General features: G+C 48.4%; 5 protein-coding genes across 5 annotated transcripts; 1 reads left to right on the top strand and 4 right to left on the bottom strand.

Moving 5' to 3' along the window:
- Positions 1 to 3,588: 3,588 nt before the first annotated feature.
- Positions 3,589 to 4,771, top strand: LOC127682673 (major allergen I polypeptide chain 1). The gene is made up of 3 exons (XM_052179214.1): positions 3,589 to 3,649; positions 3,769 to 3,956; positions 4,742 to 4,771. Exons 1-3 carry the CDS (start codon positions 3,589 to 3,591, stop codon positions 4,769 to 4,771), a joined length of 279 nt encoding a protein of 92 aa, XP_052035174.1.
- A 23,074-nt stretch (positions 4,772 to 27,845) lies between these two features.
- Positions 27,846 to 54,452, bottom strand: Wtip (WT1 interacting protein). Its single transcript, XM_052165733.1, has 8 exons — positions 53,823 to 54,452; positions 45,783 to 45,884; positions 39,062 to 39,129; positions 38,860 to 38,922; positions 38,541 to 38,671; positions 37,489 to 37,540; positions 36,759 to 36,827; positions 27,846 to 28,551 (listed from the first exon to the last, which is right to left on the bottom strand). The coding sequence occupies exons 1-8, from the start codon at positions 54,391 to 54,393 to the stop codon at positions 28,411 to 28,413; spliced, it is 1,197 nt and encodes a 398-aa protein (XP_052021693.1). The 5' UTR covers positions 54,394 to 54,452; the 3' UTR covers positions 27,846 to 28,410.
- Positions 54,453 to 60,878: 6,426 nt separating this feature from the next.
- Positions 60,879 to 86,504, bottom strand: Uba2 (ubiquitin like modifier activating enzyme 2). Its single transcript, XM_052165722.1, has 17 exons — positions 86,303 to 86,504; positions 83,009 to 83,092; positions 81,864 to 81,934; positions 80,715 to 80,779; positions 79,441 to 79,541; positions 76,197 to 76,318; positions 75,445 to 75,512; positions 74,640 to 74,761; positions 73,389 to 73,488; positions 72,229 to 72,389; positions 68,927 to 69,020; positions 68,721 to 68,833; positions 67,911 to 68,066; positions 66,575 to 66,671; positions 64,556 to 64,661; positions 62,930 to 63,066; positions 60,879 to 61,673 (listed from the first exon to the last, which is right to left on the bottom strand). Exons 1-17 carry the CDS (start codon positions 86,438 to 86,440, stop codon positions 61,492 to 61,494), a joined length of 1,917 nt encoding a protein of 638 aa, XP_052021682.1. The 5' UTR covers positions 86,441 to 86,504; the 3' UTR covers positions 60,879 to 61,491.
- Positions 86,505 to 97,640: 11,136 nt separating this feature from the next.
- On the bottom strand, positions 97,641 to 107,408 carry Pdcd2l (programmed cell death 2 like). Its single transcript, XM_052165713.1, has 7 exons — positions 107,261 to 107,408; positions 107,000 to 107,166; positions 106,810 to 106,870; positions 105,356 to 105,726; positions 103,741 to 103,848; positions 100,260 to 100,408; positions 97,641 to 97,953 (listed from the first exon to the last, which is right to left on the bottom strand). Exons 1-7 carry the CDS (start codon positions 107,366 to 107,368, stop codon positions 97,823 to 97,825), a joined length of 1,095 nt encoding a protein of 364 aa, XP_052021673.1. The 5' UTR covers positions 107,369 to 107,408; the 3' UTR covers positions 97,641 to 97,822.
- Positions 107,409 to 111,921: 4,513 nt separating this feature from the next.
- Positions 111,922 to 139,145, bottom strand: Gpi (glucose-6-phosphate isomerase). The gene is made up of 18 exons (XM_052165702.1): positions 138,937 to 139,145; positions 138,087 to 138,177; positions 137,778 to 137,846; positions 135,879 to 135,998; positions 129,447 to 129,530; positions 129,221 to 129,367; positions 127,560 to 127,631; positions 126,794 to 126,838; positions 124,692 to 124,745; positions 117,428 to 117,488; positions 117,166 to 117,209; positions 116,918 to 117,070; positions 115,130 to 115,259; positions 114,891 to 114,967; positions 113,591 to 113,719; positions 112,635 to 112,710; positions 112,412 to 112,478; positions 111,922 to 112,331 (listed from the first exon to the last, which is right to left on the bottom strand). Exons 1-18 carry the CDS (start codon positions 139,056 to 139,058, stop codon positions 112,196 to 112,198), a joined length of 1,677 nt encoding a protein of 558 aa, XP_052021662.1. The 5' UTR covers positions 139,059 to 139,145; the 3' UTR covers positions 111,922 to 112,195.
- Positions 139,146 to 141,990: the final 2,845 nt, after the last annotated feature.

The raw sequence follows: 141,990 nt of genomic DNA, 5'->3' as shown, positions 1-141,990 counted from the left end.
AATGAAGTAAAGATGTGGCCCTTCTCTCCCATGATCCCCAGTTGCCTGTCTGGGATCCCTTTAAATTTAATTTTTTTCACACTATACTGTTAATGAAGGTTCTTAAACACTTTAACATCCCTTTTAACCAAGCACCAACCTGAGGTAGTGGGGAACAAAAGGCTATGAGGTGTGTGGACCTGTTTGGAAATGGTTCTTGGGAGCAGCTTCTGTGTGTGTTGTCTGGAAATTGGCAGTTCAGTTCAGTTCACATGTCGAGAGCAGTAGCTTGATCCACTCACAAACACTTCACAGATAGATCAGCAGTCCATTTCAGTAGAGTTGGGATAGCAAGCCTGAATGAGTAGTGGTGGCACTATCTAGCAAAGACAGCCAAGTCCCAGCTGCGACTTCAGTCAGCAGGAGGGGCTGGGGAAGAATCCCAGGAGAGGTTCTCTGGTGTGCCTCTCCTAGGGAAGAGAAGATCAGCAGAGATCCAAGACCAAATAGAGTTGCACAGTTAGCTGTACCAGCAAGTCAAGCCCAACCTCTGTCACTGCCTGTCAAGTTCTATTTATACTCCCTCCAAGCACCATGTGTCCTCCATGAGTACTGTGTCAGATATGTGTCTGTCTCACCCGAAATTACTCTGCAACACACCACTGGAAGTATTTTGGTACCTTTCTCTCTATGGAGTCCTGACAAATGGAGCTCAACTACACAGTTAAGGCGAACCAATACATGTGTGTCATTGTCAAAGAATCCTTCATCCCGTGTCCTTTCACATGCTTGCTGTAGCAGAAAATCCTTTCGCCTGTGTCTGCTTCAGCCAAATGTTCCATCACAGGTCTGCCTTTCCTTTCACATCTGTTTACTTCAAGAAAACACTCTTTCACATTTTTGCTTGAGCAAGACACCATCCAACACAATTGACTCTCCAATGACCTCTTAAGTTTCCACATCAAATCCCCTTATTCACAAAGATAGAAATTGTGCCTGGGCAAGGAAATGCTCTTGGGGGCTAACTTCGGTCTCTTTCTTTGCACACTCTATGTGGCAGCAGTGAGCCAAAGCCAGCTATAAATGAAGTATATATTCTAGCTAGCCTCTAGTAAACACACAAAGGCTTGGAATTTTATTTGAAGAGCTGTAAGTCAAGATTGGGCAGGTTCTGTACTATTTTAACTTATGACCAATCCATAGGCCCTGTGTTACTTACTGTTTCAGTGTTGCTCCCCATTATTCCTCCTCTATCAGCCTGTCAGTGAGCCCCACTGCTCCTGGACACGTGCTTTTGAGCCATCAGGCCTCATGGCAGCCTTCCTCTCTCTCCATCCTTTCTTCTCCTCTCTCCTCTTCTCTTGTCTTCTGATCCCTACCTATGGCCCCCACCCCAGTGAAAGAAACAAAGCCCAAAATACCACTCTATTCTCCAGCATTGGCAGAAAGACACATTTTTTTAACCAGTCACAGACTAAGATGAGCAGATTTTACAAAGCAGCATTTGGCATATGTGAGAATTGGTTTACCAGATTACCCAAGAATCAGAGGGTGGGAGCATCCAGATCATGGCATTTGAATGCACAGCAGCAGGAGACCAACCCCAACAGCTGGAGGTGGTAGAGGCAGCAGTGGAGCCCTATGGTGAGCAGTCCTCACACTAGCATGAAACCCTGAGGTCTACCTATGCTGCAGATCCTCCACAGCATGGACAGGAAGCCTAGCCTCCCTGGCACTCTGCAGTGAAATGGCTCTAGACCCTGGTAGAGTCTTCAAAGTTTATACAGATCCCTAGACCTCTTCTGGCAAACAGGAACTAAAGAGTCTGTCTTCTAGGTCCCTTTTGTCCTTTCTTAGAGTTTGCCTCTGCCCCCTCTTCATTCCAGACCTTTCTATCTTCTGCCCTGCACCCCTGTCAAATGCTTCCGCTACCACAGGGCAGTAGGCTCAAGGTACTTGGTCTATTTTACAGCTAAGCCTGGTGACTACTCACCCCTGCCTCAGCCTTTGCTGTCTGCTGCCTACTTCACTGCCGTCTGTTCAACCCATACTCCTGATAGGAAGACAAGAATCAAACTGCTCAACAGAAGCCTTTCTGAGGCCAAACTGGCAGTGCCGGGGGAGCCATCTTGAGTGTATCTCCTGGCTGAGCAAGTGGGCACAAGCAGTCTGCTTCCATTGGTGGGAAGAGCAGATGCTCCACTTCCGGCCCAGGTAGAGATGGTTCAAGGGCCATCTGGAATTCTGTGGTAGTATAGCATGGCTGGACACACTGGCACAGATGGACAGACACTGAGCCCTCAGGAGTGAGGTAACTGGCTAAGATTGGACTCTACTTTTTCCAAAGTAGCTGTGGAATATTCAAAATGGCCATCACACTGGCTTTTGGACCAGCAGTCAGAGTAGCTAGAGCAGCAACACATAGTCTGGCAGTGGCCAGTTAGGGCATCAAGTCGCTCCAAACTAAATATCTTTGCTTAGTTCTGAGAGAATGAATACCAGGCACTTGCAGCATGAACTGAGTGAACACACTAATGATGTTTATAAACAGGGTCTCCCTGTGTAATTCTGGCTGGCCTGGAACTCTCCAAGTAGACCAGGCTGACCTCTAACTCACAGAGGTTGGCCTGCCTCTACCTCCTAAGAGCTGGAATCAAAGGTATGAGCCACCATAGCTGGCCATTGTTAACAAATTTAGACAGTGCTTACCACCAGACCCAAGGAAACCTGAATCCACCACACACACAAACATATGGCATGCGTGTATACACACACACACACACACACACACACACACCTTTCTCAGGAGGGTTATAAGCTCAAGACTAATCCTGTCTCAAAAAGAAGAAAGAATGAATGAAAGGAAGGAAGAAACACAAAAACACAAAACATAAACCTCAACCAGGAGTTTAAGAGGTCAAGTTTAACCAACTGTGGCAGTGCTTGCCTTAACTTCAGCAGTCATGTGGTAGAGAGTCAAAACAACCTCTGTGAGTTCAATGCCAATCTGGTCTACATAGTTCCAGGACAGCCTGGGCTGTGTACAGAGACCCTATCTCAAGGAAACAACCAACAAAGATAGATCAAGTTGAGATGCCTGCAACAGCAGGAGAAGCTTGGGTTGAAGAGACTTGTTCAAGGGAAGCCACGAAGCAAATGGAAGACAGGGGCAGGATAGAGACAGGGCAGGGGTCACATGGACAGTGGTCTGAAGACTGCCTTGTCTAGACACGGACTGTGAGCACGGATCTTAACTAAACATTAAGGTACCCAGTGTTATGGGGGGACACAGGCCTTACTTCTCATGGTGTCATTGAGAGACAATTTGACCCTCTCCCTAGCCATACTTTCCTTTGACCATCACATGAATTGTGACCTTAAGATCACTAAGAACAGGACTAGGCTGAGCCAGGTTTTTGACCAGGATCTTATTGTCTTGCCAAAATACACACCTTCCCATGACACAAACACACAGTGCCAGGAAGTTCGAAGATGTGTCCTGGGAGGAGCCTGGAGGGGCTCAGACACGGGCCCCTCCCTGCCCACTGACCAGACCAGGGAAGGGATAAAAGAGCACCAAGTTGAGAGGGAGCACCTTCCACCATTACCATGAAGCTCGCTGGTGCTCTGGTGCTCCTCGGGGCTGCCCTGCTCCTGACTTCAGGAGGAGGTGGGTATTACTGTGTGGGGGCCAGGGATGCAGGCTCTCCTGGCTCTCACTCCCTCTATCCCCTGGGCTGTGCTGATGCCTGACTTTCAAGGGAGGGTGACCTTGTTTCTGTGTTCCAGATTGTGGCCTTTGCCCAGTAATAGACAGAAAAGTTGAACTATTTTTTCACGGGAACTTGGAAGACTATCTTCAGCATGTGAAAGAATACACTAATAACCCTGTCTTAGTGGAAGAGGCTGAAAGAACGAAGACATGTGTCGATAGCAATTTGACAGAGGAAGACAAGACACACATAACCAACGTCATTGTGAGTCTCTGTGTCTGACTAGGGGTGGGGCTTGTGCTTCTCCCCACCTCTGAAGCTTCTCTATGAATACACAAATGTGACACACCTGATTGAGGATGGCAGGAGGATGGGGCAGGAAGGGACTCTCAGGCTGCCTGAATGGGGCCGGGCTACTGAGATCAGACAAGCCACACTAGATCCCTGCTCAAGTGTGGCCTCCATCAGTCTTCCTGACACAACCTCCCAAGTCTAGCTGCACAAGCTTGGGGCCTGGCACCCTTCCCCAGCCTGGGTCTTTTATCCTGACCTTTCAAGCCTACCACACCAGCCCCAAAACAGTCCTCTGTTTTCCTTTTCTCTGTACCTCCAAGGCCACTGTGTGGATGCCAGGCCTGGGGCATTCGAGGATAGAATTAAAGTGAACCCATGTTGTCCCTAGAATTGGTAGGATAAGTCACTGCCTCAGCTGCAGAACTCTGAAGGTCATCATCACCATGTGACAGGAATCAGTTCCCTGTGGGGCCCCAGCTTCCCACAGACTCACATGGAGCCCTGTCAGCTACTCCTCCTTTCTATCCCACAGGTACCTATGGTATCACACAATGTGCCCTCTCCCATCTGGCTGGATTGGAGGCTCTTTACAGAGCTAGTCTCAACAGGTTGGGGACCAGGCTCCCTGGTCCTGGTGAGACACAAGAGAAATTGCAAACAGGCTGCAGGTCCTTCCAGGAGGTTTCTCAGTGCATGGTCAGTGGGGCATGAGTTCTCCTTTCCCTCTGAGGCCTCATTTGGCTTTCTCTTTGCAGGAAAGAATTAAAGCCAGCCCCTATTGTTGATGGGAACCTCTTTGCTCTCAAGGAAGACTCAAGGAAGCCACTTGCCTGCTCACCTGCATTGATGCAGAAAACCTGACCCCTTGCCCCACGGTGTCTAAAAACAGGAATCCAACAATAAAAGCCTTGCAATTCACAAGGGAGCCTGGAGTTTTAGATCCCAGGTTGGGTCTGATTGGGTTGAAGGATACAGCAGGGACAACGAGGAGGACTTTAAAGTGCCACTTCTCAATTGTGGTGCTGCCAAAATGCCCTGCAGAATGCATTAGAAAATGCTGAAACCATATTCACTGCACCACAGTGTCTGTCACTCTCATGGGACAGGGTCCACAGGGTACATACATGACCTCCTAGATTGAACTCCCCAGGAACATGGAACTGAGTAGGATGAGGGACACCAAGAGTCTGCTGAGGACCACACAGGCTCTAAACAGCAGACTCTGTCCCTGCTCCCCAGTGTTGGGACATGAGCCAGTTGTGCAGTGTGTGTATGTGTCTGTGCATCGGTGGTTGTCTTGGCTTCTGTGCCCCATCTAGAAGACAAAAATAAAACTCCCTATCGCCAAGGCTGTCATGAGGCGTCTCACCCATCACAGTGAACAGAAGTTCAGCTTTGAAATCAGTGTGGAACCTGGCCAGAACCAGAACTCAGTTTGTCCTAATATCAAATACCCAGTTCTGAACCCAGTTACTTCCCCCCTGGGTCTTACATGGAGTGGGACCCAGGGTGCTAGAGCTTTAGGACCTGTCCTGTGGCTCTGCTCTGAGGACATGACAGGAAGTACTGTCCCACACCAGTCAGCAAACAGTTGCCTTGTGGCCAGTCCTAAGACCACGTGCCTTACTGCTCCATCAATGAGCCACGTCCTCACAAGGGTCCCAGGCTTCACACCACCAGGCATACCCAGAAGAATACAGATAGGTTCCTCAGGATGCAGAGGCTTATGGAAGGCCCAGCGGGGGCAGGCTCTCTCATTACAGGGCATGCGCTGCAAAGAGTAAAGTGTATTATTCTTTTTCCTAAGGATGTGATAAAATAACAAGCTGAGTATTTATAAAGAAAAACTCATCATATTGAAGGCTCCAGGTCCACAGTCCTGCAGCCTCACTTTTTAACCTCTGTTAAGAACCCACTCACCAGCATGGAGTCAGAAAATAGCATGAGTCATGTTGCCACGTCAGTGTGTGAGTGCTCTCCAGCCTAAAGTACCCGGGGCCTTATTCACCCAGTCTATAGGATTTGTCCCTTCCTAGAGCAACACCCCAGAGATCTAATCATCCTGCTTCCTCATGACACCATCTCTAATGTTACCACACTGGGGACTAAATTTCCAGCACATGAACTCTTAGGGCACACAAGGAAACCAGATTCAAACCAAACAGCACAGGAGGAGGCCATCTTGCATAGACTGAGGCCTGATGTCTGTGAACCAGGCCTCCACCTCACCAGTGTCTAGCCACAGCTTGCTTCTGAAGGGGGGGGGGGGCCTGTTGCCTCTCTGGGAGCTAAGGGTGGTCTAGGGATGGTGAAGATGATGTGACTTAACTCTCCTCACCTCACATGTGGGACCAGGAGCATGCTTCTTTCTACAGATTTAAAAAAAAAAAACAAGAGCATCTCCATCTGTTGCATAGCTTAGCTCCTGCTGGCCTGGGACTTAATCAACGCACTACAAAAACTAAGAATCCTGAGCTTCCCAGGAGATTGGCGACAGATGGGTTAAGTAGGCCTGGTCTTAAGCAGATAGAGTCCCAGTCCCCCATGAGCCTACCGGTGTCATATGTGAGACCTCAAAGTCTGAGCAGGACATGGGTGACAGTTTATGCTCCCTAGAATACAGCTGCCCCGCCCCACACACACACACACACAGTTCTTTGGGGACTTGCTCCAGAGTGACATAAGCCACTGTCCCTTCAAGGTCTTAGTTGCTTTCTCCTTCTCCGGCCTGTAAAGTCAGAGCCACCGGGGGCCAGAAGGAATCAGTATTATATGACCTCCCAGATCTTTCTCTGTCTGACATCCAAGCCAACACACTGAGTTCCCCGCAGGCTGTGCAGGGTGCTCCAGGCTCCCAGCTTCGTGAGCTGTCACCCATGCTAGGGTAAGTGGTAGTGTTGCAGCTGTCTTTGAGTCAGTTCTGCTCCTGTCAGTAACCCTGGGAGAACTCACTGGGTCCCCCATTGGTCTTCTGTGGGATCCACCCTTTTGCTACTGACTCCCTATCTATAGTGAATAAAGACTTGTTTACATCTTCCCTGGAGTAGTGTCACACAACAGCCAATGAGATGGCTTGGTGGGTAAAAAGTTCCTTGCCACCCAGCTCGACCTACAGCCTGAATCTGACCCCCAAGATCCCTGTGGTGGAAGGAGAGACCTGTCTCCCACACACTGTCTTGAGTTTCCACGCAGCTCCCTACCATGCACAGACTCCTCTGCATATGCACACGTTCAATTCCAGTGCTTGGGAGACAGAGCCAGGCGGACCTCTAAAAGTTCAAGGCCAGCCTGGTCTACACTGTGAATTCCAGAACAGTCAGACATACTGTTGTATAAGAATTTCCTCCAAGATTGAACTATTCCAGCCTGCAGGACGTTCCTTAAGCAGGAAGGAAAACAACTCAAAATAGCTCTAGGAAGTCCCTAAAACAGAGTCAGTAAGCCAAAGAAAGCAAGAAAGGCTGAGAGCACAAGGGCCAGGCTACCTGCATGCTGTAAGGTGTGTTCCAGGGTTCCCAGCTTTGTGACAATGGTGGGGCTGAGGTGGGCCTTGGTGATGCAGCTGTCTTTGAGTCACTTCTGCTCCTGTAAGTAACCCCCATAAAACTCATGTGATCACCAAGTTGGATTTCCAAGTTGGTCTGTTATAGATTCCCTATCTGAGGTGGATAAAAGTTGTGTGCTGTGTCTCCCCAGGAAGGGTTTTGTCACACAACAACTACGTAGTGAGATTCTGACTCAACAAATGAATGAATGAATGAATGAATGAATGAATGAATGAACAAGTGAGATCTCAAAGAGACAGCTTGTAGATCCATCCATGTTCATAGCCGAACTGTTTATAAGCACAAAAATATAGCAATAACTCAACCTTGCAGAGGACAGGAGTTCAGTTACCGTCACCTGCAAGAGAGCTCACAGGCATGCTGGTCACACACATACATACACACAAGGAAACAAACACAAAATAATCTGAATACGAATGGATCTTTTTTAAAAAAAAAACTGAAGAAAGAAGCATTGCCTGCCACCCACAGGGCGTCAGGCCAAGTGCAATGAAACAGCCCGAGACCTGGCTTGTTCAGTTCCTGTGTGTGTGTCTTAGTCAGGGTTTCTATTCCTGCACAAACATCATGACCAAGAAGCAAGTTGGGGAGGAAAGGGTTTATTCAGCTTTCAGATCTGTATTGCTGTTCATCACAAAAGGAAGTCAGGACTGGAACTCAAGCAGGTCAGGAAGCAGGAGCTGATGCAGAAGCCATGGAGGGATGTTCCTTGCTGGCTTGCTTCAGCCTGCTCTCATAGAACAAAAGAATGCCAGCCCAGGGATGGATCCACCCACAGGGGCCCTCCCCCTTGATCACTAACTGGGAAAATGCCTCACAGTTGGATCTCATGGAGACACTTACCCAACTGAAACTCCTTTCTCTGTGATAACTCCAGCCTGTGTCAAGTTGACACACAAAACCAGCCAGGACAGAGTGAGATCGCTGGATTAGTGTTTCTCTCCACTGTGTGTCAAATACCTGAGAGAGGGAGCCTAGAGGGGGGATGGTTCATCTGGCCTCAGCCTCCAAAAGTGTCAGTCCAACATAGCGAGGGATGAAGGATGGCCTGGTGGGATGGCAGTTGGGGTGATGGTAGATCACAGAGCAGAAAGAAGGTCATACTGGTACTTTCTGGTTCTCTCCCTTTCCCCTTCAGCCTCCTCCTCTGCAAGCTGGTGTCTCATACTATACAATGGGCCTTCTATGCCTCAGCTAATCCTCTTTGAAAATGTCCTTGCAGACACATTCAGAGCTGTGCCTCCTTCGAAGTGACTCTAAATCTAGTCAAGTTGACCAATGAAATCAAGCCATTAGGCTTGGAGGAGGTGAGGGGGAACTGCCAAGGGTCTAAAACTTCCAGCAAATTAAAACATCTCTAGAGGTCTGGAGCATTGGCCAGTTAGAGCACTGTCTGCTCTCTTGGAAGACCCAGGATTGATCCCTAGCACCACTCAGTTCCAGGGGATCTGACTCCCTATTCTGATCTCCATGGGGATCATGCATACATGTGACTTACAGACTCACATGCAGGCAAAGTATATCTATATACATAAAATAAAAATAAACAAATCTTCTTTAAAAGATTTATTTATTATATCTGAGTACACTGTAGCTGTCTTCAGACACACCAGATGAGGGCATCCGATCCCATTATAGATGGCTGTGAGCCATCATGTGGTTGCTGGGATTTGAACTCAGGACCTCTGTCCAGAAAAGCCATCAGTGCTCTTAACCTCTGAACCATCTCTCCAGCCCCTAAGGTTTTTTTAAAGGTGTCTAGGGGTCACATGCTTTAATCCCAGCAGAAGCAGGAGGATATCCTTGAAGACAGGTGACAGGTCACAGAAGATGGGGACCTGGAGCATACCGCACAACCCTTTGTCATTTGTACAAACATCCTGCCTGTCATACTTCAGTTAGTTACCAGGAAGCATAGCTGCAGAAGCCGGAAAGCAATGTCAGGGATTTGCCTGAAATTATGGATCAGGCCTTTGGTGGATTTGCTCTTTGTCCACATTGTGGTGGGTGCTGGGCCCATGGGCTGGGGTTTAAGATCAGAATGGTGTCTCTAACCTGGCTTATGTTCTCTGAGGTCTGAGACTTGTTACAATGGAGTCTAGAAACCAAACTCAGATCCTCTACAAGGGCACTGTTGGTTTCTGCGCAAAAGATCCTGTCTGCTTGCCACGTGCTCGCACTCTCGCTCCGTGCTAAGCAGGCCATAGGAATGCGGTGGAGACGTGGGCTGCAATGAGATACACCAGGCCAAACAGTTCCACGTGGGACTTTATTTAAGATGGGGAAGGGGTAGCAGGCGGGGAAGGAAGGAGAGAAAGAGAGAAAAGAAAAGAGGACGGGGGAGAAACGCTGCCTGCTTATATACGGGTGATGACATAGTTACAGGTAAAGGTGGGCTATGGAATTCTGGGTAAATGTCGGCTGCTGCCTTGGCAACAGACCTATACATTGTCTTAGTTGTCGGTTGTATGACGTCATAAGCCTTGCAGGTCTCGGTACCTACAATCCTGCATTTCTTCCATTAAAAAGAAAAGGAAAAGGAAAAAGGGGGGGGGGGACCCGATGATGAAAAGGAGTGAGGGTGCGGTGTCTCTTAAACTACTTCCTGCTGTCTAGGGGCGTTGTCAATTTCGGGGTGTAGCTGACTTTCATCATCGGGGTCCACCTGGTACGTGTTGGCATCAGGTACATCTGGGGACGGGGGCTCTTCCGTGGGCAGCGGCTAGTAATTCTGTAACAGAAGCTGATTAATAGTTTGATTACAAATTTTTTGTATTTGCCGTTGGAGGAATGTAGAAACAAGATTAATTAGGCAGGGAGCAAACAATAACACCAGGAAGATGACTAGAAAAGGCCTTACAAAAGGGAGTATCCATTTCCATATAGGGTTTTTGAAAATGTCAGAGCTGGAGGTCTCACGATCTCTGAAGTTCTTTATGTCTGTCTGAAGTTCCTGGATTTTGTTTCTCACTATCCTGGATTGGTTGACACAGAAACAGCATTCTTCTTGGAGGAACAGGCAAAGACCACCTTCCTTAGCTGTCAAAACATCTAGGCCCCATCGGTTCTGAAGCACCACAGCTGCCAAAGAATCGATCTGCTTCTGGATAGTAAGCACAGTTTCAGTCATTCCCTGGAGATCATTTTTAAACTGGGAAGTGAGTGTATTGTATTGGTCCAGAGAAGTCGTTATTCCTGCCACACCAGTACCAACACCTATGGCTATTCCTGTAGCGGCCAAGAGTGGCACGATCTGAACTGCCCTCTCGTGTCGAGCAGCTATCATATCTACAACTGGGATTGGCAGGGGCTCATTTCCCTGGATTACTCCCAGCTCAGGGAAAAGGAGTACCAACATGCAAACTCCTGACCAGCTGGCAGGTAGGCCATGATATACCTGAGTGCCACAAAGAATTGACGTGTTCTGGATTGCAGGGCATTGTGGCAGAGATGATATATCAAGGCTTATGGTTTTATTACAGTCTAGAGAGCTTAGTGTTCCTACAGAACATGTCCCAGAGGTCTTAAAACAGTTTGCCATGCCAAAGAGAGGGACAGAGGTAAGGTACGGAGTCATGGAGACATCAGAGTCAGGACAGCTAACAAAAGGTGAGGTAAGGTTATTTGGCAGTATCACTGGAGAAGTTGTAAGTGACAGTTTTGAGTCAATTCCTCGGGGTAAACATAACCAACAATCTTTAAAGCGACCAGGCCTGGTGACATTAAGGAGCTGGTATGCTGAAGTCAAGGTTTGAAGCAACAGGCGAAATGACAAGTTAGTGCCATTTATGAGGGGTGCTGCTAAAGAATCAAGGACCTCAGAGGGGTGTTTAATTATCTCCCCTACTTTTCCAATATCTAGGGGTTGGGCGATTGAGATATACTTTCTCTGAGTATGGGTGGTACTTACTGGGGAACTGGGCTGGTTTTTACGATAGAGCTTACCAACAACTCCTGTTTCCCACCTGGAATCCCACGGGTCTTGTATGTAGAAGAAAAGTGTCTTGCTGTGTTGATAGAAGAAATGATTGACCCGTTAGAAGAAATGATTGACCCGTGATCCTAGCATATGTATCTGACAAGACCAATATGGGCAGCCCCCGTATTCGTCTGGCCATTTTTTACAGTAATCTTCTGTCTGGTCAAAGAGAAAGCTAGTATAGAGATCATAATACTTAGATGGGATAACAGATACAGGGATGATCGCGATTTGGATCGGTTCCTGACATCCGGCTATGGAGCAGTTTCCTGACCCTATTTGGAAAGACTGTTTGTTATCCGTGGGGGTTTCTTGAACCTCGAATCTCCAGATGTAAGGACTGCCCTGGATGGAAATGAAGAACAGCAGGGGTAGGACAAGAAACACATGTCTAATCCAACGAGGTCGAGCTTGGCTGCCGGAGTGGAGTCTCATGTTCTGGAATTGGGGACAAGGTGGGTGGTCCCGATGTCCTCCGGAGCTTAATAGAGCACGGTCCTGTCAAGGTTGACGTGTATGAAGAAGAGTTATCTTTAGGTGGAGGGATGAAAGGTTTAAGGTGAGATAGATGGACCCAATGAGGAAATCCTTCGAGTTTAGCGGCTGTAGGGGTCACCAGAATCACCTTAAAAGGGCCCTGCCATTTCAGAGAGAGGGGTGAGGGCCGATGATCTGGAGGGGATAAGAGGACTTGGTCTCCAATGTTGACAGGTAGTGGACAGGAGACAGTCTGTGGCCGCGGTAGGTGGTGGTCAGCAAAGTCCCATAGGAGAGAGCGAAGGTGGCAAAGCAATGGGGTGAGTAGGTGGTCTGGGAGGGGAGAGCATTTAGGTGAGAGACCAGGAGTTAAAACTGGACATCTATATATAAGTTCAAAGGGTGAGATAAGAAGAGGTAACTTGGGGAGAGCTCGTAGCCTGAAAAGAGCCAGAGGTAGGAGTTTTACCCAGTCAAGGTGAAGTTCCTGTGATAGCTTAGCAAGAGTGGTTTTTAAAGAGCAATTGGTTCTTTCTACCTTACCTGAAGATTGAGGATGGTAAGGAATGTGAAAATGCCAAGGGATGTTTAAGGCCTTAGATAGATTCTGAGAGATCTGGGAAGTAAATTCAGGACCACTGTCTGACTGAAGGGAGGTTGGAACACCAAATCGGGTATGATCTCTTGGAGGAGGAGATCAGAGACTGTCTGAGCCCTTTTGTTAGTGGTGGGAAAGGCTTCTACCCACCCCGAGAAGGTGTCCACCAAGACCAGGAGGTACTTGGAACGCTTGACTGTAGGTATATGGGTAAAGTCAAGTTGCCAGTCAGTTCCAGGAAGGGAACCTCTAGACTGATGGATAGGGAAAGGGGTACTACAATACCTCGAGTTGGAATCTGACATCTGACAGATTTTACAAGAAGCAGTGATAGATTTTAAGAAATTTAAGTCTTCAGGAATAGGCTGTAAGTGGGTCTTAACAAAAGAAGATAATGTTCTGCTATTAGGATGAAAGAGTTGGTGAAGATAGGATAGAGTTTGACGAGTGTCAGGGGGTGGAGGTAGAGATGTGGGTTGTAGTGTAAGGATGTCTTGGGGAAGGTAAGATGAGTTTAGACCCCTAAGGGCCGCAGCTCTAGCTGCCTCATCAGCTTGGTTGTTTTCCTTAGATACAATAGAGTCATCCGTCTGGTGGGATCTGCAGTGGACAATCCCAAAAGCTGTGCAGAGATGAGAGGCCATTAGCAAGGCTAAAATATGGTTTGCATTAGTTACTGATCCTCCAGTTGTGGTAAGTAACCCGCGCTCTTTCCAGTTAGCAGCGTGGCACAGGAGGATATGGAAAGCATATTTAGAATCTGCATAGACATTGAGGGATTGCCCCTGTGCAAGTTGAAAGGCACGGGTGAGAGCTATCAGCTCAGCCTGTTGAATAGTGGGGTGTACAGGAAGGGCCTGTGCCTCTACCACCTCGGTGTCTGACACTATGACATAGCCAGCTTTTCTAGTCCCTTCATATAGAAAGGAGCTTCCCTCTGTGTACCAAGTATAAATAGCTTGAGGCAATGTGCCCTCCTGTATGTGTGAGGGATGAGGTAATAGTTGCTCTAAAGTCTCAGTGCAGGAATGAGACAGGGAGTGGTTAGTATTAGGTCAGACGAGAAGAGTAGAAATATTAAGAGGAGGACATGATTGGAAGGTGAGCGTGGAATCCTCTATTAGTGCTACCTGGAGAGAAGGAACTCTGGAGGGAGGTAGAGTCTGCAAGCCTTTGTAAGTTAGGAGCTGTGACAGGTTATGAGAAGAGAGCACAGTTATAGGAGACCCCAAAGTTAATTTCTTTGATTCTCGAATAAGGAGTTCAGCAGTTGCTAAGGCACGAATACAAGGTGCCCATCCCTGGATTTTTGACAAGTATGCTACAGGTGCAAAGGAAGGTCCCAGTTGATGACCTAAGACTCCAAGGGCAAATCCCTCCTTTTCAGTTACATAGAGGGAAAAAGGGCGAGTCAGGTCAGGGAGATGTAAGGCTGGGGCCTTAAGGAGAGCCTGTTGGAGCCCCTGAAAGGACTTGGCAACAGATTTGAGAAGAGGTACATGGGTGGGGCCTAACCCTGCCTCGTATAAGGGTCAAGAGAGGAGGGAAAAAGAAGGAACCCAGGAACGTAAAAAGCTAGCTGTGCTGGCTAGTTTTGTGTGTCAACTTGACATAGGCTGGAGAAAGGAGCTTCAGTTGGGGAAGTGCCTCCATGAGATCCAGCTGTGGGGCATTTTCTCAATTAGTGATCAAGTGGTGAGGGCCCCTTGTGGGTAGGTCCACCTTTGGGCTGGTGCTCTTTGGTTCTAAAAGAGAGTAGGCTGAGCAAGCCAGGGGAAGCAAGCCAGTAAGAAACATCCCTCCATGGCTTCTGCATCAGCTCCTGCTTCCTGACCTGCTTGAGTTCCAGTCCTGACTTCTTTAGTGATGAACTGCAACGTGGAAGGAATAAACGCTTTCCTCCCCAACTTGCTTCTTGGTCATAATGTTTGTACAGGAATAGAAACCCTGACTAAGACAAATTGGTACCAGCATAGTGGGGTATTCCTGTGACAACCTGATCATGTTTTGGGGAGGACTGTGGAAGGACTTTGGAACTTTGAGCTAGAAAAGCCATTAGAATATTAAGAGCTCGGTTGAAAATTCTGTAGGAGCTTGGAAGACAATGTTAAGAACAGTTCAAAAGTGGGAACATGAGATCTTTAGCTGGGTGCTGAGGATATGAATTCTTTGCCGGGCGGTGGTGGCACACGCCTGTAATCCCAGCACTTGGGAGGCAGAGGCAGGTGGATTTCTGAGTTCAAGGCCAGCCTGGTCTACAGAGTGAGTTCCAGGACAGCCAGGGCTACACAGAGAAACCCTGTCTCGAAAAACAAAAACAAAAACAAAAAAAAAAGAACAGTTCATAACAGTTCATAAGATGGAGGCCTGGCTTGTGAAATTTCAGAGGGAAGATTAAAGATTCTTACAGTGGCCATGTTTTGATTGTGAAGATTCTGTGGTTTTGGTTAGCTGGGGCTGAAGAATCAGCTGTGAGTAACAAGATACCAGAACCACTAAAGCAAACCTTTGTGTTACTGGGACTATTGATGCTGGTTAGCTGGAGCTAAGAAATTAGCAGTGATTAAGAGACCAGCATCACTGAGATGAAATCTTCTTGGAAGTGTTTTCTGAGAACACAGAGAGAGTGTGTTCCATAGATAGCCACAGTTGTATTTTCTACTGTGGCTGGACTCGGTACTGTGTAAGAGTCACCCAGGTGGTACTGGTTTTGAAGGCATGAAGGGGTCATGAAGAGCAGCTGAGGCTCTTGGCACAGTGAGAGGCCATGGAAGGCCATTGGTGAAGGTGCAGTCTCAGTTGCAATTGATGGCCCAGGACTTGAAGGGGTCATGCATAGGAGCAGAGGCTTGTCACCCTGATGAGAGCCTATGAGAGGCTATTGGTGAAGCCTAATTACAGTGGAAGATAGCAGCATTTTGAAGATGCCAGTACCATGCGATGACCACCAAGAACAGCAGCAGCAGTGGAGTACAGGCAGTTGGAGCCTAGAAGACAAGCTGTGTGCTACAAAGGGCAGAGCTGAAGAAGTGACCCAAGCCCTTGGAGGAGCCCAGAAGATTGTGAGTTGGATCCCAGACATTGAATCATTGGAGTTTGAGTTTCGCTTTTGGTTGTGACCGTGCCCTGATATGTTTCCCTCTTGAAAGAAGAAGTAGTATTTTAGTGGAGCCCATAGTTAAAAGACTTTGAGTTTTTAAGAGACTTTGAATTTTAAAGATATTGGACATTTTAAGGTGAATGAACTTTTAATATGTAAAGACTGTGGGACTTTTAAAGTAATTTATATCTTGGGGATGAATAAGAAAGTAAGGGTTGAAGCTTAATAGTGATGTGTTTGTGTGTCAACTTGACAAGGGTTCAATTGTACTGGCTAGTTTTGTGTGTCAACTTGACATAGGCTGGAGTTATCACAGAGAAAGGAGCTTCAGTTGGGGAAGGGCCTCCATGAGATCCAGCTGTGGGGCATTTTCTCAATTAGTGGGGAGGGCCCCTTATGGGTGGTACCACCTTTGGGCTGGTGCTCTTGGGTTCTAAAAGAGAGCAGGCTGAGCAAGCCAGGGGAAGCAAGCCAGTAAGAAACATCCCTCCGTGGCTTCTGCATCAGCTTCCTGCCCTGCTTGAGTTCCAGTCCTGACTTCCTTTGGTGATGAACTGCAACGTGGAAGTATAAGCTCAATAAACCCTTTCCTCCCCAACTTGCTTCTTGGTCATGATGTTTGTATAGGAATAGAAACCCTGACTAAGACACTAGCCATTCCTACAAATGATAAAATCTCTTCCTTTGTAGAAGGAACAGTTAAAGACTGAATCAGATTCTTTCTATCTAAGGTAATAGCCTTGTGGGTTGGGGTAATTGTTAATCCCAAATAAGTAACCCGAAGAGTGGACAGTCGAACTTTAGAAGGTGAGACCCTGTAACCTCGACTGGATAGGAAATTTAGAAGAGCAGAGGTGTCTGCTTGACTAATCTCTAGAGATGGGCTACAGACAAGGACATCATCTACATAAAGAAGAATTTTAGATCTAGGGAGAGATAAAGAAAGTAAGTCAGAAGCTAGAGCCTGTCCAAATGGATGTGGGCTATCTCGGAATCACTGAGGTAGAACAGTCCAGGTAAGTTGGGTAGAAAAGTGGGTGTCAGGATCCGTCCAGGTAAAGGCAAATATGTTCTGTGACTGGGTATCAAGAGGAATAGAGAAAATTCATCCTTTAGATCTAGGACTGAGAAATGAGAAGTTTCTGAGGGGATAGTAGAAAGAAGTGTGTACGACAGGATGGAGAGGAACCATTGCAGCATTAATGCACCTGAGGTCTTGAACCAGGCGATAGGTACCATTAGGTTTTTTAACTGCTAGTATAGGAGTATTGAAAGGAGAAGAAGTGGAATGAAGGAGGTTTTTCCTTAAGAGGTCAGAAATGATAGACTTAAGTCCCCTGAGACTCTGGAGAAAGAGGGGGGGGGTATTGAGCTTGGGTGATGTACCTGGTAGAGTCCAGTAACTGGATGACAACAGGAGAATGATGTCTAGGAACAGAGGGGTTCTGGACGTCCCAAACTCGGGTCCACCTGAGAAGCTGGTAGAGGAAATAACATGTTAGTAGGTTGATTGGCTAGAAGGAGAAGTAGGGGAACTGCTGGCAAGCTTGGGTTCACTGAGTGGGAGGAGCAAAAGATATTGAAGCCCCCAACTTAACTAAAAGATCCCTTCCTAATAAGGGAACGGGAGAAGTTGGCACTACCAAAAAGGAATGGGTGAAGGGTATATATCTAAAAGTGCAGCTAAATGGTGGGGTCTGATGAGGAAGGTAAGTCTGTCCTCCTATCCTGACTATGGGAAGACACGAGGGTGAAGTGGGACCCCAGAATTCCACCAGGACTGAGTAAGTGGCCCTGGTATCCAAAAGGAAAGAGATGGGCCTCCCACATACCATGATAGTTACCCGGGGCTCCCTGCTGGTGATGGGCGAGGTCGGGTTGAGGGAGCTCCGGCCCCTTCATTCATCCATAGCCAAGCCTAGGAGGTCAGTTAGTGGGTTTCTGGGCAGGATGGCCCTCTGTTCTATGTGACACGAAGGCAATCGACAGCCCAGTGTACCTCATGATGACACCTAGGACATGGTCCCCTTGGCTTGTGGGGGTTGGGGCAAGTGACCTGGTTGACCACATCTATAGCAGGGAGCTGGTGGTACCTGAGCCCTGGAAGGTCAGGGGCCCAGGGTGGTAGCTGGTGCTGGTCGGACAGCTTTTGCCAGCATGTGGTACTTTTGTTTTCAGGCTTTTTCATCTCTCTTGAAGGCCAGCGCCAAGACTTCCACCTGTGGAGTTAGGGGCCCTCTCTCCAAGCGCCTAAGTTTAGCTCTTATGTCGGGGTAGCTTTGGGAAAAGAAATAAGTCATTAAAAGTTTACCTTCCAGATTCTCAGGATCTAGATTAGTGTATTGTAACAAAGCCTTCGTGAGGCGTTCTAAAAACTGAGATGGATTTTCCTATTTGTCCTGGACAACCTCTTGGAGTTTTTCAAAATTTATTGGCTTTCTGCCTTTCTGAGACCAGCCAGAAGGCATGTAACAAACGTGTCTCTGGCTAAAATACCAGCTGTGGGATTGTAATTCCATTGAGGGTCCTGGTCAGGCACTGTCTCAGATCCAATTGGATAGCTTCTGTCTGTCTGGTGAATTTCATCTGCATGCGTTTTTGCCTCTTTCCAAACTCACCTGCATTCATCAGGAAGTAAATTGTTAGTAAGAATCATATGAATATCATGGAAAGTCAAGTTGTAAGATTGAGTAATGTACTGAAACTCTTTAATAAAGTTAGAGAAGTTAAAAGTATAAGAACCCAGTCTACTTTCTATTTGAGAAAGTTTGCTCAATGAGAAAGGAACATGTACTCTAACCAGACCATCAGTTCCAACCACTTCCCTTAGAGGAAGGACTGGCGCTTGGTTAGGTGTCCTCAGAGGAGAACTTGGGGGTTTGGCTGTAGCCTTAGAACGCGTAATCAGAGGGGTAAAGGTTGGCGCCAGTTCAGGGCGTCTGTGGTGACCTTTAGCTGTCACAGAGGGGAAGGAGGCATCTGGGGAGGTCGGGTTGGTAGACTCTGAGACCTGGTGAGAAGGAGAGACTGAAGTTGCAGTTTGGGATTTTGCAGTCTCAATATGTCTGTGGTGGGTGGACAGTGGTGGTTCGTCAGCGGGGTCAAAAGTAACACCATCTAGCGGAGGGTGAGTAGGTTTCACGGCTAGGAGAAGCTGAGATGGGGAGCAAGCAGCACAAAGAGAAGGCTTAGACTGGAGATATATAAATGCCTGAACGTATAGGGTTTGGTCCCATTTACCAGATTGCTGACAGTATGTATTAAGATCCCTTAAAACAATTGGATCTAGGCTGCCATTAGGTGGCCATTTGGAATTATTGTCTAGTTTATATTGAGTCCAGACCTTATTACAGAGGTTTATTAGTTTTGACCACCTCAAATCATGCGTTAGTTTCAGAGACTTGAGATTTTCCAGGAGACATCCCAGTGGGGTGCCTGGAGGTACTGGCGAAGACACTCTATTACCCATCAGGTGGGTGGGGATGTTGTTGGCTACAAATTCAACGTCCTGAAGGGTGTAGCAACAATGAAAATGGAGCTAAGCCAAAGAGCCCAGGCCGTCGCGAGGGCCTTTAGGAGCAGGGGCATTAAAGCCAGAGGAAGCGTCCCACCTGGTCCAGAATTTTGTCTGCAACTGTAAATGTCAATGGGGGGGTGGATTCAGGATCACTTTTGGATTAGGATACACGGAGGTTGAGTGTCCTAACACAAGTATTAGCTGGAGAGGCAAATCCTAGCTCCAGAAAAGGTTGGCCAGATCCCTTCTGCAGTTAAGATTCCCTCAAGCCAACCGAAGAACCTTACCGATTAAGCAGGTGGTGTTTGTTAAAGGAGTGCAATCCAATATCTGGGAGCATGGAACTGTTTGGTCTAGTGGCCCGGAGGCAACCCACGTGGCAAGCCGTACTGCTGTCTCAGGTGATGAAGCCCATGAGTCTGCAGTGCAGCAGCGCATGCGGGCGGTGGGAGTGCAGCAGTGTAGCAGCTGTAGGTAGGGTCTCCTGGCTGGCTCACCAAAATGCTCGCCGCACAGGCCACAGGAATGCGGTGGAGACGTGGGCCGCAATGAGATACACCAGGCCAAACAGTTCCACACGGGACTTTATTTAAGATGGGGAAGGGGTAGCAGGCGGGAAGGAAGGAGAGAAAGAGAGAAAAGAAAAGAGGATGAGGTAGGGGTGGGGGGGAGAAACACTGCCTGGTTATATACGGGTGATGACGTAGTTACAGGTAAAGGTGGGCTATGGAATTCTGGGTAAATAGCGGCTGTTGCCTTGGCAACAGACCTATACATTGCCTTAGTTGTCACTTGTATGACGTCACAAGCCTCGCAGGTCTCTGTACCTACAGGCACCATATGTTCTTTTGCTGTTGTTGGTTTTTTTGTTTGGTTTTGGTTTTGTTTTGTTTTTCAAGTTATGGTTTCTCTGTGTAGCCCTGGCTCTCCTGGAACTCACTCTGTAGACCAGGCTACCCTCGAACTCAGAGATCTGCCTGCCTCTGCCTTCCCGATGCTAGGATTAAAGGTGTGCGCCACCACTGCCCAGTAGATAGTGGGTCTCTGAGAAAAAGGACCCCTTAGGCTGTGTGGGTGACAGCACAGAGTCCTACCTATGTACCTGCCACCACATGGAACCTCATGTACTCTCTCCACTGTGCAGGGCCTTGTAGACAGAGACTGTCCTCTGCCTTCTGTTTGCCCCTAGGTTATATGACACCCATGGCCTGGGTGATCCTAGTCTAGAAATCACCTGCTTCAAAACCACTTTCAGAGTCAGGTTATGCCTGAATTCTCCAGGACCTGCATGCAAGAACTTGCTCAGATTTCAGTGAAGAAATGCAAACAATGGGCAAATGTTAACTCTGATCTGTGTGCAGACACCAATCCTTGCTCCAGACCACTGCCTCTGAGCCACTCCTGGCACAGTCACGGTTCTGTAACTCCCACACAAACATGGAGTCCTTAAAGGCTCAAGAACTCTCAGCCCTCCTTCCTCAGTTTGCCCTGCCATTCCAGAGTCAGTCAAGGACTCCAGCTTTTCTCCTTCCCCTCTCCCACCCACCACAGGACTACTATGCCTGTGGTGGTTAGAATATGCTTGTCCCAGGGAGTGGCACTCTTAGGAAGTATGTCACTGTGGGGCTGGGCTTTGAGATTCTCCTTCTAGTTGCCTGCAAGTCAGTCCAGTCCCAGCAGCCCTCAGATCAGGATGTAGACCACTCAGCTCCTTCTCCAGCACCATGTCTGCCTGTCCGCTGCCATGCTATCCACCATGATGATAAGAAGCTGAACCTCTGCACCTGTCAGCCAGCCCCAGTTAAGTGCTTTCCTTTATAGAAGATGGCTCAGTCATGGTGTCTGTTCACAGCAGTAAAACCCAAACTAAGATAGAAGTAGGTACTCCAAGTACTATTGCTGTAATAGACCTGACCATTTTTTGTTTGGAATGTGGATTTGGGGACTTTGGATTTGGACAGCCATGGAATGCTTTGAGTGGGACTTAATGGGCCATCCTAGTAGGAATATGGAATACACTAGAGTTAAGGGTGATGTGAACTCTGGAGATGTTTTTTATGATGTTTTGGTGAAGAATGTGGCTGCTTTTCACCCGTGTCTAAAGAGACTGCCTGAGGCTAAGGTAAATAGATTTATAGTGATTGCACTGACAAAGGAAGTCTCAAAAAAGCCCAGCATAGACTTTGTCCTCTGGTTTACTCTCATGAAGAGTGATTTGATCAAACACAGCAAGCTTAGAAAGGAAAAATACAAAACAATGGTTCAAAGAGTAAAGAGCACCAGCAAGTGGAATGCGGTTAGATCCTCTGTTTAAGGATATGAAATGGAGGTGGTGACATCCAGGCAAGGTCCCCACCCAGCTAAACTTATGCATTTACAGTTGTACAAGGGAGACATATCATATTAGGCTTTATTATGACATGGTTATTGTCTTCATTTGGACATAAGGAGATATGATTGTGTGTCAAATTGACAAGGGATAGATTGAAATGGAAACTTTAAGCATTCTTTGGAAACTCAGTTGTGTCAGATGGTGGTTTGCTGGGGCAAAATTGTGAAAGAGTGTTGCCCTGAAGTAGACACAGGTGAAAGATCAAGGCAGACTTGTGAAGGAAGGTTTAGCTGAAGCAGACACAGGAGAGAGGATGATCTGCTAAATCGAGCACATGAAAGCACACATGATAACCACAGGCATGTATCCATCCACCTTACATTGTGTAGTTGAGCTGCATTCGTCAGGATTCCCTAGAGAGAAACGCACCAAAAAACCTCTGGTGGTGTGCTGCTTCTGACAGTTTCTTGCCGCTTCCATGGACTCTGGCTGATTGGCAGAGTGACGTCAGCTGAGACAGACGCACATGCAGAGGCAAGACCCATGGAGGACACGTGACGTTTGGAGAGAGAATAAATAGGACTCAGTGGACAGTGATGGAGTCTGAGCTTGGCTTGCCTACAGAGCTAGCTGTGCGACAATTGTGTCTTCACTGAGAGAGGCTCAGCTGAGAGCCCCTCCTGTCGTTTCTCCTGGTCCCTCCTGCTGAGGGCCACAGCTGAGAGCCTGGCTGTCTCTGCTAGGTAGTGCCAGCACTGCTGATTTGTGTTAGTATCCTGACTCTACCGGACTGGACTGCTGCTGTGCATGAAGTGTGTGCAAGTGGACCGAGCTGCCGCTAACCTGCGAGCTGAATTGCTGATTTCCAACAACACAGACGGGAGTTGCTCCAAAGAACCATTTCTAAACAGGTTCACTTCCCCCGCCCCCACCCCCAGCCCCTGCCCCCCGGATCCTTTCTTTTCCACTGCTCCTGGTGGGTTGGGGGCAAAAAGGGAGATTAAAGCGTTTAAGAACCATCATTAAAAATAAGGTTTGAAAAAATTAAAGTTACAATGGCCCGTGATGACTACTCTTGCTTTTCAACTTAAGATCTCCAATGAAGCCCTTGCTCCCACTCTCTTACTCCCTTCCCTTTCCCCCGACTCCCCCCCCCCCCCGCCCCGTCCTTTCCCTCCTCTCTCCCTCCACATGTTCACGGCTGCTTCCACTTCTCTATCTCTATCTATCTTACTCTCTATCTCTCTGCCATTCTGTCTCTACCCCTTCAATTCTCCTCCCCATGCCCTAAATAAACTCTAGTCTATATATTTTTTTAAAAATATAGAATATATAATGAAAATATATATAGTTAAATATAATGAAAAGTATAGGTCAGGCATGGTGGAACATGGTTTTTGTCCTGGGAGGCAGAAACAAACAGATCTCTGAATTCACAGTGAGCCAGGGACAGAGCGAGTCCAGGTAAAGTAAGGCTTAAGTCCAGGTGTCGTGGTACACACCTTTAATGCCAGCATTCAGGAGACAGACCATGCAGCTCTCTGAGTTCAAGGTGAGTTTACAGAGCAAGTTCCAGGACAGCCAAGCTTAGGCAGTAAAGGAGTTAGAAAACAGAAAGCTGGTGATAATGTATTAGAACAAGGGGACCATGTTCCAGCTCCAGCAAGCAGCAGAACTTGGCAGTTTCAGCCATGTGGCTCTGGCTTTAGACTCAAGAATAGAAGGGTCTCTTATTTGGACAATTGGTGCTGGTTAGCTGGAACTATGAAATTGGCAGTGACTAAGAGACCAGCATCACTGAGATGAAATCTTCTGGGAAATGTTTTCTAAGAGCACAAAGAAGCTGTGTTCCAGAGATAGGCAAGGTTGTATCTCGTACTGCAGCTGGACTTGGTGGTATGTAAGAGTCACCCAGGTGATGCTGATTTTGAAGGTATGAAGGCATCAAGAGCAGCTGAGGCTTGGCACTATGAGAGGCCATGGAAGGCCATTGGTGAACGTGCAGCCTCAGTTGCAGTTGACGGGCCAGGACTGAAGGGGTCATGCAAAATTGAGGCTTGACACCATTTAGAGAGCCTATGAGAGACTACTGATGAAGCCTAGTTGCAGCAAAAGTCCCCAGTGTATTGGAGATGCCAGTACCATGCATAATCACCAAGAACAGCAGAAGAGTGGAATCAATCAGTGCTACAAAAAGCAGAACTGGAGAAGTGACGCCAGACCTTTGGAGGGTCCCAGAAGATCATGTGTGGATCCCAAACACTGGAGCAAGGTGTAAAGTTGAAGTTGCCCTGGAGACCCCATGATGTTAGAGATGCCAGGCTGTGAGATATCTGCTGAGGAAAGCTGCTAACAGAGACTGGAACCAGCCCAAGAGATAGAAGTTACAGTCAACAAAAATGAAAGGAGTTGGAGATCTAAAGAGCACTTTGATGCCAGACATCCGGTTGTGGAGTTTGGAGTTTGCCCAGTTGGTTTCCTGTCTTGCTTTGGTCCAGTGTTTCCTCACTATGATGCTTTGGAATGGTAAACCTCAGAGGAGACTTTGAACTATGGACTTTTGACATTGTTGAGACTGTTATAGACCATAGAGACTTTTGAAGATGGACTAAATGTAGTTTGCATTATGCTATGTATAGCTGGATCTGGGCCCCACAGACTCATGTGTTTGAAAACAAGCCTATAGGAGCCAGGAAGTAGAATGTGGTGGTTTGAATATGCTTGGCCCAGGGTGCGCCACTATTAGGAGGTGTGGCCTTGTTGGTATAGATGTGGCCTTGTTAAAGGAGGTGTGTCACTGTGGGGCTGAGCTTTGGGAACCTCCTCCTAGCTGCCTGCAAGTCAGTCCCATCCCAGCTGCCTTCAGATCAAGATGTAGAACTCTCAGCTCTTTTCCAGAACCATGTCTGCCTGGACACTGCTATGCTTCCTGCCATGATGAAGATGGACTGAACCTCTGGAAATGTTGTCCTTTATAAAAGTTGCTTTGGTCATGGTGTCTCTTCACAGCAATGAAACCCTAACTAAGGCAATGCCTTCCCATCTTCCAAACGCCTGTAGTTATGAATGGGAGAGATTGCAGCGATCATTATGCTATTGATGTATATATCAATATATAGGTCTTTGTACCTTAAGTATAGACAACTAAAATGGTCAGGCTCAATGGTGCGTGCCTGTAGTCCCAGCTACTTGGGATTCTTGTAGCAGGTCCCCAGACTTTAGTAGGCCCCAAGACCTTGTCTCAACTGACTCCATGACGGACATACCATTCAGGCTGTAAAACTCCACACATGGGCAGCACCGTCAGCCAAAAGTAAAACGAAGACCTAATCCATCAAAGTCTATAGTTATGCGAATGTCTCTATAAATGTACTAACATTGCTTTTTGTCTTCTGTAGTTCTGCCTCTGGCTAACTGTTCTTGTTAACTGAAGCGTGTCAACCCAGAATATGGTTTTTGTGCTTAAAAAGTTCACCCTGAGAAAGGCTTGGGCATCTGAACACCCAAGTAGTCACCAGCTAGCTAATAAAATCTTCCTACTAGAGTAAACCCATGTCCAAGCAGTCTTCTCAAGTAGATACCTCACACTGAGACAAGAAAACTGCTTAGTCAGGAGCTTGAGGCCAGCCTGGGCAACAGAGTGAGACCCTGCCCCAAAAAGAAAGAATCCCAGGATTCAGGAGGAAGAGGCAAGTGGACGGATCTCTGTGTCCAAGACAAACCTTGTCTACACAGTGAGGTCCAAACCACCCAAGGATACATAGCAAAACCCTGTCAAAAATAAAAGGAAGGAGAAAAAAAATGAAATGAATCCTTGGGCATGCTGACACACGTCTTTAATCTCAGCACTTGGGGAGGCAGAGATAGGTGCATATCTGTGAGTTACAGACCAAGATGGCACAACCAGGCTGAGCTCGGAAGGAAGGAAGGAAGGAAGGAAGGAAGGAAGGAAGGAAGGAAGGAAGGAAGGAAGGAAGGAAGGAAGGAAGGAAGGGAGGGAGGGAGGGAAAGGGAAGGGAAGGAAGGAAAGGAAGGAAGGAAGGGAAGGGAGGGAGGGAAGGAAGGGAAGGAAGGGAAGGGAAGGGAAGGAAGGAAGGGAAGGAAGGGAGGGAAGGAAGGGAGGGAAGGAAGGGAAGGAAGGAAGGGAAGGAAGGAAGGAAGAAAGGAAGGAAGGAAGGAAGGAAGGAAGGAAGGAAGGAAGGGAGGAAGGGAGGGAGGGAAAGGGAAGGGAAGGAAGGAAAGGAAGGAAGGAAGGGAAGGGAGGGAGGGAAAGAAGGGAAGGAAGGGAAGGAATGAAGGAAGGAAGGAAGGAAGGAAGGAAGGAAGGAAGGAAGGAAGGAAGGAAGGGAGGGAGGGAGGGAGGGAAGGAAGGAAGGAAGGAAGGAAGGAAGGAAGGAAGGAAGGAAGGAAGGAAGGGAAGGAAGGGAAGGAAGGGAAGGAAGGGAAGGAATGAAGGAAGGAAGGAAGGAAGGGAAGGAAGGAAGGGAAGGAAGGGAAGGAAGGAAGGAAGGAAGGAAGGAAGGAAGGGAAGGAAGGAAGGAAGGAAGGAAGGAAGGAAGGAAGGAAGGAAGGAAGGAAGGAAGGAAGGAAGGGAAGGAAGGGAAGGAAGGGAAGGAAGGGAAGGAAGGGAAGGAAGGGAAGGAAGGGAAGGAAGGGAAGGAAGGGAAGGAAGGGAAGGAAGGGAAGGAAGGAAGGAAGGAAGGAAGGAAGGAAGGAAGGGAAGGGAAGGAAGGAAGGGAAGGAAGGAAGGGAAGGAAGGAAGGAAGGAAGGAAGGAAGGAAGGAAGGAAGGAAGGAAGGAAGGAAGGAAAGGAAAGGAAAGGAAAGGAAGGGAAGGAAGGGAAGGAAGGAAGGAGGGGAGGGGAGGGGAAGGGAGGGGAGGGGAGGAAAGGAAATAGATGATAGACAGACAGACAGACAGTACATAGAGACAAACTAAGTTTTGCTGAGAAGGGAAACAAAGACCAGTGTACCTGGCCCTAGATGGGGTTGGTGGCACCTCTGCTCTCACAGCTACTGAGGCTATCCCAGTCAGAGGTAGCGAGCCTCAGTTAAATGTATCCCAACAGCTGTTCACACCTATAATCTCAACACTTTGAGACTGAAGCAGGACTGCTAGGTCAACATTAGCCTTGGCTACATAGGGAGACCCTGTCTCTACAAACTAACAAAACAGTGCCCCACATGAAGGCACCATGGGGCTCTGAGCTGGCAAGATCCACATTTCAATCTGGCTTCAACACAAACGAGGCCCTGGCTGGGACCCACATGGCTTGGGAATGTGGCCATTTTTCAGGCCCAGGTCCAGACCCTGGTAGAAAGCCCAGTTGGGCCAGTGAGAGAGGGAGAATGGCTAGGAATACCAAGGAGTCCGAGTCCCTCCTCTCAGCACCCTCCCACTCCCACCCCCACACACACTACTGAAGCATAACTCTCACAGTAGGACATTCAGCCGTGGGGATTCTGATAATGGTGGTGGCAGCTGGGGGTCACAGTTGGGACAATTTCCCACTTGTCTTTTATTTAACATTTTATGGAACTTAACGATTAATTGTGGGCTGGGTTGAGAGACGGGTAATTTCTCTGTGTAGCCCAGGCTGGCCTTGAACTCACAGTGCCTCCACCTCCCGGCTGTGGGAGTAAATGCATGTGCTGCTGCCAGCACCCAACTCATTTCTACACTTTTCAGGGAGATAAAGAAGCGTAAAGAGGACCCTTGGATTCCCTGGCGCTTAGGCCTGCCAAACGATCCCACAAACACGGAAGTAATGCATCGCTCCAGAGGCTCATGCAGGAGCCTCAGAAATTACAGGCCAGCCTGGGTGACTACAAAGGGAGACCTTGACTCAAATAAACAAACAAATAACAAAACCAAACAAGCAGCAGCCACACAGAACCAGCAGCACTATGGCTCGTTCTCTCTCTCTGTCTCTGTCTCTCTGTCTGTCTCTCTCTCTGTCTCTCTCTCCCCTCCCCCCACACACTTTAATAACGATCAGAAATAAATGAACAAAGCAACAGCCAGTCTCTCCCTCTCTGCCCTTCTCTGCCCTCATGGCTCTGTCTGCCTCTACCCCTTCTCCAGGCCCTCACCCCCCCTTCCCCTAAATAACCCCCCTTATACCAGACCTGTGCATGGCATGATTTCTCAGGGGGACACCTTGGCATGGGCCTGCCAGGTACTCCACCCACCCCACTCACTGCCAATTATATTTCATAACACTAGCTACATGTACACGAATGAGTTTCCATGAGCAAGTCTGCTGTGAGTGAGAAATAATCACCATCATCCAAGTTTTTAGAAGAAAACTATATTCTTTTAAAGAAAACGCAAACATCCTCCAGAAGGGAAAAAACTTAATTTAAGTCAAATCATATGCTTTGGTAGTGGAGCCTGATACAGTGTGCACAGATGCTCCCTGGCAAGGTCTGCAGGGAGCCCCCTCATGCGCCCTGCCCTCCTCTGCTCCTGGATCTTCTGAGGCTGAGGATACTGGAAAAGCACCCCAGCCAGGATCCAGAGAGGCGGAGAACTGCAGCTGAAAATACCCATCAAGGCCAAATCATGATATTTCCCAGGTTGTCGATGCTCCCTGGCTCTGTGGTCGCACACAAATAAGGCACCCGTCCCCCACCGGCTCCACGGCCCTCCAATCCCTGCCCTGGGAGCTGAGACCAGGTGGAGGAAGGTAGTCTACGGTGCAGGGTGTCCTGGAATCCAGCAGGGGAAGTGACTTGAGGCACAGAAGGTGAATAAATAGAAATGGCTTCTTCGTTGCGGGGGTCCGGCCCCTGCAGAAGGACAGCAGCTGGGGGTGGGGAGAGCGTGTGTCACTCGCTCGCTGATGGCTGCTTCTCAAAGCTCAGTCACATGCACAGCAGGTGAGGGGAGTGGGCCCTGTCCAAGGCGCCTCAGGTGGCATCGACGGCAGAGCAGGTGCCCCTCCAGGGGGTAGCAGCGGCGTCCCTCCTCCCCGCTCAGCTGCAGCCCACAGTCCTGCAGAGGAAAAACACAACTCTAAGCCCCAGCAAGCAGGAGGCAGTGCATCCTCACCAAAAGGACAATGGGGTTGAGGCAGGTATGGTGGCAGGGCAAGTCCAGTCTCAGGGAAAGGGCAGGGATGGGTAGTAACTGTAGGCTCAGCCTAATAAGCTACTGTGGGTTTTTTCTTTGTTTTTGAAACAGGATTTCTCTATACCTGTCTGTCCTGGAACTGACTCTGTAGACCAGGCTGGCTGGCCTCCAACTCACAGAGATCCACTTGCCTCTGCCTCCCAAGTGCTGGGACTAAAGGCACCATTATGCCTAGCTTCACAAGCTATGGTTTTTAAGAACAAGGTTTGTGGGGATGGGGAGGAGGAAGTTGTTGGAACGCTGGCTCAGCACTAAGAACTTGCTCCACAACCGTGAACACCATAGCTCGTACCTCTGTACCCATACTGTTGGGGTTTTGTCTAAGCTCCACCCCACACCTACCTGGCAATAGCCAGGTATGCCCCGCCCCAGAGATCTGGCCCACTATAAGAGGGGCTACTTGCTCCTCCTCTCTCTCTTTGCTCTCTGCTCTCCCACACTCTCTCACCTCTCTGCCCCTGGGGCTCTTCCCCCCTCCACATGGTCATGGCCGGCCTCCTCCTCCCTCCCTCCCTCCCCCCCCTCTCTCTCTCTCTCTCTCTCTCTCTCTCTCTCCCTCCCTCCCTCCCTCCCTCTCTCTCTCTACCACTAACTCCCATCCCCTACTCTGAATAAACTCTATTCTATACCATGTCTGTGTGTGTGTGGTCCCTCAGGGGCAGAGGTGCCCAGGCAAGGGCCCGCCTGGACACCTTCCCCCACGCCGCCTAGCCACACTCACCTAACCCCCTATACTCCCCTCCCCCCTTTTAAACCCTTTCATCTTGCTGCTGAAAGTCCTTTCACTGGGTGTGTTTGGCCGGGAACGAGAAACACCATGGGATATTAAGCCTCTTCCACCAATGGGTAAGTCTTAATAAAATGGTAAGTATAATAGTCTCTGCACTTCCCACATTTCCCCGCAGGACCACCTCCTTCCCAGTAGAACTCAGCGGCAGCGACGGCAATGCCCCACAGCGAGTGCCACTGGGCTCGGCTATCTAATTCACCCTGTGTCTTATTGCTAAGATACAAAACAAGCTAAACCACAGCCTCACAGAGGTCGCGCACGCATGCGCTGCTAGATAGCAGCATTTATTCTACTGGTTCCCCTTGTTTTCCGGCGCTGGCTTGGCCGCCCGTGGGGCTCATGGCGTGCTGGCCACAGTTGCGGTCGCTCCCAGGTGCCTCACTCAACTGATACTTTCCTGTTCCCCGCCGCCAAGCCCTGGCCTTGGCTGCGGTTGCCAGAGCCACCGCCGCCGCCTCCCACGCCAGACCCCCTCCCGCTCCAGAACTGCTGCTCCAGAACTCACTCTCTCTCTCTCTCTCTCTCTCTCTCTCTCTCTCTCTCACACACACACACACACACATACACACACACTTTAAACTCTTTAATACTGATTAGGAAAAAAATGAACAAAGCAACAACTAACAGCCAGGTTTGGTAGCACATCTATAATCCCAGCATGTCAGTCACAGAAACAGAAGCAGAAATTCCAAGTTCCAGTCCAGACATTGCTATATAGCAAGCCGATGTCTCAAAGGACAGAATTCCCAGAACATTTATCACAATTCCCAGAACCGCAGGAGTGCCGCAGTGGCTCCAGTAAATTCTATGAGACAAAGTTTTACAGACTGAGGTGAGAAATGTCTCCTGGAGATCTCTGGAACACCTCTCTATTCAGAAGCTGAAAATCTCACTTGGCAATTGCTTTTGCTCCTCAACTCTCCCCCTTCTTAGTAGCCGGGACAAAGAAAAACCAAGCAAAATAAGATGTAAAAGAATCCATCTTGAAGTAAGTCACTAGCCAGAAAATTTTGCAATGCTTTGCTCCAGTCGTTTACGTAATCACATTTACCTCCCAACAGTATATAAATGAAGTATGGCTCTGACACTATGGTATGAAAAACATTCATTAGCACAGTGGTATAAATATATTTCACGTGTCTTGACTGTATATTAGCTTATAAGTCATTGGACATAACTTAAAAGATATGTTATTAAGAAGAGGTTAGTTTAAACAGAAAAATACAAGTTTCTGCAGGAAGGTGGATTTGAAACAATAGGCCCAGACTAGAAGATATTTACATCTGAAGAACCTTATACAATGTCCTAGCCAAACAGGTGGGTGTTGGGCAAATTAGAAAGAATTTACATTTTAGTTGGTACAAAGCTCAGAGCTGCCTCAATGGAAGCTTGTGAGGAACTGCTTTTGTCTTGCAGACCCCACCTAGGGGGTCTTTGGCCAAAACAACATTCTTGACTTATCCAGGTGTGATTCAGGATGCTTATTACTCAAGGAGACTCATTTAGACTCAGGGAGTTTGACAAAACATCCTTTAAAGTCTCTTTAAATTTTTATATCAAGAAGATTGATGTTGTCTGTGTTTGAGCTTCTAAATTTGTTACATGGAAAAATGTTTTACCTGGTGGATTTTATATTTCCATGTGCCAAATGGTTATGCTAATTGTCCCTTGTGCCTGCTTTACTGGATACATCTTTTGACATGTAAATGTCAATCCCTCATGCTTAAAGGCTCATGCCTCAAAACAGAAAAATACATCAGATTCAAACCGCCTCTGTGTATGTGGTTGTGTCTGTCTGTCATCTGCCGAACCTGTGCCTTTTTCTGATATCCAAAAGTTCCCCTTCGGATCTAAGTCTTCCCGGCTGGGACTGTCTGCGGCACAGGAGGTTATAGTAGGAGCCTGGGTTTGAGTCCAGCCTGGGCTATCAAAATAATCCAAAGGCTGGAGATTGAGCTCATCAATAGAGTACTAACAGTGCTGTCAGAATCTGTGTCCCAGTGCAGATACACAGGTAGTTCTAAGACAGCCAGGGCCACATAGTGAGACCCTATCTCAAAAAACCAAGGAAACAAGAAAAAGGAGGATTTGTCCCTTGCCCATGGAGGAAGTGACTGGACCATAGAAGAGATTTTTGGGACTGTGGGGTATGTACTCAATGGGTCTTGTTGATGTTTTGTCTAAGCTCCACCCCACACCTACCTGGCAATAGCTAGGTATGCCCCGCCCTAGAGATCTGGACCACTGTAAGAGGGGCTACTTGCCCCTCCTCTCTCTCTTTGCTCTGGGCTCTCCCACATTCTCTCACCTCTCTGCCCCTGGGGCTCTTCCCCCCTCCACTCCGCTCTCTCTATTCTCTCTCTCTCTCTATTCTCTCTCTCTGTCTCTCTCTCTCTCTGTCTCTCTCTCTCTCTGTCTCTCTCTCTCTCTCTCTCTCTCTCTCTCTCTCTTCCTTTCTCTTCCTCTCTCTACCACTAACTCCCATCCCTGAATAAACTCTATTCTATACTATGCCTGTGTGTGTGTGGTCCCCCAGGGGCAAGGGCCCGCCTGGACACCTTCCCCCACGCCGCCTAGCCATTCTCCCCTAGGCCCCTATACTCTCCCTTTTTAAGCCCCTTCAGTGGTGCCAAAACACCACGGGATATACTTGATTAAGCCTCTTTCACCGGGAAAAGATCGGATGGCCTCTACCATCAGAGCCGCCGAGAGTTCTGGTGTCGCAACTGTTACGGCGGCATGTCGCGATCTCTCCAGGCTCTCAGAATCGGCTACCCTCCATCCCCGCCAAGCGATGCCATGCAGTCCCACTGTCCCCGCTCTCAAAGCCCACCACTCTCAGAGCCACAGCAAGCCTGCACTCCTTTCCCATTGCTGTGCCCCACCCCCCACCGCCATACAGTCCCACTCTGCTGGCTACAGTGCAGATTTCTCCGGCCATTACCTGCCAAAGCCTAGCCACAGCCCACACCCACAGCCCGGCTCCACACTGGCTGCTGAGATGCTCCACCAGCTCCACCCCTTCTCCCTGTCACCGCTCTCGGTGTTCGCTGCTGTTAATACAACGGACCATGTCGGGTCTTGCAGCCATGCACAGGCAGGAGAAGCAAGGTTGGGGGTCCGGGTCCCACAGCCAAGCGGTTCAAAATGTTCAACATGATAGCCAATTACACTGGCTTCTACAATATGTGTGCTACCTGTCAGGTTCTTCCCTCTACCAGATTAGAAATTTAAAAAAACATTAACCATAATAGTAAATAACCCTTAGCTTTCAAATGAAGTCTGGCCAACCTCTTTTGGAAAGAAGAGTTTCCTCTCATGCCTAGCCCACACTCCTGATTAGGACATCTAGGCCCACCCTCGGGTGTACCCTAATCCGGAAGTGACCCTGAATCTCCCACTGGCTTTTATAGTCGCAGACAAAATCTTGGATCAGGTGGGGCACTTCTTCCGGCATGATCGCCCCAGCTCCTAAAGGCCTTCACGAGGGCCTGGGCTCTTTGGCTTAGCTGCATTTTCGTTGTTACTACTCTTTCAGGACGCTGGATTTGTATCTACAACATTCCCTCCCTTACCCAGTGGGCCCTACTTGTCTTCAACTGTATATTTTTAAAATTAACAGTCTGGTAAACGATAAAGAACCTGAACCTCACTTATTCTGTGTTCCCACACCTTTAACTCATTTGCTCCTATAGCCTGTGTGCTCAAGTTGATGTTAACAAGCCTAAATCTGCCTAGACAAACTCATTTTCTGTCACCACAATTTAATCCATTGCTGCCAGCTTTCTTACTCTGATCCTAGCATCTTTACTAACCAAAGCAATATACTTTCCTCTACCTATACAACTTGTCAAAGCTACTTAAGATTTCCATTCCTTAAAAAAAAAAAAAAAAAAAAAAAAAGATTTCCATTCCTATTCTCTCTTTAACTATTGCCTTCCTATCTTGCGCTCAATCTTGTCAGAAGTTTGTTATTAGATTTAAGACAGACAGAATTCCCAAAGGCCTGACAGCTTCTCCCAGGAGGTCTCAGAAGAAAGATGGACACTGCCACAGGATGCTGCCTGAAAGAGTGCAGTGGACAAAACCAGATACCTTGAGTCAAATACTTAGATAAACAAAGGTAAGCCATTTCTCATGTCATGGGTATCCATTCCACAGAGAAAAAGCCGTGCATCTTCTGTGCTTGAAAGCCAGACTGACAGCCAAAGCCGCCATGGAGACCAGAGACCACAAAGAACTGCTGGCTACTGGAATCTGTCATTCTTTAATAATATAACTGCTAAGTTATTGTTTATTCCTCAGATTTCTGACTACATTGACAGCTAGACAGTTATCTCCTTACCTAAACCCTGTTTCCATTAAATGCTTCATATTTCCTCTTCTTGCTCTGTCACTGTCCCAACCTTCAATTCTATTCCTTCTGATCCACAAAGGCTCATCTTAAAGACTGTTCATGTGGTTAACTCATGTTGTTATCTCTTTAATATTAGCTACAGGAAACCTACCCAGATCTACTGCTCATGGACCAAGTAGGCTCCATCCAGATAAGTACATCTGCCCAAGTTCCCACTTTACTACCTTTCCAAAGGGTGGGATTCCTCTGGGTTTCAATTGTACATCTTAAGAAAATTTCCCTTTCTCCCAAATGTACTTAGTCTTATTCCCTACCTATACTAATGTGTTCCAACATCTTGTTAAGTCCAGGCCCTTGCCATATCCAGGACAGCTCCAGAGAAGCAACCTTCAGATGCTCCAATCTCCTCTCAGCTTTTCCAGACGCAGACAGCTTCTACTGGACCTGTTCTCCTGACCTATCCTCAAATGGCTCTACAAATCCTGGACAGCAAGGAAGCAGTCAGTCCTCCTGAGACTGGACAATCACCCCCCATACCCCTTTCTCTAGGTTCCCCAGAGACACGCCACCCCAATGTCAGCATAAAGCAGCCAGATCTCAACAACGACCCTATTCCTGCTTCGCCATATTCGCCGTCACTTCTTTTCTTTTTTCTTTTTCTTTTATTAATTAACCAAACATTGGAGAATGTTGATGTTTTGTCTAAGCTCCACCCCACACCTACCTGGCAATAGCCAGGTGTGCCCCGCCCCAGAGATCTGCCCCACTATAAGAGGGGCTACGTGCCCCTCCTCTCCCTCTTTGCTCTCCGCTCTCCCACATTCTCTCACCTCTCTGCCCCTTGGGCTCTCCCCCCCCTCCACATGGTCATGGCCGGCCTCCACTCTCTGCTCTCTCTATTCTCTCTCTATTCTCTCTCTCTCTCTCTCTCTCTCTCTCTCTCTCTCTCTCTCTCTCTCCGTCCCTCCCTCCCTCCCTCCTTCTCTCTCTCTGCCTCTCTACCACTAACTCCCATCCCCTACTCTGAATAAACTCTATTCTATACCATGCCTGTGTGTGTGTGGTCCCTCAGGGGCAGAGGTGCCCAGGCAAGGGCCCGCCTGGACACCTTCCCCCACGCCGCCGAGCCACACTCCCCTAACACCCTATACTCTCCCTTTTTAAGCCCCTTCAGGTCTCAAGAACTGTGACCTCTTTTTTTTCATATACATGTTATTTGTATGAGTGTGGATATGCCATGGCATGCCTGTGAAAATCAGTTGTCTCTTTCTCCATGTGGGTCCTAGGGATTGAATTACGATCCTAAGACTTAGTAGCTCTGGTGGTTTGAATAGGTTTGGCACCATAGATTCATTCATGTGTTTGAATATGTGGCCACAGGGAGTGGCACTATTAAGAGGTGTGGCCTTATTGGAGTAGATGTGGCCTTGCTGGAGGAAGTGTGTCACTATGTAGGTGGCCTTTGAGGTCTCCTATGCTTAGGCTCCGCTCAGTTAAATGTGCTTTCTAAGAGTTCTCTCAGTCATGGTGTCCTCTTAGAGGAATAAACCCTACCTCAGACACAGGTAGACGCCCCTTCCTGCTGAGCCATCTCAGCATCAGAGGTAGACGCCCCTTCCTGCTGAGCCATCTCAGCATCAGAGGTAGACGCCCCTTCCTGCTGAGCCATCTCAGTGGTCTCTCCAGCCCCTCTCTTCCTTGCTCTCTTACACCCCAGTTATGAGGGAAGCAGCCTTGGTGCACCACGGGGCCAAAGCAATGTAGCGAATCTGCCATCATGGAATAAACCCTGAAACTGAGCTAAATAAACCCTTACTTGTTAAGGTGGTGGCTTCAGGGTCTATTACAGTAACAGGAACTAACAGCATGTCATCCTCTGTAGAATTTGATGGACACATTTCATCTCCTGTACTGCTACATCCAGTCACCTCCCAAAGCCACCCCCATCCCCACTGCCCTCAACCCGACCAGTTTCCTCATGGGCCCTCCCTGTAACTCCCCTCTTCCACAATTACATGTGATTTGCTGACATTTTGTTTGGTAAGACAGGGCTGATATGTAGCCTAGCTAGCCTTGAACTTGCAATATTACAGTCTCAGCATCCTGAGTGCTGGGATTACTGGCATGCTGGGTGTGGAGGCACACCCCTGTAAACCCAGCACTCAGGAAGCTAAGGCAGTTAAGAGTACAAGTTCTAGGGCTGGGCACCTTTGACCCTAGCACTCAGGAGGCAGAAGCAGGTAGATCTCCCAGTTTGAGGCCAGCCTGATCTACATATCAAATTCTAGGACAACCAGAGCTACACAGTGAAACCTTGTCTTGAAAAACTAGAGACAAGTTCTGGGCCAGCCTGAGCTACACAACTGAGTTCTGAGCCAGCTTGGGCTATATAGAGTTTCTGTCTCAAAACCAAAACAAAAAGTAGACTAGAACCTTGCCATCTTTTCTCTCCCTGCTGCCCTCGGGAAGTCAGCACTCTGCAGCCTCCATGGCCTCTATCCAACCTCTGGCAGCTTCACCAGAAATATAAATCACACACACACACACACACACACACACACACACACTTTTCACTACCCCAATGTACTAATTCTTATTCACTGTTCAAATCTTAGCCTGGGTATTGCCTCCTCCAAGAAAACTGTTTTTCCAAGGTTCTGACTACCCCTTCACCAGCACACGTCACCTCATGTGGACACTGCCAAGTCTAATTTCCCGTCCATTCTACTAAATGTCCTACCTAGCAAAAATGTGACTATCTGAAAGTGAAATGGGTACAGGTAAAGCACGTGTCCACGAGAAAGGAAAGGCTTGCTGGATTGTATGGCCCAGAAGCCACAGGAGAGAGTCCATGGCCACCCAGAGCAAAGGGGGCCCAGGGTGTGGGGCAGGCTGTGGCCTGGGGGGGGGGGCTGGGCTTACCTCACAGTGGTAGCACTCCACATGGTAGTCTCTGTCCATGGATACCACACGGATGGTCGTCTCGCAGCCCTGGAGAAAAAGGCAGGGCTCACAGACGTTCTTCCTGGACCTGGAGTACTATGACCTACCCACTGAAACACTCCTCTCTACAGTGTGCCAGACGGTGGACAAGGCACGCTGGCAGATGTCTAAGAGTGAAAATGTACGTGCGCCGGGCACCTTCCCCAACTGGCCAACAGGCCGGCAAGTGACGGTAAGAGAGTCACGTGGGTGCTGGCTCACACACACTATCTTCACTTCTTCAGAGCCACAGACTCCCACTACCAGCCCTGTTTCTTCAAGAAGCTGATGTGAACACATATAGTTCATGCAGAAAGACCCAAAATTAAGAGGTACACAGGCCAAGGCCTCTCCTCTGTTCCTCTGGCCCCAGGCCACCCAACATCCACTGCAGAACCAAAGGAGTCCAGTGAGCAGCCCTTCCTATTCCAGGTAACGAATCCCACCGCAGTAGAACAGGCGAGAAGCAGGAAGCTGCTTCCTTGTAGTTCACTCAGGGCACACGGGTCCCAGTCCCTGCCCAAACGCCCTACATACTCCTCAGCCCTAAGGAATCTGAAGCATGGCCGCCTTCAGCCCCTCCTGTTTGGCCCAGGATCTGAGGCCAGCAGGCCACCGTAGACAGAGCCTGGGGTCAAGCTCCTGCTGCTTCCAGATGAAGTGTTCCTACCTGTGCAGGGAGGATGGGGCGGGCACAGGAGGCACATTTCGGTGCAAACACCCTGGAAGAGAGGAAATGGTCATGTGAGAAGGTGAGTGAGCAGAGGGCAAGGGCGCTGCCCCGCCCACCCTCCTGTGTGGACACGGCTGGGGCAGCTTCTGCCTTCTTGGTGCAGACAGCCAATGCAGTTCCTACTCGCCTCCTCAGAATGGCTCCCGGCTCTCTCTAGACATCTCCCGTGTATCTCTGGCCCTCATATCCAGACTGAAGCCATCCCTGCAGTAGACCTCTCTGTTCTACCTTGAGTACCAAGTACAAACACTGGTGGCATCAATGCCCCAACTCAGCAGCAGCGCAGGCCCAGAGCGGCCAGGCTGGAGCCTGGAACCACAGCACAGAAACAGTTTGGCTGCTCACCTGACACCAGGGCCCTTCTCTCTTTAGAAGCAAAAGGCCAGACAGCCAGGTGAACTCACTGGGGAGAAGAGGGGTACACGTAGGAAAGGCAGGGAGCGAGGGCAGGGGACTGGTGGCCAGACTGCCCATAGGAAGCACAAATGCCCCGCCCTGCTCTGCCCTGCCCTTGCAGTTTGATGCGAACCACCCCAGGCTCACGCTGGAACATCTGCTCCCAGCAGCTGCGGCTGTCTGGGGAGGCTGGGGAGCCTTTTGGAGGTAGGCTTGGCTAGTGAAGGTGAATCACTAGGGGAAGGAGCTTAATGGTTACAGCTCAGTCCAGGTTTCTTCCTGATGTCTTTTCTTTAGGAGTCCCATCTCCCTGCTCCTGTCACCAAAGCTAGAGTTGTCAACACCCAACACCATGCCTTCAACGCCAGGCCTTGTCTTCTGAAACTGTGAGCCAGAATAAACCTCTCCTACTCACACTGTTCTGTGAAGGACTCTGCCACCACATGGGAAAATTCACTAATACACCTACCCCAACAGCTGAGAAAACACAGAGAGACAGATCAAAAAATAATAATAAAGCAAGAACCAGAGAGGCAGAGGCAGGCAAGGAGGGCCATGCTGCCGGCCACACTGCTCCAGCAGGGGAAACTCACGTATGATAGTCTCTAACGCAGTAAATGTTGTTCTCCACATCCACGGTGAAGGGAACCCCATCCAGGCACTCGTTGCACACTGAGCAGCGGAAGCAGCCCGGGTGGTAGGACTTGCCAAGGGCCTGCAGAATCTGGGGAGGTGCCAAAAGGTCAGTGCAGGTGGGACACTCGGTACTGCCTCCAAGAGGCTATGGGAGGCACTGCAAGGTCATTACAGGCAGGACACTCAGCGCTGCCCCCAAGAGGCTATGGCTCAGGGCCCTGCTGGGTCTGGAACAGGAGAGGGTAGAGGACTCTGGGAGACTGGGGAGGGTCTCACCATCTCCATGATGAGGTGTCCACACACGCTACACTTGTCAGCTGTTTGCTGGAACCCGGAGTACTGAGAGGGGACACAGGATCCAGGACGTCACGTGACAAAGGGGCACTCACTGTCGCTGGCCTCAGGTCTGCATGTGAGTCCGAAGGAGGTTCCCGCCCTGCTCCCACCCAGCTTGGCAAGCAGCACAGTGGAGACTCACCAGGAAGTCCTCCTGGCAGTACACTTTCTCACCCACGTTATAGAAGGCCTTCCCACGGAGCCGTCTCCCTGGAAGGTGAGGAGTAAAAGGCTGCAACCAGGGCAGAGCCCGGCTTGTGTCTCAGTGCTCATCTCCAGCCAACGAGAAACACCTCTGTAGTGCTGTGCTGCTGTTATAAACAGTCTGGACCTAATGATGGTTCACACCTATGAACCAGCATCCCAGAGCTGACAGTAGGACACACACGGAAGTCTGAGGACAGCCTAGGCTATAGCCTAGGACCTGCTTTAAAAAACCCAAATAATAAAGTTGGGTGTGGAGGTGCATGCCCGTAGTCTCAGCACTGGGCTATGGAGGCAGGAGGAACCTGAGGTTCATAACCCCTCGCTGGAAGCCACCCTGGCTGTAAGACACCGCCCCTTAAACACAAACAAGTATTTCAGAAGAAAGTGGAACAATCAACAGAACTGTTGGGAGACAGCAAATTCGGGAAGGTCCCCTCCCCCACAGCTCTACCACCTGTCCCGTTGCCTCTCATCTGCTCACCTGCCCTTCCCAGCTACCTGGAGGACCTAGGAGCTACTCTCAACTAGAAGGAACTACCACCTGATGAGGGTGCTTGTGAAAAATATGCAGCCACATCAAGTACTTCAGGAGGATATAAGTAGTTTTCCTCTTAAACAGTTTCAGAGCAGAGTATGGTATCACCCACACCTGTAATTTCAGATCTTAAGAGGCAGAGGCAATAAAGTCCAAAGCCAGCTTGAGATATACTGGAACACCCTATTGAAAAAAAACCCAGAGCTGAGGGTACACATAGGCTACCACATGGCTCAGTGGTAGATCACCTGCCTAGAACCCCCCCCCCAGGGAGGGGCTGGGGGTGTGGCTCTGGCTTAGATTTCTAGTATCACAAAACAGGAAAAAAGATTGAGTCTTGTGCTAGTTCTAGTCAGTATATAACAATGAGACTTGTGGAATTAGTAGTGAGAAAGAATACAGAAGTACAGTTATGTGTAATCACAGACATTATCACGTGGTTATCTACAAATGCAATCATGACTGTGTTACACCAGTAGTAACCCAATAACCCTACTACATTTATTGTAATTGTAGAATGGGGTTCAAGGCTAGCATATGAGAACCAAATGGATTTTTGTTTGTTTGTTTGTTTGTTTTTCAAGACATGGTTTCTCTGTGTAGCCCTGGCTGTCCTGGAACTCACTCTGTAAACCAGGCTGGCCTTGAATTTACAGAGACCTGCCTGCCTCTGCCTTCTGAGTGCTGGGATTAAAGGCGTGCGCTGCTGCTGCTGCTGCTGCTGCTGCTGCTGCTGCTGCTGCTGCTACTGCTGCCGCCACCACCACTATTGCCATTACCACCACCAGGCTCCCAAACACATTTTTATTCTGGCAACAAATACTGGGAAAATGAAGCTATGATTTTAAAAAAAAAAATGTATTTATTATTATAGAAAAGTACACTGTAGCTGTCTTCAGACTCACCAGAAGAGGGCTTCAGATCCCATTACAGATAGTTGTGAGCCACCATGTGGCTGCTGGGATTTGAACTCAGGACCTTCAGAAGAGCAGTCAGTGGTCTTAACCGCTGGGCCATCTCTCCAGCCCCCGAAGCTATGATTTTTAAAACTACATTTATGAAGCTGGAGAAGATGATGACTTAAGATTGGTCACAGCTCTTACAGAGGACCCAAATTAGGTCTCATCACTCTCACTGTCGGCCCTGAACTGGCTGTAATCCCAGCTGCAGGGGATCTGATACTCTCTCCTGGCCTCTGGTGACAGTAAAAAGACACACGGAGAAGCTCTGCTGGTAGCAACATGAAGACAGAAAGCACCACTGAGGGATGAACTTAGGAAAATGTGGGTATGCTGCATGCTATAAACCAGACTTGGCCCGGAGCAATCTGAGGAGACACAGGTACAGAGAGCTTGGCGGGGAGCCAATTTCCTAGCTCATTTTGCACATCTTGTAGGCAAAGCTGGCAGCTCTCAATCTGGTTTCTCTTTTTCAAGAATGTTGCAGAGTAAACTCCTCAGGAGACAGAGAGCATCTCAGTTGGGGAGAGTGTGAGTTTGCTTGCTGGCCAGCATTACACAGATGAGATATGCCTCTGGGTCAAGGGTCGAGGAGATTTGCTGGCAGCCTGCTGTAAAATGTTGGGGTTCCTCCAGCTCTGTGTGGCAGGGCATGCTGGAGTTCCACATCTCCAGAAGCTGAGGTAAGAGGCTTGCCTGAACCAAGAGTTTGAGGTCATGCTGGGCAACACATTGATCCCACCTCAAAAAAAAAATTTTTTTAATTGCAATTCCTAAACTCAATGAGGTTTCTAAGGTTTGCCATATAGACAGAGTGTGCAGCATCTACCAAGGGTCAAGCAGAGCAGGAAGTGCATGTGAAGACTCTGACTCGGAAGTATGTGTCTTCTGCCAGCATCATGAAGGATGGGGGTCACCTGACCATGTGCTGCAGGGTAAATTTCTGGACCCTTCCCAGCTCGCAACTGCCATGTTTACTTTCAGATGCCGTCCAACCTCAGCATCTTATATTTTTTATAGATATTGATTTTAAAAGAGGTGATAAGGGGGGCCAGGGAGGTGGCTCAGTCAGTGAAGTACTCGCACATATGTGTGGCCGAGCTCAATCCCCAGTGTCTACATAAAAAGCCATGCATGATGGCATACCATTGTAATCCCAGTACTGAGATGGTAGAGACGGGGATACTTGCAGACTGCTAGCCAGGTACACTGGCCTAATTGGCAAGCCTCGGGTCCCAGTGAAACACTCCCTGGGGCTGACCTCTGTACACATACAACTCTAACATGAAATTGTTACCAACCTAAACATAAACACAAACAACATAAACTGACTGGGATTGCTCACACCTATAATCCCATCACACAAAAAACAATGAACTAAACCGGGCAGTGGTGGCGCACGCCTGTAATCCCAGCACTCTGGGAGGCAGAGGCAGGCAGATTTCTGAGTTTGAGGCCAGCCTGGTCTACATAGTGAGTTCCAGGACAGCTAGGGCTACACAGAGAAAACCTGTCTTGAAAAATCAAAAATACAAAACAAAACAAAAAACAAAAAAAAGCAATGAATTGGGCATTTAACATTTCTTAACAAAAGAATCACTAAAACAGTTTTTTCTATAACTCAGTAATTAAAAGGCAAATAATCAGGAGGTAGAGGCAAGACAGTCTCTGTGAGTTTGAGGCCAGCCTGGTCTAAATAACAAGTTCCAGGTCAGTCAGGGCTAGCTAGGTAATTATAGACCCTGCCTCTAAAACAAAAAACTCAAAACATGGGTTCAAAGATAGCTTAGTGGATAAGAGCATGAAATATTCTTGCAGAAAACCTGAATTTAGTTTCCAGCATCCACAAGAAATGGCTCCCAGTCACCTATAACTCCAGCTCCAGGGGATCCTACAACTTTGGCCTCCTTGGGCACCTGCGCCCACAAATGCATAGTCCCCATTCAAACATGCACGCATGCACAATAATCAAAAATGAAATCCCAAACAAAAAGGCAAATAATTCAATTCTATAAAAATAGGTAAAAGTTTTGAACAGATTTCCCCCAGAAAATCTATATTAGGCTAGCAAACGTCTCAGCAACAAAGATGCTGCACGGCTGACAGCCTGAGTTTGATCCCTGGAACCTCGTGAGGGAGGAGAGAACTGATTCCTGCAAGTGTTGTTCCATCTCCCGACATATGTGCAAGCACATGGAATAAAAATGTGAGTATTTTTTTAAAAGAAGATGTAGTAATGGCCACAACAGCAAACAATAAGATGCTGACTGGAAGTCACACAGTAAAGCAGCCATGAGATCCCACCCAGCAGGACTGTTACTTAGAAAGGCATTAGCGCCGGTTATTGGCACATGTGCAGAACACTGTGACTCCGGTGTCTAAGGAGTGTCAACTGCCAATGGTACACTTCCTTGGGAAGACAATTTGGCAACTAAACATACTCTATGACCAGGAAAACCTACTCCTTGCAATTTACTCAAGGGAAATGAAAACATGCGGAAGAAAGTGCACAGAAGTCTAGTGTCTATCAACAAGTACACAGAGAAACGGGCTGTGGGCTGTTCACAGTGGATTTCTGTCTGGCAGTCAGGACTGTGCTACTGACACAGATTAAAAGAAAAATCACGGGCTGGAGAGATGGCTCAGCGGTTAAGAGCACTGGCTGCTCTTCCAGATATCCTGAGTTCAATTCCCAGCAACCACATGGTGGCTCACAACCATCTGTGATGGGATCTGATGCCCTCTTCTGGTGTTTCTGAAGACAGCAACAATGTACTCACATACATTAATTAAATAAATAAATTTAATTTAAAAAAATTTTATTTAAAAAAAAAAAAGAAAGAAAGAAAGAAAAATCACTATACTGAGAACAGCTGCCCTCAGGATAACGTCAAACCTAAGGGCTGAGGACAGTCCTGCCTCAGTCCAGACTGTCTCAGAGTTGTATCCTCCCGCTAAAAGCTTCACGGGAATGGTGAATGAATTCAGCCCAGTGGCTGTGTAAGTTTTCCATGCAAGTCTAGAGAACACAGCTCCAGCTAACCAGCGGCTCTCACTGGCCTCTCAGCAGAAAGCCTGATTTAAAGTCACACTGAAGGAAAAAGAAATATTCTGAGGTTATAGTTGAATAAGGCAAAATAAGGGAGATTTAAAAAAAAAATGTGGGGCTAGAGAGATGGCTCAGTTGTTAAGAACACTGACTGCAGCCGGGCAGTGGTGGCGCACGCCTGAAATCCCAGCACCTAGGAGGCAGAGGCAGGCAGATTTCTGAGTTCGAGGCCAGCCTGGTCTACAGAGTGAGTTCCAGGACAGCCAGGGCTACACAGAGAAAACCTGTCTCGAAAAAACAAAATCCAAAAAAAGAAAACCAAAAAAATATTGACTGCTGCTTTTCCAGAGGTCCTGAGTTCAATTTCCAGCAACCACATGGTGGCTCACAACCATCTGTAATGGGCCCAGATGCCCTCTTCGGGTGTGTCTGTAAACAGCCACCATGTACTCACATACACAAAATAAATAAATCTTTTGAAAAAAAATGTGTATGAGTGCATGTGCTCGTGAAAGGCAGAGGCTCACACTGGCTGTCTGCCTGGCTTGTCCAGCGTCTGACTCTTTCAGACAGGCTCTCCCTGACACTGGAGCGCACCAATTTAGCAGATGAGCTGACCAGCAAGACCCTAGAACGCTTCTGTCTCCACCTCCCCAGCCCTGGGATCACAGTTACCACAGCTTTTTACATGGATGCTGGGGCTCAAACTCAGATTCTCTTCCTTGTGTAGTAAACACTTTATTGATGAGCCATCTCCGGCCACACCCTTCCTCCCCTTTATTTTAAAGAAAATATTAAAAAAAAATTTTTTTAATGTATCTAACCACAGTGCACTTGATTCTGCTGCAGACATTTATACAGTGGGAATAAGATAAATGTCGACTACTGACTTAACCAAAGGATGGCAGAACATGAGGCCTTAGAGGGATTTCTCACTTCACAGTAAAGTAAGTAAACTGGTCTAAACAGAGCCCGGAGCAATGGTGGTGCGCCTTCAGTGCAGAGGGCTGGGTCTGCTGTTGCTTTCTGAGAAATGGCTCTGTCACCTGGGCTGGTCTTGAACTCTCTACTTCTACCTCAGCCTCCTGAATGCCAGTATCACCGGCATGAGCAACTGTCTTCACGTCTTCATGCTCTCCCAAAAGCCCTTTACTTCGACTCAGTACTGGGCATTATACAGTGTACTGGCTGGTTTTGTGTCAACTTGACACAAGCTAGAGCCATCAGAGAGGAAGGAACCCCAGTTGAGGAAATGCCTCCATGAGATCCATCTGTGAGGCATTTTCTCAATCACTGAACACTGGGGACAGCCCATTGTGGGTGGTGCCATCCCCAGACTGGTGGTCCGGGTTTCTATAAGAAGGTAGGCTGAGCAAGCCATGAGGAGCAAGCCAGTAAGCAGCGCCCCTCCATGGCCAAGCATCAGCTCCACCTCCAGATTCCTGCTGGGTTTGAGTTCTCTCCTGACTTCTTTCAATAATGAGCAGCAATATGGAAGTGTAAGCCACAGAAACCCATTTCTTCCCTACTTGCGTTTTAGTCATGGTGTTTCATTGCAGCAACAGAAACCCTAGGATATACTGTAATAAATATATATATCAAAATATCCCATGTAGGGCTGAAGGTGGCTTGGCAGTTTAAGAGCATTTGCCGCTCTTCCAGAGGACCCAGCCTCACTTCGAGCGCCCACATGGTGGCATGCCCATTCACGACCCCAGTTCCCGGACCAACAGGCACACATGGTGCACAGCATTCATACACATGAAGTAAAACAAACAAATCTAAAGAAAAAGCATTAACCTCATGTGCAGACAGGCACAAGCTCCCTCGCCCCATGCCCCATCCCCCCAGGCAGAGCAGGATCCTGTGTGGATGTAAGCACCGTGGCCAAGGACCAGAGAGGAGCCTTTCTGATAGCCAGCAAAGGTTCCTTCCTCAGGCCCAGGCTTCTCACGTAGGCCAGGCCTAGAAACCAAGGGGCCACGAACCACATGCACAGGGAGAATGTGTGACTGTGCAGCCTCCTTCTGCCCCAGAACTGAGTGTTTCCTCTGGCTGAGACACGGGTGCAAGGGAGTGACAGAGGCAGAGGGGATGGTGGAGTGTTACCTACCGCAGGAGTCACAGATGAAGCAGTCGGTGTGATACAGGCTCCCCATCGCCTGGCACGCCTGCCTCGCTCCGTAGATGCCAAGCCCACACTTGATACAAATGCCTGTGAGGGAGCAGCAGGAGAGCAGTGGCTGGCACTGTGCACTATGGAGTTGGGTAGCCGGCCAGGCTCCTGGTCGGGTGCCCACCTGCCTGACCCTCCCAAGCTGACCTCCCAGGGCCAGTGTCACCAGGTCCAAACAACTAACATTCAGCTACTAGGACTGAAGTCAAATGCTCTAAGTCAAATGTGCGAGGTCCCCCACAAGCTGTTTTAAGCACCTGGCTGGTGGCACTCTTTTGAAAAGTTATAGAAGCGGAGGGACATGGCACCTGGCTGCAGGCACAGGACACGAGGGGCAGGTCTTGGAGCCGGCAGTTCAACTCTGCTCCTCTTACTAATCCACTGAGACATGAGACCCTGTCCACAGGCTCCTGCCATTACGAGCAGGGCAGCACCAGTCAGCATGCCCCCTTGTCACGTCACACATTACAAAGTCAAAGTCACTTCTTCCTTGAAGTGGTTCCAGCCAGGGAGCTGGCCAGTGACTAGAAAGGCAGGTGTATACAGACAGTACTCGGGGTCAGCTACTGCTGCCTGAGCTCCAAAGAGCTTCACAGAGCACAGGCAGAGACATCCGCCGTCAGCTATGAATGACATCAGCACTAGAAAAGGCGCTCCACGCCCCTCCACCTCCGACTGAGGCAACCTTCCTGCTGCCTCTGAACCAAATCCTACTCTTCAAAATAAATACGCACATCACCCAGGTACACTCAGAGGCATCACTGCCCTTGACAGGCGCCCTTTCCCCATCTGTACAAGACTTGCATATCCCCACAGACATCGACGGCTGCTGCCTGCCTGCCGAAACTGTAGTGCAGAAAAATCCCCAGCCCCAAGGATGGAGTATTCCAGAGGAGGGACATACAGCACAAATTACGCGTGTCAGATAACGCACACCTGTGAACCCAGTAATCAGGAGACCTGGGCAAGAGGATAGCTCAAAGTTCTAGGCTAGGCTGGGCTACACAGCAAGTTGGAGGCTAGCCAAGGGTCTATATGGAGATGCTATCTCAACAACAACAACTAAAAATGGTGATAGTGGCAACGTCAGATGGAAACAAATGCTGTGGAGAAAAGCAAGGGTCATTATAAGAGCACTGGCTGCTCTTCCAGAGGTCCTGAGCTCAGTTCCCAGCAACCACATGGTGACTCACAACCATCTACAGTGGGACCTGATACCATCTCTGGCATGCAGGCAGAGCACTCATATACATAAAAAAAAAAAAAAAATGGCGGGGCGGTGGTGGCGCACGCCTGTAATCCCAGCACTTGAAAGGCAGAGGCAGGCGGATTTCTGAGTTCGAGGCCAGCCGGGTCTACAGAGTGAGTTCCAGGACAGCCAGGGCCATAAGAGAAACCCTGTCTTGAAAAAACCAAATCCAAAAACCAAAAAAATAAATAAATAAGTAAATAAAATATAATAAAACCTTTAAAAAAAAAGAAGAAGAAGAAGAAATCAAGGGACTGGAGAGGTGGCTCAATGGTTAAAAGTGCTGGCTGCTCTTGCAGAGGACCTGGGTTCAATTCCCAGCACCCGCTTAGTTCACACCCATCCATAACTCCAGTTTCAGGGTTCAATGCCCTCTTTTCACCGCTGGAGGCAGCAGGCATGCAAGTGGTGCGCATACCTACATATATGCAGGCAAAACACTCATACATACAAAATAAATCAATCCAAACGGGACAACGTCCAGGGCTGAGGGGACAGCTGTGTTAGGAACACTTCCCAGTACACACATGGCCTCTCACAGGCACAGAGCATCAAACACCCTCTTCTGGCCTCCTCAGTCACGGCACACACATAGTGCACATACACGCACACACATTCACACATCAGTAAAAGTAAAAATAAATACAATTTTACAAAGCATCTTTAAAAAAAAAATTCTGACAGTTGGGCATGGTGACACATGCCTGTAATTCCAGCACTTAGAAGACTGGCCAGCTACATAATGAGCCGGAGGCCAGCATGCGCTATACAAGACCTCGTTTCAAACAAAACAAAGAATAAATCTAGGCCAGGTATGTTGACACATGCCTCTAATTCAGGCCAAAATAGGAGCATCTCAGGTTCAGGTTCAGTCCGGGCTCCATGGAAAGTTCCAGAACAGCACAGCTGCATAGCATGATCTGGTCTATAAACTCATACATCTAGGGCCTTAGGGTTTCAGCTTCGTGGCAGAGTGTGTGTCTGACATGTGTGAGCCCCCCCCCCAGACCTGGAGGTGTGTGTTTTTACACAGGATGGTGAGGGAGGGTCCTCCATGAGCTGAAAGGACGGTGCTTTCTATGCAGAGCTCTGAGGACAGTGGATGGAACCGGGGGCCACTCCAGCAGGCCAGACTGGGGCGGGCCAGAGGACTAAGCAGCAGTGTTAGGAGGAGGCCTGGCTCCAAACCTTGAACACTGTTAGCCCAGGGGTCCAGGAGACCCCAAAAGGCTGCCCTCTTCTGTTACCCAGTATCTCTGGTTGTTTGCATGAGAATGGCCCCATAAGCTTGTGTTTCACTACTTGATCCCCAATTAGTGAAACTATTTGGGAAGGATCAGGAGGTGTGGCCTTGCTGGAGAAGGTGTGTCACTGGGAGGGGTTTGAGGTTGCAAAGACTCAGGTCATTCCCCAGTGTGTTTCTCTGCCTCCTGCTTTCAAATCATAATGTGAGCTCTCAGCCGGGTGCGGTGGCATTGCCTTTAATCCCAGCACTCAGGAGACAGAGCCAGGCAAACCTCAGCTGTGAGCTGAGCTGTTGCGTGGCCATGCCTTTGCTGCACCATCATGCACTCTAACCCTCTGCTTTAATGCGGGGCCTGGGGGAGTGAACTCAGGTCAGGCTTAGTAGAAAGGCTGTAACACAAGGAGTCACCTCACCAGCTCTCTTCGCATTGCTCCAGCTAGCTTCCCCAGCCTGGGTTTAAGCACTCACTCAATTTGTCTCCCAAGCAGCACGTGTTAGGCTATGCACCACCACACCTGATCTGCTCCCTCATCTTGACTCCACTCCTTTCTTTCAGTCCTGATTCAGGGTGTAATTTACATGCCATGCAGGCCCCCAATAATCACACCTGACACACCACCAGACTTCTCTTCCTGAAGTGAAAGAAGTCTTCCTTCCCATCTTCTCCCTCCCCCACCAGCTATGAGAATTAGGCCTTCCCATTCACCTGACTAAATCACAGAAATCAACACTGGATGTTGGGGGTGGGAGGCCAGATGTGGTAGTGTATGCCTTTAATTCTGGCACTTGGGAAGCAGAGGCTGGCAGACCCCTAATGACTTTGAGGCCAGCCTAGTCTATTCGCTAAGTTCTAGACCAGCCAAGGCTAGATAACAAGATGCCGTCTCAAAATATAAAAAACTAAGGGTCTGGAGAGCACTGGTTAAGAGCACGTTGACTGGCTGCTCTTGAAAAGGACTGGCTGGGGTTTGATTCCCAACTCCACAATGGATGCTCACAACCATATGTAACTCCAGTCCCAGGGGATCTGACACCATCTTCTGACCTCTGTGGGCACTAGGTACACACATGGTGCACATACATACATGCAGGCAAAATATTCATATATATAAAATTAATAAAACTTGCCAAGCAGTAGTGGCACACGCCTTTAATCCCAGCACTTGGGAGATAGAGGCAGGCGGATTTCTGAGTTTGAGGCCAGCCTGGTCTATAGAGTGAGTTCCAAGACAGCCAGGGCTACACAGAGAAACCCTGTCTTGACAAAAAAAAAAAAAAAAAAAACCTAATAAAACTTAAAAAAAAGGGGGGGGAGGGGGAAAAAAAACAGGCTGGGCAGACTCAGAAAGCAGAAGCAGGTGGATCTCTGTGAGTTCAAGGCCAGTCTTGTCTACACAGTGAGTTCCAGGACAAGCCCTGTCTCAAAAAAACAACAAATGAATAAAATAAACACAAAGAACAGAGACTGGAAGGAGGTAGGATGAAGGGGCAGAGGGGCCTGATGCTTGTTTATGTTTTTTAAAAAACACTAATTTGGCCGGGCAGTGGTGGCGCACACCTGTAATCCCAGCACTCTGGGAGGCAGAGGCAGGCGGATTTCTGAGTTCGAGGCCAGCCTGGTCTACAGAGTGAGTTCCAGGACAGCCAGGGCTACACAGAGAAACCCTGTCTCAAAAAAAACAAATCCAAAAAAACCAAAAAAAAAAAAAAATACTCTCTCCTTGCTTCTACCATGTGGATTCTGGGAATCAAATTTAGGTAGGTAGGCTTGGAGTAAGTTGTGTCTTTAGCCTCTGAGCCATCTCAGGCGTGTGTGTGTGTGTGTGTGTGTGTGTGTGTGTGTGTGTGTGTGTGTGTGTGTGTGTGGTGTGTGTGTGTACATGCATGTGTGCAACACGCATGTGTGCAACACATGTATGTGTGTGTGCATGTGAAAGATCCTTCTACAGATTTATAACCAAAAGAAAAGAACCAATAAGTAGACGAAAACTTAAGTTGGAGGCAGAGGTCAGAGAGAGCAAAATGGTACCCTCAGGTGACAGACTGGCCACGTGGGGACCTCAGTATTCTGAGTGAAGTGGGAAGCAGGATGGATGTCAGGAGACCAGAGGCGGTTGCGGGAACACAAAAACAAAGTAACTAAGGCTAAGGGCAACACACAAACCCACAAACCCACTAAGTTCATACACAGTGAAATGGCTCAGAGGGCCCTGCAGCTAAGCCTGACAACCTGGGTTCAAGCCTCAAAACCTACATGGTAAAGAACCAACTCCCACAAGTTAGTCTCTGACCTCTATATACACGCCACAGCATTCGTGTGTCTACACACACACACACAGACACACACACAGAGTGGGGGTCACACAGTGAGAGGTTCTATGAAGAATCAAACAGGAGCTGGAACCAAAGGCTGCTAAGAGAAGCAAAAACAGAGTACGGCCTAGGAACACATGATGGATTCAGGGCCCGAGGCCGTCAGCTTCCAGCAGACAGCACAACTGGGGAGAAGGCACAGGGTTCAAAACACAGTAACACAGGTACCAAGAGGTCAGCTGACACTGAGCCTGTGGAGGAGGGAGCTAGGGATGGCACAGGCAGAGGAACACACTACAGACAAGGATTTAGAAGTCAGACTTCCTTCTGTAAGAGGTTATTTATTCAGGTCAAAAGATCTGAATTTTTTTTAAATTGCAAGCTGGATAGGATGGCATGCACCTATAATCCCAGCACTTGGGAGGCTGGAGCAGAAAGAGCTCAAGGCTAACCTAGCCTAAGACTCTGGCCTTTAAATTAATTTTTTTAAAAAAAAGTGAAATTAACACATTTTTGTTTTCTGTTTTGCTGTCCAGGTCTCATTTTGTAGCACGGGCTGGCCTGGAATGCATAATCCTTCTGCTTCAGTTTTCCAAATTCTTGGATTACAGCTGTTTACCACACCTAAAAACTGACTTTTTGTAACTCAAAAACATCAACTGTCTGGGGGTTTGGAGAGATGGCTCAGAGGTTAAGAGCACTGACTGCAGTCGGGCGGTGGTGGCGCACGCCTGTAATCCCAGCACTTGGGAGGCAGAGGCAGGCGGACCAGGACTACACAGAGAAACCCTGCCTCAAAAAAACAAATCCAAAAAACCAAACCAAAAAAAAGAGCACTGACTGCTCTTCTGAAGGTCCCGAGTTCAAATCCCAGCAACCACATGGTGGCTCACAACCATCTGTGATGAAATCTGATGCCTTCTTCTGGTGTGTCTGAAGACTGCTACAGGGTACTTACATATAATAATAAACAAATCTTTTAAAGAAAAAAAAATTGTCATCAGATACATAGTTTAACCAAAACTGCCCATATTTTTTAAGAACCAGAAAAAAGGTATATTTAGAGCAGTATGGTGTCTCAAACCCGTAATCCCAGCATTCATGAGGCTGGTATACAGTGACACCCAAAGGGTGTCACTATCTAAAAAGGGGGGCTGAGGATATGGTTCAGCTGACAGAGTACTTGCCTTGCATGCATGGAGGCCCAGGTTCCATCTTCGTCACCCCATAATCTAGCTGTGGTGGTACACACCTGCAATCCCCGTGCTTGGTCGGGGTGACGGCAAGAGATAAAGGCTGGCCTTGGCTACAGAGCACCTTCTGGAGCATCTTGCACTAGATGAACCCTTATTCAGAGAAGGGAACTCTATAATCAGCTGGCTCAGTCTCCTGTGTGGCTAAAAAGGCTAAAGCTGAGCCCTCGATGCTCTTAGAAAGGATCCACACCTCCAGCAGGTTTTGGCTCTCAGTGCCTTTACTCCCACATTAAATATCCAATGTAATACACAGACGTGAGAGTGGCCATAGGGGCCAACAGACAGACCAACGGCCAGCCTCTAAGTGTGCACGTGCCAGAAGATGATCAGACGCTCAACCAGGAGCAGAGAGATGTCCCAGGAGTCACCTCTCACTCATCCTCTACTCCCAGACCGTTTACAGCAGCCATCACCTCAGCTAAACCACAGATTTCCCATCCTGACTTCTCACCTCATTCCAAAGACAGGCCCCTAGCCCGCACATGCCCTTGACCAGCCTGGGCTACAACCTTCTCAAATCCTCTTTCTTCCTCCACCCTGGAATGCACCCACATGACCTGCTAAGGTGCAGCCTCTACTCCCCTAAGATCGACTTCAACGCATCCTGGAGCTGCTAGCACTACTGAACGTGAGGCAGCTCAAAATCAGCCACCCCATCCCAGGCTTGCTAGCCATGCACATCCCCACGCCAGGAGCCTCGCTCCCTCTATCTGACTCCCCTAACCGTTGTGCCAAGGAAAGCCTTGCTGATGCATGTGATTTCATTACCAGGGCTGTTGTGAGGCAGATTCCCTTTCCTTGGTATTTAATGGTACAACGTCTATTTTCTGTTGCCACTTTTTGAAGCACAATCTGGCTATGTAGTCTTGACTGGTTTGGAACTACATGCAGACCAGGTTGGCTTTAAACTATCCTACTGTTCCTGAATCCCCAGTGCAGGGGTTACAGGTCTGTATCAACCATGCCAAGCTAAAATGTCAAGTCTGAATGCGTATTTTTCTTTGTATTTTTTTTCCTATATATGTGTAACCAGCTGTAAGGCTGAGTTGTGGTTTTATTTGCTTTGCTTTGCTGGGAAACAAACCTAGGGCAGTGATAGGCAAGCAAGCACTCTATCACAGAGCTACACCCCTAGCCCAGTATCCCTGCAGGAAATATCCTGTATATAAGACCTAGCCCAGAGCAGCCTTGAAGGTGAGCCAGGCAGTAGTGGTGCATGCCTTTAATTCCAGCACTCTGGGAGCCAGAGGTAGGCGAATTTCTGAGTTCGAGGCCAGCCTGGTCTACAGAGTGAGTTCCAGAACAGCCAGGGCTATACAGAGAAACGCTGCCTCACAATTAGAAGGGGAAGGTCACTTCTGTTCTGCTCCCATTCTGCTCTTCATCAAACATTTGTAGGAGCAACTCTAAGGATGAAGAAGAATGCCCAGCAAAAGGGGTTGAAGAATGGGTTAGCAGTAAGAGCTTGGTGCGCTTGCAGAAGACTCAATTCCGTTCCCAACACCGAGGTCTGCTCACAACTGACTGCTACTCCAGTTCCAAAGGATCTGACACCTTCTGACCTCCCAAGGTACTTGCAATATACCTAACTAAATCTTTTGCAGAGTCCATATGTGTCTAATCCTAGCACTCCAGAGACAGGGACAGGAAGGTAAGTGTGAGCTCCTGGCCAGCCAAAGCTACAGAGTGAAACCTTGACTCTATGAAATTAATCTTTTTTTTAAGTATCCAGAACATAGCTTAAGTTGTCAATCAGCCTGATTCTGTCTGCACCCCCCCATCACCCCACCCCACTGCCTCAAGTCGGGAAGCTCCAGGCATCTCCGCATCCGTGGCGGGAGAGAGAACAGCCTTTACCAGAGCCTCTCACACCCTGGACCCCCCGACCCGGACCCCGGCCCGCGCACGCTCACCAAAGTAGTCTCGCGCCGTGCGCGCCTCGAGCGCGCGCTCCAGTTCCCGCGTGAGCGCCTCCAGCCGCCGCTCGGCCGCACTCGGGCCGCCCTCCCGGCCCGGGGGCAGCGGCAGCGACGGCAACGGGAAGGGGAACTGGGCAGGCTCCGGAGAGCGGGCGGGCGCGGGGCCGACGCCGGGCGGCAGCAGGTCTGCACAGGCGCCCGCTGAGCCGCGGGAGCCCAGGCTGGACACGCTGGAGCGCGCGCTGCCCCCCGACGGCGGCCCGGGGCCGTGGCCGTGGCGCTGGTCGTAGCCCAGGCTGATACCGCTCGAGCGCGCGCTGCCGCCGTCCGAGCCCGCCAGGCTGGCGCGCGGGCCTCGCTCGGGGCGGCTCGGGACGTCGGGCGCGGCCTCGGGGCCGCCGCCGCCGCCCTTGCCTCTGCGGCCCGCCGCTGGCGCCGCCTCGTCCACGGCCCTCGGCCCGCGCCGCACGCGCCCTGGGGATCCGGCGGTCGGCTCCGGCTCGCGCAGGCCCAGCCCGGCCAGGAGCAGAGCCGCGTCGTCCGCGGCCGTCCGCGAGCGCTGCATGGCCGTCGGCCCGCCGCGGCGCGTCACCTCCGCCTCCGCCGCCCGCCGCCGCCGCTCCGGCAGCGCCGCCGCATCGTCCGCCGGCCCGCAGCCCGCCCCGGGACCCCTGGGCGCGGGCTGCGGGGCGGGGCCCGGGTCGCGGTCGCTCGGCGTGGGCCGCGCTCTCGCGCGGGGCCGTGGCGGGGAGGGAGGGAAGGACGGAGACGCGCGGCGGAGGAATGCGCGCGCAACTCGGGGCCGCGCCCCCTCAGCTCCGAGGCCGCGCGCGGGGGGCGGGGGGACGGAGGGACTCCTTTGCCCCGTCAGGAATGTGAGGAAGGAGACTGCGCAGCGGCCTGTGGAATGTGGGGGGGCGGCGACGGCCGAGCCGAGGGGTGCACAGACTGCGCGAGGACGCGGGCGGGACCGTGGTGTCCCCGGCTCTGGTCCACCCCGGGGCCTCGGGGCACATTCCAGATACCCCCCCAGGCTGAGCCCTGAGCCCACATCCTCCCTCCCCGAATAACTAACTCCCAGGCTCTCCGCTGACGGAGCACAGCCTGATGCTGACTACTTTTGTGCCACATCGATGTGACACCAACGTGGGAATTCTGGCCGTTTCAAAACGGGAACACCAATGTAAGGATTCTAGCAACTTCTAGGTATAATCGTCCCAACATCCCATTCTGCGACTTAGAAAAGAATCACGGGATGAGTTCCGGGACCCATTGTGAGTGTGACTTCCACCAAAATTCTTTTAGGCTGTGGCTCAGAGGTCAGGAGAGTTTGTTGCGCTTGCAGGGGACCCAAATTCAGTTCTCAGCACCCAGATGATGGTTCACTACTCTCCTTAACTCCAGTCCTAAGGGATCGGACCACCCCTTCCACGACTAGGCGTGTACACGGTGCATATATGCACATGCAGGCAAAACATAAAACAAAATTAAAAAACAAAAGTCTGTTTATCCAGCCGGGCGTGGTGGCACATGCCTGTAATCCTGTAATCCCAGCACTCTGGGAGGCAGAGGCAGGTGGATTTCTGAGTTCGAGGCCAGCCTGGTCTACAGAGTGAGTTCCAGGACAGCCAAGGCTATACAGAGAAACCCTGTCTCGAAAAAACAAAAAACAAAACAAACAAACAAACAAACAAAAAGTCTGTTTATCGCCTGACATCCATAAGCCCCTACTTTACCTGGAAAGCCATAATGAGTCTTGGGTTCCTTTCAATGTGAGAGGACTCTCAGAATTATTGTCAATTTAGAACCAGTATCTGCTAGGCCTTTGAAAATCCAATTGTTTCCTTTTCTCTGGGGTACAGTTCCCCTGGTAGAAGGATGCAGAAAGGCGGACAGTGAGACTCCTATGTTGTAACATGCCTCTTCATTCATGGGTAGTGGACAAGGCCCAGTGACCTGCAGCCAGTGGCTGTTGGTTGGCCTTGGGCACTCTCTGTCTATGAAAGGCACTAAAGAGCAGGAACTTAGCCACTACACGCATCTTCTCCACACCCACAAGGTCAGGCCAGGCTCAGAGCTAGTGTAACAATGGTAGGAGTCCCCTTCAAATGCAAGGTACCTGACCTTGGATTAAGGCAAGCCTAAAGGATGCTTCTAAGCATCTGGGCAGCTATGTGATGTGTGCAGCCAATAGAGGCCACACCAGGTGGGGACCCTGTCCCCAAATCCACAAACAAGCAAAAGTCTGTCTCACCCTGCAAGAGCTGTCATAGGAAAGAAAACCAAACCTCGTGTGTTGTGTCTTAGTGGTCCAGGAAAACAGTTTTAAATGAACGCTCCCTCACTTCCAGTCACCCTTCTCTCAGAGGGTGATGGTTAAATACTCCAGTACCAGCGGAAGGGAGCTAGTTGGCTGCAGACTGACCTAAGCAGACGCACAGAAGCCTGTGTAAAGAGCCAGCTGGGACACCTGCTTCCCAGATGGAAGGGAAACCAAGTGTCTGGCCCATCCCCCAACCGGCCTTCCAACCTCCCCACACATACATACCTACCTCCTAGGACCTAAGGAATTCCAGCTCTGCCTTAGCCACACAAGGTGTGGGAGCCAGTATCGTGGGAGCCAGTGTGCAGCCAGGAGAGCCACCTCATGGTCTACCCATCTGATGAGAATGGAGAAGTCATTTGACCAGTGATCCCATTTCATTGATCACATTTATCAGGGTTTCTCTGTGCAGTCTGGCTGACCTGGACCAGGCTAGCCTTGAACTCACAGAGATCCACTTCCCTCTGACTCCCCAGTGCTGGGGTTAAAGACATGCACCATAACTCTCAATGTTTTTAAGGATTTTTTTTAAAAAGGATTATTTTTTGTATGTGAGTACACCATCTTCAGACACACCAGACGACATCGGATGCCATTATAGATGGTTGCAAGCCACCATGTGGTTGCTGGGAATTGAACTCAGGGCTTTTAGAAGTCAGTGATCTTAACCACTGAGCCATCTTTCTAGCCCAATGCTCAACTTTTTCAAGTTGGATGTATTAGTGACTCTTCTCATTGCTGTGGTGAAATGCATGCAAAGGCGGCCTAGGAAAGAGAAGGCTCATACTGGCTCATGCCTCAGAGAAACACCGTCCACCGTGGGGGTGGGGGAGAAGCCTGATGGCAGAGCAGGACATGGCCATGCCCCAGCTGCAATCAGGATGCAGGGAGAGGTGACACGAGTTCAGCTCATTCTCCTTTATCAGTCCAGGGCCTCAGCCCTGGCAACACTTCTTAAAATGTTACTTTATTGAGCAGTAATTATGTTCAGAATATAACTAAACAGAACTGGGGCCCTACAGTTTAACTTGGTTGATTTTCTTTTTTCCTCCCTCTCCCTCTTTCCCTCCCTCCCTCTTTCTTTTCAGCCCAGGCTGGCCTCAAACTCTCTATGTAGCCAACAATGACTCTGAGTGGATGCCCCACCTGTCTTTGCCTCTCGGTGTAGGATTAAAGGCATGTCAGCTCATCTTTGTTTTCTTTAGTGACAGCAGTTAAATGCCCCAAGTAAGCTTTGGGCTGGGATTTGTCCTGTTGAATTGAATACAGGAGGAAAATGTTCCTTCTATGTGTAGAATTCAAGAAGCAGATTCCCAGTAAAAAAAAAAAGGATCTATAAAAATACTTCTCTAAATATATCCTCCCTAAAAACAGTCAAATGGAGAATTATGAACCTCTGGAATTCTGCTTTAAAATGCTAAGAGGTCGCTTATCTTCTGACCTCCACACAAGTGCTTGGTATGTATACACACACACACTTAAGCATACACGCACACAATCTTTTTTTTTTTTTTGTATGCATCATCTGTGGCCGGGCAATGGTAGCGCACGCTTTAATCTCAGCACTTGGGAGGCAGAGACAGGCAGATTTCTGAGTTCAAGACCAGCCGGGTCTACAGAGTGAGCTCCAGGACAGCCAGGGCTACACAGAGAAACCCTGTCTCAGAGAGAGACAGAGATAGACAGAGAGAGAGAGAGAGAGAGAGAGAGAGAGAGGCACATACATATGTATGCCCCGTGTATGCCTGGGGGCAGTGGAGGTCAAAAGGTGGCAGATCTCCTGGAACTGCAGTTACAAATGGTCCTGAGCCTCTGCATTGTGTGCGTGTATGCTTAAGTGTGTCTGGTTGTGCCCATGCCATGGCACGTGTTCACGTGTTTGAAGAACATAGGACAACTTTAGCTGTTAGTTCTTACCCTCCTCTTGCTTTGAACTTAGAGAGATCCACCTGCCTCTGCCTCCCGAGTGCTCAGTTATAAGACTGCACCACCACCACTGTTGGGACAGATTACAGTGTTGTTACTGTGTACGAGTCATGTGGGCTCCACAGACCCAGACCAGCCCCCGATGCTTGCACAGCAAGTGCCTCACCCACAGAATTGTCTTCCCAGTTCACTAGCAAGTTTAATGCTAGCTTGAACTATGACGTGAATGCTGTCTTTAAAAACACATAAAAAGGCCAGCCCTGGTAGTGAACATTTTAACCCTATCACTTGAGAGGCAGAGTACGTGGGTCTCTGAGAGTTCAAGGCTACCCTGGTCTACAAAGCTAGTTCTAGGACAGCCATTGGTACACAAAGAAACCCTGTCTCAGAAAACCTAGATAGATAGATAGATAGATAGATAGATAGATAGATAGATAGATAGATAGATAGATAGATAGATAGATGGTGGATGGATGGATGGATAAAAGGTGCTAAAGAGATTGCTTAACAGTTAATCACACTGTCTATTCTTCCTGAGAACCCAGGTTCCATTTCCAACACCCATTGGATCAAAACAATACCTTGAAGTCTTTAAACAACTGACAAAAAAAACAAAAACAAAAACAAAAAAATCAAAACCCAGGAGAGTGTTGGAGAGATGGCTCACTGATTGCTGAAAGGCGTAAGGCCAGCAGCCAGGAATCCATACACTCTGCTCAACTCCACAGGTGCCAGCACACATTGCATTCTCTCCCTCTCATACATGTGAACAAAGGTGCTAAAAATTAATCCATAAACTGGGCATGGTGGTGTGCAGAGAGTTCGAAGCAAGCCTGGTCTACATAGTACATCCCAGGACAGATCCTGTCACAAAAAAATCCAAAACCAAATCAAACCCCCCAAAAGGCTGATTTATTAAAGGCATATGCCATCACATCCAAAAAAATTAAGATATATTTTAAGTGGGGGTCGAGAGGTGGCTCAGAGGTTAAGAGCACTGACTGCTCTTCCAGAGGTCCTGAGTTCAAATCCCAGCAACCACTTGGTGGCTCACAACCATCCGTAATGAGATCTGACGCCCTCTTCCTGTGTGTCTGAAGACAGCTACAGCGTACTTACATATATAAATAAATTTTAAAAAAAAGATGTTTTAAGATCTTAAGTGTCCTCAGACACGGGTCTGTAATCCCAGTTCTTGGGAGACTAAGGCAAGGATTGCAAGCACTCATATACATTAATCTTAAAAATCTGAATTTATTATTTTATGACTATTGGCCTACTGGTACCAGCAGACCACAGATGTGTTGGATCTCCTGGAACTGGAGTTGGGAGCCACAAGGGGTGCTGGCAACCAAATTCAGGTCCTCCAAAAAAGCTATCAGTGCTCTTAATTGCTGAGCCATCTCCCTGGCCCATGTTTTACCTTTAGCTGCACATGTGTCTGAGTGATTGTACAGGACAGCAGTTCAGCACTCTTAATTGCTGAGTCATCTCTCTGGCTCCACACGGCTTATTTTGACAGCCGGCCTTCCCAGGATGAAATTACAAGCTGGCAGCTCTGCCTACCTGGTGTTTAGATGAGTTCTGGGGATTCTAAACTCTGGCCACTGAGCCGTCTCTTAAGCCCCCTCAGTGTCTTTAAAAGCACGATTGATGGGCTGGAGAGATGGCTCAGTGGTTAAGAGCACCGACTGCTCTTCCAAAGGTCCTGAGTTCAAATCCCAGCAACCACATGGTGGCTCACAACCATCCGTAATGAGATCTGACTCCCTCTTCTGGATGGAGTGTCTGAAGACAGCTACAGTGTACTCACATATAATAAATAAATAAATTTAAAAAAAAAAGCACAATTGATAATTTTGCGTACTGTATGGTAAGTAAGTAAGGTATTCTCAGGAATGGAGAGCCAGAGGGCAGAACAGGAAGTTGACCGTGGCTCCATGTAGGCCAAGTACAATGTGCCTAGCCACACGTGCTATGGGAGCTGGCAAAGATCCTGTGTGGAGGCCCGAGGACAAAGTAGAGATGCTGATTCTCTCCTAACATGTAGGTCATGAGAATGACCTCACTTTGTCAGGATTCTGGCCAGCACCTTCACCCACGGAACCACACTGCCAGTTTGGTTTTACAACTTTAAAACTACTTTTTTTGTGTGGTAAAGTGCTGATGGCCTTTCCCACACTGGCTCCACCCTAGCCAGCCCCGAGGGACCTTTGTTAGTTGGGTTTTTGGAGATGGTCTCATGAGACTCGTGCTGACTTTGGGCTCACCATGAAGCTAATTATGATCCTGAATTCTTTATCTTTAAATCTTTTCACTTAGGTGTATAATATGCACATGCCTTCAGGGGCCAGAAGGGGTGTCAGCTCTCTTGGAGCTGAAGTGACAGGTGGCTGTGAGCTGCTGGATATGATGGTATTCTACAAAATCAATTGCTTTTAATCCCAGGTGTATGCAGTGGCACCCAGGGGAGGGAGGACTTCTGTTACCTGGGTGTGTCAGGAGGCCAACTCTGGGTGGTATTTCTCAGAAGACATCTTGTTTTGTGAGACAGGATCACTGACTGGCCTGGAGCAAGGAGGCTAGGCTGGCCAGTAAGCCTCAGAACTTCCCCATCTGCCTCTGCAGTGCTGGCAGTGATGTCCCTGGCCGACTCTTTTTACCTGGGAGCTAGAGATCAAACTCAGGCCCCTATACATTCATGGCAAGCCCTTCACCAGCCACGCAGCTCCCCAGCCCAGAGGTAGCACTCAGGCCGTGGCAGACACAAACCCACCAGGGCTACAGAAGCAGATGACAAGTATGCAGACATCATTTATTTGGTCCATAAGTACAGTATATTTGTTGTTTGAGTTTACAAAACATCAAATATAAATAACCTGAAACTGTAACAAATACACAAAAATTGGCTTCTTACACAGACATACCAGGCAGTACAAACTGAAAATCTGAGTAAATTAACATTGTTTTACATTAATATACACAGTGCCAGGTAACATTTAAAAAACAAGTTTCAATGCATAGCACTTGACACTTCTGTGAATCTTTCAGGTAAGAGTATGAAAATGGTTAGATCTAGGCTAAAAATAACTCTTCTCTAGCCAAAAATAAAGGCATAATATTTATACCCAGGTTGCAGCGTTCCTACCCCACAGTGTTTTCCACTAGGAAATGATAGCTAAAGCTATTTACAGGGAAGGCAACATGCACGCCCGCGGTCTTTCAGCTCAATACCCAGCTTTGCTCAAAGGATCGCAAATTCTATTCCTACTTCAATACAGCAACAGTCTCAACAATCTCAGCAAATGAACACGTTCAGAGGAACGGAACCACCAAAGCCACCGCAGCCGTGCTTTCCCTCTGCAACAAAGGATCTAACTTTCCGTTCCAACCAGATCAAGGGCAGGAGCTTGCTCAGTCTAACGCTATGACATCATCCAGGTCTTCGGTCTGCTCCAAGCGGCACTTCTTGGTACTGGCACCCTCATTCTCTTCCAGTTTCCGCTTGCGGGTCCTGTCATCCACGCTGGTGTCGGAGCTATTTGAAGGGCCTTCTTCATCTGAATCAACTATGAGCACGTCGTCTTGCTCTTGTGCTTATTTTGGAAAACAAAGCAAAGAACAATGATGTGTGGGAGATGTCCGTGGCTCACCAAGTCAGCAGAGTCCACACCGCCCCCACCCACACCAGCCCCTCGGGGAAGCTGTATTTTGTGTGTGTGCGTGTATACTGCTGTACCAAGCACATCCACCCTTAGGAGAAAGGGTTGTTACTGGGGAGCCCAACTGACCCACAGCAATTGCCTAATTTTTTCCAAGCAAAACAAGAAATTGTGACTAGCATATAATTGAAATGCATCATCATGCCTCCTGCGAGTCCCCACTGAGAAGGGGAGGGCGCCCTAATAGAGGAAAGAGCGGCAAGCGCAACAAGCCACTTACAACGGCCAGGACTGCTCTGAGCACTGTGCACACTCATCTAATCATCCCTATAAAGAAGACAACATTATTATCCCACTTCCAGAAAGGAACCAGAGGGACAGAGATGGGCTCCCTGTAGTCACAGCAGAAACCCCCACACTTGTGCTCTTTAACCCTACCCCCAAAGACAGTGTGTCTCCATGTGCAAACTTAAAAGTAGGACCACATAGCCTTCAACTCCGGCACACAGTAGAGGGCCATGGTTTGTTTCACAAGGATTAAGAACTTTGGTCTTATAGAAAATGCTCCTGTTGAGGGGAGAACAGCCCAGCCTAAGAGGGCCACTTCCACAGCTTCAAAGTTCACCCCTAAATTCTCAGAGGATGCTACAGGCCAGAGCAAACATTCTAAAGAACTCCAAAAGACAAGTGCTCACATAAGGGGAAACAGAACTTAAAAATGGTTAACCCTTCAGCTTCCTGCACAAAATAGAGAGGAACTCAGGAGAGATCCTGGTCCAACCAGAGAGCAGCAAAGGACCGGGCATCTGAAAGGTAGCAGGTCAGCAGACCTCTGCAGCCACTCTCAGGTGGGCTTTGCTCAGGCACCTGCCTTCCTGGAAGCCCACCCACCTGGCAGCCCCTGCTCGAAGAGCTGGATGCACGGTTATGGGTTCCAAATAAACAGCTGAAGTAGGCAGCTTAAGCAGAACAGACCACGGAGCAGGAATTTAGTCCACAGCATGCTATGGAGATTCAGAAAACGGCTCCCAATCGCTCTAGGAATATCCTGGGGTCGTAAAGGCCTTCATGACTCATAAAACTCAAAATCCCATTATATAATCAATTCCAAACTCAGCCTTGGTATTTATGCCACTCAGTGTCCATCAGAGCGCCAGCTTGTTCAAGTCCTCTCCTTGGCGGTGACTCACCTGTGGAGGTGGAAGGCTGGGCACCATCATCACTGCCATTGGCAATGCTTTTGGCAGCGTCTTCAGCTTGTTTTGGCCCCACTTTTTCAGGGGTGTCACCAACAACCTCAAATTCAACATCCTTTCCAAGATCTTCGCTGAAAGAGAAACAGGCTGTAAACAGTGCGTGCTCTGCATCCCACAGTAAAGGAGCAGGGACTCTCACTGCCCAGAATGCACAGTGCGACCCCGGAAGGGTCTGGTTTCCAGATCACTCTCAAGAAAAGACCAGAGCAGCGCTTCTCTAACTGAAGTGACAGAGGCTGAGGTTTCTTTATGTCCTGCTCATGCAGAGACTAAGGCGGAAGTCCGCAGCTCAGCAGGTCTGGATGTCCTTTCTTGGCTGCTCCGCCCAAAGGTCCTTCACTCCATTTGTGACCCTGACCTTGGAGTTCTAGGGATGAAATTATGTGGTTTCTGGGTTTCCCCAGCTTTACAGACAACTCCCTACTCTCATACATGAGTTCCAAAATATGCATCAAATTTTATGTGTCAAGGTGAACCGAGGATGCACGCTTTTAAAGGCAGTTATGTTTTAAGAGTTATAGCACAGGGTAAGAAAGACACACAGGAACCCACTCCCTAACGGTGCTGTTCCTCGGACACTTGACCTTTCCTGCTGTTTTCTTTCACAAGTGAGCATGAGCTGCCACTGCCCCCAGCCAGTGACGCAGCCAAGGCAGGGAGCACACCATGGCCAGTTAACTCAAGTCCACTATGTAACTTAGTAGAATTTATAGTCCTATAATACTTTGAACACCAGGTAGGGCTACATTTAAAGTACACTTACAGGGTACTGGAGGGACGGCTCAGAAGTTAAGCGCACTCACTGGCTGCCCTTCCAGCAGACCTGGGCTCCACTCCTAGCACCCACAAGGAGGCTCACAACCACCTGTGACTTCAGTTTCAGGGAACCCAATGTCCTTTTGGACATGCCCAAACATGGCACGCAGACATACATGCAGACAAAACAAACACCCATACACACATAAAACCCACTTCACCCGGCTGAAGCCAGCTGTTCTCACTTCTACATTTGTACTGTCATGGTGTGTGTGCATATGAAGTGTATACATACACTCACTACACTATCTTAGATACACTCAGAATACATGTAATTTTATACAGTGTGAAAAAGAAAAAAACCCATCAAGATCTTATAGCTGAATTATGAAAAAAAATGTACTTTTACAAATCTACCTCAAAAGTTTATTATTTATACCTTAAGATTTAAAACTTTATTTCCCATGTTTCTCATAGCACACATGTGGAGTGAGCAGACCTGTGAAGTGGGCTCTTTCCTTTCCAGAGTGTACCCGAGGAGCTGAACTCAGGCCCGAAAGCACAGTCAACCCAAGCCATATCAAGGTGCCACAGAGACGATGATCATAGCAGAAGCAACAGCCGCCCTATCATCCTCTATCAGTCCTGAAACTGCCTTGTTGCTTGTCCTTGTATTTCTGAATCCTAGCATTCCCCCATGGGCACAGCCCCTGTGCAGCTCTACTGAGCAGGGGAGCTTCTACGTGGAAAACCCCAGCTCATCTCCTCAAGTGTGTCTTACAGTTCAGAATTAACAGTTCCTACCTATGAAGAATGTTGATCAGCAAAGTATAGTCCTGGAGGAAGTCGTCTGCTTGAAGCCGGCTGCCGTTTCTAATTCCAAAATCAGACAACTTCTTGGGGTTATTAGCTAGACGTGAACAGAACGAAGATGTTATGTTTTCACAGTGTGGGCAAGTTAGTTATTAAAAAACCAAATCGGGGCTGGAGAGATGGCTCAGAGGTTAAGAGCACTGACTGCTCTTCTAGACGTCCTGAGTTCAATTCCCAGCAACCACATGGTGGCTCACAACCATCTGTAATGGGATTTGATGCCCTCTTCTGGTGTGTCTGAAGAGAGCAACAGTGTATTCACGCATATATATAAATACATCTTTAAAAAAAAAAATCCATTATGGCTGGACTTCATTCCTTAGAAATTGGCATCCTCGCTTTCTTGCCTCTCTTACTCTCTTAGCTTCTCTCTAGCCCTCTTCCCTATCCCCCCTCTACGTGGTCATGGCCGGCCTCTACTTCTCTACTCTTTTCCTCTCTCTGCCTTTCTCTGCCTCTGCTACCCCCTTAACTCCACTCCCCATGCCCTGAATAAACTCTATTCTATACTTTAAAAAAAAAAAAGAAAGAAAAAGAAATTGGCATTCTCAAGTCCTGACCCACAGTGCCCAAGAAAGGGACTGAATTTGAAGACAGCTTTATACAAGTGGTAACTAGTTAAAAACAAATTTGGGAGGTGGAGGCAGGGGATCAAAAGGCCAAGGTTATTTTCTGGGCCAGCTTGGGCTACAGAAGACTTTTACTTTATTTATATATATATATATATATATATATATATATATTTTTAAATATCCATATAGAAGAAGCCTGGCCACTTCTATGACAGTCGTCACAGAAGTCATGTGAAGACATGGAGGAGAAGGCTCCAAGGAAAGTTTCTAATGGTTCAGTGCCCTAGGCTGTGAACAGCAAAGTAAGTATGCAATCAGGTACTTAGGAATTCAGCCCTGAAAACTCACCTACTGTAGTTACTTCAAGTGGGCCAGCACAGAACAAAGGACCTACAAAACCACCCATTCAAAACTAACTGATTCTGGAGCCCGGGAGAGCTGGAGCTCCACCCATTGTCAGCCATCACTACATTCCACTCCCAAAACCATCTACAATAGCTCACTGAATTTTTAGGAACTAACAGTTCAGAACAGCAGACAAAGTTTTCTTTGGGATGAGGACAGCTGTCTAGAATATGGCTGGAACAGTAAACCAAACTCCCAAAACAGCCAGCCAACACATGACCTCTAATTACACATGCCCTAATTAATACCTCAAATAATTTCTTAACCAACAAAACTACTACCACCAAAATCCTGATGCCTATTTGGGGAGATAAGCTCTAACTTAATAGACCAGGCTGGTCTCAAACACAGCAGCTCCTTCTGCCTCTGCATCCTAAGTACCATGATCAAGGCATGCAACCCCCTGCCTGGCTGGCTTCAGCTTTACCATGCAGGTCGACTGGCCTTGGCCTTCCTGCTTCCTTTCTCCACTGAGGACTGGGATGGAGCCGAGGTGTTTCTGCGTGCCAAGCTGGAACTCTATCCACCCACTTGATTCCTGCCCTGACACGAAATCTCAAGAGAGTTGAGAGGTGAAGCTCAGTTCAGCTGTGAAGTAACTGACCCGACAGGTGCCAGTCTCTGTGTGACTTGACCTTGCCACTCTTGAAACAGACCCTAAGATTTACACTCCCCAGCAAGGGGGCAGCCTGAAGAGCATGCTCACCACCAACCTAGCCCTAGGCCCAAGACATAGGCAGAGGGCTCTTGGCAATGAACAAAAAGTATTCCAACGTGTAAACTGACAGAATCTGTGCACTGGGTCACTCACAAGACCCTGAGGTACCCAACACCAGAAAGCTTCTGAACCTGAAGGCCTCCCACAAGCAGCCACTGCCATGACTGTGCTAGAAAACACCACGCTAACACAGGCAACGAGCAGAGCCCAGCTCCTCCCTCCACAGGAGTCAGGTAAAAAGGGCGAGGGAGGTACCTTCTGTCTCTCCCTCTTCTGAAGATATCAGGATTGTGCCTTTCCCATCTTCAATTTGGACATCTGGTGCCACCATAGCAAACTTTTCTTTCACTATCTAAAAGTAGAAAATTAAATATTAATGTAGGTAATTAAAGAGCGTAAGAAACCTTTACTGCTTTTCTTTTCTTTTTTTGGTTTCTTTTTTTTGGGGGGGGCGGGGGTGAGGCGGTTTCGAGACAGGGTTTCTCTGTATAGTCCTAGCTGTTCTGGAACTCACTCTGTAGACCAGGTTGGCCTTGAACTCAGAAATCCGCCTGCCTCTGCCTCCCAAAGTGCTGGGATCACAGGCGTGCGCCACCACCACCCAGCTACTGCTTTTCTATACAAGTTTACTTTTGCACTTGGGAGTTACTTATTACATTATTACTGTGTGTGGTACATGCATGTGAGTGTGAATGTACAAGTGCCACAGTAAACATGGAGAGACCAGACAAAAGCTTTTGGAAGTGGGTCCCTCCTTCCACCAAAGGGCTGGGTCTTCTGATTTATCTGACCCACCCAGTCTTTCTCTGGCCTCAGTTATCCTTTAATATCCTGTCTGCTTCTGAGAACAGGTGGGAATGCATGTGTGCACGCACGCACACACATACACACAGTCTTACCTACGTGGTAAACATGGCTGCAGGAGACCAGAGGTGGCTCAGACCCCACCCCACCCCATATCTGCCCATGGATGCAGGGCAGGTGCAGCACGTCTGCCACATTTCATCTCAGTTTCCACATCAACCCTGCCATGGAAAGTGTTTGACAAAAAGAATGTCTAACTGGATCCTCAGATAACCTCTCCCACTTCAAATACAAATAGTGTCTCCCTTCATGTTCCAAGATACAACATAGAGACAACACTGTTGAATCCCACAGAGTAAAAAAACGGAAACTACCCAAGTGTCAGCACCACATTCGGTCCTTTCAGCCCCACAATAAATGCCAACCAACACCGTGTCCTAGAAACCACTAAGTCACAAACCCTGCAAGGTGAGGTCACTACCTTGCAGTGAGAGAAAGTGTAGGTACCCAGCCTCACTCAAGTATTTGTTCACCCCCCAAACCAGGCCAACTGCAGGATGTGTCATTTCTCAAAAATGTGGACTTCACCTACTGCCTGCTTGTCTCCTGCTTATTAACACAGACGTGGCTGTGATACATATTCTACCAAGTACACCTGTTCCTTTCTAGAGAAGATACATGTCCCAGAAATGTAGACAGAGGCTCTGTCCAGCCAGCACCAGTACTGGCCAGGGCAAATCCCATCCCGCGTGCTGCTAAGAGGGAAAGAAGCAAGCCTTGCACTTGCCTTGTCCTGTAAGGTGAGGACAGTCACTTTGTGGACATTCAGGCGCACAGTCACCTCTGGCTTGCTGGCACAAACGTAACAGTTGGTGTTGGGAGGATCGAGTGCACAGGGCACCAAGAGCTTCTTTCTTGGGTTTGGCTGCTTATTCAAAAATATCTTCAGAAAAGAAAAAAAAAACAACAACACAAGCAGGAAGGCATCAGAAACATTGAGTTACCTTTAAAAAAAAAAAAAGACCTATGTATATGAGTACACTGTTGCTGTCTTCAGACAGACCAGAGAGAGGGCATCGGATCCAATTACAGATGGCTGTGAGCCGCCACCATGTGGTTGCTGGGAATTGAACTTAGGACCTCAGTCGGTGCTCTTAACAACTGAGCCATCTCTCCAGCAGTTACCATTTTTTATAGATAAATCTAAAAATCTTTTTTCTTTCCCTTTTTCTTTTTTTGGCCTAACTATCCTAAACTTGCTCTGTAAACCAGGCTGGCCTCTAACTGGGATGCCCCTGCCGTAGCCTCTCAGGTGCTGAGATCAATCTGGGAGTGGGGGAGAGCTGCATATACTCTCAGGGACCTTTTCAAATCATCCTCAGCTACACAGCGAGTTCACGCTAGCCTGGGCTACATAACACTTAATCTTAAAATTCCAAAGGCAAAAGCGCACCTAGCACAAGAGAGGCACACACCTTAGATCTCAGAACTCAGATGCAGGTAGGTCCCTGTTAGTTCGAGGCAGCCTGGTCCATAAAGATCAGCCAGGACAACATAGACATTATCTCAGAAACCAAAAGGAAACAAAATTACTCACGGTTCTACACTGGTCTATTTTTCCAGATAAAATCTTCAGTCCCTCCAGCACTATCAAGCCGGCGATCACTGCGTTAGTAGTAGCTATCGCAGGGATGATGTTCCCTGCCATTGCTGGAGGACAGAAAGAGACAACCATGGTCAGCAGTCAGAAGGAAACTGTCCATAGGTTTGTTGATGATATGGCCTAAAGTACAAACAACTCACATTTTATATCAAACCTGCTCTTCATATTCATGCTGAAAATGTGCATCCTGAGGTTTGCAGCAGAAGTGACAAAATCCATTGCAGGTGGATCGTCCTGCCAATAACAAACAACAAGGCTTTGTCCCGTCAAAGTTATTTCACTGGCATTACCTCCTAAACAGCCACATTTACAGGTATGTAATGTTGTAGCCACACAGCCAGAACAAGGCAGACCTAAATCAGAGGCTGACACATGAGGCCTCAGCAAGTTACACAGAGGCTGACCGGGGCAGGGACCATCTGGCTCTCTGGTCCAGGAAGACAGTCTGCCAAGAACACTTGTAAGCACCATGCTTGCTAGGAAAGCATTCCTGTTTAACTAAATACAGCCTGAACTGGAAGGATGTCCAGCGGTCGGTCACCAGCACTTGCAACCCTTAGAGGACCAGAGCTCAGCTCCCAGCATCCACATGGTAGCCACAACCATCTATAACAACAGTTCAGGAGATTCAATACTGCCTTTGGACCGTTGCAGGACAAGACACACAGGGAACACATATAAACGTGCAAGCACAACACTTACACATATGCAATGAAAAAGAAACATAAATATTTTTTAAAAAACAACAAAACCGGGGCTGGAGAGATAGCTCAGCCAACCACATGGTGGCTCACTACCATCTATTATGGGATCCGATGCCCCCGTCTGAAGAGACTGACAGCGTGCTTACATGAAATAAATAAATAAATAAACCTTTAAAAACAACAACAACAACGGGGTGTGGGGGGCTCGCACCTTTAATCCCAGCACTCAGGAGGAGAGGCAGGTGGATCTCTGTGAGTTGAGGCCAGCCTTGTCTATAAAGCGAGTTCCAGGTCAGCCAGAAGTACACAAAGAAACCGTCTCAAAAAAAAACAAAACACCCACAACAAAACCAAATGCACTTTCTGGGCCCATCAGTAGTGAGGCTGCTAGACATGGACAGAATCCAGGCAAGGATAACCTGCTTCAGTGTCTGCAAAGCCCCACCCCACCCCCATGGTTTTTCCCAGCTATGGCTGTGCATTCAACTCTCAGGCTAGGACTGAACTTTGTGCAGTGAGAGCTGCTGAGAAATGACTAAGAGGTAGCCTTTTTGGGGGTGGGGGGTTGAGGGGGCGTCTCACTACATAGCCTGGGCTATCCTGTTCAAACTCAGAGGCTGAGTTGTATAATGAGCACACCTGGTGTGCTCTAGAAAATGTCCTTTAATTATTTTTGGTTTTTAAGACAGGGATTCTCAGCCGGGCAGTGGAGGCACACGCCTTTAATCCCAGCACTTGGAAGGCAGAGGCAGACGAATTTCTGAGTTTTAGGCCAGCCTGCTCTAAAGAGTGAGTTACAGGACAGCCAGGGCTACCCAGAGAAACCCTGTCTCGAAAAAAACCGAAAAAAAACAAAAAACAAAAAAAACCAAAAAAACAAAAAACAAACAAACAAAAAAAAGGCAGGGATTCTCTGGGTAGCCCTGGCTATATATATAGCAAGCTAGTTTCAACTCAGAGAGATCCACCTGCCCCTGCCTCCTGAGTGTTGAAACTGAAGATGTGCACCACAACGCCTGGCTACAAGCCTTTATTCTTTATTTTCTCTCTCTTTTTTTCAAAGATTTATTTTACGTGTATGAGTACACTATCACTCTCTTCAGACACACCAGAACACATGGTTGTGAGCCACCATGTGGTTGCTGGGAATTGAACTCAGGACCTCTGCCTGGAAGAGCAGTTAGTGACTGAGCCATCTTTCCAGCTCCAAGCCTTAATTCTTAAATAGCCCGAGGGATTAGCAAGGCTGCTCAGGTTTAGAGCACTGGCTGCTTTCTGGAGATCCTGATTTCAATTGCCAACCAGTACCACATGATAGCTCACAACCAACCCACCTGTAATTCCAGTTCGAGGGCTCTGCCTATCTGGGCACCAGGCACACGTCTTGCACATGCACGCATATAAGCAAACCACTCACATACATAAAAAGTAAAACACAAAGCACATCTCTACAGCTGTCCGCACACCACTAGGCGCAGAGTTACAAGGCAGCCATGCTCAACTCCAGGAGCTCCTTATTTGGCCTCAGTGAAGTAACAGAAACTTTCCAAACCACTAGAATAACAACAAAGAAAATATTTAAAAACCTACCATTTATATCACATAAACCCAGAGGCTAGTGTTTATAAGAATTTCAAAAATCTAAATTCGCTAGCTTTGTTTTAGATGTCTTTAGATGTGATTCAACCAACGTTTCAGTTTGTAGACACAAAGTTATCTGAGAATTCTAAAAATGGCCAATCATTTTTCCTTACTCTGAGACCCACAGCAAATCTCTTCACCCTTCCCATGGTGGGGATCAAACCCAGGGCCCACGCACGCACGCACGCCAAGCAAGCACTCCACTAGAGCCACAGACACATCCTCAGCTCCCACAGCAAACCTTCAAAAGTCACTGTAGAATAAACAAACTTTGTCACTAACCAATTTTTTCACCTGCAATTAAAATGCCAAATAAACTCAATGAACTCTCACTTAAGAAAAACTAAGTCTTCCCAGAGAACAAAACTAAGTTGGTAGAGTATCCCAGTAGCAGGCGTGAGTGAGGCCCCTGAACTGGGCAAAATGATGTGCATATGTAAAAGGCCTTTGAGGTTGGCTTGGAGGAGAGATCCTGTATTAGACACAAGAAAACCAAACAATCTTACTTGTGTATTGAGAGACCTTTCTGACTTGCTTTTGAGACAGGCCACTCCCCAGCCTGGGCTAGGATGGAGTACAGGAATGGGCCATACCTATCTTTTCTCTCCAGACTTCGAACATCCTACTCAACTTCAGCAGAAAGGCAATCTTAGAGCTGACTGTAGCAGCACATGCTCAGTGGGTGGCCAACCTAGGCTACCCACTAAGACTCTGCTGCCTAAGCTGCCAATGTGTCTCAGCACAGACAAGGGCCTAGGCTCCAGGGGGGGGGGAGTGTGTGTATGTGTGCAGGTAAAAAAAAATTTTAGGTCAAATCAGTCAAAATGAGCTGCTGTTTTTCTAATTCAGTCAAACATCCCACTGGAATAAATTATGTTCTAGTCAATATTACCATAAAATATATGAGTGTGTTACTAGAAGTCAAAATAAAAATTTGTGGTATTTAAGTTTATGCACAGAAAATTCAAATTCTAATAGGACAACTGGAGATGAAGGAATTCAAATGAAATTGGTAATAACCAAAGTGTTAGCTTTCTCTTGGAGCACAGGAACAACACAAGTGAGGTACTGAAGTGATGGCTCATTTCAAAACAAACCTTATCCCAGATGAGCTCGGCTCCATCCCCCTTCTCAGCTAAATGGACTCTCAGAGTCTCGATGCTCTTGGAAAACAGGCTTGCGTAGCTCTTTACATCCAGAACCTGCTGGTCTTTCAAACCCAACTGGGGTTCATTTTGTTGATCGGCATTGGCGTCTCCTAAAAATGGACAAGAATGTGTACTAAACTCCATCTTGCTCTAGTCAACAGATTCAACTTGTGACCATTAAGATTTACAAAAAGAGATAAACTTCACGATATTGTCACTCTGAGCATGTATGCAAGGGAAGTGCCGAGGCTGCAGACACTCTAACACCGTGTCACCATCTCACAGTCCTTTGGGGACATTCAAGAATATACTGGCAGGGCAGGAGACATGACTGCAGTTACGAGAACTGGCTGCTCTTCTGTCCTTGGTGAGAACCCACACTCATGTGCTCAGACCCACAGAGCTGGCAGGTAACTGTAAAGGGGAAGAAGGGTGAGCACCATCCTACGCCCGCACAGTCAACCCCTGACCTGGAAGCTTGTTGGCCGTCCCACGTGCCCAATGCTCTCTATTGCCTTCGACCAGGCCGTGCACTGCAGCATGGTTCACATAAGTACAGTATCCCAGTGACAAAGAAGTCACTACAACTGTTTTATTTCCTTGAATATCAGTTTTAAAACTGTGTTTCTAAAGTAAATCTTTTTTTCTTTTTTTTTGGTTTTTTGGATTTGTTTTTTTCGAGACAGGTTTTTCTGTATAGCCCTGGCTGTCCTGGAACTCACTCGGTAGACCAGGCTGGCCTCGAACTCAGAAATCCGCCTGCCTCTGCCTCCCAGAGCGCTGGGATTACAGGCGGCCACCACTGCCCGGCTAAGTAAATCTTAAAGAAACAATCAGAGTACAAAGGCAGATCTGTGCATACAGATACCACAGCACTTTCAGGAATAATGAAGCCATGATGTCCAAATCAATGACAGCTAAAAAACAAAGCAAAGCAAAACAGAGACAACAGGCAGCTTGTGAGAGTGGAGTTCTGCTGGGTGTCTAAGAGGGTGGTGGCAGCAGCTCCTGCTGGAGCAGTGGCAGACCCAACCTCCTCCCTCATGCAGACACACAGCATAGCTGATGGCTCCCGGGATAGGGACGAGGGAACTAGCTACGTTCTTTACCTTGGCTCTGCACTTCAGCCCAGTCTAGTGGAACTGGAGGTTTCCTCTTGCGCCAGAGTTTGTCCATTGTCAGAAGATACCTAATATCATCTTTAAAAAGCTGAAATAAACAAATCCCATTAATCCTATAGAGCCTAAGTTCATAAAAACAGATCAAATTAGGTTGATTTACTAAAATTATGCCATGAAATCATAAAGGCCCAGTATATGTAAGCAGAATAACAATTTCTAACACCACAGAAATAGATCAACTATTTGGAGCAGGGGTTCAGCACCCTCAGTTCTGCTAACCACCAGGCCCTCCCACAACCCCACAACCACAGGTCAGTCGGGAGCCCAATGACACAAACTAAAGAGCTCAATAAACCGCAACCCAGCCTCTCAATACTCTATATGTACTAATATGTTCAGAGGCTTTGTGCTCTATTTCTGCCCTTTTTGTTTTGGGGGTAGGGCTAGGGAACATCTTAAACTTACAAACAGTTAAGAGATTCTGGGGTGGCTAAGAAGAGCTAAGGGTACCATAATTATGAAAACCAACAGAAATGAGGCCTAGCTTGAGCAGTAAGGTGTCCCAATCACAAATCGTATTTCAATCGTATTTTCAACATACGAAAACATTCACAAATAGCCTAGAGACTGCTCAGGAAACAATCAGCAGACAACAGTATAAACCAAGAATAAAGGGCTTAGAATTCGAGGGTGACTTAGAGCAGGTAGGCTGAACTGCTAAGAGGATCTGTGGAAGAAAGAGGTGCAAGGACCTTCTAAATACATTAAATTAAAAAAGAAAAGGAAGTACGCCTTGCTGAGATACGGCTGGGTGACAGCCATGCTTATCAAATGTGCAGCCCTGGGTTGGAGAGATGCTTCAGGGTTTAAGAACACTTTATATTTTTTGTAGTTTTTTTCAAGACAAGGTTTCTCTATGTAGCCCTGACTGTTCTTGAACTCAGAGATCCTCCTGCCTCTGCTTACTGAATGCTGGGATTAGAGGCATACACCACCAGCACCTGGCGATTACTCCTGTTGCTTTTGCAGAGTACTAGGGTTCAGTTCCCAGCACCCAGGTGGCAGCTCATCCTCCATAACTCTAGTTCTCTCTGATCAGACCGCTACTTCTGAGCTGAACACCACACATGGTGCACATACACTTGCACGCAAAACACTTGTAAACATAAAATAAATTGTAAAAAAAAGAGGGAAATCCAATTAGGAAGGGAGAACGATCAAGAAGAAAAGATGCCTAACCTTGGTAAAAAGCTTAACTGGATCATATCCAGTTGACTTAGCCCATTCCTTAGTGGAAATACGCTTAATGTCTCCGTCTTCATTAGATGCTCGGGCTCTGGCTTCAGCCTCTGTTGGTTCCCCTACAAAAACAAGCATCGTATTTTCAACATATGATTAAGTTCTCACCCGTGGGAGAAAAGTCATTTGTGGAAGTCAGACACATTCAGAGCTCTAGGACAGTAACGTGAATACCAGTGTCTTTTTGCGCCTTGATGTTTTTGTAAATTTAAATTTTTCCTTTACATGCATGGGTGGTCTGAGCTGCATGTGTGTATGTGCACCAAATGGTTGACTGTCCTTGGAGGCCAGAAGAGGGTATGACATCCCTTGTAACTGGAGTTACAAAAGGTTGTGAAGCAACATGTGGATGCTGGGAATTGAACCCGGGTCCTCTAGAAGAGCAGACAGCACTCTGAACCCCAGCCATTTCTCCAGCTCTGAGCCTCGGGTCTCTAGGAGCACACGAGTTACAGTGTAAAGCACAGCCTATAAACAGAACAGGGCACTAGTACAAGCAGCCCAACTGAGTAGACCTGAGAAAAGTCTCGTCTTGATTTCATCAGTGAAATCCGACGACTTTGTTAAAAGGTTTAAAACCGGCAATGAGAAGATGGGTGTGGTAGCGCACACCTTTGCTTCCTTGCTGTGGGAGACAAAGGCAGATGGACCATTCTGAGCTCCAGGATAGCCAAGTCCACTAGGTGTCCCAACATGAGGGCCACATACAAAGACCCTTTCCTTATGAGAGGCACCAGTCACTTACAGGCAGCTTCAGGGTCCGCTCTGTCAGGGGACACTTCTTGATCAGCATCTTCCTCTCCAAACAGTTGACTATAAATTACAGAAAAGTGAACTTTTAGGCACAGGCATTTGGAACTAATGTGATTTTTGCTCTACATATAACTAATTTACAGTAGTCCAAATTCTTAGCAGGGAACGTGCCTTTTGCTCACAGCACTAGGCTAGACCTGAGAAGTGCATCCATACCTACTGGCTAGGTTCCAAACCTTCCAATATGGAAGATATGTTAGCAGAGATGGGCAAGCTTTTCGGAGAACAATTTAACACCAGGACGCTCACAAGGCTCCCTTGGCTAGTTGTTCATAAACATTACACACAAGTTGGCTGTGAATGGCTTCTGAACAGGGCTGGAGAGCGTCAGGCACACCAGGCTGTACTATGCCACCGAGTCCCACCCCAATCCCAGTCCATATTTTTAACTTCCATTGTGATTTCTTAACCAATGGGTTATTTATAAGTATATTTTCATATTTCCAAATATATACATTTGTACAAACTTAGTTACATGCCTGTGTCCGATAACCAGACTAAACATCTAAAATTTCACCCACAGCATGCTAAGAATGCTGTCTGAGTGAGACCCAGGAAAGCCACTGCTGTCTCTTCACCATATTTAACCATTGTAAATACAACTTTTTAAGAGTATTTAAGTAAAAGTGGCCTCACTTTCCATGATTAGTTCTGAAAAATATGCCAGAAGTATGTAACTCTTACTTGAACAAATACTTGGCCCACACGATGCAATGGATAGGTTCTGAAGGTGTGTTCCGGATTGTACAGCCAGGGAATGTTCTCTGCGTCGGCTTAGGATGGCATTCGTAACACTCAGTCACACCCTATGACATTAGGACGCAGAAAAGTGGGGAACCCACAGTGATTAAAAGGTAGACATTCCATTCCTCCATTTACATTCCAACTGGGTTTTATGTTGTCCAGAAAAATTTTAAATATTAGTGACTGTGAGCTGGAGAGATGGCTCAGTGTTTAAGAGCACTGGCTGCTCTTCCAGAGGTCCTGAGTTCAATTCCCAGCAACCACATGGTGGCTCACAACCTTCTGCAATGGGGTATGATGCCCTCTTCTCATGTGTCTGAAGAGAGCATTGGTAATAAATAAATCTTAAAAAACAAAAAAACAAAAAAACCTAGTGACTACAAAATCCTTACTGTACACATAAAGAGTCTAATCAGAATACAGAGGTTAAATGAAGACCACAGCCATAGCTAAGATGGAACCGGGACTCCTTACTATAAGGAAGGCTGGAGAGACAGCTCAGAGATTAAGAGCACTGGCTGCTCTTCTAGAGGTCCTGAGTTCAAGTCCCAGCAACCACATGGTGACAACCATCTGTAATGAGATCTAGGGCCCTCTTCTGATGTGGAGGCATATATGCAGGCAAGATGCTGCATACTTAATAAACAAATCTTAAAAACCAAACAAAAAAACCAGCCGGGCAGTGGTAGTGGCGCACGCCTTTAATCCTAGGACTTGGGAGGCAGAGGCAGGTGGATTTCTGAGTTCGGGGCCAGTCTGGTCAACAGAGTGAGCTCCAGGACAGCCAGGGCTACACAGAGAGACCCTGTCTTAAAAAACCAAAAAATTAACAATTAAAAACGAAAAAACAGCCTGGTGGCGGCGAGGCACGCCTTTAATCCAGCACTCTGGGAGGCAGAGGCAGGAGGATTTCTGAGTTTGAGGCCAGCCTGGTCTACAGAGTGAGTTCCAGGACAGCCAGGGCTACACACAGAAACCCTGTCTCGAAAACAAACAAAAAACCAAAACAACAAAACCCCAAAAGCTCTCTTGCCTTGTAGTTAAAGATGACGATCAAAATTAACAGATTTTGACCTGTTAATACCCTAAATATCCTCATATCCCAAAACCGCAACCCCTAAAGTCTCATAAAAATGAGTACCCCAGAATGATTGTCAACGTCAACCTACAGCAGGCCTTAGGAAATGCCCGGCCTCCCCAGTGTGCGGCCATCGGATGCCCGACTCCCTTTTTACCTCAGCACATCTCAGCCTCGGCCCTCACATGCAAGCATAGAAACAATGTCCTTCCCTAAGTGAGACAATCAAAACCCACAAAAGTGGTTTAACATACAGTAATGGTAGATCAAGGATTTGCTCCAGAATACTGTTGTGCCCTTAATCTTCCAACAAAATGTCTTGAGCAAGGCTGCTGACATGGTTTGTGTGACTGTGGGGGAACAAGGAGAGCAAGTGCCTTGATGTGCCCAAAGACACCAAGTCCCCCACTGACGCTATGCCTCAGCACACAGGACGACCTCTGTACAACACACAGAGTAAGTATCCAAGACTAAGTTATAACAGAAGACAGGGCCACTTTGTAACAGAGTCCCCCAGCCAAAAAATACCAGAGGAGCCAGCCCATTTCAGGTACTTTTTAAAAATAGCTTTGAATCTGCAAAGGAATTCTCCAAACATAGCCTTTATTGTTATTCCTGAAGAGCAAACCAATTCCAATCCCAGGATCTTATAACCGGAGGGCAACGAGTGTTCACCATCCTCTTGTGCTCTTTAGTTTTACTAAAATGCTTAAACTATTTCAAATACACCCAGATGGTTTCAGTTTTCTTCAGACCTGCACACCCAGACTCCTTCAGATAAAATTAACAACACTGACCTGGATTTAGGACTAACCAATTCTATAGTTGAACCAGACTGCCAATCCCAAAAGGCAACTTGATTTATTACATTTATATGTGTGTGTGTGTGTGTGCGCGTGCACACACACACACACACACACACACACACGAGCAACACTGCAAGTGTGCAAACCAGAGGGCAGCTTGTGGGAAGGTGCTTTCTCCTTCCAACCCGAGGCTCAAGGGCTCAGCCTGGGTGGTCTAGCTTGGCCAGCTCATTGGCCCACAAGTAAGTTCTGATTTGTTTTGAAGTCAGGATCACACTGAATAGACCAGGCTGGCCTTGAAATCAGATCCTACTGTCTCTGCTTCCAGTTGCTGGGAATAAAGGCTTGTACCACCATGCCTGGATCACTGAAAGCTTTCAAAGTCTGATTTATTATCTGTCATATACAACATGACACAAGTCCATGACTAAGAATCTTTGTACAATTTGCTATGTAGTCAGTCTAAGGATTTGTTGCTGCTGCTGTTATTATTGATGAGACGGGGTTTCTCTGTGTAGCCATGGCTGTCGTGGTGTTCACTCTGTAGACCAGGCTGCCCTTGAACTCAGTGTTCTGCCTGCCTCTGCTTCCCAAGTGCTGGGATTAAAGTTGTATACCTGGGGCTGGAAAGATGGCTCAATGGTTAAGAAGACTGACTGCAGCCAGACGGTGGGACACACGCCTGTAATCCCAGCACTCTGGGAGGCAGAGGCAGGTGGATTTCTGAGTTTGAGGCCAGCCTGGTCTACAGAGTGAGTTCCAGGACAGCCAGGGCTACACAGAGAAACTCTGTCTCAAAAAAAAAAAAAAAAAAAAAAAAAAAAAAAAAAACCAAAAAAAAAAAAAAAAACCAAAAACAAAAAAGAACACTGACTGCTCTTCCAAAGGTCCTGCGTTCAAATCCCAGCAACCACATGGGGGCTCACAATCATCTGTAATGAGATCTGACACCCTCTTCTGAAGTGTCTGAAGACAGCTACAGTGTACTAACATATAATAAACAAATTTTTAAAGTTGTATGCCACCATGCCCAGCTTGGTCTAAGGATTTAATGGATACATTAAGGTAACGAAGCTGTAGAGAGTCAAAGGCTCTCTCTTCCTTCCCCTTGGATCAACCTAGGCTTTATTTGAGGGTAGAGATTTGCTGGGAACTGAATCCCCAGAGACCCAAGCACCATCCTGTCTTATCTGGCATGAAATCTCTACACCTTGGATGCTGACCTGTTTCTCCTATACAAACCCAAAGTTTCTTTCCTTCCCAGGTCTCAAGTAAGTGGAAACTCAAAGTGTTTCTTCACCTTCTTAATAGTGGTCACCTGTCCGAGATAGCCAGCAGTCCCGCTCTCGATGAGAGGCACGTCAGCGGCCAGACACATCCTATTCACATGGTTTCGTGCGGCTGAAAGAAAACAGCAGTGAGCAGGAGTCCCTGGTGACACCAGCAAGTCTAGACGGCAATGACGGACATGTCTTGCTTTCAATAAAGCACAAGCTCATTGTGACTGTGGGAGTGTAACTTGACTGTAATGCGATCACTTCTGCCTGTTAGCCTGCAACACTGGGCTACACCTTGGTCATTACAGGACACTCAAGCAAAACTACAACCTAGGAATTGATATTGCAAATTCACTCTAGACGCCTTCTAGAAATGATCCCAAGTGCTGGGCGGTGAGAGCAGCCTGTGTGGTATGTGTAAGGCCCTGGGTGTGACTCAAGGTACTGCTACAATATCCAAAGTGGGGTTGGAGGGGTGGCTCAGCAGTTAGGAGTACTTGGTGTTCTTCCAGCTGAGGATCCAAGGTGCAGCCCCAGTACCCACAAGGTCGCTCAAAACTGGAGTCTGAGTGCTGGAACAGCACTTCACTACAGACATAGATGCAGACAACACACACATTCACATAAATAAATTCAAAGGAAAACCATCAAAAACATTAAGGTGGTGAGGTGGGAGCTGTGAACACCATGTCCATGCATTCTGTGACATGAGACCCATGTGGATGAGGAGACAGAAGACGGAGCACAGTCCTCAAGTCCCTCAGGCGCTCAGTGTCCCCACTTTCAGTAACCACTATGCATACTTTGCGCACTACTTTGTTGCTTCAAACATAGTCCTGGCTGGCCCGCAGCTTGCTACACAGGGCAGACTAGACTTGAACTCAGAGATTTACCTACATCTACCTCCTAAGTACTGGGATAAAAGACATGCCCACCATGCCTGACTTTCCATGAATAGATTTGTTACACCTGTGAGGATCTAGTCTAGGATCTTGTGGGACAGGTACAGCTAGAGTAATTCTAGAGTCACATCCTTTAACTGGAGCAGCCTACACTGGGAGGCAGAAGCTTATGCCCGAGACTGAGGCAGGAAGATCGCTACCATTTTAGGGCCACTCTTGGGGAGCATAGTGAGTTCCAAACTGGCTTGGGGTAGAAGGCGACTGTCACCCACCCCCAGCCCCAGCTGTTCTTGCTTCCTTTAGGTCTCCTAGTTCTAACTCACACCTGGACACTAACGCTAACACTCTGCCATGGGAGGGGGAAGCAATGAAACGTGAAACATGAATTGCCTTACCTCTGTTATCTAATGCGTTCATAACCAGTATAAACTGCCGGAAAAACTCCACATTATAGTCTGGGCTAGAAAGCAAAATGGGGGAAAAAAAGGTTACCAAAACTGGCCTCACGTATGAATTTCTCAGTATAGTCCTAAAAGGAGAACTGTAAAAATAACTGTTGGTGGAGTACATACAGGACGGTTGCGATTGTCCTAACACAAACACATCTTAAAGGAACTATTCTCAAATCTCTCTCCTTTCTGACCTAAGGCACTGAGGCAAACTCTTCAACTGGCAGAAAGCTGGCATAGCCTCATTGTGCCTCCCACCACACCGCCTCCTCAGGGCAGCAAGTGCCTGGGAACATGCTAGGAGCACATTCCCAGGATTTGCTGGGCCTAAGGCTTCACCTCACATGGTCACCATCAGGCCGGGTTCAGGCCCCTTGGGGCTCTGCTTTTAGCAGCAATGGAAAAGAGGCACAGGGTAGGAGAGTCATAGGGCGATAGGCAGGTCTGCAAAGCAAACATCCAGAAAATTAGAAATAGCCCGAGACAAATGCCCTGAGAAAGTGTACGGCTCTCTCTGATTCTAGCCCTTCGTACCACAGAACCCAGAACTGATACCTCTCTATAAGGACAGACTTACCTGTCATCACAGAGGTAAGTACAATCATACCCTCACTATACACAACCTCAGAGGATCCTCAGACATCAAAATACAGCTCTTTCTAAGCTTCCAATTAAGTTCCTTACTGACATTAAAACATCTCTTAGCTAAATAATTCAAGTGTACAGCCAATGGTAATAACAATGGCACTGATGTGGACACAGACTTATCATGTAAATATCTAGAAGTCATCCAAAAAATGCAGAATGGCTCGGGGTTCACATACATGCCAGACAAAAATGCCTAACACTTTAAAGAATTAAAAATTCATAGCAGGGGCTGGAGAGACGGCTCAGCAGTTAAGAGCACTGACTACTCTTCCGAAAGGTTGAGTTCAAATCCCAGCAACCACATAATGGCTCACAACCATCCATAATGAGATCTGGTGCCCTCTTCTGGCGTATCTGAACACAACTACAGTGTACTTACATATAATAATAAATAAATCTTTAAAAAAATTCATAGCGAACAGCTTTGTAACAAAATGATATGCATACTTCATGATGCTGTCATGGTGGGCCTCAATGTTCGCTTGAGGGTGGAACTGGAGCACACTTTCTTTGGCAACCTGGGAAAAGCAATAGGAAATCACTGTTAACATTTGTGCTGGTATTTGAATTCTGACTGACATATACATGGATGCTTCACTGATGATGTGGTAATGTTATTTATGCACAAAAACTGTGGTAAGATCTCCTCAAGTATATTAGCATTCATAAAATTAATTTCTGCTACATGTGGCCATATACACTTCTACATGAATGGCAAGCTTCAGAAAAAATAGACACCATGAGGCTGGGGCTTCAACTCAGGAAAAGCATTTGTGTAGTCCCGGCAGTATAGAACTAAACTAAACCGCCATAACCACGCCCATCCACTTAAGAGCCTAAGAAGCCTTCCATAGCCATCAGGTAAACACAACAGCTTAGGACAGGCTGCTGCCACGGGAAGAACTTAGTCAAAAACAGCAAAAACATCCCCTGGGAAGGGAGCTGCGATACAAAAATAAAAAACAATTGCAATGGCATTGGGGGGAGGGCACAGGCAGAAAACAGGACAGCAGGACCTCTGACCCCTAGAAGCCAAGAGAAAGATTCAAAACAGCATCTTTTCTCCCTAGGATGTAAAGGAACAAACTTAAATATGAAAAGGATATAAAAGGCAACTCAATTACAGGCCTAAGCACGTTGCTTTAGTTTCCTCTCAGACAGCCAGGCACCTGAGTCACTCCCTTATTCTTTTCACTCTTAAGGTGTAGTAGAGGCTCAGGTGCCAGGTCACCATAGTCCAATCCCAAGGACGCCCTCAGAGAGAGGAGAGGGCTAGACCTAGACTTCCATTCCCATGCAAATGGTGCACACAAGTGCCCCATAATAAGTAAATGAAATGTTAATCATAGAAATGGACTCACAAGCTGGGTGGTGGTGGCGCAAGCCAGTAATCCCAGCACTCTGGGAGGCAGAGGCAGTTGGATTTCTGAGTTCGAGGCCAGTCTGGTCTACAGAGTGAGTTCTAGGACAGCCAGGGCTACACAGAGAAACCCTGTCTGGTTTAAAAAAAAAAAAAAGAAATGGGAGTCACAATCCTGTCTGTTAGGTGAAACACTGTTCAAAGGGTCCTAACTGCAGTATGGGAAAGATACCTGAGCCTTTGATCTTCCAACATGTTTCTTTTGAAACAAGAACTGCCTGTTGAGGTTGCTGACATCGATGGTGTCCAGATCAATCTACGAATACAGAAATCCAAGTAAGTCACAATGTATGAGCAACATCACTTCTTCACTATTCATAACCCAGAGCTTACCAGCAGCCAAGTGCTTTCCTGGACAAGTCACACCCAAATTGTTAAACGGATAAGGACTGCATTTAACATTATGGGAAGAACAGCGTATAAGTCAAAAGTAACCTTAAGAATGCATTAAGGGAGCCGGGCGTAGTGGCTCATGCCTTTAATCCCAGCACTAGGGAGGCAGAGGCAGGTGGATTTCTGAGTTCGAGGAAAGCCTGGTCTACAGAGTGAGTTCCAGAACAGCCAGGGCTACACAGAGAAACCCTGTCTGGGGGGGGGGGGGGGGATGCATTAAGGATGGCTATTTTGTTTGTTTATTTAATCGTGATCCTTTCAAATATTTCAGGGAATTCCTTAGATATCATAAAAGCTCTGATTTAAAATATAAAAATTTCTGAGTGGGCAAGGTGGTGTGCGTGTTACTTGGAGGTCAACATGGTCTCCACAATGAGTTCTAGACCAACCAGGGCTACACATAGAGACTCTGTCTCAAAATTGAGTAAATAAATAGTTTTCTAGGCCAAGGAGATTGAATGAAGGCAGTAAAATGGCTGCCCTGGCAGCTACAAGGAGCTGGGTTTGATACTCCAGAACCCACATTAAAACACGCTGGGCAGCCGGGCAGTGGTGGCGCACGCCTGTAATCCCAGCACTCTGGGAGGCAGAGGCAGGCGGATTTCTGAGTTTGAGGCCAGCCTGGTCTACAGAGTGAGTTCCAGGACAGCCAGGGCTACACAGAGAAACCCTGTCTCAAAAAACCAAATCCAAAAAAAAAAAAAAAAAAAAGCCACGCTGGGCACAGTGGCAAGCCTCTGCAAGGCCAGAGCCAGAGCAGTGGGGAGGAGGGGAGGGGTTCCCAGACTCACTAGCCGTCAGCCTAGTCCATCTGCAGAGTTCCAGGTCAGAAGGAGACCCTGCCTCAAAACTGCTGGACAATGCCCCAGGAGAACAAACCGTGAAGCTGTCCTCTCACCTCCACACATACAAACACCCTGTTTCTGTCTGATAATTTCTAATTTACTGTGCCATGTCGTTTTTCATTACACAATGTGATAATCAGATATGAAAAATGTTTCCTTCCTTCCTTCCTTCCTTTCTTTCTTTGAGATGGTTTCTCTGTGTAACAGCCTCAACTCTCCTGGAACTCTCTTTGTAGCCCAGGCTGGCCTGGAACACAGAGACCAGCCTGCTTCTGCCTCCTAGTGCCAGGATTAAAGATGTGAGTCACCACACTCACGTTCATTTTTTTTTTAAACATTTATTTATTTATTATACATAAGTACACTGTAGCTGTCTTCAGACACACCAGAAGAGGGCATCGGATGGTTTTCAGCCACCATGTGGTTGCTGGGATTTGAACTCAGGATCTCCAGAAGAGCAGACAGTGCTCTTTACCGTGGAGCCATCTCTTCAGCTCCCTTTTTGTTTTGGTTTGTTTTGGTTTTTTTTGGAACTGTTTTTTTTCCGAGACAGGGTTTCTCTGTGTAGCCCTGGCTGTCCTGGAACTCACTCTGTAGACCAGGCTGGCCTCGAACTCAGAAATCTGCCTGCCTCTGCCTCTCAGAGTGCTGGGATTACAGGCATGCGCCACCACCACCTGGCATGTTAATTCTTTATATACACATTAATTCAGGATTTCTTGAGGGCTATTAAAGGAAATGTCCTATGTATAGCAAAATAAACAAGCAAATAAGTCAAGTTTAAAATCTAGTCTAGGAGCCAGAGATGGCTCAATAGGTAAGTGCGCTGGTTGCTCTTGCATAGGACCAGGGGCTCAATTCTCAGTCCTGACATGGTGGGTCTCAGCCATTGCTAACACCAGCTCCAGGGGATCCAACGCCCCCTTCTGGCCCCTGGGGGCACCTGGCACAGACACAATGCAGGCAAAAGGCCCACATACATCAACTAGAGGAAAAGTTTAAAGTAAAAATAAAATTTAATCTAATTGTTACTTTAAGGGGAAAAAAGGCTAACTTCATTTGCATTCTATTTCAATAAACTTACATAAACAACAAAATGTTCTCATCATCAAATGTCCTAACAGTTTAGAGCACTTTGTGAAAATTACAAAACATAATCATTGAAATATTCATTTGTACGTCAAAGTTCACTACAAAAATTTAACCAAAGAAAACCAAAACAAAGAACAAGCACTTATTTTCCAAATCATTCCTGTCTACTGCAAAATCTACTCTTAAAATACCATCAAGCGTAACTATCATACAGTATTTTCTGTGGACCAAAACAGGGTGTGAAGTCTAACCAATGAAGAATGTTTCTCTCCAATTCTGCCTCAGCTGAAACCCTGACACCTGCAGTTTCATCCCGTCTTTCTGCTAAACGTTAAGGCATCTTCAATTCACATCCAAGGTTCAGATAATATCTCCAACACATTCACAAATTACGGCGACTTCCTGTCATTGCACATTACACTAACACAAAACTTAAGAATTCTGACAACCAAAAAACTTTTTTAAAAAACATTTCATGGGTAAGATGTTGCTACGTAGCCCAAGCAGACCTCAAAGTTCAGATCCTACAGTCTCCCGATTGCATGAATTACAGGTTGTCACCCAATCGTGCAAACCCCAGGAAGTATCTTTAAAGACATAAACGCGGATCTGCACTATGACCAGCCCAGAGGCGCGCGAGCCCCAAAGGAATCTATCCAGCCACTTGCAGCATGCCCCCAGGGTAAGTTACTCAACCTCATAGCGTCTCACTTTCCTCATCTGTTAAAAATAAAACGGGATGCAGACAGCACTTGCAACCTGGCGGCCGGTGGCAGAATCGGGAATGAATGCATGTGTGCACACCCGGGGTGCTGTGGCTGGTGGTTGCAAACCGCTCTGCCGCGGGATCTTTATTTTAAGTTAGGGGCATATTCGAATTAAAGTCACAGCATCTTCGGGGTCTCTTCTTGCATCCCAGCGTAACTGGGGAAACTGCCTAGGGAGGCGGCGCGCGCAGGCCCAGGGAGCCGAGGCCCGCGAACAGGAGGTCCGGAGAGCCGGAGTCCCGCGTCTCACTAACCCTCTTCCCGCGCGGTGATCCTAACCCCAGGCCTCTCGGGCCGCGCCGCCCTGACTCCCTCCCGGAACCCGGGCCCCGCAGGCAGACCGCCATTCACCCGGAGCCCGGGCCTCACCAGGTCGATGTGGGAGAAGCCAGTGAGCACCAGGTTCTTGAGCAGCTCACAGCCGATCCCGCCCGCGCCAACCACCAGCACCCGGCCGCCGGACACCGCCTCGGCCAGCTCCCGGGGCAACCCCCGCGACAGTGCCATGGCGGGACGTCCACGAGCCGCCGCACAGTCGGAGGCGGGAGAACCAGAGCGGTAGCCGGAAGTCGATGGGGGAAGGGCGGCACAGCTTCCGCTCCTGCGCACTGCGACCGCCAGCCCTCCCCGGCTTGAGCCTAGGCCGCACACTGAGACCTGGGGTTACATCTCACACAATTCCTGAGGAGCACACACCAGCTCTTATCCTGAGAGGCCTAGGGTCATCTTCTGAAGACCTCGGTTTGAACTCCCAGCAAAAGCTCCTTATTTAAGGGTTAAAAAAACTATGACCTTACACTTACGGAGCACTTTCAAATTAAGAACATTGTTATCGCTGGGCAGTGGTGACGCACGCCTGTAATCCCAGCACTCTGGGAGGCAGAGACAGGCGGATTTCTGAGTTCGAGGCCAGCCTGGTCTACAGAGTGAGTTCCAGGACAGCCAGGGCTACACAGAGAAACCCTGTCTCGAAAAAAATCAAACCCAAAAAAAAAAAACAAAAAAACAAAGAACATTGTTATCCAAGCTGTGAGTGTGTGTGTGTATGTATGTATGCGCGCGCGCATATACACAAAGGATAGAAGCCAACTCTCACAAAGAAAATTGGATAACATGGACTAAAGATGTCTATGGACTAAAGATGTCTTAGGGGCTGGAGACATGGCTCAGAGGATAAGTGCACTGACTGGTCTTCCGAAGGTCCTGAGTTCAAATCCCAGCCACCACATGGTGGCTCACAACCATCTGTAATGAGATCTGACTTCCTCTTCTGGAGTGAAGCTACAGTGTACTTACATATAATAAATAAATACATCTTAAAAAAATAAAATAACAGGCTGGACAGTGGTGACGCACACCTTTAATCCCAGCACTTGGGAGGCAGAGGTAGGCAGATTTCTGAGTTTGAGGCCAGCCTGGTCTACAGAGTGAGTTCCAGGACAGCCAGGGTTGCACAGAGAAACCCTGTCTCTAAAAAACCAAAAAACCAAAAAAAAAAAAAAAAAGATGTCGTCTTAGTTTCCAGACTCATTACTAAGGTCAATATGCTGAGTGTATTTCTTAGATGTACCTGCTTCCCAGGGATTCAGAAGGCAGATTGTTCAGATTGGCAGCTGACTACCAAACGACAACCATGATGACCTTTTTGATTCAAGGAGCCCCTCTAGGGCTGGTCGGGCCAGGGAACCTTGGATCTGAAACCAGAGCTGGGGAAATAAGTCTACAGTTGGCAATTTCCTTACAGTTTGACACATATAGTTTTGTTAAATAGCATTAGGTGGCTTAGTTCGTCCTGAACTTAGCCCTTGGACTACTCTTTTTTGGTCTTTTTTTGTTTTTTGTTTTGTTTTGTTTCCCCGAGACAGGGTTTCTCTGTGTAGCCCTGGCTGTCCCGGAACTCACTCTGTAGACCAGGCTGGCCTCTAACTCAGAAATCCACCTGCCTCTGCCTCCGCAAGTGCTGGGATTAAAGGCGTGCGTCACCACCGCCCGGTTTCCTTTTTGGTCTTGTGGCGAGGCTCAGAGAGCAGTGACAACCACTGCAGCTTTTCTGAGACAGGTGCTAAGGAGAAAAGCTTAAATCGGTTTTTCCATCATGTCAACAATCCAACTGAGGCATGGTTCATTGAAGAGAATAAGAGAAGACCGATGACAATCCAAAACCAGGTTTTAGATTTTCACCTGCTCACACAAGCCTTTGCATTTTTCCAATTTGTTTCACAAGCGACAAAAGACTTGGTTGAATGGTCCATGATGGAATCTTTGAAACCTACTGTGGAGGTTTGAATAGGTGTGGATGCCATCGACTCATGTGTTTGCATCCTTGGCCCACAGGAAGTGGCACTGTTAGAAGGTGTGGCCTTTTTGGAGGAAGTGTGTCACTCTGGGGATAGGTTTGAGTTCTTGTATACTTAACTACGGCCACTATAGAACAGGACTTCTTCCTGGCTGCCTGCTGAAGACATACCCTTCTACTGCCTGTGATCAGGATGCAGAATTCTAGGCCCCTTCAGCACCATGTCTGCCTGCATACTGCCATGCTTCCCACCATGACAATAATGGACTGAACCTCTGAAACTACATTGTTTTCCTCAATGTTTTGTTTTCCTTTATAAGAGTTGCCCTGGTCATGGTGTCTTTTCACAGCAGTAAAACCTTAACTAAGACAACTGCTCTGCAGCTGCCAACTTCTGATGTCAGCCATTACAGTCCTTGTCCTTATCTCCAAAGCTCTCTCCTGCTGCCTTTGCAGAGTTTCCTGAACCACGACTGCATGGAAGTTAGTAGTTCCTGAACTGCCATTGAGTGGAGTGTCAGTTAGTAGTTCCTGAACTGCCACTTGGCAAAATTTGACTCAGCCAATCAAATGTGTTGTTAATGTTGTATAATCTCCGCTGCTCTGCACCCATTTTGAACTTAAATCACGTTACTTGAATCTGCTTTTTCTCTAACATAATTTTCATAATAGAAAAGTACAAGCAAGTCATTAGAAAAAGCAGGAAACACATATCAAACTGTCATACAACGTAGCCATATTGCTCAATCTACTCCATGAGCTGGACAGACAGATGGCCCAGAGGTTAAGAGCACACACTGCTACTGCAGAGGACATGAGGTCAGCTCTCAGCATTCACATCAGGCACTACCTATATCTCCACCTATATATCAACACTACCTATAACTCCACCTATTGGGGATCTAACACCCTCTTCTGACCTCAGCAGGAAAACAGACACACATACTGCTTACATTCACACAAACACATTCTCATATACATACATAAATAAATAAATAAACAAACCTTAGAATTATATTCCAATATGAAACAGAAAATTTCAGCAATGCAAAAACTGTTGTTATTTTTGAACCCACCAAAAACCCAATTGGGGACAAGGACCTTCAGCATTTGGACACACAGATTCCCAATTAAATCAAAGCATTAGAACCAATCCCTGCCGGGCGGTGGTGACACACACCTATAATCCCAGCACTCTGGGAGGCAGGGGCAGGTGGATTTCTGAGTTCGAGGCCAGCCTGGTCTACAGAGTGAGTTCCAGGACAGCCAGGACTACACACAGAGAAACCCTGACTCAAAAAATAAAAAAAAAAACAACAAAAACAAAACAAAAAGAACCAATCCCCAACACCTCACCTTTTCTGTCGAAATTAAAATAAAATGGCTCTTCTCTCAGGCAAAATTGAACATAACCATAAAATTATGTAAATTGCAGAATATGACGTACAACTGGTTTTTTTTTTTTTTTTTTTTTTTTTTGGATTTTGTTTTTTTCAAGACAGGGTTTCTCTGTGTAGCCCTGGCTGTCCTGGAACTCACTCTGTAGACCAGGCTGGCCTCGAACTCAGAAATCCGCCTGCCTCTGCCTCCCAGAGTGCTGGGATTACAGGCGTGCACCATCACTGCCCGGCAACATACAATTAACATCCAGCCCATCATATTTGTCAATTAGATAACATACTTAACCATCATATCCTAACTAAAGAGCCTAAAATTCTATACCTGAATTATGTTTTGATTTTAGCCTGTATCATCATCTGAAAATCATGCTTTTAACTCTATATCATATCTCTCAATGCTAAACAACTTAAGTTTGCTTATGAAACTATTAATTAGTCTTCAACCCCTTCAGAAATCCAAGAATGAATTAAATATTACCTGACTATATAGGAAGCATAAAAATATAACTTCCAAAACTTAAATTGTAGAGACAGCTGACTACCTGGACAGTGCCCTATTACTCAAAATATCAGAGCATCGGTCTTCAGCCTTTTTGGCCCAGAGCCATCTGATAGACCTTGAAATGAAGGAGGAACTATCTTACCCTGTCTTGTAGAGCTTAGCAGCTAACTCACATCTGTCTGACCTTTGGACAGTATTCTGTCTGCAGATGATATAGGAAATTTCTGCCCAGTGACTACCTTGCCCTGATAAGCCTGGAGGTAAAGATGCTCAATATCTTCTTTGTACCGTGAGGGGTACTGTCAGGAACAGACACCCCAGACATGTCAAAATTTCTAATAGTAGTGAAATGATTAAATGTCAGATTGTGCTGGGCAGTGATGGCGTACGTAATCCCAGAGCTTAGGAGGCAGATTTCTGAGTTCAAAGCCAGCCTGGTCTACAGAGTGAGTTCCAGTACATCCAGGGACACACAGAGAAACCCTGTCTTGAAAAACAAAAACAAAACAAAGAAGTCAGATTATGTGGATTTCTGATGGTTTTGAAGACTATATCTATATCTACAAGGTATATCTGAACTTAAACCTTGATTACTTTTAGCTATTTCTAATTAAATATTGAAAACACCTGGGGCTGGTGAGATGGCTTAGCGGTTAAGAGCACTGACTGCTCCTCCAGAGGTCCTGAGTTCAGAGGTGGCCCACAACCATCTATAATAGGATCTAGTGCCCTCTTTTGGTGTGTCTGAAGACAGCTACAGTGTACTCATATACATAAAATAAATAAGTCTTTTTTTTTTTTTAGATGTATTTATTATATGAGTACACTGTAGCTGTTTTCAGACACACCAGAAGAGGGCATCAGATTCTATTACAGATGGCTGTGAGCCACCATGTGGTTGCTGGGAATTGAACTCAGGACCTCTTGAAGAGCAGTCAGTGCTCTTAACTGCTGAGCCATCTCTCCAGCCCAAGTCTTTTTTAAAAAAAGAAAACACCTTATTATAATTGAATCAAAGCCTAATATAACCATGAATTTACTATCTGGCCCTTAACTTGCATTACTTTATCATCCTAAACAGTTTGTAATAGCAGTTATAAAAGGACTGGGTCAAAGCCTTGTGTTCTTAATTGAGTTGCATAGGCACAATATTAATTTCAAATTTTGTATCAATATATAAATTTATACCAATGAAAACCTTAATTCCATATCAATATATAAACTCTGTACCAATGTAAGAAATTATAATTTTGATTTTACATCACACAGATTGCTATCCATGTAAGATTATGGCTACACTATGCTTCATTCAAAAATAAATTTTGTAATCCATCCCATCTATTTACTCTCTGTTCAAAATAAGGACCATTTCCAAATTATTCCTTAAAATAACAGCCTATCTATAATTTGTAAAATAACCATAACCGACACCCAAACCCAAGGAATCGGGCTGATGACTCTCTAGGGCTTCCTCCTGCTGAATACAAGCAACAAGAAATTCTTTAAAGGGGTGGGGAGCAATAGGGAAATTAGAAAAATTGATTAGACTTAAGAAAGCTAGCTTTAGCATCTGTTATCCAGTCTCTGTATTCTTAGAAGGCTCAGGGCTTGACTGAAGTTCTGACTGGATCCATTTGAGAGGTTAGATGAAGCAAGGTCATCTGGAATCAGTAGCAATTACTGAAGTTATTCTGGAAGCAAGTCTCTGGACAACATCAGGAAGCAGGCAGCTGGAACAGCAGGTCATTTCCGCATCTCTGAAGATGAATATTGTCAAAGCTGTACATTCTGTAACATATGAATCTCACAACCAAAATTTTAGTACCATTAAGATATTTGTATGACTCGTACAAGGTACATAGATCAGTTAAGGATGAATTTTGTTCCTTCTTTGAGTAAGTGAAAGACACCTATCATTTTCTGAGTTAATCTGATCAATAACCAACTGTAATAAATCATCATTCATACCATATAAAAGAAGGCATGAAGAAACTTATGGGTTCCATATCCAAGAAGATTTATTGTCTAATTTTAACTGAAGTTTTGGTTAGAGATATTTTTATATCTAAGCCAGTTACTAGGCAGCTCCCATGTTGAGGAATTAGCAAATCAAGTTACCTGTCATATTTGATTTGCTCAAATTTTCTTCTGTTGCCGAGATCTTCCCCTTGGCATAGACCAACAGACTGGATATGTAAACAGGACCCAGCATTTTGCTGCATACAGGAAACACACCTCAGGGTCAAAGATAAACACTACCTTAGAGTAAAAGGCTGGAAAACAATTTTCCAAGCAAATGGTTCCAGGAAACAACCCAGAGTAGACATTCTAGTATCAGATAAAATTGACTTCCAACCAAAAGTCATCAAAAAAGACATGGAAGGACACTTCATACTCATCAACGGAAAAATCTACCAAGAAGAACTCTCAATTCTGAACATCTATGCTCCAAATTCAAGGGCACCCTCATTTGTAAAAGAAACTTTACTAAAGCTTAAAAGCACAAATTGCACCTCAGGATGGGACAACTAGGCACTGATGACACCTAATATCAGCCTCTGCTGATGGCAGCAGGCAATGAAAGCCAAAGGTACTAGCCTGTTATTTAAACTTGTGTTTAAATAAGTCTATTTGAAAGAGTTATAAAACACTAAATAAATAAATAAATAAATAAATAAATAAATAAAGCCATAGCCGCCGGCTCCTGGCTTAACCTGGATACTTAACCCAACAAAAGCAGCTAGGTGCTGATAGCACTTACTGACTCTTATATTTCTTTCTTTCTTTCTTTTTTCTTTTTTCCGAGACAGGGTTTCTCTGTGTAGCCCTGGCTGTCCTGGAACTCACTCTGTAGACCAGACTGGCCTCGAACTCAGAAATCTGCCTGCCTCTGCCTCCCAGAGTACTGGGATTATACAGGCGTGCGCCACCACCGCCCAACCTTAAATTTCTTTAAATCATTTTTTTCATTCAATCTCCCTTACTCCTCCCTCCTATTCTTAAAAACAAATTAAATTCATTTATCCCTATTCTTTGATTATTGCCTTTAGGAAGCAGGCTGCATCTACCATCTGGCTCTCTGACTCTCAATGTCTTCTTCCTTGCAGCCAGGCTGACTCTTTGTGCCGCAGCAGGGCTCCCAGCTTCTCAGCTTAAGCTCTTTGTATTAGTTTATAACATGTAGGAAGAAATCCTCTCATGGCTCGGGCAAAAATCTATACACTCCCTTCCATCCTTAAAAACAAATCAAATGTATAAATCTCTAGCCTTTTACCTGGTGGCTGGAGACTGGCAGCTTTTAGTGTCTGCTTCTTGCAGTCTTCCTCCTAGCACCTTGAGAGCCAGCTGGCCTCTTTGCACAGCAGGGGCTCCCAGCATCTCTGAGCTGAGGCTTTCTCTGGTGGTGGCTGTGTTCCTTTGTTCTAGTTCCAAGGCTTGTGTAGGAACCAAGTGACTAGGGCTCTGCTCCCTGAAAAACCAGTTCTTTCTCTTCTAGGCTTCTATCATTTGCATGTATGTATAGAATTTCTATTTTTTTTTTTTTGTATGTTTTTTCTTTTTTCGAGACAGGGTTTCTCTGTGTAGACCAGGCTGGCCTTGAACTCAGAAATCCGCTTGCCTCTGCGTCCCAGAGTGCAGGGATTACAGGCGTGCTCCACCACCGCCCGGCACTAATTTTTTTTTAAGTGGGTTCTCACCTACCACGTTGGGGCTATCTGTAGTGGTGAGCTTTGCTACACCACTTTGGCAGGTTGCACATGTGCACAGCCACCTGCCCAGGAATGAATGACACACACACACACACACACACACACACACACACACACACACACACATTAGCTTATATTTGAAATGCCTGAGCCTAGCTAGCTCAAAGGCTGGGCAGTTCTAATCCTCTGCCTGTGATCATAGATTTCGTTCCGGTACGCCTGACTCAACGCTCTCTAAATCTATGATCTATCTTTGCTGCCTGCCCTGTTCCTTCTCGGCAGCCCCTTAGTCTTTGCTGCCCAAGACACTTCTGGGCATTCCTTCTGCAATTACAAATCTGATCCATCTCCTTCTGAAACCTGGGAATTCTGTCTCCTCCTCCTTCCCATCCCCCCCAATCTCTCTCCTCCTAGCCCATGCAAATCTAAGGGTCCTGCACCACGATGACCCTTTGCCCAACCATTGGCTGCTGGCATCGTTATTGATCAATCAAAACCCAATTGGGGACAAGGACTTTCAGTGTTTGGATACAGAGTCCCAATTAGATCAAAGCATTAGAACCAATCCCCAACATGTTTGCCTGCATATTAAGTTCTTTTGCTTTTTTTAAAGTAATTTATTTTGCATATTAAGTTCTAATAGGCACTTGGGCTACAAAGTGGAGGAAGTTAATAGCTGTAGGTTTCTCCTGCAATGCAACCACCCTGTGCTACCATGTTTTTATATCCCTGAGGGGTGTTTTGTTTTAAAAGATTTATTTATTTTATGTATACGAGTACACTGCAGCTGTACAGATGGTTGTGAGCCAACATGTGGTTGCTGGGAATTGAATTTAGGATCTCTGCTCGCTCCGGCTAACTTGCTCGCTCAGTCCCTGCTAGCTCTGGCCCAAAGATGTATTTATTATTATAAATAAGTACACTGTAGTTGTCCTCAGACACATACCAGAAGAGGTCGTCAGATCTCATTACAGATCTCATTACGGATGGGGATGGTTGTGAGCCAACATGTGGTTACTGGGATTTGAACTTAGGACCTTCGGAAGAGCAGTCAGTGCTCTTAACCGCTGAGCCATCTCTCCAGCCCCTATCCCTGAGTTTTTAACAGAGCACTGAATATGTGTCTTCCTTTTCTGACACTGCTAGATCTGCAACCCATGGCCTCATCCAGTGTTGCACATAAATAGGCTTATAGCAGGCTTGTTTCTTTTTGTTTGTTTTTTGTTTTTTTAAGACAGGGTTTCTCTGTATAGCCCTGGCTGTCCTGGATCTCACTCTGTAGACCAGGCTGGCCTCCAACTCAGAAATCTGCCTGCCTAGGCCTTCCGAGTGCTGGGATTGCCACCACTACCCGGCAGCAAGCTTGTTTCTTGCATCTTGCTTTCTTCATGTCATAAATGTGTTCTTGTAGGGTTGTAGAAAAGGCCTGTCCAAATGTATGGTGTACCTAAGTAAGACCAAACGCAAGCATATATAACGAAACACAAGGATGCTTGTTCTGGTGTAGAGAGACGGACAGGGTGCAGGGGTACTTTCTGTGTGAGCAGGAGGCCCGGGTTCACATCCTAGTACCCATATAACAAGCTGGGTGTGGTCTATGAAGGCCCAGAGCTCTGATAGGGGCACAAACTGGGAGATCACTGGGGTCACTGGTTGCCAGACTAGCAAGACTATATGAGCTCCAGGTTCAGGGAAAAACTGTGTACATCAAATAAGATGAAGACTCAGACAGGAGGTCATCAGTGGCCTCCTCTGACCTCTTTGTACATCTACACTTACAAACACACAAACATGCAGACACACACACACACACACACACACTCTCTCTCTCTCACACACTTACACCAATGTTTAGTCAGCAACTTACATTCACCTCAAAGTAAGAAAGAGAGGCAGAGAAACAATGGGTTAGTGTGAAGCCAGCCTGGGACTGGGTCTCAAAAAATTAAAAAGGCTCTAATGTTGTAGGTCAGTGGGCAGAGGGCTTGCCTAGCATGCATAAGGGCCTGGGTTTGATTCCCAATACCCCGAAGACCAAGCAGGACAGTATGTTTCTGTGACTTTGGAAGTGGAAGTAAAATTAGACGTTCAAGATCGCTGGGCAGTGGTGGCACACGCCTTTAATCCCAGCACTTGGGAGGCAGAGGCAGGCAGATTTCTGAGTTCAAGGCCAGCCTGGTCTTGTTCCAGTACAGTTCCAGTACAGTCAGGGCTACACAGAGAAACCCTGTCTCGGGACAAAAAAAAAAGAAGTTCAAGATCATCAGGCTGTGCAGAAAGTTGGAGGTCAGCCTGGACAGTACAAGACGCTGTCTAAAAATAAGCTGTGTGGCCCATAATGATCTGAAAAGCTGTGACTTATTCATTTCTCTGGTAGTGTTAGGGATGAAGTCTGGGGCCTTCCAAACTCTACAGTGAACAACCAACCTCCCAACCTCCCGGTGCAGCTAGACCCCTGTATCAACCCTTCTGACTACCTTGAGCAGAGAGGGGCTCTCCCTGGCCCTCAGAGTGACCAACCTCCAAGGGCCGCACGCAGCTCTGCAGGTGCTCAGTCACTTTCTGCTCCAGTCAGACTAACTGGTCTAGCAGGCTGAGGCAGTTGCTGTCGTAGCACAGGCGTGGTGGGGGAGGGGAGTGTGGGGGAAGGAGCCGGACATGCATGGCCGAGAAAGAGGGAGGGAATGAACAGCTCTCTAAGGCGCTATCTCAGCCAAACCCCGCTGGAGCCTCACGGAGCAGAACCTTCAGTTTATGCACAGCCGCTTTCCCTCAGAAAGAGCTCACTAGCTACACTGTGCACATGACCGTGCCCATGCTCACCGGGGCTCTCCTCCTCACACAGGATCAAGAGCATGCTGGAACACGATTACTAGGAGTGTACCCATACTGCCTTCAAGATGCAGTCAAGGGCAACGAGGGGTTAGTGACGTCAAGACTGAATGCAGGAAGGGGAGACTGGGCAAGAAATGGAAAGTCAGTCGGTGGGCCTGTGTCTGAGATCCCTCCTGAGACACTGTAGGAACAGACTGCTGAGTGGGGGGAGCACAGGGCAGGTCTAAGCAGCTAGGGTCTTAGGGCAGGATTCGCTGGAGGGCTGAGAAGGGGTGCAGTGGGGTACACAGGTGGGAGATAGGAAGATGCTGACTACAGAACTGGAGACAGAATGCCCACTGGGGTATCTGCTAGATGGGGACACTGGCCTCCAGGCCAAGAGCAATCATTTTGTAATTATTACTGTGCAGACAATCATGATCCTGTAGTCAGGAGGTGGTGGTTCAAGACCCACCCAGCTTGGTCTCCAAAATAAAGAGCAATATTAAAATTAACAGTTAATAGCTAGGTCGTGGTGGCACAAGCCTTTAATCCCAGCACTTGGGAGGCAGAGGCAGGTGGATCTCTGTAAGTTCAAGGCCAGCCTTGCCTACAGAAGGAGTTCCAGGACAGCCAGGGCTACACAGAGAAACCCTGTCTCCAAACAAAAAATGGTAACAGTTAAAGTTAGGCATGGTGGCCTTCATCAGTGATCCTAGCACTTGGGAGGCTGAGGCAGGATTGCTGAATTCCAGACTAACCTAGGCTATGCACAGAGAATATCTCAAACAAGACAAAACAAAACAGAAAAGAAAACAAACAATAGCCTGTAATCCCAGCACTCTGGGAGGCAGAGGCAGGTGGATTTCTGAGTTCGAGGCCAGCCTGGTCTACAGAGTGAGTTCCAGGACAGCCAGGGATACACAGAGAAACCCTGTCTCACAAAAAAAAAAAAAAGAAAGAAAGAAAGAAAGAAAACAAACAATAAACAGTAGTTAATTTTATATGTTAAATCTGAGGCAGGAGGAATGCCACAAGTTCAAGTCCAGCTAAGGGTACATATAATGAGACCCTGTCTCAAGGGAAGGGAGATGCTAAAATAAGGTAAACATACATGTATTTGAATATGAAAAATTGTTTTAATTTGTATAAATAAGATAAAGTGTTTTACTTAAATAGAAATTCATCTGGGTCTTCTTGTAAAACACAGAATTCTTCCATAGGCATCTGCTGCTCTGGAGGCCAGCAACTCTGCTTACACGTGTAAACGAGAATCGTTCCAAATTCCACAGTAAGACCTGAAAAACATCACTTGCTCTAGATTCCATACGGAGAATGTTAAAGGTGCATTCACAATGAGGTGACCCCCGGAACCGCAGAAGTTCCAAGGTGACCCCTGACTACAGAGCCAGGTTGTACCATGCCCCGCCTCCCAAAACAAGAACAAACAGAAACCATATCTATATCTGTGTGTATATGTATATGCAAAGCTGCCATAATAAATAAACTTAATTCTAGCCGGGCAGTAGTGGCTCACGCCTGTAATCCCAGCACTCTGGGAGGCAGTGGCAGGAGGACTTCTGAGTTCGAGGCCAGCCTGGTCTACAGAGTGAGTTCCAGAACAGCCACGGCTATACAGAGAAATCCTGTCTCGAAAAAACAAAATCCAAAAAACAAAAACAAAAACAAAGACAAAAAAATCAACCAAACAAACAAACAAACAAAAACAAAAAAAAATAAACTTAATTCTTTAGAATTAAACCAGCCAGATGGCATAGTGAGTCAATGCCCACGCTGCCCAAGGCGAAAGACCTGAGTGTGGATGGCCAGAAACCACGTATACAGCCAGGTGAGCCGGGCAGCTGTGCTGGTGCACACTGGATCCCAGCACTCACAAGGAAGAGGAGGGTGGATCTCTGAATTTGAGAGCATTCCTGGTTTATAGAGTGAGTTTCAGGACTATGGAGAGAAACTCCTGTCTTGGAAAAACTAAAACAAAGGCACGCAAGGCAAGGTCTGTAATCCTAGTGCTCCTAGAGCTGGGAGGTAGAGACTGAGATATCCTAAACCAGCCTACCTGAGTACAAGGACTACAGCAAATGACAAAGACCCTGCCTCAGACAAAGTGCCTGGCTTGCTTTCTGATCTCTAGACATGTGCTGTAGCACATGAACACACTCACACTCACGCATGTGTGCACATATAAAAACAAATATTAAGAAAAAAAGAGGTTCAATGGGTAGAGATGATGCACACCTTTAATCTCAGCTCTCAGAATGCAGAGGCAGGGGGATCTCTGAGTTCCAGGCCAGCCTGGTCTACATAGTGAGTTCTAGGACAATCAGAGCTAAACAGAGAAACCCTGCCTCAGAAAAAAAAAAAAAAAAAACACAAAAAAGACTGTGTGTCAGTAGGGATAGAGCTCAGTGACACGGCGCCTGCCCAACGTGGGAAGGCTGCAGGTCCCATGCCCAGGGCTGTGCAAAGGAAGAATGAAGAAAGGGAAAATGCTGAGTTTTGATGCCTAGCCCTGGAAAATAGAGAAAACAAACCAAAAAGCCTCCCTAGTGAGTCCCAGGCCAGCCACAGAAGCTACATACAGTACCAAGAAACCAAGAAAAGGCCAGGACCCCAGGATGACACTCCTAGAAGGTTAGGAGGGGGAACTTCTGGAGATGGGGCCTATGGGGGCAGGTACCTAGGTCACCAGAATCATAATCCCAAGAGAGCAGACTTAACCAGTCCTGCCCTATGTTTCCTAGCTAGCCACGTGGTTTGGCCCTGATATGTAGCCCAGAGACTTAGACAGGCTCTTATTATGAGCCCTGGTGAGCCTGCCTGGAACTTGCTATGGAGAGCGAGCAGGCTGGGCCACCATGCCGGGCCACTCCTAGCCTCAGATATTTCACTACAGGAATCTGAAACTGACAAGCATACGCATGCATGCATGAGCCTAAGGAAGCCAGAGAATATCAGGCCCCTTGAAACTGGAGTAACAGGTAGTGTGAGCTGCCTTGTGGGTGCTGGGACTGAGCATGGGTCCTCTGGAAGAGCAGCCAGTACCCTTAACTGCTGAGTCGCCTCTCTAGCCCCAACCCAACCCTAATTTGATCACCAGGATCATAATCCCAAAGAAGACCAGACCTAACCCGTCCTACCGGTACCTTAATTTGTTCTCATTCTGAAACAGTCTCAGTGTGTTGTCCAGGCTGTCCTCCAGTACTGCCCTGCCTCAGTTTCCTGAGAAAGGAGGACTAGAAGCATGTACCTAGCCCCAGCCAAGCAGTTCATAATTAATTCAGACTTGTCAAGTACGGATGTATGTGTACCTGTATAGGTGCACATCTGGAGGTCAGAGATCAACTCTGTAGAGGCATTTCTCTACAAAGCTCCATCCCTTATGTGTAAATTTGATTGTTCAGTCTCAAATTATCAAAATGGTTATTGTTAGTGTGGTATTAGAATTTTGCTATTATACAAATTTCTTACCATTTACTTTCTCAATCCTTTTATAATATTCCGTGTTTAATAAATAACAAAGCATTTCACCCTGATATCGTTCCATAAAGCCAGAGACCGCGCAGCTCAGTCGAGGCCTTCTTACCTAGACCAGCACTGCTGAGCATGCTGACCAGCGCTGGCATGAGCTGGAACTCAAACGTCCTCTGGCCTCCACAGCCACTGCAGGCGGGGACCTCAGACACTTCAAATGTGGGGCAGGACAGAAAGAGCGGCTCTCCACTCCACGAATACCTAGGGCAAGGAACGGGAGAATCGTGCATCAGAGTGGAGCACACAGCAACCCAGCATCTGGGCCACTGTACAGCATCAGGAGCAGAACTAGGCAGCAGGGAAAGACACACAGGGGCAAGGCAGTGACTGCGGAGAACATGGAGGGGACTGAAGACTTGTTACCACTTGGCTTGGTGCCACCAAAGTCCATAAAGAGATAAGCATGGGGTCACTGAACCCCTTTGTATGATACTCTTCCTAATGGGTTGTCTCCATTTTCTGCCTTCCATAACTACTATTCTATTTTATTTGAGACAGGGTCTCATTATGTAGAGCACATTATATAGACCTGGCCTGGAGCACATTATATAGACCAGACTGGACTGAAGAGACCCACCTGCCTAATCAGTGCTTAGCTAGCAACATGCCATCTTGCTGTAGCTGTCCAACTCCTACATGGAGGTCTGGAAGAGCCCTCCTTGCTTAGGGGCAGAGCAGGTCTCAGAGGATCACTTCAGTCCAGGGTACAGCCTCACCCTCACTCTCATCTGGAAGGGCCATCAATCCTCAAATACTGCTCATCCAGAAGTCCAAGGTGACTGTAGGGTTAGGACAATGACTTATCTTCAGCCTTGGGGGAGGGGGGGGAGACAGGTTGGACAAGACACTTACAGGCTGGTCTTTGAGTCCTGCCCTAAGTTACTTCACACAGTATGAAGTAGCTTCAGGCTGAGCCATGCCCTAGCTCCATTTTAAGTGCAAACTCAGAAACAGAGTGGTTCTACCTCACCTTGAGAGACAGATGGCACATTCCTGAAGGCAGAAAGGCTATACTCCGAGCTCACAGAAATAGATGGGAACCACATGGACACACTGGCGCACTCATACTTGCATCAGCAAAACCAGGACCAAAAACGTATCCGACACACCCAACCAAAGACCTAAAATCCTCACCTGGACCCCACAAAGAGGACACCTGAGTGACTGACTTCCAGCCTGTTACATGACTACTTGGTATATATTGTCAACTGGGCAGGGTCTTCAGCTCATCTGGGTCCTGACTGCAGACATGACTTACTGAAAAGTGCCCTCCATCCCAATAAACCCAGTACTGTTCCTCAGCTCTGTGTCCTACACCTTGCCCCTGCAGCTTGTCTGCAAAAGCTCACCACCTGATATGCTATCTTCATATCTAAACATCACAGTGACTTCACTGGGATCTACATCAGCTCCCTACTCGGTCTCCAGTAAGGCTTCATTACCCTTCTGTAGCCATTATATAACCCACACAGAGATGTATATCTGCATATATACGTATATATACACCTGTAGGTACTTTGTGATATGGAACTTGATTTTGATTAAGACCTGAATCAAATAACCCATGTTTACCAACAGGCAGCTATCAAAGGAAATGGATATTACTTGGCTAACTAAAGGCAGAATAAGTTCCCCTTAAAGTATATTTTTAAAACCTAGGTATAGAGTACATACATGAAATCCTAATACTTAGGAGGTTGAGGCAGGAGAATCAGAGTTCAAAGTCAGGGTCATCAAGAGAACTCAGCAAATGAAGACACTTGCTACCATGTCTGAGGAGCTGAGTTTGATGATCATCCACGTGACAGCAGATAGGATTAAAGCAAAGACCCACATAGATAAGATACACAGTTCAAAATTTACACTGGAGAGCTGGCTCAGTGGTCAGTGTGGGCACTCTTCTTCCAGGAGCAGAGCCCATCTCCTGGCACCCACATCAGCTGCTTTGAACTTCAGCTCCAGGGTGTTGGGACACTTTTCTGAGACTAACTGTAGGTGCAAGTGCGCGAGCGCGTGTGCACACACACAAACACACACACACACACACGAATGGAGGCTAGGGGAGCACCCTTGCTTGCCATTTGTGAGTTCTTTTGATTCCCAACAAACACAAAAGTGGAGTTGGGGAGAGCAGAGTAAAAATCAATTCTATACACAGGCTGAGGATGTGTGTGCAGCTCTGGGTTTCCCGCCTAACACTGTATAAAATGAATATGGTAATGCAGCCCTACATACCTCAGTGCTCTGGAGACGAAGGCAAGATGATCAGAATTTTTTCAAAGTATTTACCTATTTATGTGTTTGGATGCTTTGCCTGCATGTATGTGTGTAGCACATAGGAGGACAGGTGGTTACATTGGTGAAGACCCTGTAGCTCTTAACGTCCTCCACTTAACAGCCTGGTTACTACTGTAATTTGTTATGCAGGGCAAACGTCCAGTCTCCTGGGAAGGGTGTCTATTAGCTTAGCTTCTGGGTGAGGTTTTCCAGAGCTGGGACTGTTCTGAGGGAGAGCTCAGCCTATATGCAGGAGCACCCTCCACCCTGGTAAGGTCCTCTGGTCCTTCCTACACTTGAGGCATCCAGGTAGCAGCCTAAAAAATCCTCTAGGCGAGTCTGTGAGCCAATCAGCTACAAAAAAAGACTTCGCAACCCAAATCCGCAGAGCAGGGAAGGCTTACTGCTTTTGGTGCTAAGGAACCACATGCAGTCCAAGGATTTCGATCATTCCACAGGTCCTACAGCACTCTTCTCTGTTCTCTGTCTTTAGAGTTACTGTTTTCTCGAATGAGCATGAACTGAGAAACAGACCCACAGACAAATGCACAAAGTACCAATCATGGTGGGCTCAGTGGTTAAGAGCACTGAGCCCTTGCAGAGGACTAGGGTTTATTTTTCAGCATCCTCAAGGTAGCTCACAACCATCTTGAATTCTAGTTCCAGGAAGTCTGAAGCCCTCTTCTGACCTCTACAGCCTCCTGCATGCACATGGTGCACATAAACTCATGCATGCATGCATACATAAAAATAAAAACTAGGTGGAAAATGACAGAGTGAGATACCCAGAATTCTCCTCTAGCCTCCACATGTAGACTTTCCAAGACAGAAAAGTCCCAGCACCGCATGGAGCAGCTCACAGCTACTAGTCTCTTCTGGATTCCATGGGTACCCACAATCATGTGCATACACACACACACACACACACACCACACAATTAAAAATAGTGAAAGCAGTTGGGCAGTGGTGGTGCACACCTTTGATCCCAGCACTTAGGAGGCAGAGGCAGGCAGATTTTGAGTTTGAGGCCAGCCCAGTCTACAGAGTGAGTTCCAGGACAGGACAGCCAGGGCTACACAGAGAAACCCTGTCTTGAAGAAAAAAAAGAACTGAAAAAAAAAAAGAGGGTGGGTGCTTTACTGTCTCTGAGGCTGGCTAGGTGATCCTCCCGCCTTACCTTGACAAGTCCTGGGCCGCTAGGTGCGGGCCAGCATGCTACCACAACAGTAAACAGAAATACAACATGTATTCCTTACCTCAAAATCTGCTCCTGGCAAGCAGCAATTCTCTTCATGAACTTGTAAAACGTTGGATCTCCACTGCTAACTCTGGTCTTCTCGTATTTTTCATCCCCGTCACTAGAGCTAATGAGAGAAGCAGAGGCACCAGAGACCACCTGAGCCTATCAGTGTCTGGGAACTGGAGCATTTGCAAGAGGAACAAGATACTTTTCCTCTCTCTGTATTGTGTTAAGTGTTGTGTGTGCTGGGGGTTGGTCACATGTGCCATGGCTACAGGGGTCAGAGGCCAACTTTCAAGGGATAGTTCCCCGCCTTCTTTAGTCTTTGGCATATGGTCTTTCTAGGTCTGAGCTCCTACTGGACCCTCCAGAGCTTGTGAGGAAAAAACAGAACCAGCACTGCCCTTCGCATTTTGTAAGTGAGAGCTGAAACTCTGAAACGGCCTCAGGGTCTGAGGCAGTTCTGGACTCAGCAGAGTCACTAAACAAGGAGCATCTCTTCTCTATCATCTGCCTCTGCTCTGAAAACAGAAGGGGGCCAGGAAGTGGCTTAGCAAGGCAGCACTTGCTGTTTATTTTAAAGACCTGGGATCAATCCCCAGAACCTCCATGCTGAAAAAAGAGAACAACAGGCCGTCTGAATTTCACATGTGAACTGTAGCAGCACGTGCACACCCGCACCCATAAACACATGCACACAAATTCCTTGTGAGGGATTTAAAATAATGAAATTAGAGCCAGGCGATGTTAGGGCACACCTTGGATCCTAGCACTTGGGACACAGAAGCAGGTGGCTCTCTGTGAGTTTGAAGCCAGCCTGGTTTACAAAGTGAGTTCCAGGACAGCCAGGACTACACAGAGAAACCCTGTGTCGAAAAACCAAAAAAGAAAAAACTAAAGTAAGCTACAATAAAGTCAGAAAAGAGGCTGTGGATGCAGCTCAGCTGAAAGTGTAGCCCATCAGTAAGAAGGCCTGGGTTCGGCCCCAACCCTCATACAACCTGCCTGCCTGTGGCAATCTCAGCAGTGAGACAATGGAGGCGGAAGGATCAGGAATTCAAGGTCATCCCTGACTACAAACAAAAGAGTTTGATCTACATGAGACCCAGTCCCAAATCCAAGACCACAACAAAATCAAAACAGGGTCCAGGAGATGTCTCAGTGTCCGACGTCTACATGCACACTCCATGTGTGCATGCACACAATAAGCAAATATTAAAAAAAAATGTTAAAGTAAAAAGAGAGCAGGGGCTCAGGACCCAGCGGTGGTAAACCCTCACTTACCACGCTCCAGGCTCCCGTCCCAGGCCCAGAAACAGAACAGAAGCAAACATGCGTACTAAAGAACAGAAAAGGACGCAGAACAATGCTAGTGGCCTTAAATGACAATGATAACTTGTGTTTGCTCATCTGGGTTCTGTTCTTGAGGGCATTCAGCAGCGGGCCTGCAGGTTAATGCGGGCCGCTGATACAGAGAGCCCAGGCCAGCGCCTGCTCTTCTCATCTGAGGGAGCAAAGCAGAATCGCCCAATCACAACCTCTCTAGAACTTGCCATAGGTACCAAGACAGAAAGGAAGCAACCATGGCAGGTTCCCGCCGGCCTCTCCCAAGCTCCTTAGCGAGCTCTCACCCCAGGGATAGCAGCTGCTCCATACCAATCCCCTCTCTCTGCTGGTACTCCTGCAGGAGGCTGTGGGCATGCTCAAGGTCCACAAAGTGGCCATAATCCTCCTCCTCGGCGACACAGATGTAATAGGGCTGGAACTGTGGCACGTCTGTGGGGACTGCCAGCCCTTCTCCTGAAGGGGAAGGGCAGGTAACTGCCAGGCCAGTGTCCTGCAGGTGAAGAGCTTGGAGCTTCTCAGTCCAGTCCAGCGCTCTGATATTAGACTCACTTCCCAAATCTGAGGTGGGTGGTGGTGGAGTTGTCTCCTCCGTGTCACTTCCCCAGTCATGTGAACCTTCACACCAGTTCTCAGCTTCAAGGCCATCGCTGCGATTCTAGAACAGTCAATGAATACAAGCCAATCACACTTCCATGACCTCTCTGATACCCCTACCTTCTCCACCCCATCCATGGACCTTTCCAGGGAGCCTGTGTATCTGTCCCTTCCTCTCTGGCACACTCCAATTAATTTTCCTGGATCCTACCCACTCAAAAACATGTTACGGCTTGGTGTGGTGCTGCATCCATTTAATCTGAGCACATGCAAGGCAGAGGTAAATGGAACTCTGTGAGTTCCAGGCCAGCCTGGGCCCCAGAGTAAAAACCCTGTCTCAAAACAAACACATAAGCAACAACACTGGAGCTAAAGACATGGCTCAGGGATTTCTTTCTTTTTTTCGATTTGTTTTTTTCGAGACAGGGTTTCTCTGTATAACCCTGGTTGTCCTGGAACTCACTCTGCAGACCAGGCTGGCCCTCGAACTCAGAAATCTGCCTGCCTCTGCCTCCCAGAGTGCTGGGATTACAGGCGTGTGCCACCACCACCCAGTGGCTCAGTGATTTCTTAAGAGTTCTTAAGAGTTGTCTAAGCATTGGAACCCCTGGAACTGGAGTTACAGGAAATTTTGAACTACCACTTGAGTACTGAAATTTGATCCTGAGTCCTCTCAAAGAGCAACAAGTGATCTTAGCTGCCGAACCATGTCTCCAGCCTCCAAAAGAAATCTTTAAAACTGTCCTAAGGAGCTCGAGAGAGGGCTCACTGGTTAAGAGCACTGTCCACTCTTCAGGAGATCCTGAATTCAATTCCCAACAACTTCACGTTGGTTCACAACCATCTATACTGAGCCTGATGCCCTCTTCTGGCATGCAAGTGTACATACAGATAGAACACTCATACATGCAGTAAAAAGTAAATCTTTTTAACTGTCTTAAATAGGATGCAGTGGTTCATAGCGGTAATCACAGGACGAGGGAGATTTAAGCCAACGAATCTCTGAGAGTTAAAGGCCAGCTTGGGCTAGAAAGGGGAGATTGTGTCTCAAAAAGAAACCGACAGCGGGTTGTCTTCAACACGTTGCTGGAAAAAGATCCTCAAATTATAGAAAAATATAGTGTGCCGATCAGAATCGCTTTACCTGCGCGTTCCGAGTCTCTTTCTCTGGCACTTGCAGGCACTGGGAGCGGAACACCTTCCAGCTTAGAGGCAAGACAGAAGCCGTGAGGGCTCCACCGCGGACGCCCAGCCCCACCTGGTGTCACCGCCCCGCCCCGCCCTGCCCCGCCCTCTCCGGAGACGAGCCTCCGCTACCGGACTTCCCCGCCTACCTGCGCGTCTGGCTGTCGCCGCAGCCCTGGCGGGCACAGGCGAACACGTACAGGAGCCGATGGAACGGGGAGCCCTCCAGCGGGCAGTACACCTGCACGACGAGCGTGAGCGGCTGTGCGCAGCGGTCACACCGCGGCCCCGGGGTGGTAACGGCCGGCAGGGCGTCCTGAGGAGCGGGGGCGGCTGATCAGACCCCGGGGCCTCCCTCCCGAGGGACACCCTCCCCACGGCCCCGACCACGGCTTCGCAGCCGCACTCACCGGGACGCCACCCAGCTTGCTATTGGTCCAGGCGGCTGGCCCCTTGGGGCAGCCCTTGACCGCCGCGTCTCGAAGTCCCAGCAGGACGGGCTTCCGGGCGGCAGCCATAACTGGGCTTCCACGTGCCAGCGCGAGCTACGGTGGCTGCCAGGGAGCGTTATCTGCGCACGCGCGCCGCTTGCCCCTCCCCCGACTCCGCCCCGAAGGTTTCCTGAGCAGAGACCGTCTGTTTTACTTCTGAAATTCTCAGCTAGCGTCTACAAAAAGGTTTAACTAGAAATTGACAACTGGATAGAGGATGACGATCATTGCCAATGACGGTGTTGGCAGTCAACAAGAAACATAACAAAAAGTCCTTATTTTGTTTTAAGTCATTTATTTTTTTATTTTATGTGCATTAGTGTTTTGCCTGCATGTAGGTCTGTGTCAGTTCTTGGAGTTTCAGATAATTATGAGCTGCCCTGCGGGTGGTGGGAATTGAACCTGGGCCCTCTGAAAGAGCTCTTAATTCCTGAGCCATCACTCCAGCTCCCAAAAGTTCATAATTTTGAAAGATAGATTTAAAATGCGTATGAAGACTGAGGTTAAGATTTGAGCATGTGCCACTGTGTGGTTGCGTCTAGCTTTATTTCCAGCACTCAAGAGGCAGAGGCAGGCAAGCCTCTATGAGTTTGAGGCCAGAGGGCTACAAAGACGAGTCCAGGACAGCCAGGACTGTTACACAGAGAAACCCCGTCTGGAAAAACAAAACGAAACAAAAAAGTTGATCATGTACATAGGTTATTCACAACTGCTTACAACTCCAGTTTGCGGAGGGTAGGGAGGAGGGGATCCAATGCCAGTTCTTTTTTTCTGGCTTCTGTGGGTACCAGGAGCACACTTGGTGTACGTTAAAGTAAACAATAACAATTTTAGTGATAAGTTTTACTAAAAAGATTAACATATTTGAAAAACATGTATTGCCAGGTAAGTAAGGGTGAACTCTGGTTACAGTTTAGACTTCATAGTGAAACTCAGGCCTGACTTGAGAGTATCTCAAAAATAAACAAACCCTAAAACTGGGACTGGATCAACCAACCTGATCAGTAACTTTCAGGCTACTAAGACCCCGTCTTTATAAATAAAAGGACTGATCAGACCAGAGGAATGTTGTATGAGGTTATCCTGTGTCCTACACACACACACAAGTAAAAAAAAAAAAAAAAAAAAGCTGTAACTACTACTTTAAGATTTGTAAATGCTGAGAAAGTGTTATTTTCCCTGAGCGGAGGACACCACCAACCTCATGATTGACCTCAGCCCCGTCCATCCAGAGCCTGAGATGAAACCAGCTCATTTTGTTGGTTGGTCTTGGTTTATCCCTCTACTAAAGTGGAAGACTTAAAGGCTCTGTGGAGTCTGACTGTGGTGTTCACTTCAGATTGAATCAGCAAATTTGGCTTCGCAGATGTTTTATTTATCTCAGCTAGTATCTCTCAGGGTGTATTGTGTGTATGTGTGTGTAGTTATACATCCTGGGAACTGAATTTAGAAGGATTGAATAGACAGACAAAAGAAAGTTGGGTCCTGGGGGCTGGAGAGATGGCTCGGTGATTAAGAGCACTGACTGTTCTTCCAAAAAAGTCCTGAGTTCAATTCCCAGCAACCACATGGTGGCTCACAACCATCTGTAACGGTATCTTATGTCTCTTCTGGTGTGTCTGGATACAACTACAGTGTACTCATAAAAAAAAAAAATCCTGAAAAAAAAAAGTTGTGTCTTCTGCAAAAGAAGTATATACTCTTAACCACTGAGCTGTGTCTACAATCTCGAGGTGTATTTTTTAAAGCTATATAAGAAACAGATGAAATTCTGGTCCTTGGCAGCTTAGTATTTGTTCTTATTACTGTAAAAAACCAACTTAATGAAGTCATGATTTATTTTTGGTCATGGCTTTCTGGTCATGGTGTCCTGGTTAGCCTTGTTAACTTAGCACAGTCTAGAGTCACCTGAGAATCCTCAATCCAGGAATAACATAGATCAGGGTAGTGAGTGCCCACTGTAGGGCACACACACGCATGCGCGCACACACGCACGCACGCACAAGCCGGGGGAGCAAGCCAGCAAGCCGTTGCTCGTTGGCTCCTTCTAGGACTTCCCTCGATAATAGATCATGGCCCTCTCCTCCCCAAGTGTTTAATCACAGAAACAGAAAGCGAACTAACACATGTGGGTTCCGCTGCTGTAAGAAACCATAGCAGTGTGAGAATGTTGGGGGGGAGGGGGGAGCTGGAGAGATGGGTCAGTGGTTAAGAGCATGGACTGCTCTTCCAAAGGTCCTGAGTTCAATTCCCAGCAACCACACAACCATCTCTAACAGGATCCGATGCCCTCTTCTAGTGTGTGTCGGGATACAGCTGCAGTGTATTCATGTAAATAAAGAGAGAGAGAAAGGGGGTGGTGGTGTTCATTTCCACAAAGGTAGCAGCCAGGGTACAGAGAAGAGTCCACAGCAAAATCTCTGTCACCTCTTTCCCTCTCAAGGGAAATTTTTCCTCCAATTGAGCCCAACCTCCTGCTTTCCACCACTTACCAATAGTGCCACCTGCTGGACACAAGCCTTTACCACATGAACCTTGGAGAAACTCTACCCCACACGCCTGTGTGTGCACATGATAGGTTGAGCCCAAGCCTTGAGCACACTCTACCACTGACCTGTTTCTGAGACCCTACTATGACCTATCACCCTTCTCTTGAGACACGTTTCCACTGCTAGACAAACCTGGAATTTGCTCACTCAGCCCAGGCTAGCCTCAAATAAGTGCTATTTACATTCCATTATTGGATATGTGTGTGTGTATGTTTACAATACATGTGACAAAGTTATTTGGAACCAGTTCACCCCATCCACCTTTACATAAGTCTCATAGATCAAATCCAGGTGACTTGTGTGTAGTTTGTGTGTAGCCTTTTGCTCCAGGGACCCGGAAGTGCTACCAACCCCCGCCCAGCTTCCCTTTTGCTCTACCAGCCTTAGCTCCAGGTATCCTCATTACTAGTCCTCCCCGGAGCGAAAAGACACACATTTTGTTACTTTACAACTTGCCTTTTGGTACAATTGCTGGGCACAGATATCTCCTGCCTGGAAAGGCATCCACTTAACCAACTTATTATCAACATTTTTCCACTTGCTCTAAATTTAGTGGCTAATCCCACCTAGGCCCTGTCAAACATCCTTGGCCACCGGCCTGTAGTGGTGGCCACAGGCTCTAACTCCCGCTGAAAACTCATGTCCGTTGTTGCTTTCTTATTCCTTCAAAGCACGGCAGAAAGAAACTTTCTCCTTTGCATCTGCCTCTTTTCCTCCTGGCAACCGGAAATCCCACCTGTACCTTCTGCTCAGCAATTGGCCCCTGGCCTTCTTTACTGACAAATCAAGAACCAATTGGGGAACAGGAATTTAGCATCAGAAACGCTCCCTTCAGTGACCAAACCTGTGTACAGTGGTGGTTTGACTAGGAATGGCTTCCTAAGCTTTGCAGAAGGGTGTGTCACGGTGGGGGTGGGGTTTGAGGTAACTTGCTCAAGCTAGGCTTAGAGTAGCATTCCTTCCAGTCTTCAGATCAAGATGTTGAACTCAGTTTCTTCTCCTGCACCATGTCTGCCTACATGCCACCGCGGTTTCTGCCATGACAATAGTGGACTAACCCTCTGGATTGTAAGCCAGCCCCAATGAAATGTCCTTTTTGTTAGTTGCCGTGGTATCTCTTCTCAGCAATAAAACCCTAAGACATGTACCAAGTCTTTTTATTGACTGGCTATCTTGTGGGCCTGATTAACATGGAGGAAAGCAGAATGATAGGACTGTTAGTCTCACAAGGACTCACTGACAGCTGGGATGTGAGGGTGACAGCACTGCCACTGCCCGGCTAAAATAAATCTTAAAAACAAATGAAATAATTCCAGCGCTCTGGGAGGCAGAGGCAGGCGGATTTCTGAGTTCGAGGCCAGCCTGGTCTACAGAGTGAGTTCCAGGACAGCCAGGGCTACACAGGGAAACACTGTCTTGAAAAAAAAAAAAAAAGATTTTTTTTTTTTTTTTAATGTATGTGAGCAGACTGTGGCTGTTTTCAGACACACCAGAAGAGGGCATCAGATCCCATTACAGATGGTTGTGAGCCACCATTGTGGTTGCTGGGAACTGAACTCAGGACCTCTGGCAAAGCAGCCAGTGCTCTTAACCTGAGCCATCTCTCTAGTTCCATCCCTGGGTTTTGATAACCAAAAACAAACAAAAACCTACCCAGTGAAACAGAATTACTTTCTCCACATCACCAAGGTGAGGAGGGGAAGGAGGAGGGCACTTGGCCGGAGAGCGAGCTGCCCTCCTAACTGCAGGTCCCTGTCCCCACCCTACCCAACCCCCCTTTTTCATAGGCAGGATTTCTCTGTGTAGCCCTAGCTATCCTGGAACTCACTCTATACACCAGGCTGGCCTTGAACTCAGGCCCATCTCTGCCTCCCGAGTGCTGGGATTAAAAACATGTGCCCCTATCACCCAGCTGTCCCCTCTTCTGAACGATCAACCCTCTGAGATTCTGGACCAGCCCACCAATGAGTAGAGAGCCAACCAAGGCATAAGCGGGGCCACCCACGCCTAACAGATAAAGTACCAACTCAGTAAACTGAAGAGGCGGAGCCCACGCCTCCTCTAGGTGTCTTTATTCTAGCTGGGTTGTAAATACAGGTCAGAGCAACGTGACACATCAAAGCCCTTCCGCCTGCTTCCACAGGGAGGGTACATGGGTGGACGGCAGTTCCAGACCAGCTTCTCCCGACAGCCTTGTAGCCCAGGCCAACTACCGGTGGTGCACTCTGGGCAGGGAGGGGCAGGACCATGCAGTGCGTATGGTGAGAAGGGACAGGAAGGCCCAGGCGGCAGGGCCGCCGCTGACTTATTCTATCTTGGTGTCCCGCTGCTGCTTGATGAAGGCGATCAGTCCGTTAGTGGAGGCATCATGGGAGGTCACAGCCGAGCTGCCCTCCAGCTCCGGCTCAATCTTCTTGGCCAGCTGCTTCCCCAGCTCCACTCTGTGAGGGAAAGGTGGAAGAGAGGATGAACCACATTCCAGAGACAGCCCAAAAACATAACAGACTCCTCAGCGGCTCACCCCCACTGGTCGAAGCTGTTGATGTCCCACATGATGCCCTGAACGAAGATCTTGTGTTCATACATGGCTGCAGAGGAAACAGCAGGCCGTGCCTGTTAGGACCTCACCTTCCCCCTCCCTCCCTTTCTCCCTCCCCCTCCCTCCCTTTCTTCCTCCCCCTCCCTCCCTCCCCCCTTCCCTCCCTATCCAAGCCAGCCAGCCCATCCTCCTTCTCCCCACTCACCAATCAAGGCTCCCAGAATGAAGGGTGTTAGCTTGGTAAACACAATGGAGTTGGTCGGACGGTTTCCTTCAAAGACCTGCAGAAAACAAGAAATGTCCTCAGCCATGGGCCGAGGCTCCAGAGCACTCAGCCCTAAATGGGGGTGTCTACACACATCCCACCCCTCAAGGCTCAGGGGTCTCTGCAGCAGAGGAGCTGGAAAGATTCTAAGAGCAAAGGTGGTGGATGACTCTAAGGAAACGGTCGGTACATCCGTCCATCCGTGCGTCCATCCACCCACCCATCCATCCATCCATCCATCTATCTGTGGTTGTTTGTATACACTTGGCCTAGGGAGTGGCACTGTTAGGAGGTGTGGCCTTGCTGGAGTAGATGTGTCACCATGGGCGTGGGCTTTAAGACCCTTGTCTAGCTGCCTGGTAGCCAGTCTTCTGTTTGCCTTCGGAATAAGACAGAGAACTCTTAGCTCCTTCTACACCATGGCTACCTGGATGCTGCCTGCCTTGAAGAGGATGATGATGGACTGAACCTCTGAGCCTGGGTCATGGTGTCTGTTCACAGCAGTAAAACAATAACTAAAACACTATATGTTAATCTATTCTCTCTCTCTCTCCCTCCCTCCTTTCCTCCCTCTCCTAGCTTCCATCCTTTCTACCTACATACCTACCTACAGAAAGAATATAAAGTTGGGTGGGTAGGTGGATCTGGGAAGAGTTGGAGGAAGAGAAAGAATATTGCCAAAATATACCGGGCAGGGAAGAAAGTCCCCAGGCTAATTCTGGTCCCCAAGCTTTGGAAGAGGAAGGCACTCAACCCCAGAGTGTGGGACATTTACTCTGGGGGAACAGAGCCTCCAACTGTGTAGGACAATCACGAGCCCCTACCCTGACCCTTCACAGTCATCCCTCTAGACCCCGCATGTCACCCTAAGGCTGAAGTTCCGGGGCAAAGCTGACCTTGTGTGGCAAGAGTTTCTCTAAGTCCTCTGGGCTCTTTCCAGCAGCCTGGAGCTCCTTCCTGGCCTCTTCAGGCAACTTCCCCTTCATCAGGGCCTCAGTCTGGGCCAAGAAGTTGGCCAGGAGGATCTGACAAGAGAGACATATAGTTACAGTAGCAAGCACAGACAGAGACTGTCCAGTCCATCTCAGAAGGCATTAGTTCCAGCATGGCCCACTCACTTCATAGCTCAACTGAAGTGAGGAAGGAGGCCACAGGGGATGACAAAGGAGGGTGACAGTGCTAATTATTCACTTTTCTTTTAGGGGACAGAACCTAAGTGCCCTCTGCTAAGCCACAACCTTATCCTTTCTTAGGTCCTTACTCAGTGACTCAGGCCGCCCTCAACTGGCAGATCCTCCTTCTCGGCCTCCTGAATACCTACAATCCCAGGCGTGCGCCACCTCGCCAGGCTGCCTTGCAGGACATCAGTACGTGATAAGGGGTCCTGCTAATGACTGTCTTTTAAGACTTTAAGAGGGAGAGGCACAGAATCAAGCCAACAGTGCTGTATCGCAGTACAGCAGGCACAAGCCTTCTAATCTCTACACTCACAAGGCCGAAGCGAGATGATTACCAAGTTCAAGGCCAGCCTGAGTTGCACTGTCTGACCCTGTCGCAAAACAGAAGACAAAAAGACACTCAGCCACCAGTAAGGAACCAGAATGTTGGTCCGCAGAAGAAGATTCTGCCAGAAAACTGAATGAACATGTATTTGCCAAGAGTCTGGCTTTAACTTGTCAATGACTTAGCCTGAAGTCACCTGAAATGGGAGTTTCAATTGAGTCTGCCCAGTTCAGGTTGGCCTGTGGGGGATCGTCCATGATTGCTGATTGATACAGGAAGACCCAGCCCACTGTGGGCAGCTCAGTCCCTAGGTAGGAGGTGGAGGACTGAACAAGAAAACCAGCTAAGCATGAGTCTGAGAACAAGCCCGCGAACAGTGTTCATCTACGGTTTCTGCTTCAAGTTCTTGCCCTGGCTTCCCCCCAGGGTTGCTTTTGCTTAATCTCTTCTCACAGCAGCAGAGATGGAACTAATTCAGGCCAGCACCTTGACTTTGGCCCATGGCTTTGATGAGCTAGGGAGCCCAGCTGGGCTTCTAACGCTGGGAACTGAGAGAACAGACGGGTTCAAGGCAGTAAACCTGTAGTCCTCTGCGGTGGCAGCGAGAGAACTAACCTAACTGCTGAGCAGGACGGCTGCAGGAGGGCTGGCCCGCCAACCTGGGAAGCACACCATTCCAGACAGGCTTTTTACCTTGTGATGCAGACCTTTCCGTATGGGGTGCTGGGTCTGGACAGGGATGAGGAAATCACAGGGTATCATCTTGGTGCCTGTTAAGGGCAAGGGGACAGTAGTCATCCATACAACCCTAAGCCCATGGAAGCCACCCAAGCAGCCTACAGGAAGCCACTGTCCTAAGCAGGATGTCCCTGCTGTCCCATCCTCGGCCTACCAGGCACCACACCCACTTGCCCAGGACAGACGGGCCCTACCTTGGTGGATAAGCTGGTAGAATGCATGTTGACCGTTGGTCCCCGGCTCCCCCCACACGATGGGGCCTGTCTGGTGGTCCACCCGGGCCCCGGACTTGGTGATGTACTTCCCATTGGACTCCATGTCACCCTGGAATAAGGACAAAAGCTCAATCCTCTACCTATAAGATTTGCCTGTCACAAACTGCCTGGATCCGTCCTGGGTGCCTTAATCAGCTTCAGGTGGGGGATCCGGTAGCTGTGGGTCCTCAGGCTCCTGAGCTTTCTGCGAAAGACTGTAAGGACCACGAGCAGGAGAAGATGGGTCAGGAGGCGGGAGGAGGATCTCTTTATTGGTCTATTTGCCCAGGAAGCCGGCCCACTGCTCCCTTGACCCAGATCTTTCAATATCACGCAAATTGATAAGTCAAAACCTGTTCACTTTTAGAACAACTATGAAGATGCTTCAAGATTGTTGCAGGATATTTGATCACACTGTGAACCCCAAGATTGTGAAATTTACTGAAACAAAACACGTTTCTAGCTATGCTGTGGCTCAGTCCTTGGCACACACCTTTAATCCCAAACAATGAAGGTAAAGTTAAGTTTGTAGAAGGAAGCACCCATGTTTGAAAGTGATGTCTAATTGAATGGCAGACAAAGTGACCAATCAGAGAAAAATTTGACAGAGTAGGATACGCCCAGCTCTCACGAGAAGAGAGAGGAAAAGAAAGCTACTGGCGGGCAGTGCAGAAAAAAGAACGACGTTGTGTTACTGCGAGAATTTTTCAGAGAGAGAACAAACTAGACACAGGTGAAGACAGAACAATCCAGAGAATGAGAAGGCGCCAGACGATTAGGACAGACTGCTAGAGTTAGCATGAGGCCAAGCAGAGCCCTTTGACAAGAAACCGAGAGAAGGTGGATTGAATCCGCTGGGAGAGGAGTTTGAGCCACAACAGGCTGAACCAGCCAGCCAAAGATCAGAAAGAACTAGAAAGGGTGAGCTTATTCAGCAGTAAGTCTCAGAGGCCGAAAACACTGTGGGCCTAGATAGATTGTTCGGAGGCTAGAAGCTTCCGGGACTAGGCCTAGGTTAGCAGATGGAGGCAGTAAGCCTTGGAGACTATTACTCAGGCGAGTAAGTCACATTTGCAGAAGACAACTCAGCAGTTAAGAGTGCTTCAGGCTCTTCCAGAGGCCAGTTCCAACTCCCGGCACACACAGCAGGTAGCTCACGCTCACGGCCACCGGGAGCTCCAGGCCTAAGGGCTTCCGTGGAGCTCTTCTGGCTTCGTGGGCACCTTGCACCCACGTGGCATTCAGTCACACGGACACATACAAACACACATTCAAGGAAAAGGAGAAGACACTGAGCAGGTAGGTGTGCCCAGACCAAACAGGGCTGCACACGGACGGGGTCAGAGGCCCCAAAGGGTGCTAATTTTTGTTGCAAACATGGAAATATGGAAAGGTATGGCTGTAAACAATCTGGCCACTCAACATATCCCACCAGGTGAACGAGGCACACCGTGGTCACAGTAGGGATCACGGGTCCCAGCTCACACCACCACTCAAGAACAGCAATGACAGGACAGAGCCACAGAGGAACACACATCCCCACAACCAATCAGGACGCGTCTGGCCAGGGCACTTCTCACGGTTGACAACACGATGTAATAATACTTGGTTACCAAGATGCGCCATGAACCCAGCTGCAGAGATGACCCACTGCCATACCCAAGCGCCAGGTGAGGCACTGGAGCCTGCCACTCGACCTCCCCAAGCCCGGCCCGCTGGGGCTGGTACCTGCTGGAAATAGGCAGCAAAGCGGTGCATGTACTGGTCGTAGGGCAGCATGGCGTGGGTCTCACAGCCGTAGCAGTTGATGTACCAGACGCCCAGTAGAGCCAGCAGGACAGGGGCATTCTTCTCCAGGGGCGTCTTGAGGAAGTGCTGGTCCTGAAAGAACAGCAAGGTGACCGAGGGCTGAGCAGCTGGCAGGAGAGGCCGGAGGGGGCGGGACCCACACGTGTCTCAGGCCACCCAGCACTCACCATCCAGTGAGCCCCGGACAGCAGCTGCTCGAAGTGGTCGAAACCTAGGACACAGAAGCAGCATCAGCGGAAGTGCCACCCCTGTGTCTGGCCTTGAGCATGCTATCGACCCTACGGTTCGTTCTCCCAGTACTAAAAGATAAGCATTTGTAGGCAGAAGCGGAGAGGCAGGACGCCTGCTATACAAGGCATTCACGGACAGAACAACGTCCACCTCACGCTGCAATACTGCCCCCTGCAGGCGACTCGGGAACACACTCACCCACATGCAGAGCGATGGAAAGTCCGATGGCTGACCACAGCGAGTAGCGGCCACCTACCCACTAGGAAAGAAGGAAAGGACACTGAAGGAGGGCAGGCACACCCTACCCCCTCCCTCCTGCCACACCTGTCCCTGGAAAGCCACGCTTCCACGAGTACAGTCTGTTGGGCTTGTGCCAACCCAGCTCTTAGTAGGTTGGCAGCCCAGTGCTAGTGACCCTCCACGGGACCGATCAAAGAGTAAAGGCGTTACCAAGGTTGGCCTTTTCTTCCTGGCAGACCTAAGGCCTCAAACCTCTGTCATCCATCAGCTGCTGTCTCCTCACACTGGCGGACACACAGCTTTGCCTTCTCAGTGCCGACAGAGCCAGCGTTTCATACCTGTCCTTCAGCTGCCTCATCATGGCCTGTGGTAGTTCCTACTTCCTCAGTGCTGACAAAAAGAGCTCCCGATCTGTGCTAAACCTTTTTCCCCAGCATAGATCTTCATCCCTGTTCACAAGCCCACCTCCTCAGATGCTGGCAGACCAAGCAAGTCCTCATACCTGTGCACGACATATACCTCAGACACAACCTAAGAGCGTCATATCTGTGCCTTTAGTACCTCATACCCGTGCCATGCCTCATCTCCTCAGATCCCAGCAGTCCGAGCACTCATACTGAACTTACCTTTGAAATACTGAGACCCAGAACTTATTCCCTCGGATACTGACAGACCAAGAGTCTTGTACCTGTGCCTACTCTGTCTCCTTAGAAACTGGTAGACCAGGGCCTCGTACCTGTGTCTCCCGTCTCCTCAGACACTGACAGACCCAGAGCCTCGTACCTGTGCCTCCTCTGTCTCCTTAGAAATTGATAGACCAGAGCCTCATACCCGTGTCTCCCATCTCCTCAGACACTGACAGACACAGAGACTTGTACCTGTGCCTACTCTATCTCCTTAGAAATTGGTAGACCAGAGCATCGTACCTGTGTCTCCCAGTCTCCTCAAATACTGACAGACCCAGAGCCTTGTACTTGCGCCTCCTCTGTCTCCTTAGAAACTGGTAGACCAGAGCCTCGTACCTGTGTCTCCCATCTCCTCAGACACTGACAGACACAGAGACTCGTACCTGTGCCTCCTCTGTCTCCTTAGAAATTGGTAGACCAGAGCCTCATACCTGTGTCTCCTGTCTCCTCAAATACTGACAGACCCAGAGCCTTGTACTTGCGCCTCCTCTGTCTCCTTAGAAACTGGTAGACCAGAGCCTCATACCTGTGTCTCCTGTCTCCTCAGACACTGACAGACCCAGAGCCTCATACCTGTGCCTACTCTGTCTCCCTGATCAAGGACAGACTAATTCATGCTTATCTCTAACCTGCCATCTAAGTTACTGACAGACTCAGAACCTCACTCTCATACTTACCCTGTCTCTTTGATCACTGACAGACCAGAGCGCATACCTCTACCTATCCTATCTCCTCATAAACTGACAGATCCAGAATCCCAGGCCTGTACCTACCATGTCTTCTTGGTCACTGACACACCCAAGTCTGTGACCACTCTGCCTTGTAGGTCCAGATTAAACACAGAGGCTAATACTTTACCTACCAAGTCTCCTCACATGCTGACAGACTCACAGCCTCAGACCTGCACCCATTCTGTCTCCTCAGCCACTGACAGACCCCGAGCCTCCTACCCACGTCTACCTTGGATCTGAATAAACTGTCAGAGAAGCACTCTAGAGTGACATATACAGGAGTTCCGTGGCAGGAGCAGCCTTTTACAGGACTAGACACAGGACTGGCCTGACACAGGACTAGAATGCCACTAGCTGCAAAGGAGAGGGGCTAGACCACAAGTCCGTTAGCTGTCTGGGTGGATCTTCTGGAGGCCTGAGGTGACAGGTTTCACAGGTGCCGTGTGAAGGAGGGTGAGAGGGACGAAGCTGAGAGACCAGGCCGGAGAACTGCACTCTGAGAGCCTGGCACAAATGAAGACACAGAAACTCCCACGGACCCTGAGATGATGACATCCTGGCCTGGGGGTTGAAGAGAGCTAACACAGGAAGTTCCCAGAGGCGGAACTGACAGAACGAAAAGGATGGCCCAAGGTCCCTCCGGACAATAGTGAACTGCAGATTCATCTGGAAGGACCCAGGTTTAAGAGCTTTGTAACAGCGACCGTCTCGCAGGCCTCATTAGATGTGGCGTGGTCTCTCAGATCTTGCCTACCGGAACGGGAATCTCGCTTCTGGCCTTGGCTGAGAGGAGCAAGGTCAGATTTCACGATCTAGTAGTCCCAGGCAGGGTCTGACCCAAGCCTCTGAGCCCTCATATTGTACCATGTGTACCCCTAGGGCGGCTCAGACTATGAACCAAAGAGAACGTGAGGCCTAAGACCACTCACTAGCAACTACAGACTAGGGGTCTGCAGCAGCCGGAAGCCTCACCTGATGAGGACAGGTAGTGGGGCTGGCTTGGGGCGCCCACCTCCTCCATCCGACCTCCAGACTGACCCAGACACACGCGTTGCTTAACTTGTTGCTTCGCCTGCCTTTCTTCCTTCCCTTTGCATTTCGTGTCAAGGTCTCATTGTGTAGCCCAGGCCGGCTTCAAACACTTGATCTTCCTGTCTTAGCCTCCTGAGTATTAGGGTTAGAAGTATGTGCCTTGGGCTAGAGAGGTGGCTCAGCGGTTAAGAGCACTGATTGCTTTTCCGAAGGTCCTGAGTTCAAATCCCGGCAACCTCATGGTGGCTCATAACCACCATGAGATCTGATGCCCTCTTCTGGTGTGTCTGAAGACAGCTACAGTGTACTTACATACAGTAAATAAATAAATCAAAAAAAAAAAAAAAAAGAAGTATGTGCCTTGATGCTTTATGGTTTTTCTTCTATGTTTGTTGATTGGTATATCTGCATGCGTATAGAGGTCTACCACTCTCTTCCCACTATGTGGGTCTCAGGAATGCAGTTCAGGTTACTGGATAGCCCCACCATGGTTCTCTTACACAACTACATCTGACCAACCCCTCGGGTGTGGCCTATTCCAGGGCTAGGCTGCCCCACACAGTTCACTTAACAAGCCTAGGGTACATTTGTGTCTGAGCCCAGGTGATAGGGACAGCTCTTCTTGGATCCAAAGACTGACGGGGAAGGCTGGGTACACACCTGGGTATACACACAGCACAGACCAATTACAACAGCTTCACCAGGGAGGCCTGGCTCCTCCTACCTGTATCCAGTTCCTGGCTACAGCCAGCGCCGTTGCCCAGTCTCCACCCTTGACCTAAGCCAACAGTTGCAGGTCCACCTCCCTAAGAGCAATTTGAGACTCCTTAACCTCTGTGGGGACCCAGTTCTTTGCACTTTGTTGTGACTCCAGCAGTCTCCGACAAGTCTACAGAGTTCTCGCAACTCACATACCGGTAGCACCTCACATACCGACCGATCCAGTACCACCAACCCAGGCTCAACCACAGCACCCACCAGCACTGAGCCTGGACCTCACCACCCCAACCCCTGCAACCCACAGGACCCACCTGAGGTGTGCCTCTACGGAGGTGAGACCCTCAGTCACACTTGGGCCTTACCTCAAAGATACAGGCTGACACACCCCAGCCGGAAACACGCCCCACGGACTGAAAAATCCCAGGTGTATACCTCTATCTCCCAAGCCCTTGCTTAGAGGACTGTACCTATACATGTATGTATAAATCAGGGTCAGATGCGCATTACTCTTCTATTTTAGGAAACAGTGCTGTGTGTCTGATTTAAGAGGTCACTCCAACCCACATGAGCTCAGCCATGGCCCCTCCAGCTTCTCCATGAAGACCTAGGCACACCCTACCTCAACCAACCCTACCTACCCACGTTCAACTTGAACTTCTCAAGACCACAGCGGGCAGAGCAGCTCTGACTGCTTACACAGGCAATGCTGGGCCAGCCTGCCCACCTGTGCCCCATGATGGCGCCTTCTGTCATTGCACTTAGTGGGACAAATGTCCTTCCTCTTAGCTTGACCCTGGCTTTCCTGCCATCACCTCCCAGGCCAGTTCTGTCTGCCTATGTTTGATCTTAGCTTAATCTGTGCCAGGAAGACCAGGTCCGCCCATCTGTGCCGGACCCTTGGGTCCTCAGACCCCATCTGGCCAGCTCCACCTACCACTATTTGAGCCTGCCTCTCCAGAGCATACCTGGCAGGTGACCTTACGTCAGTATGGGCCTAGCTTCTCAAGCCACCTTGACTTTGACTTCATTTCTTCAGGCTCTACCGCCACCAAGATCTAGATGTAGCTCCTACCTTTGACTGAATCCAACACCTACCTGTGTTCAACTCCTCAGGCCTCAGTGGTCTACACCTGGCAGGTCAACTGTCAGCCACTGACGCTGGCCCTCCATCTGATAAGCCAGTGTCACCTACAGGCACTCACCTCTAATCCTCACTTAAAAACTGTATCCAGTCATGCTGGGTGTGACGTCACACACCCTTAATGGCAGCACTTGGGAGGCAGGGGCAGGCGGCTGTCTGAGGTCGAAGCCAGCCTGGTCTACAGAGCGAGTTCTAGGAGAGCAGCTCTGCCTACTGATACACCCTGCACCTGCCTCCTTTGCACGTCCTTGGTGCCAGGGCTGACGACCATGGCTCTTCAGACCACACCCAGAAGGCCAGAAAAGCATGCCTCTGCTCACCGGACCACACAGCAGATGGGCTAGCTCTGTCTGACCTGTGCGCGATCCTGGGCTTTCAGTTCTTCATGTCTACCTGACACTGAATGCGCATGCTCCATCCATCCGCCAGGCCGGCTCCACCTAGCTGACCTAAGGCACTTTCTTCCCCGGGTTTTGACCATGCACAGGCAGTCTTGTGAACTCCATGGACCCTCAAGAACAAACCAACCTGCTAATCTCCCTCCAGACTGACACACCCAAAATCCAACCTCATGCCAGGCAAAGGTTCCACAAGCCTTACCCAAGAAGGCTCCACATTCCCGTGCCTGGCCACACTTCAACTTTACCGGGTGATGTCCAAGTGATGTTTCACACATGGGGCGTGGCCATACCCGGGAAAACCCAGAGACGCCCACTCACGCCACACCTCAAGCCCTTAGCTCTCTCAGAAGTTTGCCCCACTCACCTTCATTTCCTCACACAGCCCCTCAAAGACCAACTCTTCTTTGGCTCTGAGGCCTCACCTGACAGAGTGGCTCTGCCTACCTTGCTCGGCCAGACTGACCCGAGAGAGGATTTACTGACTAACGGCGCTGTCTCACATCAACCAGTCTCTCTACCAGTTCCACAGACGAGGTCACCTGATAAACCCTCACTGTGCTTAGCCAAGTCTGGGAGACTTGGGGGTCGAGCATGGGTCTGATCTCAGCAGCCTCTTCTGCACCTTACCTAGCAGACCAGAAAGCAACCTCCCGTGCCAGCTGTCCTGCGCACACCCGGAAGGACCTGGCTTCAGAGCTTTCGGGATGGATGCCGCTCTCCATCTCTTGACTCCCGCCAGGTCTGAGACCCCACTACCTGTGCACTCGCAGGCCCGTTCAGGAGTCACCTGACTCCTGGTTTTGGCCTGGTTTCAATCACAGCGCTTCAGTCCCTATTTGTGAGCCTTAGCTCCCCTCCCCCACCTTCCTGGGATGCTGGGGGCTGGCGAGGCCAGGGAGCTCTCCCTCCGTCCCCTGCACCGTCCGCTTGCCAGGTTCTACTTACATGTGCCTAGCCTGGAGGGGGGGGGGGGACCCAGCCGGACCCAGCCCCTCAGTTTTGTCTGATCCTGGCTCCTGAGACCTCAGCCATGACACATCAGAGCAGACTCCACCACACGCCTGAACAAATGCTCCTTGACAAATCTCAGGGTTTCCTGCTTCCGGAGGGTGACTCGGGTCTTAGCTATCATATTCTCTCTGAAGACCATGGTCTCCCGACCTTTAAGTTTCATGAACCTCTTGAACTGCACCCTAATGACTCAAATTTCTCCATCACATCCCATCCATTTTCTGTATATGGGCAGTTACAATGGACGCCCCACTCGGGTGGGCTCCCGGCCAGCAACGGGGGGTTGGGGGGCCCTCCCCCTTTACCAGGCCCGGGGAGCATTGTTAGAAACCACAGTTCCCCAACAGGCTTCCTCATCTGAACCACAGGATGTGTGCCAAGGATGGTAACAACCGGTCCATCTACAGAGGCGTTAATTCAGACACAGTCGTTGGCTGGCATCAGGCAGCAGGATAACATTCTCTCCTACAGATTAGACCAACCGTGGTGGTACGTGCCTGCAATCTAAGTACTTGGGAGGCCAAGTGGTTCACAAGTTCAAGACCAGCCTGAGCTACCTTGTGAGCTATAGGTTAGCTTGGGCTACATAGACCTTGTCTCAAAACTCCTTTAAAGGGTGATGGGGAGCAGCTCAGAGCTTATTTAGAGTGTGCAGATCCTAGGCACTAAAAAGAAACTATTATTTATTTATTTAATTTAAAGAAAGGGGGTTTTTAGAACTTTCAAAGCAAGGTTACCCATTGGCTGGGTAACCAAGATGACGACAACAGGAAAAAAAGCCTCCAGTCCAAAGGCTGGTAGGAAAACGTCCCACCTTCTTGGATGTACCCCAAACGAGTCAGAGAACACGCCTCTGCCCAGCTACACCCGACACAGTAGCTCTGCATTCTCAGGACACACACCACACCCACACAGCAACCCTGCACTCTAAATCCTCACAACCCTTCCTCACAGGGTTGCAAGGCTCAGGCCTGCAGCAAGGCAGGATCCTCGTCAAACCTGGCTCAAGTCCCCAGGAATGTCGCCTACAGGGTGACCTGCATGCAGGTCTTACCATCTGAAGTGGGGTTTGCTGTGTAAGCCTCCCAGACTCCAGGTCTACGGCCTCCCCCACCGCCCCCACCCCAGCTGTTCCTGCAGGTCTCCTCTCAGCCTACCCGGCCAGTCGGAGGACCTGCCTCGCCCTGCCCTTTGGCCTTTCTAGAGTTGACTGGAGCCTGGAGAAAGGTCATGCCTGAGAATAACTCACCTCGGCTAACGGAGAGGGCAGGGGTGGCTCTGGTTACCTCACAGTGGGTGTGGCTGGAAGGCGCCCAGGGGAGGATCGCTTCTCCCTGTAGACTAGCCTCCCTAAGGGCCTCTGTCTTTCCCAAAGGAAGCCGGACATGCAGCAAGCGCTCAGTAAGTGCTGACCTGACCTCATAGGCCCTCCTGTTGGCTCAGCCGCCAAGACTCGGCAAAGGCCGCGCCAAGCACACAGCGCCAAGTGCCCGTACTTACATCCCAGAACTCGAACATGTTTTGAGGGTCAATTCCAAACTCTTTCACTTTGGCCTGGAATACACAAAGGAAGAGAGGTGAGGGAATATCTGTGAGAGAAACAAGAGGAGGAGGGGCTGCAGGGAGGGAGGGATGACAAGCTCCAGGAACCCCTCATCTCCCTTCCAACCCCAGGGCGCACAGCCAAGATTGCTCTCTCAGAACCGCCCACCAAGACCGCTCCCTGCCGACACACCAGGGCTCCTGAGCCTACAGAACCTCCTCCTGGTGTGCAAGAACCAGAGATGTAGCCCATCCCTGGTACCCTGTCCTCAACAGCTGGCACTCAAACCCACAGGCCATTCCCCAGGCCAGGTAACAAAGCCTGGACCACTGCCTAGCCTCCCTCCTGAAGATGAGGCCACCAGAGAGATCCCTACGGAGACAGCCTTGTCCTCAGTGTCTAGGCCGTGGGCAGGCCAAGCCAGAGGCCTCGTACCTATCCTCAGTGGAGATGCCCACTGACAGTATGAATTCTGCCAGCAGAAGATTAGCAGCCCGAGACATCTGGTGGGGCCCCCACTCATTTGGAGATTGAGGTGGAAAGGAGGGGAGGGCAAAGGGCCGTCAGAAGGACCGAGATGTGGTCATGGTTCCCAGCGCTGCCTTGCGAAGCACCGACACACAGCTGTGTTCAAGTCCACAGCCTGTGTTTCTGAGAGCAGCCCTCACTCTGACCCGCTGAGCCTTGCTGAGTGTCCTCACATGAGTGTCCTCCATTATCCACACCTTACACAGTCCTTCTAGCAGAACAAAGCTGGGAGTGTGGAGGGATGACCCAGCAGGAAAGGGCATTCACTCCCTGCCCTTGCACTGGACCCGAGGTGAGCGCCTCACACTGATACCAGGCAGCTCATAACCAACTGTAACTCCAGTTCCAGGGGTCCTACGCCCTCCTCTGGCCTCTGAGGGCATCTGTAACCGTGCACACCCATACCTACCCACCCCACCCCACCTCGCCAAATTAAAAAATAAAATAAATAATTACAAGAAACAAGTCATGGCAGGCAATGTAGCAAATGCCTTAATCCCAGCACTCAGGAGGCAAATGTAGGTGGATCTCTGTGAGTTTGAGGTCATCCAGATAGCCAGAGCTATACTGTCAGTCCCTGTCAAAAAAAAGTTCCTCTCTCGGGCTAGCTAGATGGCTCTCAGTAAAGGCTCTTGCTGTAGAAGCCTAGAGATTGGAGTTTGACCCCATTAAGCCACGTAACAAAGACAGGAAAGAACCTCAAAGTTGTCCTCTGGCCTCCACTGGTGTGTGTGTGTGTGTGTGCCTGCCCATATCATATTATATATACACACCTGCAAAATGATAAACAATTTAAAAAAAGTTACATCAAGGACTGCAAAAATGGCTCAGTGGTTAAAAGCACTTGTTCTTAGAGAGGACCCAGGCTCAATTCCCAGTACGGTGGTTTACAACCATCTCTACCTCCAGTCCCAGAGGATCTAATGCTTTCTTCTGATCTCTGTGGGCACCTGACATGCATGTGGTATATAGACATACATGCAAACACACACATAAAATAAAATAATTTAAAAAAAAAAGGTGAATGGTGGTGGTGTGGGCCTTTAATTCTAGCACTCGGAGACAGAGGCAGGTGGATTTCTGTGAGTTTAAGGCCAGCATAGTCTATAGAGAAGTTCCAGGACAGCCAGGGCTATACAGAAAAACCATCTCCAACAAAACAAAACAAAACAAAACAAAACAAAACAAAACAACAACAAAAAAGCACATTCATTTACCAGGCCTAACAGCTTTAGGGAAGAACAAGATTTCTGCACATTCTATGTGGGCAGGGGGCTCATGCCTCAGTCTGGCCTGGGAGATGGGCGGGGGACATTATCCCACTGCCTGCCTGTCCTTCCTCAGGATTACAGAGACTGAATGGGGACGGTAGGAAGGGCCAATTGATTCTCAGTGAGCCTTTTAAACCAGCACGCCAGCCACGATGCTGCCCGGAACCAGACAAGTGAGTTCGGTGGATTCTGAGAGACTGAGGTTTTCCCACAGCCAGGGCTTGTCCATGAGAGAGAGAGTGTGCAGGACCTGCACTTACCGTGTTCGTAGACAGGGCAACAAAGTGCTTTGCAACTGCAGATGCCTACAAGAGACAGAAGCAGATTATTATATCAACCCCATCCCAGAGAGGCCACTGTGGGTGGGGCTGCCCCATCACTGGAGAAAACCAGATTCTACACAGGACTAACATTGTCTCTCATTGGCACTGAGGCTGGTAGAGGAACCCACAAAAGGTCAAGGTTAAGGGGGTAGGAGGACGGTGGTGGCACATGAATAATCCTAACACTCAGGAGACTGAAGCTGGAGGATTGTCATGACTCCAAGGCCGGCCTGGACTACATAGTAAGACCCTGTCAAAAACCAAAAAAAAAAAAAAAAAAAGAAGTTGTATAAGGACCACAGCGAGCCTGCCCATCCCCCCTCAAAGGCACACATGGCCAAGGGGTAAAATCACTTCCAGTGTAAAAGGGTGTGGTTCCTGGGAGCAAAGATGATTCCAAAGGCTAAGGGACTTAAAGGATCCTCAGTCACAACATGGGATCTAATAAAAATGAATGGAAGAAAGAAAGAAAGGGCTCTTAGATAGTTAGAGCAGGTTCTAATGCCAAAGCTCTGACAGAAGGAAACCAGAAAGGCCTCCACATGTTTATACATCAGCAGAAAGGGCTATTGGGGGAGAGAGGGGGGAAAGGAACATAGGACATGCACCACCGTACCTCCCACCAAGCTCCCTCTGTGGGAGAACTCAGAACACACACACACACACACCCCACCACCACCTCCAGGAGACCCCACCCACTCACATCCTTGGCCGCTTCGAGAAACCACTCCTTTGCTGTCTCTGCATTGGTGATGGTTTCCTGGGTGGTGAAGGTCTGTAAGGGAACATGCAGTGGTCAGCCCAGTCCAGGGTGGGCAGCAGAGGACACACTGGCTACTGGTTAGCATATCAGGAACTAATTACAGGTACCCACAAGCATCTGTCTATGTCAGAGCAAGGCGTCCAGCCTACTATCACACCCAGGCGCGGAAGGACCCCATGGAAACTCCCGGGTATCTCCCAGAGAGGGGCCGAGCAGACGCTGAGCTTTCTTTAGTCTAGCCTAGGCTGGATCTCACAATTCAGATGGAAATCCTATTTTTCAAGTTTATTACATTTATTCAGTGTGTGTGTGTGTATACCTGTGTGCCTGTGTGCACGCGCACGCGCGTGTGTGTGTGTGTGTGTGTGTGTGTGTGTGTGTGTACAAGCATAAAAATGCCAGTGTGTGTGTGTGTGTGTGTGTACAAGCATAAAAATGCCACACCACATGTGGTGGGGGTGAGGAGACAGCAATTTCGGGACTAATTCTCTCCCACCAGATGGGACCCAGGATCAGACTCAGGTCATCAGGCTTGGTGGCAAGCCCCCTTTCCTGCTGAGCCCTCTCACCAACCCTCAGATCGACTTACTATTGTATGTGTATTAGGGTTCACAAGGTGTACAGGATATTAGATAAACCCTTACGCTATCAAGCCAGGGCTCTGAAACCAGAGAGGCCTAATAAACGCGTCAGGTGTGGTGATACATGCCTGCCTTCCCAGGGCTCAGGAGCCTGAGAGAGAACTACGCCAGTAAAGACCCTGCCTCAAAACCCTGGAAAGGGAGGTCAGAAACAAAAATGTAAAAAACTGAGGAGGGAGAGAGAAGGTAACAGACAGATCTGTTAAGAACGAAGTATGAGGGGCTGGAGAGATGGCTCAGTAGTTAAAAGCACTGACTGCTCTTTCAGAGGTCCTGAGTTCAATTCCCAGCAACCACACAAGGCTTACAACCATCTCTAGCAGGATCTGATACCCTCTTCTGGCATGTAGGTGTACATAACAGATGGGGCACTCATACATACAATAACATAAATTAAAAAATAAAAAAAAAATTTAAAAAGGAGAAAGAAAGGAAGATCACCCAGTACTTAGGAGGCAGAGGTAGACCTCTGAGTTCCCAGACTGCCAAGGCTACACAGAGAAATGCTGTCACAACTAGGGGTGGTGGAGGGAAGGTAGTTTCAGACACGTGTTGGTGACAAAGACCTGTCTGTAAGTACTTAAGCAATTGAAGCAGGAAGATCAAAAGCTCAGTTCAAGGTGGACTACAGTGTGATTTGGAAGCTAAAAGAATAACTGAGAGCCTGTCTCAATATAAAGGGGTGGGCATGCAGTCCAGTGGTAGAGTCCTTGCCTAGCTTGCACGGGACCCTGAGGACACGTACACACAGGCAAAGATCACATAAAGTAAGTGGGTACTGCCTATGACAAGAATCCAGGTGCAGGCTTTTATTAGGTAAACCTCCTTTGCTGCCAGACGTGGAAACCATCTGAGGGCAGCTGTGCCAACTAGACCCACAAAGCCCCATTCACTGAGAATCCTCCCTGAGACTCCACTGCCCAGGGCAGTCCACCCATCCTCCCCACCCCGGTGCCATACCTTGGAGGCGATTATAAAGAGGGACGTCTCAGGGGACAGGTTGGCCAATGTTTTGGCAATGTGGGTCCCATCAATGTTAGAGACAAACCAGACGCGGGGACCTCCTTTAGAGTAAGGCTTGAGAGCTTCGGTCACCATGAGGGGTCCCTGCAGGAAGAGAGGGCAAGGTTCTAGGGAGGTTCCCAACCTTCACCCCCCACCCCAGGGTGAGCTGGGAGCTCCTTACCAGGTCAGAGCCTCCGATGCCGATGTTGATGACGTCCGTGATGGATTTGCCGGTGTATCCTTTCCAGTCACCACTTCGGACCCGCTGTCATAGAACCAGACGTGATTAACCCAAAGGCACAGCTCACAAATGTCACCCATCCTGTGTTGTGTCCCTTTTACCTAAATGACAACTGCTAGGCCCTGTCAGGAGCCTCTGGAGGTCACAGAACCAGATCCCTGTCATTCTGTGTCATGTTATCCCGGTAGTCTGCCGCACACTGTTTAAACAGACTCTAGGAGAAATGGGGCTTTGTTGCCCCAGACTCTGCAACGTTTATTTCAAGTTATGGCCTCCAGAACTCCCTATCCCAAGGCAGGCTGGCTCCCTAACTCTGTGACAAAAAGAAGAGGCCATCTGTTTAAATCTCATGGTATAAAAATGCTTGCCCAGGGCTGGAGAGATGGCTCAGTGGTTAGGAGCAAGGACTGCTCTTCCACAGGAGCCAGGTTTAGTTTCTAGCACCCACGTGGCAGCTCACAACATGTGAAACTCTGATTTCAAGGGATCTGATGACATTTTCTGAGCTCCATAGGCACCAACACACAGGTGATGCACAGAAGCGCACAGAAGCACTCACACACACTGACAGAGAGCTGAGCTGTTGTGCTCTAATCTCTCGCTCGCTCAGCGGCTGTAACGGAACTGCTTCTGTAGGGTATCGTTTCTGCTGGGTATCTCAAGCACCCGCTTTGATAACGTTACTTTGCTTGCTCAACCAACTGGGCTACTCCAGTCACTCTGCGGGATGTAGTAAGCACCCAATGTGATGCTGTTTTGTTATCTGCAGTTTTTAACTTTTGCTTGCTACATACTTAAACCCACTAACTCAAAGAACAAAAGCATGGGTACTGCAAATCATTCTCTGTATAAAAACATTCCCACCAGATGGCCTGTTAGGTCCTCACTGCCAAAGTGGAAATCACAGTGGCGCTTAGCCAGAGACCAATTTTTTGACAGGTCTTGACCAGGGACAATCAGCCAGCCTCTATGTAGAGATCCAAATAAATGTGGGTCAAATCCTGGGCCTTGCATGTACTAGGCAAGCACTCTACCACCGAGCTTAATCCCCAGAGCATATGGTTTGAGACAGCATCTTATTATGTACATAGTCCAGGCTGACCGTGTACTGGCAATCCCCTGCTTCAGGCTGATTGCTGGGATCATAAGCTATGTTAGCACGTGCAGCTGCCTCCAAATGATTCTTGCCTTTTGGGTACACATCCCTATAGTGTTCCCACTGTGCCTAACAGTGCTGACTTGTGTCCCTACAAAGGTGTTGCAAAGATGACCTTATATGAACGGGAACCTTGGTCATAACAACCTCTGCTTTGCTCTGAGCCCTCCCCTGATCAACGTATTCTTTTATTTTTTGTACATGACTGTTTTGCCTGCATGTATGCACATCTGTGTACCTCACGTGCACTGTGCCTGTGGAGGCCAGAAGAGGGCATCCAATCCCCCAGAACTGCAGTTACGGATGGTTGTGAGCTGCCATGTGGGCGCTGGGAACTGAATCCAGATTCTCTGCAAGAGCAGCTAGTGCTCTTAACCACTGAAGAAGCATCGCTCCAGCCCTCTGATTTCTCTCCTTAAACAAGTCCAGCTACCACGCTGTGAGGACACTCAGTCAGTCCTGTGACTAAGCCCATGTGGAAATGAACTGAGGATTCCTTCCAACAGGCAGCACCAACTTGCTGTTCACAGAGGGAATCTTCCAGAACTGACCCCTTCAGAGAACCGCAGCACAGGCCAACACTCTGACTACACTGTTAGGCAGCACTATTAAGCACTGAACAAACACAAGAACAACGCAGGTAAAACTGCTCCCCAAAGCCGGGTGGTGGTGGTGCACGCCTGTAATCCCAGCACTCTGGTCTACAGAGTGAGCTCCAGGACAGCCAGGGCTACACAGAGAAACCCTGACTCAAAAAACCAAAAAAATAAAAAGACCTGCTCCCCAGCTTCTGACTTAGACACGCACGCCATGTGGAATCATTGTTTATTGTTGCTGGGAGCCAAGTTCAGATGTGATTCCTATACAACCACAGAGAACTGGTGCAAGTCTCAGGACAGGATCCTAGTGAAAACCTCCACAAGGGGCTGGAGAGGCGGCTCAGCGGTGCAGAGTACCGGCTGCTCTTGCAGAGGACCGCGGTTCAACTGCCAGCACCCACATGGCGGCTCACAGTCATCTGTAACTCCAGCTCCGGGTAGAATCTAACACCCTCTACTAACCTCAGGAGTACCATATGCATACATACACATACTGCTCAGACACACACAGAGAAACGTTCGTTTCAGAGAAACGAGCAGGGCATGCTGACACACGCCTTTAATCCCAGCACTCAGGAGGCAGAGACAGTTAGATCTCTGTGACTCTGAGGCCATCTTGGTCTACAGAGTGGTTTCTAGGACATCCAGGGCTATAGAGAGAAACCCTACCTTAAAAAACAAAGCAAAACCAAAAAATAAATAAATAAATAAATAAAAAATAAAAACCAAAAACTTCAGAAAGGTAAAGGTAGATATACACAAATATTCAGTCAAACACAAGGCGGTTCCCAAGCGGCATCATGGTCCCGACTCTGGGCTCAGAAGCAAAAATGCAAAGGAATTTATCTTGGGCCAGTGACATGATGGGTGGCTAAGTGCTTGCCGCCAAGCCTGACCTCCTGAGCTCATTCCCTGGAATCACATGGTGCCCGAGGCTAAGTTCCCATGAGCATGCACCGTGGCACATGTATGCGCTGTACAAATAAACACATGTAAGATAGAAGATTTCTTCCTCATAGAGAAGAAATCCGCGCATCCAGCTACTATCTGACAGACAGCCCCACAATAAGCTTCTTATGGAGTCTTTGAAGATGCGCTAAGCTTTTCTAAGAACTACAGTGTCTGAAACTCTATCTTCTTGAACTGAATGGAGCTAAGCGAGGGAGATACGCTAGAAACTTAAAGAGATCTTTAGACACCCGTATTTCTACAGACAGTAGGAGGCTGAGAAGACCAGGCAGCCATAAGCACAGGCTATATTTTACCTGGAGAAAATGAATTTTAGGCAACCAAGGGCCTTAAAGAATCATTCCCAAGCCTTGAGAATGAATGAACGGACAGTCAAGCCATGGAATTGCACGAGCCCGCTAGGCACGGTGGTGCAGCCCTGTTTCTGCCACTCAGGAGGCGGAGTCAGGGTGATCAGGCGTGCAAAGCCAGCCTCAACTACACGGTGGCACTGCCTCAAAAAATAAACAACAAAACAAAACAAAATCCCAACCACAGCAACAGGACTGTCAGCTCTTCAGCCTTCCCCTTCTCTGTAGAGCGGTCATTACCATATGGTGGCCGTCGTCATCTCTACACCTCATCTTCAAATGAGGGATGGTCGAATGAAAGGAAACAGGTTTGTGTATACACGCAGCTAGCTTAGTTGACCCTATATTTCTGTCTGCTACTGTAACAGGTTATAGAAGGCCTCCGGAGAAAATGAGTTGGGGAACTCTGTCTGTTTCTTTGAGACAGGTTCTAACCTTAACCCCAGGCTGGTCTTGAACCCAAGACAATCCTTCTGTTTCAGCCTCCCAAGTGCTAAAATTATTCGTGCAAGCCACCACTCAGATTTCTTTTTTTCTTTTCTTTTCTTTTCTTTTCTTTCTTTCTTTTTTTTTTTTGGAGACAAGGTTTCTCTGTGTAGCCCTGGCTGTCCTGGAACTCACTCTGTAGATCAGGCTGGCCTTGAACTCAGAAATCCGCCTGCCTCTGCCTCCCAAGTGCACCACTCAGATTTCTAAGCCTTCTCTGTGTGCACATAGCTCGGTGCCTAGCATGCCAGAGCCCCAGCTTCTATCCCCAGCAACACAAGAACAAATTAAAAGATGGTGTTAACACTACCATGGGAGGGCCCCATGCTGTGGCGCACACCTTTGATCACAGTACTTAGGAGGCAGAGGCAGGTGGATCCCTGTGTGTTTAAAGCCCGCTCCAGACCAACCAGGGCTACCCCATCTCAAAATGGAAATGGCCATGGAAGACGTCTTATCAATTTCAGTAGACTAAAAAACGGTAATAAGCTTGTGTGTTTTCTAGATTTATTTTGTGTGTATCCCTTTCCTCTCCATGTGTGGATATGCATCACATGCATGCCTGGTGCCACAGAGGTCTGAAGAGAGCATTGGATCCACTGGAATTGGAGTCATAGACAATTGTGATGCGCCATGCAGGTGTTGAAACCTGAACCTGGATCTTCTGCAGCAGCAGCCAATGTTGTTAACCAGGGAGCCCCGGCTCCAGCCCAGGAACAAATATTTAGCTGCTCAGTTTCTCACTCAGTGTCTCAAGCAAAGCACTTTCCCTCACACGCACATTATGAGAGAAAAACACTTTTTTTTTTGGATTTGGTTTTTTTGAGACAGGGTTTCTCTGTATAGCCCTGGCTGTCCTGGAACTCACTCTGTAGACCAGGCTGGCCTCGAACTCAGAAATCCGCCTGCCTCTGCCTCCCAGAGTGCTGGGATTGCAGGCGTGCGCCACCACCGCCTGGCTGAAAAACACATTTCAAGTTCACACAGCCTTTCTTCCTGTAGATGAGGTATTAGGACACACGCCATTGCTGTTTTGTGTTTTGAAACAGTGTCACCACAATACCCCAGGCTGGCCTCCTGAGTGTTGGGTGACAGGATGTGCTACCACGACTGACCAATAAACAGTGCAGCAAGACAATACAGCCATAGTTACTGACAATCCTGATAAACAGAGGGGAGGTTTTCTTTTGGTTGTTATTTCTCCTTTACTGTGTGATATTTTGATACATGGATTTAAGTAACAATCAGGTCAGAGTAACTGGGGATAGCTATTGTTCCCAATAGCTATTTCTTTTTACAAGAGCTAGCCTGTTGCCCTGACCTCTGACTCTCCTGCCTCAGCTCCCCACTGCTGGGACCAGAAGCAGCAACACTCAGCCTGACTGTACTGTTTACTTCTGAGAGGACCAGTCACAGGAAGTAGAATTCCTCACTGGGTAGCAGTGTTTTGTTTGCTTTTTCATTGGGTGTTTTGATTTGAGACAGGGCCTCCCCACATAGCCCAGGCTGGCCCAGGACTGGCAAATTTTCCTACTTCAGGCTCCCTGGGCTAGGATTACAGGCACGATCCACCACACCCAAGCTGTGCATTTTGAATTAAAAATACCTGGTCAGTCTAGAGCCAGCCAGTCCAACAGCCAGCACTAAGGGGGTGTCAACCCACAACAGCACTGGAGGGGACTAACACCACACTGTCTACCTAGCATCCCTGAGCTTACACAGCGTGATCAGAGCACCTGGCTCCCACTCTGCTACACACAGGCGACAGGAATGCCCTTCACATTCAAAACATTAGGGACATCCTGAGACCCAGAGTCCCACTTTCCTCATCCTAGGAAGCCCTAGATGCGGGTGTCGCCAGGCCTTTAAGATAAATGTCACTTTCTGGTCTGAAAATGGCTCTCGGCCAAGGCAAGCCGACTTTGACCAGCTTCAGGCGGGAGCAGCTGCTTTTCTGGCACAAGTCCAGCATGCTCACAGCTGACCAGGTGATCACTCTCTGAGCATGCCCAACCCATACAGACACACACACACACCACCCACGCACACACCCACAGCGCCCACGCATCACCCCTGCACTCCAGACCTGATAACGGCTGCCAGCCAACCCTTGCAGGATTATCCTGGGGAATACACACTGAGGCCACCGGGGTTTATGCAGATCAAGTTAGCTGGTCTCTAAGGCAACCCATATTGCCTCCCACCCCCACTCCCATATACACAGATACACAAGGAGGTCAGCTGGGCACGGTATAATGTCTTTTTAATCCCAGACGTAGGAAGGCAGAGGCAGGCAGATCTCTGAGTCCGGGGTCAGTACAGTCTACACAGGCCAGTTCCAGGCCAGCCAGGGTTACAGTCAGACCCTGCTAGGACAGACTGACAGAAGGGAGGAAGGAAAACTAAGGGGTCTGGGTATGGTGTGGTTCTGTGCGCTAATATGGCCCCAGGGCATGATTTACATCTTTATACTGCACATAAGCCGTGGGGAGGGAAGTAGGATGTAGCTCGGTGGTCAGCATGCTTTCCTACCATGTAAAGCCTCAAGTTTGGCAACCCCCATCCAACGCGCCCAGTACCATGTCACGGGTTGTGGTGGCGCGCACCTACAATCCCAGACCTTGGGGTATGCAGAGAGCATGCTCATTCTGAGAAGAGGGAAATTCAGGTCTCCGCAGAGATAGCAGGGTCAGCAGCCACACAGGTCAGCCCTCCTGAGGCTGCAACAGGAACTCAGTCCTGCCTCTAGGGAGAGCGCCAGGGTCCGATTCCTGAGCAAACATACACACGGTCTAGGCTAGCACCAGCTTACCTGGCAGAATGACTTCATCTTATCCAGAACCTTGTTGACCTCCGGCATCACATCTTTGCCATCCACCATGATGGGTGTGTTGGACCGGTTCCGAAGGGCCACATGCAGCACCGCCCGGTCCTAGAGATGAAGGTCGGAGAATGAGGAACACCACAGACCCTAGAGCTAGAGTGGTCCCAGCTGGGGAAGGTACAGTGTAAGTCAGCCTTCTGCGAAGGACAAGCAGGTCCAGGCATCCACTGACATCACCATCTTGTACAGAGAGCCTGGGAGTGAAAGGCATTCTGGGATTTGGAGGACAGGGAATCCTGTGCCCACCTTATAAGCTGTGAACAGTCAGAAGCAGATACAGCAGGACCTGGACATGCCTAAAACAACGCCTAAGGGGCCTGAAGGACCCCAGGGCATGAACGGCCTGACTGAAGGTGAGCAGGGTGTAGTAGTGGGGACGACACAGATCAGAGATGGTCAATGAGTTCCTTCAGCCTTAAATGCAGCCCTCCCGGAGGAGAGAGCGTCTTGTTTCTGGCACCTTCTAAAAATGTCCCAAGGCCTCAGGATGGTGAAGCAAGACAGCCAACAGAAGCTCCCCTCACCAAACAGTCTCACAATTGCCATAAACTAAACCAGAACAGAGGCCTGTGACAGGTGCCAAGTAGCTCACCTGGCCACAAGGGCAAAAGGACCCAGGCAGCTAAAGACAATAGCAGTCTTGGAAGGAAGCAGGTATAAAGGTCCCAGATGGTAAGGAAAGCAACTTCAATGTAGAGAGAGGTTCCCCGTGTGTGGGAGGGACTGAGGCCAGCCACCTACCCATCTGTCTAGTCTCACTTCTTCCCATGTCCCTCAAGCAAACGCACCCTCCCCCCTTAAAGGGAGCCCTCCTCGACTGCGGCCACCCTCCTAGCACCCAGGCCCAGCGGTGTAAGATCAGCTGCTTCTCACCTCTGACCTCCAAGCCTTAGACTCCTCACGTGTAAAAAGACTCAGGGCTGAAGAGATGGCTCTGCAGTTAAGAGCACATACTTGCCAGGGGGTGGCAGCGCACACCTTTAGTTCCAGAACTCAAAAGCAGAGGCAGAGGCAGAAGCAGGAGGATTTCTATGAGTTCGAGGCTGGTCTGGTCTACAGAGTGAGTTCCAAGACAGTCAGGACTACACAGAGAAACCCTGACTCAAGAACCAACCAAACAAACAAACAAACACACAAACAGAGCACACAGTCCTCTTCCAAAAGGCCAGAGGCAGATATGAAGGGACAAGGAGACGAGTGGGCTTGGAGAGCACAATGTGAATTAAAAAAAAAAGTTAAAAACCAAAATGGGGTGGAATTCAAACCATTCAATAAAATAATATTTTCTAGAAAAAAAAATCATTGAGAATTCTAGTGTGGAGTGTTCACTATGTCTGTAGGCTTCCACATCAAGTCAGGGCCAGGGTCTTCCTGTCTTAGCCTCACCTCTTATTTATTCCTATTGCCAAAGAAACTAAGGGCTCTGAGGGCACGATCCTGCTTGTCACTAGAAACAACCTGCAGCAAGGGTCCATCAGGGTATCAACGTTGAAGTTCTCCAAGAAAATGTCTCAGCAAGTCTTAAGCAAGTCCCTCCCTTCGGGCTTGGGTTGGGCCCCTCCCTGGACACCAGGAAATGTGCCAATTTGTTTGCCAAGTCCAGGCTGCCAGTCTCAGAGAAGTCACACCCCAAAGCTCTGCAACACCCCCCCCCCACCGCCCCCAAAGAAAAGTCTTTAGCACCTTCGTGAAGCAAAAGCATTGCTTAAGAGTATGGCGAAGCCACGGGGCGATGCTGTTAACGGTCTGATAGCAAAGGGTAGAAAGAGTTTGCTGGGGGTGGGGGGGGTGGGGGTGGGGTGTGTGTAGGGGTAACTGCTTACTTACCTCGGTGTAGTTGATCTTGGAACCACTGAACATGTTGTCCCGTGCAGCCTCCACACCTCTGGACTTGGCCTAGGAAGAGAAGCCACTGAGGCCTTGTAGCCCATCCTCATTGGCTATCACAAGTCCACCCCACCCCCACCCCCCACCACCACCTGTGAGGCTGACAGATGTTCATTCATAGCCAGATTGGCTATGAATGACCCAGAGATCCCTGGGATACCCACCCCACACCTGGACCTAGAACCCAAACAAACCGCAGGCCCCCCCACACCCAAACCAGAGATCACAGTTCCCCAGTAGGAACATTACCAGGTCCACCAGCATCTGCATCACCTCCTTGTTCACAAGGTTCTTGGAGTAATCCACCAGAATATGCCCATGGTTGGTGTTGAGGTTCAGGCTGCAGGAAGATGCAGGAAGATGGTCACACCCCAGCGGCAGTGCCTCACTTCACCACAAAGGCTACCTGTAGCCTTATAGTGTGGGCAGTCAGGCCACAGAAACATGTAGGCAGATCCTGGGCCAGGAGCATGGTTTAGGTGAAGAAGGGTGCGGCTGCTCTGCAGAAATGCAGAGCTATCCCCCTTCCAGCTCCACGTTCTCAAACTTACTAGGGAACACCCATGGAGAGGTATCAGGGACTTCCAGTGAGGAACCACAGGTGGTCATTCCATGTCCCTCGCCTCCCGGCACCAGGGACAAGGCATGGGGACGCATCACATGTAAGATTTCTTCCACCCTCCCTTCTATTTCACACCCGTTCCCAGGTCTCTCCGGCCTCTGCATCGTGCCTCGTCGCTCTATTTTTACACCATGGCTCCCAGGAAATCTCAGCCTACCCACCCTGCCCGACCAAAGCCCACTAGGAGTAGGTGGGAGGGGGCAGCTCTCTCGTGCCTGTCGCGCCAGCAACAGCTCCTCCTCCTCCTCACGGGAGGTTAGAAATCCCTCTCAAATGGCTGAGACTAAGAGGCGGGGGCGAAGGGATCCCCCAAGGAGGAGCCGATTCCTCCTAATGACTAAGCAGCCTCGGCCCTCTGGCTAGCACGCGGGGCCCAAGTACCCACTCCAAGGAGGCATCAAGGACAAATTACCGCCCCGGCCTGGGCCCTGCCGGGCGGCTGGGCGCGTCCCGGGTACCCCGACCCCGTGCGCGCACCTGAAGTGGTTGAAGCGCTCCGGATCCTTCTCAAAAAGTTCGCGCAGCTTGAGGTTGGCAGAGTTCGCGCGGTGCCACTCCAGCAGCTTCTGGAACTGCGGGTTCCGGGTGAGCGCAGCCATGGCGGGACCCGAGAGGTACACGGAGCTGGATGTGCACGGAAGAGGAAGGAAAGAGTTGCGGCAGCGCGCAGCAAGTCAGTACCAGTGCGCGCAGCGGGCTTTATGGCGCAGGCGTCCGGCCCCGCCCCTCCGGCCCCGCCCCCGGCCCCGCCCCGACCCCTCCTGTCTCTGTCCTTCGCGTCCGCTAGGCGACCTTGCCGGCAGCTGTAGAGCTGGGGGCCTCTGCTGGCCACAAGTGTGGCCACTCGCAATGTCCCTTGGCTGGCTTCTGCACGGAAGTGACTTGAAGGGCAGAGGCGGAGTTTCTCGTGCCGGGGCCGCTTGTTTCTTTCATTCATTCTTGTATCCAATCCAGCAGAACTCTACGGACAGCCTTCCTGGCGTTCTTAGTACTTAGAAGTACTAAGGCAAGTATTGTGGGTACGTAAGCCAAATAAGTAAATAGAATTTATTGGATTTCAGAGCTGGCAAGTGCTCCCGAGAAGAGGCAAATTGGATGAGGCCAGAGAGATGAACCTGTGGTTCAGAACATAGAGTTTTCTTGCTGAGGACCCGAACTGAGTTCCCAACACTCATAACTGCCGGTAACCCCCGCTGCAGATACCTTTGAATACCTACGGCACTTGCATTGTCATGCAGGTACCCACCTGACACATTTAATACTAAAATTATATATCCACCTCACACACATAACTAATAAAAAATTGTATGGCCACTCCCACACATAATTAATAAAATGTCCACCACACACATAATAATAGATTATATGTATATATTTTAAAGGCATGTTGGAAATAAGCATTTCCTTTAACTAAATGGCTACGGAAAAAAAAAAACACCCTTAACCTGGAAGGAAAGCGTTCTGTCAAAGGGAAAAGACACTGCAAGATCAGAGACAAGAGCACCCACAGATGTCCCACAAACAGAAGGCACATGTGACAGGAGTGGAGCAGATTAGGGGAAGAAATTATACAGGCGACATTAGAGAGAAGGGAATTCACCCAGTGGCTTGCAAATCATTGTGAGAATTTTGATTTTTGTTTAGAGAGGCACTGAAAGAGTCCACACGGAGCAGGGACTTTATCTGAGACACTGTCTAAAGGGCCAGAGTTTAAAAGGAGCTTCAGTGAAATAAAACAGGTCTGGAAGGAGGGAAGAGGACACAGAAGCAGGAGATGGACGTGGATGGAATGAGTGAAGAATCCACAATTGCATGGAGAGAAAGATCAAGATGTCCAGTGTAGCCAGGCGGTGGTGGCGCACGCCTGTAATCCTAGCACTTGGGAGACAGAGGCAGGCGGATTTCTGAGTTTGAGGCCAGCCTGGTCTACAGAGTGAGTTCCAGGACAGCCAGGGCTACACAGAGAAACCCTGTCTCCAAAAATCAAAAAAAAAAAAAAAAAAAAAAAAAAAAAAAAAGTCCAGTTTAGGATCCAACTTCCTAGAAAAAATGGAATTCTCATCCACAAGTCTGAGGAACAAGGAAGACTTCTAATGAGGTAGGGTAAGTGAGGTGAAGTGTTTGTGGGGGACTGGGGAAAATATGTGTAATTTTTAATACTTGCTAAGCTTTCAAAGAGTGCAGGACATCTAGCACTAGCGTGGCAGGCGCTGGGATGGGGAAAGGCACGATAATCCCAGCATGTGGGGAGGAAAGGCAGGAAGATGGAGTTTAAGGCCAGTATCAGCAACACAGGAGTCTGAAGCCTTCGTGTCTGAGAAACAAAACCCAGGAGCTGAGAAGGGTCTTGTAAAGCGCTTGCCTCAGAAGGATGAGGCCACGCGGACTCTCCAGAGCCTGTGGAAAACCTGCGCCTGGTGGTCTCTTGCAATCTCAGTGCTAGAGAGGCAGAAACAGGAGGATCCTAGGATTCAGTGCCCACCCTGGCTTCGGTGGGGAGCTCCAGGTCTCACCAACAAAGCCTGACTCAAAAAAGAAGCTGAAAATTTTATAAGATACATTCTTAAAAGAGGGTCTGGCGAGCCTGAAAAAGCAGGGCTTCGGTAGTACACACCTCTAATGCAAGCACTCGGGAGGCAGAGGCAGGCAGAACTCTGTGAGTTCAGGACAACCTGGTCTACAAGAGTGGGTTTCAGGACAGACAGGACTGTACAGAGAGGCCCTGGCCCAAAAAAGAGGGGGAGGGAGAAGGGGGGCTGACAAAATAGCTCATGGGTCAAAGGTATTTGGGGCCAAGGCCGATAACCTAAATCTAATCCCCGCAAGCCACATAATAGAAGAAAACTCCCACAGCTAGCATTGTGTCTAAACCCCACCCCACAGTTACCCGGCAACAGCCAGATATGCTCCACCCCATAGTTACCTGGCAACGGCCAGGTAGGCTGACCCACTCTAAAAGGAACTGATTGCTCTTCCTTCCTCTCTTACTCTTTCTCACTTCTCCACGAGCTCATGGCCACCTCTCCTCCTCTCCTCTCTCTCTGCCTTTCTCTGCCTCATCTACCCTCTTGGCTCCCCTCCCCAAGCCCTGAATAAACGTTATTCTTTATTATGCTGTTATATTATGCTGTCCTGTGGCTGGTCCCTCAGGGGAAGGGATGCCTTGGCATGGGCCGGCTGAGACATCCCCTTCCCCCATATCTCACCACACCCTTCCTTAGAACACAACCCCTCTCTCTTCATCTTTTTATAAACACATCACCCACAAATTGTTCTTTGAGCACTGGCACTCTTTGGCACACTCCCTTCAAATAAATAGGTCTAATTAAATATAAAACAGCACAGCATTCCTAAGGAACAGCGCTCAAGGTTGTTCTCTGGCCTCCATGTAAATTGTAGACACACACACACACACACACACACACACTCCCACCCTGAACTTCAACTAGCAAGAATTCCAGTTTTAGTTGTCGCTGTCCCAAGGGTCCTCAGACTGGCCCAGCAGTGTCCACAGATTGAAAAATTTATAAA

The sequence above is a fragment of the Apodemus sylvaticus genome, chromosome 1 (assembly GCF_947179515.1).
Source record: "Apodemus sylvaticus chromosome 1, mApoSyl1.1, whole genome shotgun sequence".
NCBI classification, from domain to species: Eukaryota; Metazoa; Chordata; class Mammalia; order Rodentia; family Muridae; genus Apodemus; species Apodemus sylvaticus.
The sequence above is the reverse complement of the archived record's forward strand: the minus strand, read 5'-3'. Positions and strand labels throughout refer to the sequence as shown.

Bases quoted from the DNA above. Each gene is read 5' to 3' on its own strand.
- LOC127682673 (XM_052179214.1), top strand. From the start codon at position 3,589: ATGAAGCTCGCTGGTGCTCTGGTGCTCCTCGGGGCTGCCCTGCTCCTG. The intron at 3,650-3,768 runs GTGGGTATTACT...TCTGTGTTCCAG, and splicing joins GCTCCTGACTTCAGGAGGAG to ATTGTGGCCTTTGCCCAGTA. The intron at 3,957-4,741 runs GTGAGTCTCTGT...TTCTCTTTGCAG, and splicing joins CACACATAACCAACGTCATT to GAAAGAATTAAAGCCAGCCC.
- Wtip (XM_052165733.1), bottom strand. From the start codon at position 54,393: ATGCAGCGCTCGCGGACGGCCGCGGACGACGCGGCTCTGCTCCTGGCC. The intron at 45,885-53,822 runs GTGAGCGTGCGC...GCTCCCTCACAG, and splicing joins CACGGCGCGAGACTACTTTG to GCATTTGTATCAAGTGTGGG. The intron at 39,130-45,782 runs GTAGGTAACACT...CTCACCTTCCAG, and splicing joins CTTCATCTGTGACTCCTGCG to GGAGACGGCTCCGTGGGAAG.
- Uba2 (XM_052165722.1), bottom strand. From the start codon at position 86,440: ATGGCACTGTCGCGGGGGTTGCCCCGGGAGCTGGCCGAGGCGGTGTCC. The intron at 68,834-68,926 runs GTGAGTTGTTTG...TCTGTCCTCCAG, and splicing joins GAGCAGGTTTGATATAAAAT to CAATGGCAGGGAACATCATC. The intron at 64,662-66,574 runs GTACCTCCCTCG...GTTCACGTCTAG, and splicing joins AGAAGAGGGAGAGACAGAAG to CTAATAACCCCAAGAAGTTG.
- Pdcd2l (XM_052165713.1), bottom strand. From the start codon at position 107,368: ATGGCTGCCGCCCGGAAGCCCGTCCTGCTGGGACTTCGAGACGCGGCG. The intron at 106,871-106,999 runs GTAGGCGGGGAA...CTTGCCTCTAAG, and splicing joins GGCGACAGCCAGACGCGCAG to CTGGAAGGTGTTCCGCTCCC. The intron at 97,954-100,259 runs GTAAGAAGGCCT...GATGTTTTTCAG, and splicing joins GCTCAGCAGTGCTGGTCTAG to GTCTTACTGTGGAATTTGGA.
- Gpi (XM_052165702.1), bottom strand. From the start codon at position 139,058: ATGGCTGCGCTCACCCGGAACCCGCAGTTCCAGAAGCTGCTGGAGTGG. The intron at 114,968-115,129 runs GTAGGGCCCGTC...TGCCCTTAACAG, and splicing joins CTACCAGCTTATCCACCAAG to GCACCAAGATGATACCCTGT. The intron at 112,479-112,634 runs GTGAGTGGGGAG...TTTCCTCTGCAG, and splicing joins CATTCTGGGAGCCTTGATTG to CCATGTATGAACACAAGATC.